A 144,179-nucleotide genomic window follows, 5' to 3' on the forward strand; every position below is an offset into this window, starting at 1 on the left:
CTTTAAGTGTTTGTTCCAATACCACAAAAGTTTAAATTCCAGTCCTTAAGTTCAATGTCTGATACCGTTAGATTTCCTTCTTTTCAGATTTTCTATTATAGTCTTACCCTACGTTTTCTCACATTTCTCATGGAAATGTTATTGAGTGCTGAAAAATTATATGGTTATTTTGATTGAAATTCCATCCAATCTGTAAATTTCCTTAGCATGAGCGGAGAGATCTATAATCTGTAGTCTCACTGAAGCAAACATTATACCTGTATTTTATTTTATTAAAAAATGAAGTTCCTATAAGGATTTGTGTTTGTGTAGGACTTGGCTCATGTTCCATGCAAACCTGTCTTAGACTGCTTTTAATAAAATAATAATAGCTTACATTTATACCTGTCATTATCTAATTTTCTAATCAAGTTATCTATGCAAGAGCCCTGTGAGGTAACTGCTGTTATCATCACAATAATGCCTATGAATAAACTGAAGTTTGGATTGATCATGTAAACTCTCCAAGGCCACATGGCTGTTAAGTGGTGGAACTATGGTCTGTACCTAGCAAGGTCAGACTTCAAAAGCCAAGCTCTTAATGTACCATCTTGCCCTTATTAAACTGAAGTTATGAGCTATTAAGATAATGAAATATAGTGAAAATAGAAGGGAAATTTAGTGAAAATAAAAGGAAAATTCTTGTGCTAAGGTCAATATTTTAATTTTACAAACAGGGGAAGGCCAATATCTATTTAGAATATGAAATAGAGCACAATGTTCATAGTACTTTTTCTACTGGTATGAACCAATAACATGACTCGCTATTGGGAAAGCTCCCTGCCAGAACCAAGAACCACCCTCCATAAGCTGAAGACAATCTTTGATCAAAAAAAGAGGCATATCATTCCAGGCTTCTAGGTAGACAAGTATTTAATTAAGAGAAATAATTGAGGCAATTTCAGGTGACAGTAAGAGGAGGTAGAGGGTGCTTACAATGCATACCTCTCTAGCCTTTATACCAGCAAAAGGAAAAACGTGTCACTGATGACATGTTAAGCCATCTGGTGGCTTTTAAGTCAGTTTACTCTCTGCTTAAAGCGGTTGTTTGGGTTCCCTGCAATCTGGGGAAGACTCCCAAAAGGGGCTGGATGTTCTGAACTGCTGTAGTTGCTTTGGCACCGTCTGCTCTCTCCAGTCACCGTGTCCTACAACTAACTTGTTTCTCTGTCACATACCTGGAACAGATTTTTCACATGAATTGCTTTAAACCAAGCAATGAAATCCAGTTCTGTGTTAATAGATATGTGGTGTCAGTTGATGAAAGCATGTAGTCCCAGTGGCTTAACATCTAGAATGTGACTCGTCAGCCCCATATTTTGAATATCTTATACAACTGGATAGTTCTCATCCTGGCAGATTCAGAGGAGTTATGTGGAACAACTGGTTGAGGATGAGAACTTTAAACCTGGTTAAAAGAAGACATCTGAAGAACTGTTATGTCAGAATAGAATAAGCATATAGGTGAATAGAAGTTTTAAATAGACAGATTTGGTCTGGGGTGAGAACTTTCAGAATTAACATGTCCAACAGTGAAACTGGCTTCCTTGTAATTTTTTACCTCATTTTTTGAAGTCCTTAAGCAGAGACCAAAGACCACAAAAAAGAGATTCCTAAATGGCAAAGAAAATTAACCTAGATTAGTGTTCTTAAAACTGCAGGTCCAGGACCAGTAGCATCAGCCAGAACCTACAGCTGTAAGAAATACCAATTAGAGGACCTCATCTCAAACTATTCAGAAATGACGGTGGGACCCAGAAATCTCTGCTTTTACAGGCATACAGGTATTTTCTGATACACACTAAAGTTTGAGAACTACTGTACCTAGATAAATGCCTAAGTCCCTTAAAATTGTTAAATCTTCTATTTGTCGTGCAGTACATGTTCATATCAGATTATACAATATAGTGTATCAAATATAAGGGAAGACAGTAATTGAAACAGGAAAAAGATCTCATTATATTATCCTGTAAAATTCTTCATGGTGTGAACCCTGAAATAGTGCTCTACTGAACTTCAGGTGTTCCACTACAAGGCTGGAGGTCTCTCCACACACCAAGCTGTGTCCACTAGTGAAGGCTTGAATCATCCTCATTACGTCTAATTTCCCCCCAGAGGTCACAGGAAGACATTTTTTAAAACCTAATATTGTAATTTTACTCTCTTCTTTTCCACATCATCGAACTGAATTGAAATGTTCCAGAGGTGAGTTAAGATAGATGGGAAGAGCATTGTATTATAGCAGGGACACAATGGATGATGAGTTCCCTTGCCATCTGTTTCTCCTGCCATGCTGCGGAAAGTTCTTCTGGCATTGAGGCCATGTCTCATCCATCTGTGTCTCTTCCACAGTGCTTAGCACAGTGCCTGAGAAACATTCGTGTTCAATCATTGCTCATTAAATGCAATGTATTTAATTTCATCTGTTCTCCAGGTTTAGATGCTTCTATTAAAATATCATGATGAAATGAAACAAAAGAGTAGAAGATCATCCCCTAGACTCCCATAGCCAAACACAAACAAGATTTACATTTCAGAATACTAACCAGATCTTTCTCACATACTCTAAAACTTTGTTTGTTTTACATGGTTATGATCATACTATGCACAAAATTCTGAATTCTGCTTCTTCCCCTTGGATCATTGTGTATTGGGGAATCAAATTACACAAAACACTCAGATGTGCAAAGAGAATACAGCTTTTTAAGCTAACTTAATTCTTCTCATTAGCTGGCTAGGTAATGGGAAAACTAAAACTTGACACTCAGTATCTCAGTCTCTCTGTTTAACCATCTCATGTCTGTGAAATATAAAGTTCAACTCTCTCAGGTCAGGGTGTGTTGAATTATCTGTTGTATTTCAAATAAATGCTCAGTTTCAGATTTTCTTCCTTCCTGCTGCTTGTTTATAAGATGGAACCTGTATGCATTTTGTTTTGGATTTCTTTATGTTTTTGAGGGGTGTGGTGAAAATGAGCCTATAAGTGGCTTATATGGAATCTTGGTCAGGGAAAAGAGGACTCAGTTTTTCCCTGTTCCAGCAGTAGGCCTTTGTTAGTTCACTGGCTTCTCAGAGCCTACAAGCCCTCTCTTGGCCCACTAGCATGTAGGGGCATGCACACTCAGGATTTGCAGGGAGTTAGAACTGTCTTACACTCATCTCTTTAGCCATCTTCAACCAGTTTGATATTATCATTCCTATATTGCTTTAGTTATGGTCTCCAGGGGAGGATTCTTCCAAGTGAAGAAGGGGAAATGGGCCAGTATGCTTTTAGCTTTCTTTCCAACCTCTGGAAAAATCTCCCTAATCCTAACACATCTGCCTGAGGGGAAAAGTCATCACACCTGTACTTCCCATCTGCTTCCCTGATTCTTCCCCTTCTTCTTTGGATTTCTTGGTCATCTCACTGCTTGTCTGGACTGTGCCCTGTAGCATAGCACTGTGGATAGAATGGTTTCCTTTTATCAGATTAGAGATTCATACATACTGTTTATCTTGTGCCTCCTGTACACCAAAGAAAGAAAGAAACCAAATCAAAAAAAATATTTTTTATAAGTCCAAGATCTTGATATGAAAAAGCAACCCAGGCTGTTGTTCCACAAACCTAGATTTTAGGGTTTTTTGTGTTCTTAGAGGTTGATTTGAAATGTAAAGCTGTTCCACGATAAGTAGGACAATATCTATTGCCCGCTTCCCTGAAGGAGACCTGGCTATAACCTAATATGATTTAAGGAGAAACTGAAATGTCTATTCAAAATATTTAAATATTATACATGTTAAAATTACATCAAAACACTCCTGCATGCTACCATGTTATATACTGAGCACTGCTATAGGAAATGTAATCTTAATTTACTTAATCCATGAATTGGTATCATTATTCACATTTTACAAATGATACATTAGGGCTCAAATATGACTTTCCCTAGGTTTAACAAAGAGGGTGTTCATTAAACTACATCATGGGCAATATTTAGCTAAATGTATGTACTATAGTTGATTTAGCCATTCTTCCTTATGTGACATTTAAGTTGTCTCAAGTTGCTATAAAGACAGATTTATAAACCCCCGTAAAAAGGCCTAAAGATTCAAAGGATATTTCAAATCAAATGGGGAAAATAATTTGGATAAAAAAAAAAAAAACCAAAAGATTTCAACAACCAATTACAATATAATGACCTTCATTTGATCTTGATTCAAACACAATGTAAAACAGAAAACTTAAATAATAATAATTAGGAAAATTTGAACATTGAAGGGACATTTGATAATTATAAGGAATTATTTATTTCATAAGTATCATAGGTTTTTGAAGATAGTAATTATTCTAGCAACAATAAAAAACCTAAAGGTATTCTATCTAAAATAGTATATTTTTCATAAGTATCATAGGTTTGAGATATATGTTGAATTATTATAGATGAAATAAAGCCAAGCCAGATTTGTTTTAATCTAATAAGGAATGGAAGATTTGGGGAGGGCGAGAGGAACTAAAGGAATGAAATTGTCCGTAATTTGATCATTGTCAAGCTGGGTGATAGATTCCTAGTCACATTGTTTTGTGTATATTTGAGACTTTCCATAAAAAATAGTTTGTAAAATGGTAAAACTAGAACAGCATTCCCTTTGCTGTCAGAATTCTGAATAGGAAAGTATTCTTTTTCTGATGCTATTAGGCAACTACATTTGCCTGCTTGCAGTTCCAGCCCCTAAGCTTTCAACCCCTCTCCTCCCCCAACTGCAGCAACTTCCACGTTCCTCTCACATCTTAGTCCTCACCTGACAAATTCCTTCTGGATGAGCCTTGTTGGATGAAATTATTTCTTGAGTGTGTAGTAAAAAAGAGGTGGTCCTTTCTCTGAAGTGGTGGGGAGTGGGTTTGCAGTGGGATTGTGGTTGATGGGCTAGTGAGCACAAATGATTCTCTGAAATAGGTCTTTCCAGAGCCTCGTTATCCCACTTCTTGCTGCAGTTTTATCATGTGTCTGAGGTAGTTCTTCCCTTGCCAGGCAGGAAGGAAATCTGAAAATTAGTGCCAGCTTTCAATGCCCAGGAGGCACACACTGACATCTTCTACCTGTCTCCTTGGTAAAGCTAGGCTGTCCTGCAGTGTCTGATTAACACCAGGGGCTTGACACAGGCAGGGGGTCCCAATTTGCATGTGCATGCTATCTAAGCAAGATTTTTATTCAACCCATGAAATGTAGACACCTTGCGTTAGAACCCCCAAAGAGTACTTGTTTTCTGTAGAAATGTTACCCTGTTTTCTCTCCTTCCTTCTCTTTCATGCTACCATGTTTCTCAAGCACAGAAATGAAAGATGGCAATGTTTCCTTAGTAACTCTTTTCCTCTCAGTATTATTCACAATTATCATTCATATAATTATTAACATGCTAAAGAGGAGAAGAAAAGGGCAAAGCTAACATACATGGGGAAGAAAGAGTAAAGAAGTAAAGAATGTAAGATATTATTTATTGTAGAATATGAAGCAAATAAGTTATCTTCTTGAGATTCTAGTGGGATTCTGAAATGGAGACAAAACACTGAAAAATAGATTAAAGATGTGAAGTTTTCCATAAGGCATATGATGAAATTTAAACTGTAGGGCAAAATATCTCCTAGAATTTTATAGATTTCTTTCATATCATGAACTAACTAGCTAATGCCAGGATTCAGGATGGAAGATGGTAGCCTTTGGCTATGTCACTCCCTTTTCCATGACTTCTCTTCAAAAGTCAAAGAATATAGGTATGTCATTAAAAAAATATCCACAACACCATAGGATATAGCTTATAATCAAATTCCCAGCATATACCAGTGTTGTCTCCCCAACTTAGTTTTATACAACCAGATTAATTCTGTACAGAGCAGATTGATCTACTCAGGGTAGAGCAAAAGGGGGCAAATTGTAGGTGGTGCTGATAGTCGAGATAACAAGTATTTATGGGATAAATATTCTACCCTTCTCCTTTTCAGAACAGGCATTGTCAGGAAATGCTTCAGAGTACTAAAATGAAAGCAAATGGAAATTGGTAGTCTGTAGATTCTGTCTCTGTGCATCTCCCATTCTTACTGGTCTTGAACAGGAGCTGATACTTGTACTAGTATGAAGCGAGGTGCTCCACACATTTTGTTTAATTAAATCCTTAGAAACACAGGTAGAGGTAATTTTATTCTCTATTTTACAGATGAAGAAACTGGCAATTTAGAATTCACTAACTCATAGTCATTCAGTCAGGAAGCACAGGGCTAAGCTTCAAAACCAGCTCTGAGTCTAACATCTGTTTTCTTTTTATTGCATCTTATTGGCTATGTTACTATATAGGATATGGTACCAAAGTAGCTTGCAGATTTTAAAAGAATTATTCTAGGCACTTTAGTGTTATTGACTTTTCAACTTGCAATAACCATTAAGTACAAACACGCATTTTGTAGGTTAAGATGCATGGAAAAGGAAAAAATATATACATCATACAATGTTACTAGCTATTTGTGTGGCTCTGAATAAAGGCCCTTAATTCTCTGGGCCCAAATCATCTCTGCCAAATATAAAGTGACTTGGTTAAATAAAACATAAATTATTTTCTTCTGTGATTTTCTATTTGTGGTTGATGGACTATAAATCTCAATCATTCAGAACTGAGACTTTCAAAAATCGAACTGCTCAGATGGGCTGGATTTTTTTTTTTTTTTTTTAAATATCTTAAATAAGCTTTCCAAGCTAGCTAATATCTCTCTCTTCTCACTCTCCCTCACGGACAGTACCCCTACGGAGTGCCTTCTAACACTATTGTTTTTACTCAAGGAAGGGTAACTCAGAGTAGGTCGCACAGGTTGGGAGTAGTTGTAAGCAATTCAGTTTCTCAGCTCGGGTTGAACGCTGAAGCTTAAGACAGCAGTCCACCCTCTGTCTTCTACCACTCTCTGTAAACCCATGGAAGGATGTTGATTGAACCCAACTCTGGCTGCTCTGGTATGAGTCTTCACTTTCTCTACCTCCAATCTTTGAGAAAACAGAGTTTATGGGTACAGTTAGAAAGAGAATAGATGCCAGGTCAGATACCACTGGTCTTCCACTTCATTTATACTCTGGGTTGCATGGAGGAAATGCCAGCAGCAATGCTATGGCATGATCACACCTAGAGAGAGAAGATGATTTTACCTCATGACACCTGCCACAGGTACTATCCATATTTGACTTAAGTTTCCTGCCACACTGATAGCTCCAAAGACCAAATGTGTAATCCCTTTATCACTACAGCACCTAGCTAAGTGCCTAATATGAACTGGTCAATATAGTAAGAAAGTGGTAAGAGTATTCTGTGTTAGGGGAAGGGGACATAAATTTGGGATCAGACATTCCTTGGTTCAAAGTACTATATCTGCTAATTTGCCTGTGTGTTTTGTGAAAAGTCCATTGAATTCTCTGAAACTCAGTTTCCTTATTAGTAAAACAGGAATAACAAAACTTATGTTTAGGACTGTTGTTTAGGTTTCAAACAGTCTACACAACTATTGAATAATGGGCACTTAATGAGTTGTAGCCAACAGCAGAAGAATTTGAAGTAGGCAGCACTCAATATATCTTGAAACAATAGAATTATAATAAATAGCTAGATTATGAGCCATGTCATAATAGAGAATGAAACTGCTATAAATCTATCAAGAAAAGGGAATTTTATTCAAAATACAAAGAAAATAGATTCACTCTAAATAGTTTAAATCAATCTTTTGAGATAGTACACAATCTCTGACAAAAAACCAAAAAAGTAAATCAAGGTTTCAATAGGTCTTTGAATGACCATTTAAAAAGATGGAAAGAAAGTTTCAATGTACCATTGATAGGAAATTTCCAGTTCAGCAGTTTTTGAAGTTCAGGTTTATTTTTTGGTGGTAAAGGTTTTCCAGTCAAACACTGAGCCTCATTGTCCAAGACAAACTACTAGTAATGTACCTTTGCTGTAATCACATAAATTTTGAGGGGAAATTGAAGAGATCATATCTAACTTCTAATGAATCAACCTCCTTTGCCAACTTTAACAACAACAAAAAATAAGAAGAAAGAAGGCCCAGTGTAATTTGTAAGGAAGAGAGTGATAATCACCCCAAACTTGATTTACCCTGTAAATTCAGTGAATGAAGCAAAATGGTTTTGAAAAGTCGCCCAGGGCCAAAATAAAATAGCATACCTTATCTCATGCTGATTAGCCCATGGACTCTAGCTTAGCGTGTGTTTTAATTAAGTTCTCATTTTTGAGTGTAGAAAAGTTATAAAGGAAATAATGTTAAACCCATCTACAAAATATGGAGCCGATGCTCCAGTAAAATGGCTTGTTGTCAGAGGGGAAGCCCTTCAAAGAAAAGAGCAGAAATGGGCTTTCTGAGGAGCTGGGACCATTGATGGAAATAATTTTAATTAGGAGACTATGTAAAGACTGAATTTTGATATCTTCTCAAAAAGCTCAGGAGACTTTGCTATGACTGAGTTAACCCCCCTTGGGGTGTATTCCATGAAGGCACAACGATCCTCACCCCTCCCTTCTTTGGGGTCAACAGAGTAGTGATCTGATACTGTTCATAGACGATGCAAAAGTCATATATATATATATTTAAAGGAATTGTAAGAGATACCACTGTTATTGTGTTTATTTTACACACAAACACAAACATACACCCTCTCCCTCTTGATACCTATTCTGCCCAGCCATCTAGGGGCATTGCCTCAGCTAAGTTTATTTCCCCTCCTCCCCATTTTTAATTGTGTCCCTTTTGTAAGAATTTGTAGGCTGTGATGTGTTTTCCATATTTTGCCCAAAAGAAAATTTAAGATTCTCTTTGTACTTACATTTTATAGGTAGAATTTTTAAAACTTTAAAAAAATAAGACTTAGTCAAATTTATTGGTCATTTCCTCTGTAAGTCCAATTTTTTATAAATTAAAGGCAAAGCCTCGTTACTTTAAGAAACATTTATAGAAAACTGGACTCCATAAACACACCATTTTCAGAGCCCCACAGGCAGCTTATTCTTGTTTTTATCAATTCTGTGAAGTGGAGAAACTATTTTGAATAGAAACATGTCCTCTCCTGCAAGGCTCTGGCTTTGCATTAAATGTCCCCCTCTCCCTCACCCTCTGAGAATGGTCTCTATATGCCAAAGTCCTTCTTTGAGACTTCATGCTGTGAAACCAAGAAGAATGGTGGCCCCAGAGGAGGAAATTGGGTTTATTCAGAAGAGATTTAGAGAGACATTATAGGGAACAAGCAACTATGGTGTCTAAGGGGAGTGATTACAGAAAACAAATAAGATTTTTAAAAATATTTTTGTGGTTTGTGAATGTCCTTCATAGTGTTTAAGAGCTCATGTGAAAATCTGCATTTTAAAAAAATACATTCTGTTGTTTTGGAGTATTTTTCTTTGGTTTTAACAGTACTGTGATTATTCTATGTATTATAATCTTATAAGTAGTACTTTTTAACTTTATGGATATGAGCACATTTCTACAATTTTCTACAATATACATTTCCAATACCTCAAATTCTTGGTTTCCCCGATCATCATCTTTTTCTCATTAGAGGCTCCTTCTGGTCTCAGTGGTTTTCTTTTCCTTGGCCACTTAATGAACAGTTACTTAAGTGAACCATGATAAATGTCTGTCCTGGCATGGTATCAAATTAAATCCATTATAATTGTTAGGTTACTTACGATAAAATCCCTCTTATCATCTCAGAAAATGAAATTACAGGCTCATTTTTCAGAATTAGCTAAGAAGAGCCTGCATTCTTAAATCCTCTTATTGAAAAGTGGTGTGGTCTGGTGGTTAAGAGCTCAACTCTGAAACTCACTACCATGGTTCAAATCCCAGTTCACCTATTATTATTGCTTGCATGAACCCGGAGAGTTACTTAACTTTTATTTATTTATTTTAAGAGAGAGAGAGAAGAGGGAGAGAGAAAGAGAGAATTTTTTAATATTTATTTTTCAGTTTTCGGTGGACACAACATCTTTATTTTACTTTATGTGGTGCTGAGGATCGAACCCAGCACCCCGCGCATGCCAGGCGAGCACGTTACCGCTTGAGCCACATCCCAGCCCAAGTTACTTAACTTTTATATGCCTGTCTCCTCACTTAGAAATAATAATAATAATAATAATAATAATAATAATAATAATAATACTAACCTCACATGGATGTAGTGACCCTGTGAGTTAGTTCCTACAATAGGACTTGTAGAATGGCTTGCAACTAACATAGCTACCACTCCCAAATAGGAGATATTTTGAGAGCTATCTTATAGACATTGCATGAAACATTGACAGAATGATAGTAACCAGATATTTGAGTTCCTGTGTTCTAATTCAGCCATTCACTCATCAGTGGTTGCTCTGGTTTGAATGTGTTCCACAAAGTTCATGTGCAGGAAGCTTCACCCCCAGTGCAACTTTGTTGGGAGGTGGGGTAAAGTAAGAGTGGCTAAGTCTCAAGGGTTCTGCCTCATGCATGAGTTAACATCTCATTGCAGGAGTTGGTTAGTTAGCACCTTGTTATAAAGGTGACTCTAGCTCCTCTCTTGCTCACCTGCACTCTCTCACCCTTTTTTCCCCTCTTCCTTCAACCTTTTTGCCATGGGGTAAGAATGCCCTCACCAGGTACAGGCCCCTTGAACTTGGACCTCCTGGCTTACAGGAACTATCAGAAGTAAAGTCTTTTCCTTTATAGATAACCCAGTCTCTGGTATTCCATTATACCAACACAAACAGAGTAAAACAATGATGCTTCAGTGATCCCCTTCCATGGTATTTCTGGCATTACACCATGCTCCAAAGAAGAGACGCAGTTGTTTCTCCCAAAGAGTTCACAGACTGCAGGGAAAACAGCACATAGCAAACAAATGAAAATGTAATAGGAAAGTTCAAGAATTAAAAGTGTATAAGAGACAAAACCATTGAAAAGGAAAGAGCAATTAAGACTATCTGAGGGCTCTGAGAAGATTTCCTAAACAAGATGGAAGATTAGTTGAATTGTTGATAGATGAGTAAGAACTGACCAGGCACAAAAAAGGAGAAGCAATAAATTCTAAGCAAAGTAATTAGTCTGCAAAGTTCTAATATAGTAAGGAGTTGAGTTGTATTGGAGTATAAAATTAGTCAAGGAATGGGGGCTGGGGTTGTGGCTCAGTGGTAGAGCATTTGCCTAGCGTGTATGAAGACTGGGTTCGATCCCCAGCACCACATTTAAAAAAAAAAGGAGAAAACTAAACAAAATAAACATGTTGTGTCCATCTACAACTAAAAACAATATTAAAAATAAAAAGTGAGTCAAGGAATGAAGCTAGAGCAGTAGACATGAAGACTGGAGTTCCCCCTAAAAAGAGGGATCCAAGTTGGTTGTTGGAGGGTCCTTGACTAGTGTTTGTATAAATAGGCATCCAACTCAGAGTTCCCACCATACCCTGGGAAAACACAGGTTGTGACCAGGCAATTATTTAGTTCTACCCAGAAATAGATTTACCTGTATTAACATTTGAACAGAGTCCTTGAGTTTAGACTCAAAACAGGAATTCATCCAGGATTATCCAAGCAGCAGCATGAACGCATTACACTCAAGCCTTGATATAACTATTTGCAGTAAGCGCCACATCCTTCCCATCCAAACACTGACCCTTCAGTTGTAGGGATGGGTAACTTTCTATTTTCCTGGAGTTCTCTTAGAATCTCGTATTCAGGCTGAGCAAGTCATAATTTTCTGTGTCTAGAAATAGTCTAGCTTCTCCCACTCCTTAATTTTCTTCATCTAAATTAATAAGAAGTCATTTCTCCTAACTTGGTTTTAATCTTTCATATGTGTCTATTTGCATTTATCCTTCCATGACATTTTACCACAACACTAAAATGGAGTGGCTGTCTTCCATCTAATCATGCACCCAAGAGTCATCTTGGTTTAATTTAGGTTCTACTAATCTTTGGCCTAAAGTCCTATGACTTAAATCTCATTATTTTATTTTTTCTCAAAGTAGTGCTTTGCCTTTCAACCATATATTTTACCAAAGTATTATTGCCTGTCTTGGTTAAAAATTCTGCCCTCTAGACAGAGTAATACCTTCACCCATAAGTCTACTAGAACTAAATCGATCATTTCCATCTCTGTGGTTCCCCTGGCAACCATGTTTGGCCATCCAGGAGTCACAATAAAGAACTGGTACCCTGGGAAAACTAGCCCTACCCTGAATCATTTTTGCCTGTCCTGTCCTGGTGATCCCCTTCCTTTCCCTTGATCTTCAGAACTCTTATATCCTTTTGCTCTCTGTAAGAAGGAATTACTAGGAAGCCAATTTCTGATAAGATTGTCTAGCTAAGAACAGCAGATTTTTTTCTACCTTCCAAAATCTTCCCTCTTCGTCTATAAATGGTGAGCACAAAGCAAAATAGTCTCACTCAATAGTGTGATGTTTTGGCTTCTCTTGTAATTGCTGCCTTACCAATGGAAAATCCCCTTGGGTCTCATTTAAATTCCTTAACTCTTCCATGGAAGGCTATAGAGAGATTTCCTAAGTCTCAAAGTAGACTGAAAAACTATTCCTTTATTTGTCACTGCCCCGACAATAATCAGTGTTCAATATTGAGGGATAGGTTTTGAATGACCACATCAAGTCAACTACCTGATGAGTCAGTATTATATTAGTATTGTTTGTGCATTGTTTAATTTCTCTTTGTTTCTTCTTATTTTAAATAATAAGCAAAGCAATAAAATGTTCAAAAACTTGCAATCATAGACTTTTATATTCATATAGACCCCTCCAAAAATATGTAACAATACATTTTCAACATACAGACCCCTACTGTGATATCAGCTCTGCATGTTCAAAAGATGGATTTCATTTCAATTCTAATGCTCCAAGACATTCTTAGAATTTTAAAAATAATGTTGCCCTGGAAATATGTATAGTCCTTAAGGGGAAATTCAATTAGATACTTAAATGCTTCTATTGAAGATGAACTTGAATTACATTTTTCAGTTGTGCAAATGTGCAACAGATAGTAGTATGTGTGCTAATTATTAAACTATGTTGAATTTAATAGGAATTTTACTATTTTAGGTCATAGGCACTAGGTTCTGTTATATGCAGTTGCATACTTGTCTAAAGTTAGTTGAATTAAATGTAAAAGCCTGTCATAAGTGTGACTCTGCCCTTGAAATTATTTATTGTTTTGAAAAAGGCATGGATACCCAGAATGAGAACACAGATTCTGAATTCAAAGTTATGTTATTTAAAATATGTTCTATAAGGAAATTTATGACTTTATCCATTTTGCCTATACAAATCCCTCTGAAGCATAAATCATAAAACAGAGAAAGAACATGCATAAACTGAATAGCTGTATGCTGACAAGAACTAGGAAAATAAAAGCAATTTCAGACCATTGTACCAAAATACCCTGAGGGCTGGATTTTCTGGAGTGCAGATGTACAAGTTAATATATAAATTTTACTTTTTTTATAGAAAACGTGCAAATATCAAAACAGGTACATTATTCAAAGTGTTGCATCAATGTTGTTACTTCTACAATGTGAAATAGCTGTGGATAGGTGGGTCTTCAGTGATAGATACCCCTTATCTATACAGTGCTCATGGGTAGCCACACTCATATGTGCAAAATTATATGTGCAAAATCCATAATTCATACTTGTTAGCAATTCCCAACTGATCTACCTGAAATGGTACTTTGGTTCCAGTCTGTAGAAGCAGAACCAAACAAGCGAAAGAAAATAAAAGTGTCTGTAAAGATGAGAAGATAGCAATTATTAGCTTAAATATCACTTTTTAATCCATCACAGACAAATTGTTAGTCACTAGCTATTATCCCTCAGAACTTGTTCTCCAAGTTAAACCTTTGTTCTCCTAGCCGGAATGAGATGAACTTTCTTACTTTATTCTAGAGCCAAGAAATACTATCCTGTTTTCTAGGCTGACTTGCAAAGTTCTACTCTTCAAGTATCACACATATGGATACTTACATTCAGTGGTTAAAAGTCTGGGATTGTAGGATACAAAGAAATGCCATGCTGAGCTTTCCTACCTAGAATATATGTAAAATCTCCAACTAACTAACTGCCTGGGATATATGCATTTTGGAAAATTGACAGAAAATGCTCCCTAGCAAGATAGCTAAATAGAATGGGCTTCTGGGGAAACATTCTAAGTAGGAACAAGATCCCAAAGCAAAATTTCCAAAAGGAAGAAAATGAATAATCAGCTTTCTTCTGCCCTTCACAGCTGCCCCTCTGCCTATTCAACAACGAGCAAAGGAGCTGTGCTGTTACAAGATGTGCGCTAGGGAGCAGAGCAGCAGCTGGTGTACAGGCAGCTGAATGCCCCAGCAAGCTCTTGCTCTGGGAAACAAACACCTCACAGGTTTAAGGTAGAGCAGAAGGGGAGATGAAGCTAATTCACTCAGGAGGACCATCCTAGCCTTGGGGAGGGCTGGAGACCTCCAGAGCAAATGAAGTTTCACCAATGCATCTCTTAGAAGGAAGACCTGCATACGTTCATTAAAATGAATTTTCCCTTCTTAGAGTAAGTGATATTTGAAGTTGTGTTTACAAGAAAAGAACATAGAAGATCCCAGAGGAAACTGATAAACTGAGGCAGGGTTGGCATCCCTTTCTACCTGCAGGGACAGGCAAAATTATTATTTGCAGAAAAAATGTCTTTCAAGGAGACTACATACATGATTTGGGCTGAGTTCATGTCAAACTAACTAGATGAACTAGGCAATATCTTCTGCTGTCTTTCTAGTAAATTTCACAGCTGATACTGGTCAATTTTTTAAAGGACTTAATATTTCACAGATGACACTGGTATTAATCCTGAGCAGAATGGAAATGCTTCAAATATTTTTGAGTAATGTTTTTGCCATAATAAAGATAATCCGTCCTGAAAATATTTTGAAAAATTAGGAGAAAAAAAATCAGTGCATGATGAAATTACCCAATTGACATTTTGTTGTATTTACCTTCTAGGAGCCTTTCAAAGCTATTCCATGTCAGCTTCTATCCCTACTTCTCCATTTTCCTCTATCACCAACTAAAGCTGATGATGGGTCCTTCCTATATGGGATTCAGTGAGGCAGAGCATGAGCAGATGGGCAAGAATCTTTGATGACTACTAATGAGTGATCTCCCTCCTAGAATTGCCTCAGTGTCTCCAACTTTGGGGGGGCACTGACCCTTACCTTACCTCTAACTTTCCTTCATCATTGGAATTCTTTCAGTTATAAGAATGTAATAAGCATATCTTTGAGGACATATTTGGAACTCAATGAGCATTTTTTAAAAGAATTCATAAGCACATATTTGGTGTAACACACTGAGTTGGACTCAGTAGATATGTGCAAAGAGAATGAAAGACACAATTCACAAACACAACTAACACAACACATACCTGAAGTGATCCTGGGAGCAAATGTAGAATGGGGCAGGCTTTGTATTAGTTGCCATAGTATTGGCCTCTATTTAAGCCCTGTTTTCTAGTTTTCTATCTCATTTCTCATCTCGTTTGGGAACCACAAGAATTTATTTTGGATAATTGTCATAGAAAGAATGAGGCCAACCTGGATGTTCTCTCTTAAAATTTTCAGACTTAAATGTGACAAGAGCAGGCAAAAACTTGATTTGCACCCTTTTTCTGTATACTTCCCCTGACATGGCACAACTGACTGGCTTTATTAGGACTCAAGTAAACCAGAGCAGAATTTTGGATGGCATAGCATTTATTGTTACATCATATAAATGTGGAGAGTATTTCTGGCAGGATCTGTCTATGTCAATATATGTTTCATAATAGATTGTGGGTCCTCATTCCAGGATTCCAGTTCTGCCACCAGCTGGTTCTATTACCTTGAACAGTTTTCTTGACTCAAACTCTCAGTGTTTTCATCGTAAAAGGGGCTAAGAAACTCCGTTCTGTTTGTTTCATCCAACTTCTTTCAGTACTGAATGGGAGTGCCCAAAGGCATTGAGAGATGAAAGATATTTCTGATACTTGCTTCTCCATAAGCTGTTACCAGATTCACAGAGTTGAATGCCTGGAATCACAAGGCAGGAACACTTAGTGATGGAAATCGTATTTATTGTTGACAAGGGCAGCATCTGCTCATCTCCAGTGGGAGCCCTTCTGTGGTCAGTGTTCCTGTAGTCCCGGAGACTGAAGGAGGCTGGCTAGTGAGAGAGGGCAATTGTGCACTTTCATAATATAAATACAGCCACAAATCCTTTCTCAAACAAAATACCAAGAGAAAACAGACTGCATCTGGACCTGGGTTTTATCATGTTGTGTGGGTGTGTGTGTTTAAGAATTGCATCAGGCCCTAGGTGGATTTGTGAATGCCCATACACCTACTTCATGACAGGACGGCAGAGTAATATATTTTCAAAGACCAAAGCTGTTTTTGCCCCCCCACCCCAGCTCTGAGGTTTTCCTCTCCTTTCTTCATCCCAGTGAGGCTTTTCTTTTTCTTTTTTTTTTTTTATTTCATTATTTTGAGTCAGCAGCCTGCCGGTAACAAAGGTACCCAGCTGTTCTCTGAGTCCTAATCTCCAAACAACTTTTAATAGGTACTGCCTGCCTTCCACACAGTTGGCTGCCACAATAACACGCCAGATTGCTAAAGTATTTTAAGGAGGGTTTGGAGGATTATGGTGAAGTGTGGTTTTGCCCAATGGTTTAAGAATAGAATTGCTAATATCTCTCTATAATGATTTGTTTTCCTCTGGTAGATGCATGTGTATGCCAAACAGCTTGTGGCTGCACATTAATGAAAGGGAACTCGCAAGGTTTTCCCAGATAAACCCAGTCATCCCTGCACAGACAGTAGTCACAACCAACACCAAAGGCACATAATAATCTTTTAAGCTAATCCCACCCCAGTGACAGTGCCATTTGGCAGACACCTCATTGTCCCCATCACATAGGTGAGGAAACTGAGGGTTTTTATTTTATTTTTATTATTTTTTTGTTTTGTTTTGTTTGATTGAACTCAGGGGCACTTAACCTATTTAGAGATAAGGTCTCACTGAGTGACTGAGGCTGGCTTTGAACTCATGATTCTCCTGCCACAACCTCCCAGGCTGCTGATTATATGTGTGTGCAAAGGTGTCTGTCTGGAAACTGAGTTTTTGAGATGCTAAGTAACTAAGGTAACAGGATAGACACAGTTCAACTTCTGCAAAATAAATCCAAGCAAAACATGGTGGACAGGCTCATTTTATTAAATATTTCCAATGTGGTCAGTGTTCCTGTAGTCCCGGAGACTGAAGGGACTATTGCTACTTTGGATATTGCTACTTTGGATATATCAGAGAAATTATGTCCTCTAAATGGCCTTGGTCTTCAGAAGTTATTGCTTTTTCCATCTTAATGTCACATTATAGCCCAGAAGAGGAGAATTTGCCTAACACCATAAAGCCTTGTGAAAACAGGCTCCATTCATTGTTATAGAATTGATATCAAAATTAGAAGAGTATGACAGTGATCGTATGACCTTATCCCTATCTCACAGACTACATTTGTTACTATATGGTAAAAATCCTTATTTCCTAGAAATCTTCATCTCTACCTCTTTCTCTGCTTTCTATGTCCACCTCCATTCTCTCCCTCCATCCCTCAAAGTGCAATGTGGCCCTGGGGATTTGTCAATTTATCAAAGGTGTGCAAATAAATACAGAATTCAGAATTTGTGCTGATCAGTACAGGAGAGTAGGCTGAAGTTTAGCTTTATACCCACTAAGAAAGTAATGTTTGTTAAGCAAATTAGCAGGATAAACACTCTTGCAATGGAATAGTTAAGCTACTTAAGAGAATAAATTGCTTTCAAGCATTCATTTTCATGCAAATGATTGACATACTAATTATGAGTCATTCTTATCTTTTCATTAAAGCCTGCTCCCTGGGGACCTTTAATAGGTATAACTTTATTAAGTCACTATTCCTGAATATTTAGAACAGCATCTCTATCTTAGGAAAACACAGTATTTTAAGTCAAAGGTTTTTGTTAGTTCATTTTGCCCAATTAAAAATTTCACCAAGATATTTCTATTGAGTGCATTCCACATGCTTGGCACCATGCTAGGCGTTGGTAATCCAAAGGTGAGTGACATCTGATCCCTGTTTAAGAAAGACCCACAGAGGATTAATTCTATTCTCTTCTTCTCATGAGGTCTCAAGTTTTCCATATGAATGTTTAAACAGAGGCTGAAGCCCACATGGACAGCACAGAGGTGGGGAAGGATATTAAAGAATCAACAGATGAAGTCTGAATAAAGTGACTCCAGGGTAATCTTTATTGTGCAAAACCAATGGGTTTGTCACTAGCCATGCAAATGTTAATAATTTCAGAAATTTAGAAAATGATTTTTAATTTCCATGAATATCTTTGCAATTAAAAAAAAAAATAGAAAGACCCAGTAGCTTTTAAAGAAAAAAGAATGGGCCTAATTTTGAAGGACATGAGTCTCTTCTGGTCAGCAATGTTGGGGAGTGAGAGGATCCTATTAGAGTTTTCCAATTATCAGAATCCACAGTCTTTTAAGAATCAAACTTAGTTTTTTTGGCATCCATTCTGAGCAGACATCACTCAAAAAAGGTGTTTTCTCACTTCCCAGTTTGTGTTGAACTCAAGTCATTTGTGCCCAAGTACTTACCCAGTGTTTTGTCACTTCGACAAATACCTGAGAAAAACAACTTAGAAGAGGAAAGATGTATTTAGCTCATGATTTCAAAGGATTCAGCCCATGGTCAGCTAGCTGCATTGCTTTGGGCTTGAGTCAAGGCAGAACATAATGGTGGAAGGGCATGGCTGAGGAAAGCTGCTCCTAGCAGCCAGAAACCAGAGAACAAGAGCAAGAGAGCGAGACCAGACAGGACAAGATAAACCCTTCTAGGGCATGCACCTGGTACCTACTTTCTCCAACTAGGTCCCACCTCCTATAATTTCCACCACCTTCCAAACAATTTATTCAAATTATTAACCTGTCAAATGGATTAAGGTACTGATGAGGTTAGCTCCTTCATGAAACAATCACTTCCTAAAAGCCCTACCTCTAGACCTTGCTGCTTTGGGGACCAAGCCATTAAGTACATGAGTCTTTAGGGAGGATTCCAGATCCAACCCATAAAACCCACCACTAGTATTCAACCTTCTGGCTTGACCTGAACCTTCAAAGACAGCCAGTTATTGCCTAAAATATAAGGAGGCTCCTACAGGACAGAATGTCTTTTCCTTGGGATCAGGTTTACTTCTATCTTTTCATCTCTGATCTTGCATCATCCCCTCTAATTTCTAGGATTCCAGATTCATTCCTGTTAGGTCCCTAGATATCATTGTGAAAACAGACCCATTTTGGTTCTGGGGCTCCATCTTGACCCAAAACCAAAACTTATAAACTGCCATGAAAAAGAAACTTAAGATAATCTGTTCTTGTAACCCCCACCCCTTAAAGTCCCTACATACAAAAAACTCTTGTTACCCAACCACCTATACCCAAGGTCAATTCTAGCTTGCTCTTGTTCCTTGTCCAAAAGATATATAAGTTTCTATTGAAGTGACACTGGCCACTGCACCTTGCAAAAGGGCAGTCTAACAGCTATTGTCTGTCAATAAACCTTTGCTTGAACTCAGATCTGTGACTTCTCCTGGATGTTTGTGCCAGCTACCCTAACAATTCTCTTTTGCTTCTTACTGGAGATTTGTCCTCACTCTCAATAGGAACTTGGCTACTTCTCTAGGGACTCTGAAACTATTGTGGCTTTTAGCTTTGCTCTCTGACCTGCAACCTTGCCCTAACCAACAGGAAATGCTCTCAAAGTCATATAATTGCACATCAATTATTAAGAGTAATAAGTATGATTTATTGAACAATATGGACATGCCAGGAATTGTTCTCAGAGCTTCCCACACATAATTATATTTAATCTTCAGAGCACACCATGAAATTTGTCCTTAATTTCTAAACCAGCTAATAATTCCTACAGTCAGTGATGAAATCAATGTAAAATCTGTATGAACACGCATATGTGTGTATGTGTATTCATGAAAACACAAGACTTGTTTAAACCATAGGAAACAATATGCTACTGCATTTAAATAAGAAGATAACCCCTTCAGAGAATATTGAAAAGAAACAATATAAATAATCTAGTACCTGTTTACCAATTATTATGAGCTTTGAATATCTCAATGTGTACTTTTAAAATTTCTCTTATTACTGCCTTCATCAGGCCACTTTTGATACCTCCTGACATCATCTTCTTCATCTTCCTATTGTAAAAGTGGTTTCTTTCATAGCTCCCCCTATTGCTGGCACCTGGGTGCTATGTTTCCCTAACTGCCTCTCAATTATGCAGTCTTTTAACCACTTCTTCTGCAGACCAGCTTTGCATCTTTTTCCTCCTTTATTTTGTGAGTAGCTATGAAGGCGATCCTACCTGCTTTTAATTTACACCTTAATGTTTCTCATTGTGTTGGCCACAGATCAGAGGCAGCAGAACAGTCAGGATGCTTGTTAAAATTCAGATTCCTGGATCCTGCCCTCAAGAGATGAATCAGTGCATCTGACCTGGCATTTTTACAGCAGTTCTTAGTAATGATAACAATATACACCAAAGTTTGAAAATCTCTGTACTAGAAGAAAAATTGTCTCATCACTTGCATTCTTAAAGGGGCCTTAGTTTGGAATAAATACCATCAAATAAAATATGAGTTAAAGAGATTTCTTCATAAAGAGAAAGATGCAGTGCTAGTATTTTTTTTTTTTTTTTTTTTTTACATAGAGGGCCTTTTATGTATTCTCATCTAGGTCTGCCAGTCCTATTTCCGGAAGCGTCTATGAACCTTCCTAGTAAGCACCTAATAAGTACTTGTCTGTGCAGAGTTTGATGGTTGCCTTGGGGCCTGCTGCACCAAGATTAAATTGGTCTCATAGGCTCAGAAGTGGTAAATTTTGAATGATTACAAATGTGTGCCTGTGAGTGTGTCTTTGTGCGAATACACGCACACACACACACACACAGAAGCTGGCACACATTCTTCACATATATTAAATATGTTACTTTCAATGACTCTATGGGTGTGATACTTATAACTTTTATATGAATAAATATATATATAAAACAAAATCCTACATTAATTTTTCATATTTTAAATATCCAAAATATTCTTTTCACCTCTCATGACATAACTCTATTGTGTGATAGGCAGACTAGCTCAAAATGCTGAACAAGTGAAATATAAGAAAGGTTGAAATGCAGATTCATTACAGCTGCATCATACCCGCCTAGTTGTTGAAAGGTGATGTTAAGAGTCTGCTCAACCAAGCTTTCTATTTCTGTTCAAGTGCCAGGACTTTGGTTTGTTTTCTGAACAAGCCTAAATTTAACCTCAATCATTTTTAACACAGGGATCAAGGGGAGCAACAACAGAAGCTTGAATACAGCAAGGGTGCTTAAAGCAGTTTGGAGGTGGGGAAAAAAAACAAAAAACTTGTTCTCTGGACTCCTGGTGCCAGCACAGTTTCTGAAACCCAGGTGCTTAAGAAATAACAAATAAGTGAGTGCTCAGAAAAGCTTACTTGTTAATAGTTTTATGACTATTCTTCTTTCACTGAATATTACCCACCCTTCCTAAGTAGCTTTCGGGACAAACCCTTACTATATTTGGTATTCCATCTTGGATATATTGAGACAACTGCTTATAGTAGCTAAATTCTTAATCCAAGAGGATCACTTCTAGTTCCTGTCTTGTGACTACACAGGAGGATGGGTGGTGGGAGGGAGGAAAAAAACTCTACTATCTCTACTAAAGAGATGTGCTATGATTGCTATTGTTCTAAATGCTTTACATACACATTAGCATTAATCCTAGCTGAAACCATGTGACATATGTTTCCCCCATTTTAAATGTGAGAAACAATAGAGAAAGATTGAGTAACTTTTCTGAGGTCACATAGCTAAGAAAGAGGTAGAACATGGGTTGTACTACTCCACTTATAGGACTAGACTGCCTCATGTTATATTTTATACCTGTTTGCCTCCTCAGTTTCTATCATAGCTCTCTACACATAAAAGGCACAGACACAACAGATTCTTACTACACCAGGTAATATTATGCATTATTTGGGTCACACCTCAGTGCAGCATGATAGGTAAGATCACGAACTCTAACAACCAAATTCCTGGGTTTAAATCTTTGTACCACCACTGTGAGACAGCAGAAAAGTCCTTTAACTTCTGTACCTCAATTTTCTTATCTGTAAAATAGGGATGCTTAGTATAAGTATTGAATAAATTGTTTGTGTATAAAGTGTTTGGAAGAATTCTGTCAGAATAGCTCCAGTTAAGTGTTTTCTAGAACTATTATTGTCCAGGGGGGAGAACTAGTGTTCAGTGACTTTCATCTGTCTAGTAATGTTTGATGATGCAACAACGATGGGTCAAGTTTATGTAAGGTAGACAGAATTGACAAGGTACTTGTCCTCTATGCAGTTGGCAGCCTGCCAGGAAAGATGGACAATTAGGTAAATGCAATAAGCTATGAGTAAGTGCATGCTGAATTTGGGATAAGTGAGAACCACACACGGCAGGAGGTCCAGATTGTAAAAAGTCTTGAATGTTAAGATCCCCAACAAAATGTTAGATGAAGGCAAGGCATCATCATAATGTTATCTTAGTCACATAAAAATGTCAATAAAGTAAATGAAAGATTTTCAAAGAGCAGAGGATGGGAATCAAGAAAATGATAAGGATGTAGTTATAGTAATTCAAATGTAAGGTTATAACATTCCCAAATGTAAACATGGCAGAGGGGGAGGAATGAGTAGGTACAACAGATACCTCCATGAAATAAGCAATATGTTGCACTGACTGACCAGAGAAAAAACATATAAGGTCTTGCTTAAGGACTTCCAGAATGTGAATCTTCTAACTTTGGGTCCTCACAATCAGAATTCACTTAGTATTATTAATTCACTTCCTATTATTAGCATTGTGGTATCAGAGTATGGTCCCAGTACCATTTGGGAACTCATTAGAAACAAAAAATTCTTGGGCCCCAACCCCATGAATCAAACTCTAGGGCCTTGGAAGTGTGTATTTTAATAAGCCATCCAGATGATTCTGATGACTAAAATGTTGGAGAATCACTGCTCTAATTTATTCGCTCATTTAACAACTCTTTAGTGGGTTTATCATGCCCTAAGTAGATCATCTTGTAAACTGGAGTTCAGGGACACTTAAGGGACTTAGTCAGTGGGAGAACACAAGCATCATTATATAAATAATAAAAAGTCTCATGGAAGCAAAAAAAAAAAATGTGAGCACATTTAATTGGGGGATCTAATAAATACGAAAAATATTTGAGGAAGTGACATTTAAGATGAATCCTGAACTAAGAACAGGAGTTTCTGGGGTAAAAGCATGTGGTTGTAGAAAATGAGGAAGGCAGGCCTAACAGCTGGGGCACAGTAGGGAAGGACATCAGAAGCTTGATGTCCTTCTAGGAGAGACCCACTAGGAGAGACCCACCTGATCAACCACACAGCTTCCTCAGCCTTTGTCCCAAATGAAACAGAAACCCATTGAAGAGTTCTGAGGAGCAGCTTGAATAGGTTTGCATTTTAAAAGACCACTTGGATTCTATTAATGTAGAATATATTTCCTATCACTGTAATCTACATGGGTATAAATTCAGCCATCCTAAGTAGTGGCCCCAATATCCTCAGAAATCTCATTTGTCTGTCCCTCTGCCTTCTGGGTAGAAAGCCCAGCCCTGATGCCTCCCTTCAAATCTGTGTGCTTTTTGACCTTACAGTTCTCCTGGCTAGTTCAAAAGCAGTTATTAGAATTTGAGTTTTAAACTGGCCTCCAACCATGAAACCACCAAGAGTTTCAATTTAATTTCCTTTTCATGCCCATTCACACCTTGACTCCTTTTGAGAAAAACCAACTATTGATACTGATAATAAGCTCATTTTATGCTTTGGAAGTAAAAAAAAAAAAATGCTCAGCTGAATTCGCCATTAAATACACTCCTCTCATGATGATGAAGTCTACATTTAAGTCAGGCTCCTATTAGCTGAGAAAAGAGTGTCCACTGAGGTATGAAATGTTTATTGTAGCTAGTTCCTGCAAGCACTGCCAAAAGAGAGATAGTATTTTCAATGTCCAAAAGCCGCAATGCACAAGACATGAATTATGTATGCCTATCTTCTTAGAGCAAATTAGCATAAATTACCCCACAGGGCAGACTGTAGGAATTGGGGGACCCTGAAAGGAATATCTTGTCTTGGTCTTCTCGACATTAGAAACTTTGGGATGTGAACATGGTCACTGAAGAAGATTCCAAATCACAACCTTCAATATTTGGGGCTGATGGGGGCGGGGGGTGCAGGCAGGAATGAGCCATGACCTGCATTTCTGAGCGTCATCAGTCAAGATACCAGTAATCAACACATGATTATTATTCTCATCAGCCCAAAGCATGAAAGTAATTGAGTGAAAAAAATCCTCACATTATGTGAAATGATTACTGCCTTTGAGCCATAATAAACAATGATCTCGCCCCAGTGCTAGGCAGCAAAATAAATGAGGGCTGCCTGCTGCCCGTACAGGCCAGAACCATTACCAGATTCTATGGCTACCAACCACAGAAGGACTGAATGTCATTTTCAGGGCTGGGGAGAGATGCAGCTCAAATGCCCCTCTTGGTTGCAACATTTCCCCAACATTTGGCTCCATGTAGAAGAAGCTGTCTGCCTTTGCACAAGCCTACTCTCTAGTTCTCAAGCTCACATTTACCACTTCCAGGGCATCCATTAAGAGGGAGTGATTGTGGACCATGGGGACTCACTTGTTGCTTTCAAATGGAAGTTGTCAAACCAAACAGCTAGGCAAGCAGGGGGCAGGATAAAGTCATCCTAAAGGAAGCCCTGGTGTTCCCAGAGGGACTGCAGATTAATGCAGATCTGAAAGGGCATTCTGCTTGGACCCTGTTCTCTCAAGCCTCAACGGGGTGGAGGAATTCAGGGGGCAGAGGTGGATGTCCTCCTCAAAGTAAACTGGGAAAATCCAGTGGATAGCTTTGCAGGAAGGTTGTAATTGATAAGCTCGGGCTTCAGTCTGTCTAGCCTTACCTTGCAATGCAGGGTCAGCTGTTAGTCCACTGGGCATCTTTCCATAAGTTAGATGCCACCCCTTTCTTGTCTCCTAGGCTGGTTGCCTTTGTGCAGAGCAACAGCCTTCACAACCATAGACAGTAGCTCAGAAAACATATAACTTTATAACATATAACAGGGTCACTCAAAGATATCCAGAAATACATAGTTATAAAAGGAAAGGGCCATTTGTGATTTCACTTGCAACATTTAAAGAACTTGGAAGTGGTTACCTCTGTTCTTACAACTAGAAAAAGCTGAGAAAACTGGAAATCAATGGCTTCTTTCGGACCCATTAGAGAATTGAGGATGAAAGGCAAACTGCTACTCCAAACTCTATAGAGAGAACAGAATCCAGAGAGGCATGCTAAGAATTGCTTACCTGAACAGAAGCTACCAAAGCCATAAACTGGTAGGAAGATTTTAATGGTATATATGGTAAATTTCCGGAGGCCAAGAAATGCAGGTTCACTATAAGTCTGAGATTCATTCATAAGATTAAAGAACATTTCTTCTTCCTCTGCCCACATCTTACCAACACACCATGGTGTTCTGGTACACTAACAGTGGGTTACAGTTGGAAAAAACTATAAAAAGCAGGCTCCGTTTAAGAGAATGAAAACAAAGATACTGGAAGAATTTAAAGCTTCTGGTATCTAAAATATAACAAGCATCAGTACAGACTATAGGAAAAGTGAGAAATTCTTGAGTGCTATAGTCTGGGAAGGCCCCTAACTTTGGTAGGTTTTACTTCTAAGAACCTCACGAGGTTCTCAAAATGAAGAGGCAGGAAAGTTCCCTTCTTGGTTTTAAAAGGAAGAAGAAGAAACATTCAAAGATATGCCCTGATATTTTTTATAACAGATGTTCACTATCAAGAGAAAGAGCTGTTGGAGCATTATCCCATTTATTTCTCTAACTCTAGCACAATTGAACTTTCCTGTTTTGCCTGGATGTGGGGAAGCTAAAAATAATTATAAAAGCCATAGCCAAGAAATGCAGGTTCACTATAAGTCTGAGATTCATTCATAAGATTAAAGAACATTTCTTCTTCCTCTGCCCACATCTTACCAACACACCATGGTGTTCTGGTACACTAACAGTGGGTTACAGTTGAAAAAAACTATAAAAAGCAGGCTCCGTTTAAGAGAATGAAAACAAGGATACTGGAAGAATTTAAAGCTTCTGGTATCTAAAATATAACAAGCATCAGATATACTTCAACTCCTGGCCAGATAAACACTAGATGCATAGGTGAAGCTTTATTTACCTCAGCTTCGATTGACTAATTTGTTATATCCAGCTTTCAGCAAAAAATTCAAGTTGGTAAAATGCAAGAAAAACAGTCTGAAGAAACAAAGCAAACACAACACCCAAATTAGATTCAGATATGACACATTTTGGAATTATAGGATAAGAATTGAAAATAACTATAATTAACTTGTTAAAGGTCCCAGTGGAGATGGGAGAAATCATGCAAGAACAGATAGCATTTCCATTTGGTTACTTTACATAAGAATCAAAGGAAATGCTAGAAATCAAAAGTGGAAGTGAAGACTGTCTTTAATGATTTCATTAATCAACCAGATATAAAAAGGAAAGAAAAAAAATGAGCTTAAAGATAAGTCTATAGAGGGCTGGGCATGGTGGCATATGCCTGTTATTCCATTGACTTGGTAGGCTAAGGCAGGAGGATGACAATTTTGAGGCCAGCCTCAGCAATTTAGCAAAGTCCTGTCCCAAATTTTAAAAACATGGTTGAGATGTTGCTCAGTAATTAAGCATTCCTGGGTTCAATCCCCAGTATCAAAAAAAAAAAAAGTCATTAAAAATTTCCCCAATATCCCAAACAGAAAACCGCAGAGGAGGGAAAAAATATGAAAAAGTAGAACTGAATACCCAAGAATTGTGAGACAATTTCAAAAGGCATAATGATGTGAGCATAATTGGAAGAGAAAGAAGAAGAGAAAGCAAAACAGAGGAAATATAGAAGTAATAATGACCTGTACTTCCCCAAATTAAAGATGGTTAGCAGACTACAGATCCAGGAAGCTCAGAAAACACCAAGCAGGATAAACATTTAAAAAAAATTATACCTAGGAATATCATATTCAAACTGCAGAAGAAAAAAGACAAAAATGAAAACATTTTAAAGAAACTGAGAATGCAGTTTGGAAAGTAATTAAGAGGAACAAGTTTAAGAATTACTTCATACTTGTCAAAAAATAATCAAAAGAGGAGTAAACTGAAATATCTAAAGGACTAGGGGGGAAAATCACCTTGAATACCCACTGAAATTAGGGGTTGTAGCTCAGTGTTAGAGTGCTTGCCTCGCAAGCATGAGGTTAATGGGTTCAATCCTCAACACTACATTAAAAAAAAAAATAAAAATAAAGATATTGTGTCCATCTACAACTAAAAAAAATTATTTAAAAAAAATGAAGGAATTAAAGGTTTTCACACTAGTAAAAACAGAGGGATTTCATTGCTAGAAGATTTCCTCTATTAAGAATTGTTAAAATAAATTCTTAAGGGGAATAAATATTATATAGTTCAGAAACTCAGATCTACGTCAAGAAGAGTATCACAGAAGGAGAAAAAGAAGGGCAAATATTTTATTTTTCTTATTTGTTACAAAGACAGTAATAAAAACAGTGAAAACAGTGTATTGAGTAGTCATAGCATATAAATGAAATGAATGTCAGCAGTGTCACAGGATGGGAAGGAGAAATTGGGGACATTCTGTTAAAATGCCTGCATTACATACCATATAATAGAGTGTTATTTGAAAGGGTGCCTCGACTAATTAAAATGTCTTTTAATGAAAAAAAAAATCAATGAAGAATTTTAACTAAAAATGGAATTATATACAATCCTCAATTAAATCCAGAGAAAGCAGTAAAAGTGCTAAGAATGCAATAAATAAAAAGTTACACAGAAGATAATAATGTGAATGTATCAATAATTACATGTTAACAACTAAACAGAGCAGTTATAGAAGGGCAATTGTCAAAGTGGATTAATGAAAAAAAAATTCAACTCTAGGTCATCTCTATGAAATCAACCTTAGAGATTAAGACTTAAAGAGACGGAAGAAACACCATTGCTTACACTGATCAAAAGGAAACAGAGTATCTGTAAGAATTCAGGCAATATTTCAAAACAAAGGAAATTATCAGGGACAAAGCAAATCATTATATCATGATAACTAGGTCAGTTCTCCAAGAGCACATAGCAATCCAGAATGTATGTCACATACCCTCACAGCATCAAAACAAATGAGGCAAAAACCAGTAAATCACAAGGAGAAATAGACAAATCCATTACTATATTTGGAAACTTCAAAGTCCTCTTTCAATAATTGATAATCAGGAAGAAAAAACAATACAGATATAGTCGACCCAAACAGTACTACAAGTTTGAACCAACATTTATAGAAATCTCTGTCCAGTAACAGAACACGTGTTTCTCAGGCTCACATGTAACATTCACCAAGGGAGACCACAATTGGCATCATAAAACCCATCTTAACATCTTTAAACGAATAGAAATCATTTGATGTTCTTAGATCATAATGGAATTAAAGCAGAAATGAATAACAGCTGGAAAATCTCAAAATATTTAGAAATTAAGTTATACAGTACTACATAGTCCATGGATTTAAAAAAATAAAAACTCTGACAGGTAATTAATATTTTGAACTAAATAAAAATGAAACTGCAAGTTTTCATAATTTGTAGGAGAAAGTGAAAACAGTGCATCCAGGTGACTTACAGCATTAAATGCATGTATTTTCAGAGGCTGGGGAAACGGAAGGGAGGGAAAGGTCGATCAATGTCCAAGTTATAATAAGACAGGGGTAAACGTTCTAGTGTGCCATTGCCAGAAGATACTACACAGCAGGATTTCTACAGGTAATGATAATGTGTATTTCAAAAAAGCTAGGAGCACACACATCTGTAATCCCAGTGGCTCAGGAGGTGAGGCACTTCAAACCCAGCCTCAGCAATTTAACAAGTCTCAGAGCAACTTAGGAAGACCCTGTCTCAAAATAAAAAGTAAAGCGGGCAGGAGTTTTGGCTCAGTGGTGAAGTGCCCCTGGATTCAATCTGCAGTTTAAAAAAAAAAAAAAAAAAACTAGAAGAGAGGATTTTGAATATTTTCACCATACAAAATTAAGAAATGTTTGAGAATTTAGATATGTTTACCCTGATTTGAACATTATATAATATGTACATGTATCAAAACATCACATAGTCCCCATAAATATATACAATTTGTATGTTTCTATGTATCAGTTAAAATTAAATTTAAGTAAAATAAGAAATGTCTAAGGTCAATAATCAAAGCTTCCACTGTGATAAAATAAAGAAGAGCATTTTAAACATAAAACAAAAAAAGCAAAGAAATAAAAATTAGAGCATAAATAAATGCAATTAGAAATAAGAAAACACTAGAGAAAATCAGGGAACCCAAAACTGATTTTTGAAATGTTCAGTAAAACTTATAAACCTCTAGTCAGATGGAGACCATTATGCTTATCTAAAAAAGTCAATCCCTAAAAAAATCAAAGGTCAAATGTTCTCTCTGAGAGGAGGATACTGACACATAACAAGGGGAAGAGGGGATGAATAGAAGTTCAGTAGTTTAGACAAATGGGAATGAAGGGAAGGGAAAAGGGATAGAAATAGGAAAGACAGTGCAATGAATCTGACACAACTTTCCTTTATACATGTATGAATATACCACTGTGAACCTCCACATCATGTATAAGCACAAGACTGGGATCCTAATTAGAATTAGATGTAATACATGTTTGTATAAATATGTCAAAATATATTCTACTATTATGTATATTTAAAAAGGACAAATAAAATTTTTTTCTAGTTTAGAGAAACAGTTGATATTTGAGATGTTAATGGCATTTTTATGACAATGTGATTTCCTAAACTAATCAAATAAGCAAATAATATTAATTTTAAAAAGACACAAATTTCCAATATCAGACATGAAAGAGGGTATTCACTCAGAGATTAAAATGATAATAAAACACTGTAAATAACTGCATTCCTGTAAATTGAATACTTTAGATCAATTCCTTGATAAAAACAAACTTCTAAAACAAGGAAAAATTGGTAAAATCTGAGTAGGCTTTTATCTATTAATGAAATTGAGTCAATAATTAATAACCTTCCAAAAACCCATGTGCTAGATTCAGTTGATTTCACTGATGAATACCACCAAACACTGAAGAAATATGTAACAGTTCTCCATAATCTCTTTAGAAAATAGAGGCTGAGATAACACTTCTTAATTAATTCTGTAAAGTTAGCAATACCCTAATACCAAAACCAAATTAAAGGAAGAGCTGTGTTCTGGGCACTTAGGTTTATTTCCATCAAGAGTTTTCTTTCCACTTATAAATGAGTTGATCTAGAGCATGCCATGTACCTACAGAGGACCCATTAAGTCTGAAAAATGATCATAAACATCAGATACCCTGGTGTTTCCCAGTCAGCCTATCCCATGAATCACTGGGCCTATTTCCCAGGCCTCTCTCGGGAGAATCTGATTCATTTGGTCTCAGGTGCTCCTGACACGCATAATTTTTAGAACACTTTTCAATATTTTGTATTTTTAAGAAAAAAAAGTTTATGAAAAATATTTGAAGGTATAGACAACCAAAAAATAATATATTAGGAGTTGGAATAACCCTAACACTTTGAGATAAACCCTAATAAATTTTTATATATCTGACTTACTTTGATAAATCTGGCTTTTAATTTGACATTTTAGTCAGAGAATAAGTAAGTGTAATTATATTACTTATCACTTATAATATTCTTTGCCATTGCCTTTAGTTTGTTTTCTTAGTGAATTTTGTACTTTCCCAGAGTACATCAAGGATCAAATTAGGGTGCCATTATCCTTTTTTTTTTTTTTTTCCACAAAATTGTATCCAATGCTCACCAACCATAGAAGCTTTAGGCATGTCATGTTTGTTGAACATAGATCTTGTTCTCCTTCCTATTCTCAGACAGTACATGGAGGAAATCAACCTCACTTTCAGAACATCAAAGTTGCCTAGAGGATAAGAGGACTTGTAATTAATTTTGTTTCTGAGAGGTTCTGTTATAAATATTTGGGAATGGAGGGAACTACATCAGAAATCCTGGAGATGACAACCAGCTTCTGCTCAGAGTGCCACCTCAGCACCTAATTGTATGTAATGGTAGGTTTCATGTAATTTGAGGTCCCTAAGATTATCATAGATATTATCCAGAGTTCAGAGGAAAAAGGAAATTGAAATTAGGAAATGAGGTTGCTGGTCACAAAATTAAGATCAAATGCCATCTCCCCAAAGAAGCCTTCTTTGAATTTTAGAATAGATACTTTCCCTTAATACATCCCCAATACATCATTATTGGTCTTTTTTTCTTAATAATCACAGTTTCTAATGAAATATTTGTGTGATTATTTGGATTTCTTAGAGCCCAAATCTCTTTCCCTCACCTTTGAACCGAAACATTCAGTACGGGTTGTGATGCACAATTGTATTCTATGTGTTAAATGACCAAATGAATAAATGATGAATTCTTAAGATTTCTTCACATCACACCTCATATTTCATCCCAACATTAGTCTAAGGAAAGAGGGAACCATCACTTGAGTCATGGCTCATTTTGAATTTAGAAAAGGAAAAAAATGATAGGTCCAGTTTTATAATAATACATTTTTGTTTCCCAAAATGTATGTTCTATTTATTAAAGGAATACCTACTGTTTTTGGTATCCTGTCTTTTCATGGAAATAACCTCTGATTATTAAGACCTGTTTTCCTAATGCAATAAAGGATTTGAAAATTGCCAGCATCACAAGTAATGCTTATTGATTAAAAAAATTTTTGTCCTTCAAACTTAAAAACTTAAAATATAGGAGGAAAGACCAATGATCCACTTCTCCCACACAGCGAACCTCAAAATTCTTTCGTTGATGGTTTGTTGTTTGTGGGATTGAGAGTCAAAATTTTTTGATTTAATTAAAAATTTCAAGATTTTCAAGATTTTATTATCCCACTGTGTGTAACTTTTAAAATTAAAATCATTAACCATTTGCCATTGGAAGGCTGAAAATTTTATGGACCTCATACGCTAGAGCAGACCCTTTTCTCAATTCTACCAGAATTTCTTAATATAAGATAGTTTGACCAATCCCTGATGAGAGAATAGGAGAATTAAATAATGTTCAAGTAAGAGGGATTTTGCATCCCAGCTCTCATCCAAAAACTTACTTTCCACTGATCCATTTCTGTCTCTTTGAGGAATCTTGAATAGAAACTGAATGTAGCAAAAAGGACTTGACTGCATTTTGAATCAAAGAATTTCTAGGTATCCTGACCTGTGATGGATATATAATTTTACCCAATAGAAATTCTATTTCACAAATATTTTGGGTTTTGTTTGGTATATTTCTTTTACAAACTTTAGCCTTCTCAAGTACTAGAGGTATCTTGATGTTCTATGTGATAATTTGGATTATATTACCTTAGTTTATAAATCTGCTACAGATTATCCAGAGAATTTGTTAAATTGTCATATGTTAAGAATTTTTAATTCATACAACAGCATTTGATTTTTGGTGTATAGTTATTTGAATATTAATACATATTAAAATTCCTATAACCACCATCAGAATTATCTCAGGTGGACCCTTTATGGTCAGACTCTCCCAAGATATAATTACCCTGTGACCCAACTTTCCAACTTCTAGGAATTTATCCTGAAGACATGAAAACTTATGTTCATTTGAAAACCAGTCGATGAATATTCATAACTGCACTATTCACAATGGTCAGGAAATTTAAAAATAAAATGTTATAATGAACTAAATGTTACTATTGTTATATATTGCTTCTTTTATCCCAGGATAAAACCATATTATAGCACATAAGTTGGAAGCTGCTTATCATTTATCTTATTCTCAGCATTTACTAATAGTAGAATGGTTAAGAGTGCCATTGAACTGATCTCATTCGAGGCACTTGAGTGCAGTTAGATAATACTCTTACATTCTGTTTTCTAGTCTAGGTACTTCTGTAAATATGGAGGAGCCCAATGGATCAGTGGCAAGAATCATCAAAACAATGAGTAGCACTTGTATCAAGAGACTATTATGCAATTAAAATTAAAAACCATTAGTGATTGCAATTTTTGTTACTTTTTCCCCTTTGGTGAGTGTTCTTTTTATTTTCTTCCAGCTCAGTAGGATTATTCTAAAGAATAATTTAGTTTTCCAAATGCTCAAGCACACCGACTGTGTTCCTATGTTTCTAAAGATGATTTAATAAGGCCTGTAGACTTTACTTACTATAATTTCTGAGTGGTAACCACATCCTACACAGTGGTGGTGAAAAGGCTGCACATGCTAGAAATGATGATTGACAAGTGGGCTTGTAAGATGTCAAGGCCTGAAGAACTTCATTGCAGAAATACTAGAGCAGACTGCCGGAGCATGCACCTCTTCACCTTAGAGATGTAACTAGTTTCAGTTCTTTCTAAGGCTTGAAAAATAATTGAAAAGAAAATAAGGGTCATGAAAGCCCCATTTTTCAGCTAGAAATATCCTTTCACCTAACAATCTAACAACTAGTTAAAATCCTGTCATCTCCCAATTTGCTGTGCTAACAGGATAAAGGTAATAAATGTCCTTGAACTTATTGATTTTCAACTCCAAGCTGAAGTCCAGGTACAGAAAAAGAGGAATCAGAAATCCCTTCTTTGTGGGAAGCCTCTGCTTCCTAATAGCAAGTTAGGACCCTGCCACAAAGCAAAGCACAGGCTTCAAAATGGAAAGCCAGTGTAGACATTAAGAAACTAAAGGTAGAATTACCGTCAGTCTTTTTTTAAACAAAGCTCTACCCATCTTACACATTCCTCCACACAGATAATTTGATAGTTGTTGAAAATACTGACAAAAGCATCAAGTCAAATGTTCACAGCATGTTTGGATGATTCCTGAATTACTAGGTTAGAGGAAGTACTGACCATAGTAGCAACAACAGAGCAAATAGAGAGCAGACTTATTTGCCCTGGTAGTTGGTTCTCATACCACTCCTATTGTTCCTTCCTGTCATTTGGCACATGGGGCTCGTTTGACTGAGGCTTGGGGAAGGAGGAAAGGGAACATGAAGAACTAAATAAAGAGGAAGGAGGAGGATCTTCAGTGGGAGACAGGAATAGGAAATTATATGTATAAACATGTTTTATCTGTTGTTATCTCTAAAAATGTGACTGACGAGAGGCTCAGTGTTTGGAAAGGACAACAGATGTATCTTATGCTAAAATATAATGTAACTAGTTTCAGTTCTTTCTAAGGCCTGAAAAATAATTGAAAAGAAAATAAGGGTCATGAAAGCCCCATTGTTCAGCTAGAAATATCCTTTCACCTAACTAACAACTAGTTAAAATCCTGTCTAGACCTAGAACTTATAAAGACTGTAGCTCATGCTGACCCTACACCACCACCAAGATTTTCCTGGAGAACTTGTTAGCAAAGCAAATTCTCAGGCAAGATTCTTGACATGATTAGGCAACCAGGGTCAGGATGGAGCTGAGAAGTCTGTTTTAACAAGCCCTATAGGGCTAGCGATGCCTTTCAAACACTGAGAACTGTAGGAAAACAAAGGTTACTACATCTTCTTAGAGAAGATGATATTTCTTTTAACAGTCAATTTCAAATTGACAGCTGTTCATGATGGGGATATACAAAAGGGAATAAAGGAAACTAAGCTCCTTCGGAATATAACTGGGTGTTGCCCAGGGAGGTGGTAGCTAGGAGCAAATGTTCATCTTGGGAAAACTGCAAACCCCAACTAAAATATCCCTGAACTGGCCTTTGAAGAATGTCTTGTAGATTGATGTGGCTTGGAAGGCAGTATGGAGGAGTTGTCAAGCAGAGGAGTTGGGCAACAATAAAGAGGAGCTGGTGCCTTGGAGGAATCTTTCAAAAACACAAAGTCAGGATAAATAAGCCATGTGGGAGTACGTGACCTGAATCACACTTTTCTTGTTGCCCTTGAATGGACCTTGGTAAAGACAGTTGAGAAAGCTCAAACCTAGAACATCCTGACTTTGATACTTTGATGAATAAATATTACCCGCCCCCCTATTTTTTACTGATGGGTAGTAAATCATGAAAAAACTATAATCTTTTTGATCATATGCCCCCAAAAATGTAAGCCAGAATTTTAAAAACTCTCTATTCTCTCAGGAAGGACAAATAAAATTAACATGACACCAACTCTTCCCCACTTTCACATCATCTCCATGTAAGAACTTACATGTATGAGAACGTACATATTCATTTCAAAAAATTTTATCCCTTGTGTTCCTTCCCCAAACATTACTCTACCATGGGCAAAAAGAAGAAAATATGCTTTATTTTACACTGTGGCAAGAGGAGTCTAATTTCTTTTTCTGATGTTCTAAACCAACTCACTATGAAAAAAAAATTAGGGGTGAGATTTGCATAGAAAGCTGGTAAAAGAAAATAATAACCAATTTCCACAGGTCCCTAGAATAAAAAAGTTCATTTCATAATCCTCTGATCATAAGAGTGCCCCACATGGGGATGTTACTTTTTCTAAGAGACTTGGATTACCAGTGGAGACCAACATCACCCTGGACATGCAGCCCAGATGCTCATGCACATGAGCTTTCTTGGATCTGAATTCATGCCCTGAGTCTCCTTGTCCAACCTGGTCATTTCCCCATCGGGCCCCTTCTGTGCTAGGACAGCAGGGTATTTAAACTTTCCAGTAAAATGACAATGTGCAGAGCGCACCAATCCCAATGGTCATGAACCTTCTGACCAACAAATAAGTTAAATAAAATTCCATCAAGGCTAATACAGAGGATAGACCTATATAACTTCATTAATTTGCCTTCTACTGTTGAAGCTCTCAGCATTTGTGTGTGCAACAAATGTTGACATTTGATTTATTTCATGACAGAAATGCAAATTTCACCCTGTTCTTAAAGCCTGTCAGCTATTCTTCCTCATTCCCAAGTCAGGCATTGTTATTCTTTGCCCTGCATCTTGCTATTCTCCAATGCAGAACAATGTGCACTCTGTTGGATTCATTTTCTCCAAATACTTATGCCTGAAGGGTCTCACATTCTACTACTTAAGGACATGTAAAAGATTTTTTTCTAAGCAAAGGTATTTCCTGTTGTTTTGGATGCAGATTCATGTTTTCAAAGCTTGTTTTCCAGAGTGATGACGTGAGAAATAGCGAAACTTTTAAAAGGTGGGCCTAGTGGCAGGTCATTAAGTCAATGTGCCATTGCCCTCAGAAGGGATTAATGTTAGTTTCATGGAGTCAGTTCTTATAAGTGCAAGTTGTTGTAAAAGAACAAGAATGGCTTCTCATTGGTCTTTACCTTCCTTTCTGTCAATCCATGTGATCTCTCAATCTTCCACAAGTTCCCATCAAGATAATATCTTTAGGAAGCTTTCACCAGAGCCAAGCAGAAGTAGGCACCCTGCTCTTAAACATCCAGAACTGTGAGATAAATAAACCCCTTTCCTTTATAAAGTACTCAGCCTCAGGTATCCTATTATAGCAACAGAAAACAGACTAATACATTTCCCTAAGAATAATTCCGGTACCAGAAGCTGATTCTTTTTTTGTGCCACAAAAATGTAGTCTTGTTCCTTATGGCTAATTTGAAAATTAATTTGATCTGATGTATTTTGTTGTTGTTGTTGTTGTTGTTGTTACTGTGACCCAAATACCTGACCAGAAAATTTAGAGGAAGAAAAGCTTATTTTGGCTCACATCTTGAGTTTCAGTCCCTGGTCAGTTGAATCCATTGCTCCATGTCAATGTTGAGATAAAAGATCATGGCAGAAATTTGTGGCAGAGGGAAGCTGCTCCTCTCATGGCAGCCAGGAAGCAGAGAGAGGGAGGGAAAGAGGCATCAAGCAAGATGGACCCTTACAGGGCACAATTCTAGTGACCAACCTCCTCCTTCCACACTATACCTGCCTACAGTTATCACCCACTTAGCTCATTCAAACTAGGATGGACTGATTAGGTTACAGCTAATATAATCTAAATATTTCACTTATGAATATACTGTATTAACTCAGGAGCTCTTGGGGGCACCTCATATTCAAACCATAACACTCTGCCCCTGGTCCTAAAGCTCACATCCATCTCACAATGCAAAATGCATGTAGTCCATCATCTCCAAGAGTCCCATGGTCTTATCAGTTTTAGCATTGCCCAAAAGTCCAAGTACAAAATCTCATCTGAGACTCAAAGCAAATTCTTGGTTGTGATCCCCCATAAAAATCAAAAGCAAGTTATGTATATCCAATATACAATGGCAAAAGTAAACATACCCATCTCAAAAAGGAGAAAGAGGCTCATAGAAGGGATGGGTCCAAAATAGGACTGAAAGCCAGGTAGCAAACAGATCCTGTAACTGCATCTAGGATACATGACAGTGAGATGTGCTATCCAAAATTGCCCTTTGTCCTTCCTGATTGCAACACAAATAGCCTTTCTAGCCTGGCTTTCTGTGCAGCAAGCAGCCTTCTTCTGTAGATAGTCCAGATTACTGTCATCTCTTCAATTCCTTGGATTTCCATTCCAGCTTTGGCTTCACCTTCACAGCTCCATGCATTACCCTCTCAGGCAGTGCCAGCAGGGATTCCACCCCTGCTATATTTTGAATGGCCTCCTGGACTTCTTTGAAATCTCAGTGGAAGCCTCCTTGACCCTTTAACTCCAGCATCCTACATTTCTGTGAACCAGAACCATGTAGATGAGGCCAAGGTCTACAGCCAGCTCAAGCAGTAACTGGGGCCCCTTGAATCCTAGCTGCAGTGACTCTGAATTCCTGGTAGGCCCTCTGTGCAAGCAGGGTGCCCGTAGGATCTCTTCTCAAAGAGTTTCCCCTTCTACATCCAGCCTTAAGTATGTGTGGTCTTACAAATACCTGAGGTGCCCTCAAGCCATCTTTTCTATAGTCTCTGAACAAAATTCTTAACATCTCTTTAGGGGATATTATCTCTTCAACCATACCTTTCTTAGCCCATTTTATATGCACTTTTCTGGTCAAACTGCGAGTTTTTAAAATCCTCCAGCTTGCTTTCTGTTCATAATTCCCACAGTAAATCTGCCTAAAAGCTGCCAGCAAAATCTGTCCTGCTTCTGAATGCTATGCTTCCTTGAAATTTACTCCAGTAGATGAATTGATCTATCACTTTTAAATTCATCCTCACACAAAGTCTCAGGAAATGGGCAAAATATAGACAAGTTTTTTGCCAGAATGCAACATGAATGACCTCCAGTCCACTTTCCAACGAAAGCCCCACTTCCATCTGAAACCTTAGGAGCATAGTCTTTGCTGTCTGTATTACTCTCTGCATTATGGTAAACTGAGCTCCCACCAGAACTGCTCATTAAGCTGTGCTTTTCCAAGCTATTCCTGCAAACCAGCTCCGAAGACTTCTGAACCACGTGGTCAGATTAGTCAAATCAACAGCCCTACTCCTGGTACCAGTTCTGTGTAGATCAGTGTTGTGTCACTGTGATCAAAATACCCGATCAGACCAACTTACAGGAAGACAAGTTTATTTTGGTTCCTGGTTTCAAAGTTTTAATCCATGGTTGGCTGAGACTATTGTTAGAGGCCTGGCCCAAGGTGAGGCACAAAATCATAGTATAATGGCATGGTAAAGGCAGCTGCTTCTGTTGTGACAATCAGGAAGCATAAAGAGGGAGAGAAGGGGCCATAGGGAAGATGAACCATTCTTAGTGGTCATGCTCTGAGGGACACGCCTCTTCCAGCCACACCCCACCTGCCATTCAAACTAGGATGGACAGTTGGGTTACAGCTCTTATAATCTAAACATTTCACCTCTGAATGTTCTTGCATTAACATAGGAGCTTTGGGGCGGGGGAGGGGGGATGACATCTCATCTCCAAATAATAACAATTTGTTCCTTATTTTATTTCTTATTATCTCGAATCCCTCTCTACTCCCCAGACAAGTTCGCTAATTTATTCCCTTATTTTTACCAAGGTCTTACAGCACACCTTGTACCTGCTTTAGGACTAAAACCACATGGTAACAGGCAGTGGACACTATACTGTCAAGAGTGGCAGGTAACTTTGAGTCCATTTAGATGAGTTTTATACAGTTTTCTATGTCAAGTCTGAGTGTTCTGTGGCTACTTGAGGCTGCAGCTGGGACAAACTCAGAGAAATCAGCTGTGTCGTTGAAATTCAGAACCTCCACCCATTTGAACCAGAGAAACTCAGCTTTTCTTCACTTTTCACATTGAGTTTCCATGAAAATTTTATTTAAGGAAAAGGAGGCCATACTGCTGGAAAAAACAATCACCTAGTATACTATTGGTGAGGAAGCTGAGACCCAGAGGAGCAAGATCTATGTGCCCATGTGAAGAGTCTTACTGATAAAATACTGTTACAACTCAGATAAACTACCTCCCTACAAATCAATTATATTGAACTTTTCTTTTTAATTACAACAATTGCAAAAATTTGTTGAATATATATATTTTAAAGTGTACAATTCAGTGGTTTTGAGAATACTACAGAGATGTGTAATCAATGACACAAATGAATTAAAACACATCCCCTAAAGAAATTGCATATGCTTAGCATGACTGTTTTATCTGCTTCATGCCTTAGTCCCTGAGGACCACTAGTCTTCTTTCTGAATCTGTGGACACTTGATATAAATGGAATAATACAATATATGCTATTTTGTGAGTTATTTCTTTTGCTTTATATAATGCTGTCTAGGTTCATATTGTAGCATGGATCAACTCTTTATTCCCAAAGAATTATCATTTTTATAGATATGGATAAAACATTTTGTTTATCCCTTCATCAGGTGAAGGGCATTTTGGTCATTTCTATTCAGGCTATAATGAAAAACAGCACAATGAATATTCACATCAGATTTTTGTAGGAATAGAATTACTGGGTCATACAGCAAATCTGTGTTACCATGATTTTGAGGAACAGTCAATCCTTTTCCAAAGGGGCTACTTCTGTTTTACATTCCTACCAGAAAAAAAAAAAAATGAGGGTTCGTATGTCTCTGGATTTTTGACAACACTTATTATTGTCTTGTTTTTATTACTGCCATTCAAGAGATTTGTCAAGGCTGTTTGTTTATTTGATTTCAATTAATAATATCAACAGTCTTCATATGCTTATTGGTCATTTTTATATTTTCTTTGGAGAAGTGTGTTTTCAGATCATTTGCCTATTTTTAATTGGGTTGTTATTTTATTATTGAGTTATATGATTTCTGTATATATGAAAATTATGTGAAATCTGTAGATCACTTTAGGGAATATTACCATTTTAACAATATCAATCCTTTCTATCAATGAATATGAACTGTCTTTCCATCTCTCTACGTCATTACTTTCTTTCAACAGTGTTTTATAATTTTGCATTTCTTTTGTTAAAATTATTCTTTTTTTTTTGACCTTCAACTGATTTTTAATCGTTCTACTTTTATTTTTTTTTATTTTTATTTATTTTTATTTTTTTCATCTTTCATACATTTGATTCAAGTGAGTTATGCTTTTCCATTTTTACCCCAAATACAAATTGCAGAATCACATCAGTTACACATTCACAATGTTTACATAATGCCATATTAGTGACTGTTGTATTCTGCTGTCTTTCCTATCCCCTACTATCCCCCCTCCTCTCCCCTCCCATCTTCCCTCTCTACCTCATCTGTTATTGTTCCGTCTCTCCCTCCCCCCCACCTTTCCCCTCACAACCTCATATATGTGATTTCGTATAACGATGAGGGTTTCCTTCCGTTTCCTTGCAATTTCCCTTCTCTCTCCCTTTCCCTCCCATCACTCGTCTCAGTTTAATGTTAATCTTTTCCTCATGCTCTTTCCCTCTGTTCAGTTTTTAGTTGCTCTCCTTAAATCAAAGAAGACATTTGGCATTTGTTTTTTAAGGATTGGCTAGCTTCACTTAGCATAATCTGCTCTAATGCCATCCATTTCCCTGCAAATTCCATGATTTTGTCATTTTTTAGTGCTGCATAATACTCCATTGTGTTAAGTGTTCTATTTGTCTTGAGGCTATTGTAAATGACATTAGTTTTTTACAGTTTGACTTTCAGATTGTTCACTGAAATACATTCAATAGTTACATATTTACAATGCTCTCATATCCTGAATCCTTACCAAATTCATTTATTAGTTCTAATACTTTCTAAGTAGATTTTTTCTCTATATAAAAAAATCAGTATTATCAAAGAGAATTATTTTTATTTTTTTCTTTGTAATCTATAAACCTTTCATTTCTTTTCCACCCCTAATGATTTACCCTAAAATTTCCAGTACAATTTTGAATAGAAGTAGTAAGAGTACAATTATTCTTTTTCTATGTGTCCACTATGAGTTGAGGGGTTTATAGCTATTCCTTCCTGGTTATATTCACATGACATATATTATGCCTATAATTATACACTATATGTATAATTTAGAAGATAGGTTGTATCTTAGAGGTTGTGTATAAGATAGACTGATAGATATATATTTTCCAAGGCACACAATGATATAAAGACCAAAAAGCTGAGAAATATTATAAGGGAATTAGACTGGCATATTAATGGAGTATATTAAAATCAAGTCAGTGAAACAATCTTTGAGTTTATTCCTACTCTGTCACTTTTCACAAAGGACCAGCTTACCTTTGTAGGCCTCTCCTGAAAGGAATGTGAGGCTATTCTGAGAAATGAAGTAAGATGGGAATTCTATCAGAACATGTAATAGGAGCCCCTGATTTCAACAAATACTGTTTAAGCTCTAAGGACAATTTTGTGTGAATGTTCCCATAAGTAGAGAAAGAACACACCTGCTGATGTTTTGCGTTATGACGAGTTTGTTGTTGTTGTTGTTGTTGTTGTTGTTACCAGGGATTGAACCCAGGGGCACTTAACCACTGAACCACATCCCCAGCCCTTTTTAAAATATTTTATTTAGAGACAGGTTCTCACTGAGTTGCTAAATGTCTCAATAATCTGCTGAGGCTGGCTTTTAACTCACGATCCTCTTGCCTCAGCCTCCCAAGTTGTTGGGATTACAGGTGTGTGCCACAGCACCTGGCTCATGAGGTTTGTGAATGGTATCTTGATAAAATATAAAGAAAACCAAACCAGAGTGAGAAAAACCTAGTCAATAATCTTAATTTCTTTTGTGACTTTGATTAAGGCACTTATGTGTTTTCACTACTATTTTATTACTTGGTGTTGTTGCCCATCCAATTGTTATGGAAATAAAGATAATAATACTTAGGAACCCATAAATTACCCTGCAATTCTTGTTTAAGACTGTTTCAATTATACAGATTCTTCACAGGGGCAGGGTCTCCCTGAGTTGCTTAGCATTGTGTTTTTATGAGGCTAGCTTTGAACTCATGATCCTCCTATCTCAACCTCCTGAGCTGCTGGTATTACAGGCATACACCACCACACCCAGCTCAGTCCTTTTTATTTTTTATGTTGAGACGGGGTCTCACTAAATTGCTGAGGTTGACTTTGAACTTGCAAACCTCCTGCCTCAGCCTCCCAAGTTGCTGGGTTTACAGGCATGTGCTATCATGCTTGACTCCAGTGTTTTCTTCTGTTCATAAGGTTATCTTGTGACTCAGAGAGGGGCTACCAGGAGAATTCATTTTAACTCTCAATAGAGCCATTTTACTGCTTCTGAAATAAATATAAGTGGGGTTATCTTTGTAAAGAAAAAGTGATGGAAAGTATGTTTTCACAGTGACATTTACTCCTCCTCTTTGGAATAGTAATCTGAAGGCTCTATTTGGTATTAGATCATTTCTTGGTTGGTTTCTATGTTTGCTTGCTTTTCCAGCTCTTCTCTCCTGTTCTGCAATCAGTATCTTCTATAAAGGATTCTCTTGGCTTTCAGTTATCACTGTGCATATCACCATTTCCTGAGTCATAGGCCTTTTTGTAACTGACTGTGAGCCCCTGCTACATACTGTGAGTCTACATTTCCGGTAAAATTTAATTCATCAGTTGGACTAGATGACCTGTCTCTGAATTTCTAAGGTCCTTTTTATGTCTATAAGTCTTATATTCTATGGTTCATAAATGATTCTGTTTTAAAAATGAGTTGGTGGCTTTAAAATGGTTTAAATACAAACTAACAGACTAGTGAAATATAAGATTGCCCTATTCAAAGACATAAGAGAGCAGGTGGTATCTGTTTTTTTCACTTCAGCATCCCCAGTACTTAAGCCAACGTCTAACATATCTTACTTAGGTGTTCGATAAATAATGGTTGCATGAATGAATGAGTGAAGGAATAAAATGAATGAGACTAGCTCAGTACATATGAATTAGGTGTTCACAAAATTGGTTCAATCATAAATATTTGTTAGGCATTGCTGTTCAGTTTTAGTGGAAGGCATTTCTGAGACAGGAAACCATGCATGATGTATAATAAATCACTTCAGTGTTCCTTAGTCTGCTAGGTAGCTCCTGAGTTGGTTCACTCCTTGAAATTTTTATTTCAGTGAGAATGCCTTAAGAATGCATTGTGGGAAGTGATTCCTAATAGAGTTTTCTTCTTTCCACGAGAGATCATTGTAGTCCTATCAGGGCAAAAGATACTGTGGTTAAGAGGATTTGTTTGGAATTAATATGCATCATCCTCAAGTTCATGATTAAAATTGCATATCATGGATAACTTGAATTTTCTAATGAAAGAATCTTCTGCATCCCTGGAGTTGAGCCTGTGTTCTATTTTTTATAGTTCTGATCTAATGCAGGTCATTTTACATAGTTCTATAAATTTTCCATACTGCTCTCAATGACTGAATTCAAGCTGTATAAATTATTTCAGTCCAAAATCATTTGTAAAAGCAATCTTCCCTCTTTCTTCCTCTTATAAGCCCTCTCTATTTTGATCTGTGGTAAGGATTTTTTTTTTAAATCTTAGGTAGGTAAGAGTTTCTTCTTATTAATCTTCAGAAGGTCCATGTTTTGTGTGGCTTTCACCCCCATTTAAAATTGACATTTTGATTCTGTTTCAATTTCACATTCCAAGTTTCTTGTTTTTACTGATAAATGTTTGCAAGAAATATAATCTTTTCTTATGCTTTTTTTTCCCTCCCTGAAGGAGCTTTGCATGGGCAGCAAATCTCCTCTGATAACAGTGGAAATAAATCTTAATGTCTTTGCCCTATGATAGGCCTAGACCTTATCATTCTTCTTTTTGCCCCAGTGATAATTGCTTATCAGTATATAGTCTTTATTTTTATGATTCGGATGCCACCAGGGTTAACAGCTCTAGGAAGATAGACAGGAAGTGCAGTTCTCTGAATCCAATAATGGCTTTAATACAAACCAGACAAAGAAAAAATAATGGCCAAGTTGACTATCTCAAAATGATAAGGCCATCTCTTCATTTTTTGATACTTTCTTCAAAAGGAAAAAAAATCCCCTTTGCTTTGATTTGGCTGCCCTGGAAAGAGGGAGTTGCAAACTGCATTTCTGTCAAAACTGCACTCAAAATAAAAGATTACATGTTAAGATATATCCACACTTGCTGCCATTCTTACTTCCCTGGTTAACTGAAATGAATCTCAGACTGAAATCACCTAAACAACATACACCCACAATAAACAGTCCTTCAGTCCAGCAGAATGCTTAGAAGTAGTTGCATTCTTTAAACAAGACTTTTTAAAAATTGAGCTTTCTACATACAGAATAAGCACATCAGTTTGGAACACTGAACAGCAAATGTCCTAGGATATATGGTGAATTATACATAAACAATAAGAAAGAAAGGAAGAGGGAAACAGAACTAGCAAGAAGGAGGAGGAGGAGGAAATAAAAGGAACTTGGGAAGTTTTTTAATCCTGTATCACTTGTTCTCCAATCAGCTCAGAGGAGTTGGGAAGCACATATATGGTCATTCCCTCATCAGACCAGTGTCAAAAACAAGGTAAATAAATTGCCTAAGTTTGAAACAGGTCTATTAATTCTAAACTTCTAAAACATCTATGGTGGGCACAGAACATTGTAGAACAGTGGGCATGACCATGTGACTCAGGACTACTGAATTTATATGGTCTCATCAGATTACATCCTCTGGGAAGTAAAAGGTATACCCAGTTGAGAGTTGTGTGATACTGGCAAAACTGGTTAAATATTTTTCTTTTTCCAGGAGATGAAAACAAAAATAACCTTTCAGAATCACTGCCTAATTAAGTGCATTATGGAAATTTCCTCTTGCATAATGGAGGCATTATAGGATGTACCCAAAAAATAGAAGAAAAAAAAGAAGAAAGAAGGAAAGACAGACCTCATGCCCCAGGTTTCTTGATCATTTTTAAAATAATGTCAGATAAAAACACAAGTCCATTTCTTGATTGAACTTCCAAAATATATACCTTCACCAAAACACAGAGATCCCTGCATATTTGGTACAATCCCTTAGGGATCTTTACCAATATTTCTACTTTCCAATTCCCTGTTTCAAACCGCATCCTATTTGGTATTTGTTTCTCATTCTGGTGGATACGTTCTCTCACTTATCTTCAAAACCAGATTAAACTCTGCCTTCTTTAGAACATCATTAATTTGTTCAGGTGCTTAGTATCCACTATGGGCCAGAATGTAGAGACAAAACAGTACACAAACAAACCTGCCCTGCTCCCGTGATCTTTACAGAATCCAAGGGAGAGGTACATTAACCAATAACCACACAAATATATAATTAGAGACTGGAAAAGTGTTATTTAGGAGTGAGCCGTCTAAGTGAATAAAGAAGGACATGTGATCTAATCTGCACTTCTTTTATGACTTGGTATTACACAATACATGCTTTTCATACTGTAAATGAATATATGAAAAGTGAATTCAAACAAAGTGACAAGATGCAAAAGGTCACATGTTCAAAATCCTCCTGAAATCAGAAACTATTTAAGCCACAACTGAAATGAAAAAATTACTCAAACAGCTTTTCAAATTCTTAGGGTGGATGTTCCACCAGCACAGTTAAATGATTCACCCAGTAAATATCAGGACCTAGGTTGCAGGCTGGCTTAGATTTGTTGTCAGAAAGACATGTCCCTGGAAACTGATTATTTTGAAGCTAAGATCAATTCAGCTCAACAAACTTTTATTGAACACATACTTTTTATACAACACTGTGGTACAAGCTGAAGGAAACAAAACAGATCAAAGTCCATACCCTAAAAAAACCAATAGTCTATTGTCTGCTTTTAAAACATTGTAAATAATGCACTTTTATTCTGGCCTAGAATTTTAAATTAAAGTATATGAGGAAAACACATTATGTGTTGCCTTTATGGAAACTTCCCAGAATAGGAAGTGATTAATTCCTATTAGAGAATATTAAGTAAATACTGAAAAGACAACATCCTGCATCAAAAAACTAGCTTAATAAGGAGCTCATGATCTAGTGGTTCCAAGGTGGAATCATATAAATTGTTTGTCTTTTACTGAAGGCCAGTTCAGCTATCTCATTGTTTTAAAAATGAAACATGCTTCCCATGAGTTAAATTATGTAGTCGAAGGGTTCAAATTCACTTTTTTTTTTTTTTGAGTGGCAAATTTTTAAAAACATTTTCAAACAAGTAACATTTGTATCTACTCAGCATTGGTACATAGTGGTGTTCAAATGAGAATCAAGATGACGAGTTTTTAAGTACTTACATTTCTCCAAGGATGTCACCTTGAATGTTCATCCCTGATAAAGAGACTAGGTAGTTGCATGTACCTATACTTAATTATGACCCAAAGAGATGCAAAATTACCTGCCAGATCACTATTTCAATTATTTTAGAAATATATGAGAATGCAAAGATAGAATGAATGAGAACACAGACAACTGGAAAAAGTTGTAATACAAAGACAAGGAGGACTTTTTTTTTCCTTTCTGTAAAATTTCCTTTAATTATTATAGTAGTTTTTAATAGTAGAAAAGTGAATTGGCAGACTTAGTGGTTTCTTTCTTGGCAGTCGTGCTAATTTAGAACCACTTGATAATGGCTTTTCTAGGTATGGATTTGTCATTGTCTTATATGTGAGTAGAAATTTGAATCTTACTTTTTAAAAATTAGGAAAAAAATTCAGATTCTGTTTAGTTTCTGATTTTACAAACACACATAAACATATGAAACAAGCTGAAGTATAAAAGGGAAGGAAAAAAGTAATGAAGAGAAGAGAGGGAGAAGGAATTTAGATGTGTTGAGCACTGACTGAGGTCAGGTTGAACAGAGACAATGCTGCCTACACCACACCTCCGGGACTCATTTATCTATTTCATGGGTGTATGTATGTATTGCTCACTCTGTAATATACCATTTGATGGATTGGGATATCTGTGCCATCACTGAGCTCTGTGACTTTCAAAGCAGTAAGTGCCTCGTCTTAAAGTTCATTCAAGTTTTTTATAGGGCACCTTTTGTGAACTTGATTGCCCAATCATGGCCTGTGTTACCTTTTCTTTGTTCTGACCAAAGTGACCATCAAGAACAACTCAGAGAAGGAAACGTTTATTTTGCTCAGGATTCCCAGATGTTTAGCCCATGGTGCACTCAGTCCATTGTTTGGGGCCCAAAGTGAGAAAGAACATCACAGTGGAAGGGCATGGTGAAAGTGTGTTGCTCCATTCACGGCAGCCAGGAAACAGAGAAGGAAGGATAAAGGGGCTGCTCAGAAGGTTTTCAGTACATGCCTCCAGTGATCCACCTCCTCCAGCTGTACCCCACCTCCCTACAGCTTTCACCCAGTCTGTTCAAACAAGGATGCACTGATCAGGTTATGGCTTTCCTTAGTCTAATCATTTCACCTCTGAATGTTTCCACGTTAACACAGGAGGTTTGGGGGATACCTCATGTCCAAACCATAACAGGGTCTAAACTTTAACTTTTAACCTTATAACTATGGTGCAGCAAGTTTCCTTCATATGTCTGTGTAACATCTGGTTTAACAGTTGTCAAGATTTTGATGAGTTGTAGTCATTGCTTAGAGTTACAGAAATTATAAATATTCTCTTGCATCACGCTTCCTTTGTTTTCTTAAGTAGATTGTAAGCTTTTATGAGAATTAGGTTGTACTACTTTTGAACTTGGGAGAAGTTGGAAATAGTTAAGAACTATTCATCTATTTCTTTTTCTTCTGTCTCCTATTTTCTTTTTTAAATTTTTTAAAATTTTATTATGTATGACAGCAGAATGCACTACAATTCATATTACACATAGAGAGCATAGTTTTTCATATTTCTGGTTGTACACAAAATAGAGTCACACCATTCATGTCTTCATACACATATTTAAGGTAATGATGGTCATCTCATTCCACCATCTTTCCTACCCCCTACCTTCTCCTCCCTCCCCTTTGCCCTATCTAGAGTTCATTTAATCCTCCCATGACCCTCCCACCACATTATAAATTAGCATCCTTAAGTTAGTGAAAACATTTGACATTTGGGTTTGGGGGATTGGCTTAATTCACTTAGCTATATATTCTACAACTCCATCCATTTATCTGCAAATGCCATGATTTTATTCTCTTTTAATGCTGAATAATATTCCATTGTGTATATATACCACATTTTCTTTATCCATTCATCTACTGAAGAGAATCTAGGTTGGTTCCACAGTTTAGCTACTGTGAATTGTGCTGCTATAAACATTGATGTGGCTGTGTCCCTGTAGTATGCTATTTTTAACTCCTTTGGGTATAGACCGAGAAGTGGGATAGCTAGGTCAAATGGTGGTCCATTCCCAGATTTCCAAGGAATCTCCATACTGCTTTCCAGATTGGTTGAATGTGCCTTTTCCCCCCATATTCTCAGCAATACTTACTATTATTTGTATTCTTAATAGCTGCCATTCTGACTGGAGTGAGATGAAATCATAGAGTAGTTTTGATTTGCATTTCTCTAATTGCTAGAGACATTGAACACTTTTTCATACATTTGTTGATTGATTGTATATCCTCTTCTGAGAAGTGTCTGTTCAGTTCCTTGGCCCATTTATTGATTGGGTTATTTGTTTTTTTATGTTAAGATTTTTTAGTTTTTTATATAACCTAGAGATTAGTGCTCTATCTAATGTGCGTGTGGCAAAAATTTGTCCCCAAATTGTAGGCTCTCTATTCTCCTCAATGTTTCTTTGGCTGAGAAGAAGCTTTTTAGTTTGAATCCATCCCAATTATTGATTATTGATATTAATTCTTGTGCTATAGGAATCTTATTAAGGACATTGGGGCCTAATCCGACATGATGGAGATTTCAGCCTACTTTTTCTTCTAAGAGACGCAGTGCCTCTGGTTTAATTCCCAGGTACTTTATCCACTTTGGGTTGAGTTTTGTGCATTGCAAGAGATAGGGGTTTAGTTTCATTTTGTTGCATATGGATTTCCAGTTTTCCCAGCACCATTTGTTGAAGAGGCTATCTTTTCTCCAATGTATGTTTTTGACACCTTTATTTAACATAAGATAACTGTAATTATGTGGGTTAGTGTCTCTGTGTCCTCTATTCTGTACCACTGGTCTGCAAGTCTGTTTTGGTGCCAATACTGTTTTTGTTACTATAGCTCTATAGTATAGTTTAAGGTCTCGTATAGTGATGCCATCTGCTTCATTCTTCTTGGTAAGTATTGCTTTAGCTATTCTGGGTCTCTTATTTTTCCAGATGAATTTCGTGACTGCTTTTCCTATTTCTATGAGGAATGTCATTGGCATTTTGATTGGAATTGTATTAAATCTGTATAGTAATTTTGACAGTATAGTCATTTTGACAATATTAATTCTGCCTATCCAAGAATAAGGGAGATCTTTCTATCTCCCAAGGTCTTCTTTAATTTGTTTCTTTAGTGTTCTTTAGTTTTCATTGTAGAGGTCTTTCACCTCTTTCGTTGATTCCTAAGTATTTTATTTTTCTTGAGGCTATTGTAAATGGGGTAGTTTTTCTCATTTCCCTCACAGAGGATTTGTCAGTGATATACAGAAACACCTTTGATTTATGGGTGTTGATTTTGAATCCTGCTACTTTGCTGAATTCATTTACTGGTTCTAGAAGTTTTCTGGTGGAATTTTTAGGTCTTCTAGGTATGGAAGCCTATTGGCAGCAAATAGTGCCAATTTGAATTCTTCTTTACCTATCTGTATCCCATTAATTTTTTTTGTCTATCTAATTGCTCTGGTCAGTGTTTCAATAACTGTGTTAAATAAAAGTGGTGAAAGAGGGCATTTCTATTTTGTTCCAGTTTTTAGAGGGAATGCTTTCAATTTTTTCTCCGTTTAGAATGATGTTGGCCTGAGGCTTAGCATAGATAGCTTTGACGAAGTTGAGATGTTCCTATTAATCCTAGTTTTTCTAGTGTTTTTGAACATGAAGCAGTGCTGTATTTTGTTGAATGCTTTTTCTGCATCTATTGAGATGATCATATGGTTCTTATCTTTAAGTCTATTGATGTGATGCATTACATTTATTGATTTCTGTAAGTTGAACCAAACTTGCATCCCTGGGATGAACCCCACTTGATCATGATGTACTATCTTTTTGATATGTTTTGTATTGATATGCCAGAATTTTATTGACAATTTTTGCATCTATGTCCATTAGAGATATTGGTCTGAAGTTTTCTTTCTTTGATGTGTCTTTGCCTGGTTTTGAAATCAGGGTGATATTGGCCTTCTAGAATGAGTTTGGAAGTGATCCCTCTTTTTCTATTTCCTGAAATAAATTGAAGAGTATTGGTATTAGTTTTTTTTTTAAAGGTCTTGTAGAACTCAGCTGTGTATGCATCCAGTCTGGGGCTTTTCTTGGTTGGTAAGCTTCTGATGACATCTTCTATTTCATCACTTGAAATGGATCTGCTTAAATTGTGTATAACATTCTGACCCAATCTGGGCAAATCATATGATCCAGAAATTTGTCGATGCCTTCAATATTTTCTATTTTATTAAGTACATGTTTTCAAAATAATTTCTAATTATCTTCTGTATTTCTGTAGTATCTGTTGTGATATTTCCTTTTTCATCACATATGTTAGTAATTTGAGTGTTCTCTCTCCTTCTCTTTGTTAACATGGCTAAGGGTCTATCAATTTTATTAATTTTTTTAAAGAACCAACTTTTTATTTTGTCAATTTTTTCAATTGTTTCTTTTGTTTCAATTTCATTGATTTCAGCTCTGATTTTAATTATTTCTTGTCTTCTGCTTTTGTTGTTGAGTTGTTCTTCTTTTTCTAGGGCTTTGAGATGTAATGTTAAGTCTTTTATTTGTTGACTTTTTATTCTTTTAAGGAATGAACTCCATGTAATGAACTTTCCTATTAGTACTGCCTTCATAGTATCGAAGAGATTTTGATATTTTATTCTCATTTACCTCTAAGAATTTTTTAATCTTTTCCTTATGTTTTTTGCAACCCATTGTTCATTCAGTAGCATATCATTTAGTCTCCAGGTGTTGGAGTAGATTTTGTATTTTATTTTATCATTGATTTCTAATTTCACTTTATTATGATCTTTTAGAATGCAGGGTAGTATCTCTATGTTTTTATATGTGCTAAGAGTTGCTTTGTGGCATAATATATTATCTATTTTAGAGAAGGGTTCATGTGCTGCTGAGGAGAAAGTATTTTTGCTCGTTGAAGGATGAAATAGATTATATATGTCAGTTAAGTCTAAGTTATTGAATGTATTATTGAGTTTTGTAGTTTCTTTGTTCAGCTTTTGTTTGGAAGATGTATTCAGTGGTGAAAGAGGTATGTAAATGTCACCCAGAATTATTGTGTTGTTGACTCTTGAACTTGAGCAGAGTTTGTTTGATGAACATAGATGCTCCATTGTTTGGGGCATATATTATTTATTATTATTGTGTCTTATTGATGAATGGTTCCCTTACACAGTATGAAATATCCTTCGTTATCCCTTTTGATTAACTTTAGCTTGAAGACTACTTTATTTGATATGAGTATGGAAACCCCTCCTGCTTGCTTCCACAGTCCATGTGAGTGGTATGATTTTTCCCAACCTTTCACCTTCAGTCTGTAGATGTCTTTTCCTATGAGACTAGTCTCTTGGAGGCAGCATATTGTTGGGTCTTCATTCTTCATGTTTGGGAAATTTTCTGATATTATCTCATTGAAGAGATTGTGAATTCCTTTGGTTTGAAACTCTGTGCCTTCCTATATCCCAATAACTCTTAGATTTGATATTTTGATGCTATCCCATAATTCTTAGATGTTTTCTTCATGGTTTCTTACCATCTTCACTGTGGGGGCAACTTTATTTTCCAGGTTATATATGTTATCTTCATTTTCTGATGTTATGTTTTCTAAGTGGTCTAGTCTGTTGGTGATGCTTTCTATTGAGTTTTTTATTTTGTTTATTGTTTCCTTCATTTCAAGGATTTCTTTCTTTCTTTCTTTTTTCAGAATCTCTTTCTTGAAATAATCTTTTTCTACCTATATTTTCTCCCTTATCTCTTTGCTGGTGTGATCAATGGATGCTTGTATTTGATCTCTTACCTCTTTATTGGTGTCATCAATGGCTGCCTGTATTTACTCTCTTATCTATTTGTTGGAATGATCAATATTTTTCCTGTATTTGCTCATTTAGGCAATTCTTTAATTCACAGATCATTTTAATTAGGAATGTTTTGTACTCCTTCTCTGACATTTTATCAACTGCACTGTCCATGGGTTCTGTTATTGTAGTATCCTGGTTTTGGGGGGGCACTTTCCTCCCTTGTTGTTGTTGTTGTTGTTGTTGTTGTTTTCATGTAGTCTATGTGATTTTCTTGCTTGCAGTGAGGATCTGAGGTTTCTACCCCATAATCTTGTAGTATCTGTGCAGATTATCTGCACCTCACCTTGGTGTTGAGCTTCCAGACCCTGCCAGTGTCCCAGGATGGATGCTACTGCAACTACAGGAGGTGGCAGCAATAGCAGGAGATAACTCAAGATAGCAGTGGAGGTTTCCCAAGATGGATGCAATGTCTTTCAGAGATGAGCCTGGAAGGGTGAGCCTTACACTGGCTTTGGGATGCCTGATCCAAGATGCAGCTGCTTCTAGGCCCTGTCTATTGTCCCAAGGTAGAGGCTACTGCATAGGAAAGGCTATGGGGATGGCTATAGTGTCTCAAGATGGAAGTGAGTTAGACCTGGGCTCTGAGGTTGGGGGTGGAGTGGACCCAAACTTACCCTAAGCCCTGACTCCCGCTGAGGTCTCCAGAACAGGTCTGGACTAGGCCTGAGCTCTGGTGGGACTCTGCCAGGGGCAGGATGGACCCGGGCCTAGGGCCCTGACTCTTGCACAGGCCGGGAGGCAGGTCTGGGATGAGCCCGACTCCGGCAGGTGTCTGCCAGCGACAGGATCGACCTGGCCCTACCCTTGCCTGATCTCCCCTGTGGGTCAGCGAGGCAGGTTTCTGCTTTCTCTTCTCTGATGAACACTTTTTCTGCATTAAATGATTTCTTTTCCAAATCTTCCTATCATTTTCTTTCTACATATACAGTGCCTCCAAAAGACTTTCAATGATGCAGAAAAGGCTTTGAACTTAGACAAAGGAATCCTGATTTTTCAGTCATGTGTTTGCCACTAAGTAGCAATGAATGTCACCCTGGAAGGATACTTTGTAACCATTCTGAGCCTCAGTTTTCTTATCTGAGAATTGAGTTGAGCTAACCAGTTGATCTTTAAGGTCCTTTCTGCTCTGCTGTTCCTTAATATGTGATGGTTTCTAAGATATCTCCTGACTTGTGAATTCCACGCTTCTATGATTCTGTTAGATGAGTGCTGTTCAGGTCTGCCCTGTGGGTCTCTGGAGGATTTTGTGGAGGTGCCTTGGGGGTTCCTGTGCTCTGTTGGAGAGGGGTGAGGGGAATCAAGCAGACTGCTTCAATCAGAACAGCTCACTTTGATCTATTTTAGATATTGGTCTTCCTGAGTAAGATTTTGTTTGAAGAAAGAATTCTATGGCTTAACAAAAAAGTTTTAAAAACCTCTGTAATAGATTTAAAAGTTTCTTTTAAAAATATGTAAAAGTATGTTGATGGTGAATATGGATCCCAAACAGATAAAGCCTAGAAATGGAAAAGACTGAATTTCTGTATAATGATCAGTTAATCTAAAATATTTTATAAAAGTAATTTGGAATTGTCTTGAAGGAAATACCAGATTTTTTGTTATTGTTCAAGTAAGAATTAAGCTGACATGTCAGGGAAAGGAGACTAGGCAGATAGAAATACACTTTATATTATTTTTTAGATACTTTACAGTGCAGCAACCCCCAAAGGAGAGTCTGAGTGAAGTTACTACCAGACTACAGTGAAGAAACTAGACAGCAGTTGTTTTCTTTTATGTGTGCTTCTTGGCAATTAAAATAACAACAACAACAACAAAACTGCTGTCAACTTTATGATAGTGTCTCCACTTTTAAAAGTTCTGCAGGTCTGCCAAGTCCAAACCTGTCAAAATTGCACTATAGCACTTAGCTCATTGTTAGGAATATGGGGAGGGGGTGCTCAATAAATGTTTGTTTGATTGAATAGGATGTCAGATGTCAGGAATGCAGAGTTAGTATTTTAGAAAATAAAGTCAATCATTTGGTGAGCACAAAGCCATGTGAAAGTTCAGTGTCCAAAGAAAGAATTTCTTATGGTATTTTTATTAATATTTTAATCAAACCTAACTGACACGGATTTTTAAAATTTATAATAATGAAGAAACCAGAAAGAAAATAACCCCCAATCTTCCCTTTTCTTCCTACTTTGTTCTCCTCCTATTAGGACACTCTGTGGCTCTATGATATGTTGAGTCAATTTTCCAAAGGCTGCCCTGTACAGATAGCATCCTTCATGATGTTGTTTCTATGGGCAAACACCTTGGAAGTTATAAAAAACAAATGCTCACAACTTGCCATTCTGTAACTTGAGCAATGCTCCACTTCTCACAGTTGAACTTGGGGGCCTTCCAAACACTTCAGTGAACCTATGCCATCAGGGTTCCTACTCACTCACATCTGATTTTTGTTTTTATTGAGCTTATCCTGTTAAGTATCCAAAATCGATATCACATCATTGTTGCATATCAGAAAAGTAGGTTTTAGAAAACATTCCAGTCTCATCCAAAGCTCATATCAAGTACTATAATAATAATAATAATCATTATTATAATCATATAGAGGATCTAATGTTGAGAGGAGAATTTTGTTGTTTAAAATCCATTCTGCCCTCTAACAATTTATGTTCTATTTCCATCATATCTCTGTTAAATAATATCTACTTGAGAGTTTTCAAGCCCTAGAAATCAGCATCTACCTCTCTTTTGATCTATAACACTCCTTTTGATAGTCTGTCTTTAATTGGACTTGGAGATGTAACCTTTCATGAATACTGAGTTACATAATATTCTAAAGGAAGATTTGTGGCAGGGCAGCCCAGCCACCTGGATGGTGGTGTCTGCCAGGAAGATATTGGGGGAAAGAAGTGGTCCACCATAAATATACAGGGAAGATGGCCTGTGAGTACCCTTCATCATCAGGCTCTCCATACAGGCAAAAATGCCACCAACATGCACACAGAGCTCTCACCTTTAGGCACTGTGATTAAGTTGTAGAGGTTTCTGGTGGAGTTTGTGGAGTTGGTTCTGTCTCTCAGCTGGCAGGTTACACCTGCATACAAAGCATTCTCACCAGGGCATGCCTCCATTCTAACTTACATGGCTTATGCTCTCTGATTAGGTTCTTTCTAAGCCATTATGGCTTCTCTTTCTTGGCTTTGGGGGTTGTGTTTTGATTTTTAAATTTTCAGGTACATGCACAAACCTAGAGTCGAAGGTCCAGGGCCCAATATGTCTTTTTTATTTGAGGTACATTTGAGTTTGGAACCTTTGGAGCTTTTTGCCTCATTATTCTTCATTCCTAGCTGCATTAGAATTCACTGCTCTGCCAAAGATTTTAGACAGCACAAACAGTAGGGAGGGAATTCTAGACTGATACCAATCTGTACCCTCTAGTAGGACCCCAAGTATTTCATCATTTAAGAAATAAAGTTCTATCTTCTCTGATATTCTGAGTTTAGTGCATTTTAAAAATTATACTGTGTGGCATAACAAACCACCCCAAAATATACAAGTTTACAGCAATTATTTATTATTCTCTGTACTCCCTCAAGTACTTGTAGAACTAAAGTCAGATGGTGGGTAAACCTAGAGTCATCTGGAGGTTTCCTCACTGGTGCTAGGGTTGGGATGGCTGGGCCAGCTGAGGATGAGTCAGGCATCTCTCTGCTCCACATCATGAGGACCTCATAACACATTGGTCATTTTACATTGGCAGTTGTCCCATCTCCACAAAGTTAGCATTCTAAAAGACCCAGGTATAATAGGAAAGGCTTGATAGGGCCCAGCCAGACATCATGACACCAATTTCTCTGTATTGTGTTGGTCACCAGCCATGCCAGAATCAAATGGGAAGAAGAACAGACCTTACCTTTTGAAGGCAGAATGACCTGTGCGTACAGGGAAGAGAATAATTAATGGGTATAACCTTGGAGATAAGCCACTAGAGTGGATAACAAGTAAGTTTATTAGAAAATTAACACATTATAATCTTCAAAAAAGTAACTGAAGCACAGATTGATGTCAGTCTCAGACAAAAAGAAAAAGATGGGCGCAGTGGTACACACCTCTAGTCCTAGAAGCTTGGGAGGCTGAGGCAGGAGGATATCAAGTTCAAAGCCAACCTCAGCAAAAGGAAGATACTAAGTAAGACCCTGTCTCTAAATAAAATACAAAATATCGATGGAGATGTGGCTCGGTGGTTGAGTGCTCTTGAGTTCGATTTCTGGTACCCCTCCCTCCACACACACAAAAAAGAGCTGTGTGAACCCAATTCCTGAAACTCATTTAGAAAATAAAACTAGGAAGCCTACTGTTGGAAAAGGATGTTGACTGCTCTACAAAATACATTTTGGGAATGACTGACTCGCTTAGTGCTGGAAATTGAGTGCTTTGAAGTAATATCCAACTTGTTTTAAGGCCATTAGATCTGAAAGAAAGAATAAGCCAGACTTATCAGTAGCTCTCTGATGAGACAAAAAAGATACAATTTCACAAAGATATCTCCATTGTGGTTAAGGCCAGAATGGCTTATTTTCAGCTTAATATACAGTGCAAAATTATCAAAGCAATTGCCTCATGTATAGTAAGTACACAATAAAAACTGGCCCTTAGTATTCAATTAAATAATAGAGAATCATAGTCTGAGAGAAATTGGTACTTAATGATCCATTAGTAAAAGTACCTTATGTATAGGCAGAAATCTGAGGCTTAGCAAGGAGTCTGCCCGAGGTCACAGAGCTTTTAGAAGCAAAGCTAGGATTGGAGCTCACCTGGACTTAGGTTCTCTCACTTATGACAAAAAGAATCACATATCAAAGTGCCTAATGATCTGGGAATTTTACCTCAAAATGAATGCCATTATAATTCACCTGGACTTTTGCTGAATTCTACAAAGTACACTTTGACCCTCAATTAACAAGCACATGAACTTCTTAAATCTTTCTCATCTACCAGCTGGGTGTAACTATAGATAATTAGCCCTGACCCTGAGTAGACTTTGTGTTTCACCCATTTATAGGTTGCAGAATATTGTCCTGGGTTTTGTTTAAAATTTGGCACAAAACCAGCAAGAACCATTATATATCAACTTAACATGATTTTTCAGACAATCTTGCTGTGTGTGTGTGTGTGTGTGTGTGTGTGTGTGTGTGTTTTAAACTTCTTTGGGATATTAATAATTCAGTTTGACATATTTCTATATGAGAGGTCCTTGTGTGTGACTAAAGCTGAAAATAATAGGAGTGTGTATATATAAAATTAATGTCTTTCTTAAAAAAATCATGTATTAAGCTCTTTGTATGTTTTTAGTCACATGTTAGATACTGGGAGTTAGTGGTAAAATGTAGGATTACCTCTCTTTAAGGATTTTATAATTAAGTAAAGTAGTGAAGTCTAGCCCACAATTTTTTAGACACGTAAGCAACTAATTTGTAAGCTATGCTTAAAGAAGCAGAAATTAAGTTGGGGGGCATCCATTTAAGGTCTATTGTTGATAGGAAAAATTTTGTGGAATAGGAACTTGATATAGACTTTAATGATAAATAGGATTTTGACAGATAAAATTTGAAATTTATTGATATTATTGTTCATAAAAAGTCAATGATAATATTAAAATGTATCCACAATTTATCCTAAAAATATTACCTCTACCAACCACAACAATAAAAAGCTATTTCTTAACTTAGGATACATGTGAAATGACAATGAGAAAGAAGAAAAAAAATCACCCAATACAATCTATGACAATTAAAGAACCCTGAATTCAACTAATTCAAGTGCAAACTTACTACTAAGTCCATAAATATAGCATATCAGTCAATAAGTCTTTTGCATTAACCCATGGTTAAGTGATTCATGCCTTTTATCCAGAGAACTATTGATTCTACAGTTAGCTTCCTGTCTAATGAGAGCATATCTGGCTAATACAAGGAAAAAATAGTTCCTCTAGTTCTCACATGTGGCCTATTTGGTGGTATTGAGATTGGTCTGCACATAGATTTTCTGTGCCTGTGTATAGAAAGTCTGCCAATTTGCTTTTATGCCTCTTACTTAGGCAAGATCCATTTTAGTAAGTGATGCTGCACTTGTGACTCCATTTACTTAGTTAATATTTTCACACCAAATTTTCACTTATTACAAAATAGAGGAGAAAATAAACCAGAAAACTGCCTAGAAATCTTACTATATATTAATTTCTTTCCTGCATTGCCTTCTAATGCTTGTCAATATGCACATGTGATGTGCCCATAGCAATAATACAATTTTATTTATTTATTTTACTGTACATTGTGCATGAAATTCTTCTCATTGATCATCCTCTTCTCTATTCTTCCACAGTCCATTATTTTAACCTAAGTTATAATGTTTACCCCTTTGTGTGAGTAATTTTTCCTTGGCTTCTTTTCCCATGTACTAGATTATTTTCACCCAGAGACAATTTCTTTGCCTCTTTTCTAGCAACTTGCACAGGACATGGTACATAGACTTAATAACTATTGAAGAAATTAATAAGTGCCTATGTGTCACTGAACCATTATATCAGAATGTATGTAGTCACTGTTTCTATGGCTGAGATTTCCATGATGTCTAATGACCATCTAACTGTTGCTCCCAAGCTTGGTATTTAAATATTGAAAAACATAAGCATTTAAGAGATTATAGAAAGTGAGAATGTTGTTAGTAAGAGATGAAGCAAAAGACTAGAAAGTTGTCTTCAGTCAAAATTCATCAGACTGATGGTGAGTTATTGGGGCCACAGCCTACTGTGTTGTCATTAACACCTTTGCCAGCAACTTGACAGAAGCAGAAAAGTCAGAGAAATCAATCTGAATACCCAGGGTGGGAATTTCCCAGAGTCAGGATGTGGTTTAGCAGAAGAAGAAGTGAAAATGAGTTTATGGTTTTGGTGACAACTGGAACCTTGAGGAAATTGAGAGGCAGGTAGAAGAAGGTGAGGAACAAAGACAGCTTTTAAATGGAAGATAGTTCAGCTGAATAATGGCAGGCAATGAAACACATAATATTGCAATAATTGCCCGCCATATAAAATAAGGCAAATACCTGAAATGACTTCCTTTGACACAAAGAAAAATATGTATTCCTAGCTTTTTGTCTTATACAATGTTTTATTATGCAGAGAACTACTATGATGTGAGAAAGAAAACTAATGGCAATGTCTGTCAAATGTGAAATTATATGGTCCCTATGTTTGCATATTCAATATGTTAGTTATGTTCCTATGTGTTTGGAGTTGCCCTTGACATTGTCTACTCCTCTCTTTCTGTCTATATCCTTTTCATGGACAACCAGCTCCAGTCTTCTAAAAATAAGGACGCCTCGACACCTGGCATCTGCAGGGTCTTGAGAGAACTATGCTAATTATGGTTGTCAGTAAAGCTCTGAATTCTTCGTTTTGATTTATCATCTGAACACAGATCTTGAGGGCTTTGGGAGTAACCTTGGGAGGTCACCTAGTCTATTTGTTCACTCTGATGTAAAAAGACCAAGGACCCAAGTGGTTCATCCCATAGGAAAAAAATTACACTCTAAGCTTCAGAGAAAGTAATAGACACCCTAATAACTCATCTCAGAAACCTCCATTGTTGCTCATTGTGTTTACCCAGATGCCTTACTCAGTGAGGAGAGTACCTGAATGTAAGTACTTTGTGGAAGAAAAGCAGAGCTCAATAGTTTAATATTATATTTCTTTCTTATTTTATTTTATTTTTGATGTTGGCATTTTCACTACTCCCATTTTTGTCACTGCCCTGTGTAGAGTGGTTCATCTGCCATGGCCCTGAGCTGCCCTGGTTGTATTTAGTAAGAAGCAGGCTAACTGGTCACATACTCTATGGAAAGTGGCTTTTAACCCAGGATCCTGAATTCTGTGGCTGCTTCAGCAGAGCAAATTGACTTCTTTGCTTTCAAGCACAATACTTCAGATGCCACATAAATGGTAGAATGAGCATGTGACCTCTGGTTCCAGGACATCTAAATGACTTCTTCTCACAGAGCACTTGGTGTTATTTGGCGGAGATGATAGTGTGTTGGGTGGCTACACAGGCAGACTGTCAGTCAGAACTGGGGTTTACTTCTGACTCTTCCACTACTAGTCTTGTAACATTGGTCAAGTTACTCCACCGTGGAATGCCTCATTTCCTCTGTTAGGAAGTGAGGGCATTATTCTTCTTTACAGTGTTGCTAGGAGGACTTACTATGATAATATACATAAAGTGCTTAGTATCCTGTCTGGAACAATGTGAGTGGCAGTTATTTAAATGTCTTTGCTTCAACTTTTTAAATTGGCTACTTCATACATATACTGGGTTGGAAGTTTCAGTGAATGAAGTTCTCTATTGAAGTAAAGAAATAGGGAGAGTAAAGCCATTGATGTGATTCTTTGCAAAGGTACAGAAACCCAGTGTCGTCTGCAAAATATGTTCAGTGTACTGAGAAATGGAGACCATTGCCTCTGTCCTCCATCTGTTTACCAGAGGGGCGTGTGTATCTTCTGTCATTAGTCAGAAACTAGTAGAAGCAAGGGGACATTAGATGTGGGCCCTACATTCAAGGAATGCTCATTTTATTGTTGGATCATTCGGAATTGCTATTTTTTATAGATCAAAAATGGTAGAATATCAGCAATTTCAGAAGACTTGACCTAGTACTTGAAGGATGCACATGCACCAAATCAGTAAGTGAAAAGGAAGTTTACAAACACACTGTTCCCAAATAAGAGCTGAGGATACATTCAAGGGAATGACTACTTAACACATGCTGGTGCAGTAAAGGAGAATTCATACAGAAGCATGATTTGACTGAGGCCCCTAAAACTAGGACCCCTCTTCTCATTTCTCTCCTCCTCCTCCTCCTCCTCCTCCTCCTCTTCCTCCTCCTCCTCCTCTTCTTTTTTCTTCCCCCTCCTCCTTCTTCTTCTTCTTTCTTCCTCCTCCTCCTCCTCCTCCTGCTGCTGCTCCTCCTCCTCCTCCTCCTCCTCCTCCTCCTCCTCCTCCTTCTCCTTCTTTCCTTCTGTTGAGCTTTCTTGGCATTTGTAACAACAAAGGAGCAATAGATATTTTGGAGAAAAAAGCAAGAAATCTGAAGTCATAAGTCATAGATTGAAATTCCAGTGCCACCAGTTTGATTGAATTTTGCCAAGTGACTTACGCTTTCCTCGTTTGTTCTTAAAAAAAGAAAAGAAATACCAATTTTGTTTGAGTAAGAACTAAATTAGACAATGTTTATGACACTGTGTAGCAGTGCTTAACCCATTATTATCTGTGTCCTTTTTTGTGGACATAGGTCTTTTGTTCCAGCTGTTCATAGTAATAATGCATTTACTGCAAAATGATGATGATTTGGAATTATCTCCAGGCTGCCCAAAGTATTTTATTTCTCATATCTTCCAGAACCTTCTTTTCATGGTATAGTTCCTTCCATGGTTCATGTGCACACACAAAGTTCACTCTGTCATTCATTTAACAAGTACTAATTTTGAACACAAACTGTAGGCTTTGAAGATGAGGCAATGAATGGAATAAAGTTCCCATCTGGATCAAGTTTACATTCTATGGGAAACCAGGGTATAACAAGGGAGCAAATAAATGTACAATAAAGTTCCAGTTTGTGAGAGAATCTTTGAACAATAAATCAGGGAGGCGAGAGAAGAGTAAGCAAACCCTTGATGGGAGTGCTGAACTCAGAAAGCAGACCACACAAAAATCTTGGCAAGTATTTTTCAGGCAGAAGGAAGAGAGATTGCAGATGTCTCAAGGTAAGAAAGTTCTTGGTACAACAATATCAACAAAGCTGGAAAATTTCAAAAGTATCAATAGAGCTGAGTGACCTGGTTGGTCTGTGTGTTGTGTGAAAAGCAGAAGGCCCAGGGGATCTGCAACTGCAGAGGAAGAGGACTGCTGTCATCTGGGCAACAGAATTATGGCTTGAGCTAGGGTGGTAGCAATGGGAATTATAAGAAATAGTTGCATTTAAAATTTTTTTGGTAAAACATTAAACCCAGTTGCTGCTGAGGATCAATTAGATTGGATGAGAGGAATGTGAGAAAGAGAGGAAGTAAGGAGAACTCCTCACTTCACCCTGAGCAACTAGCTGAATGGCAATACCATTTAGAGGAATGGGAAGAGTTGAGAAAGAGTGGATTTGTGGGAAGTCAGTTGATGTCTTATTCTATTTTGTGTTGCTGTAACAGAATACCTGAGGTTTATCAAGCTCATAGTTTAGAAGCTGGAAGTCCAAGATTGGGGGTGTCCCATCTGGTCAGCCTCAGTTAAGGGCTTTCTGACTACATCATAACATGGCAAATGGCATTAAATGATGAAGGTGTAGGCAAGAGGGATAAGTAGCCCATGTGGAAGAGTTCACATGGCTGGAGGGGCAAGACACCAGAGAGGGTGAGCCTCACTCTTTTATTACTAGGTCCCACTTCTTAAAGAGCTGTCACCTCCCAATACCATCACACTGGAGACCAAGCTTCTAGCACGTGAACCTGTGGGGAACAAACTATACCCAAAAGTTTGAGGGATTCTTTATTATTACAAGCCATAATTAAAGCCAGAGTCACATTCCATTGTCATTAAGTTTTATATGATTGTATTGGATCCCTGCAAGGTTTGTAGCCTGAGCAACAGGTAGCATTCATATATGAGACCAGAGAGTTGATCACTTATGTAATGCCACTTATCTCATGGTTGAGTGATGTATTTGACATATAAATTGAATTTTAAGTCAAATATCTTGTTTGATTTAATGCAATACTGACATAGAGCTATTATCTCAGCTGCTTTGGGCATGATGCTTACAAAGCTGAAAATGAGGGTCTAATCCATACTTAGAGAAACTATTCTCTGATTGTAGACATACTAAGCCACCCATAACTATTTATCAGTTAGATCCAAAATTAATAACTGCCAATTAATAAGATCTGGAGAAAAAAATAAGCTCCATTTTTAAAGGAATCACATCCTCCTGATGAATCACATCATCCCCATTAGGATGTATTGCTGATCTCCATTTTTTTGAGTGGAAGAATGAAATGCAGCAAGATTAATAATTGCCCAATCTCACAAAACAGGTCGACTCTAAGTAACATTGTATGAAAATAAAAATTACTACTCCCCACCCTCTTCTCTGTGGACAACACTGCAAAGAGTGGAGAGTGACATTCAGGGAACCCTCTTTCATGCCCACCATCCTCTTGGACAGTGAAGGAACATCTCAGAAGAGGTGCCACACAGTTTTCTTTTCTACATATCCCATCATCCTCTAGCTCCTTTCACTACAGTCTTCAAAAGTGTGTCGCAAAGGATCTTCAACATGCTGGTTTTAGAGTATGTGCTTCTACATCATTTGGAGAATAATTCTAGCGTCCTTGTGTAGAACTTGCTCAAGGAGGAACCTCTCCTCCATGCTGCAGCCACAGAAGGCTCTACCTTCCCCCTCAAGTCAAGCCCAAACTCCTCTTCTCTGCTGTGCATTCTTGGATAAAAGCAGAGGGAAGCCTGCCCACAGCCTTTCTGGCCTGTCATAGACCCTTAGAAGCCATTCATTCAATATATTTACTATCAGAAATATCCCACCCTTTCTAAACTCTGTGAATAAATCATGCCCAAACCCTCAATAAAAGGCCTCAGAGGATTAAACTCACTGCAATGTCTGGGAAAGAACTTTTCTCCTACACCGGCTTCCAGGGGTCACAGGAACTGGTTTCAAAAATACTCAGTCCCTTTTCCCTCATCCGACATTTCTTACTTGTTTCCTGCCTCTCTCTGCTCCTCTCTGCTTCTTCTGTTTTCTATAGGATGCTACTAAAGACTGACTGGCTGAGGACAGAGTGTGGGGGCAGATGTTACTAAGAGATGTCACCGGAAGCTTTGCATTCTGTTGTCTTTGGCTGCTTTCTCTCTCCTTCTCCCTCTCCAGGAGCCAGCTTTATCCCAAAGCTTATGCATAATTTTATTCAAACCACTTTCCTCCGGTGTCTCACCATCTACCACGCAGACACAATGCTTTGCCCAACAATGCAGTTTCCTTTCTAAGAGGAATTCCTGAGAGTAAAAATCTCTCTCCTCTGTTATAACTATGCTTGTGAGTTTCCCAGTGCGAAGAAGTTTCTTGGTTTTGAGAGGGAATTAGAAATTCTCAGTTCCCATCAGTCAGAATGATAAACAACCAGTTCGGTTTGATTTCACCAGCAGTATCTCACTATTGCAATTTTCACCTCACTGCAATCTGTCTGCACTTGATATCCTATCCAGCCTCTTCCATACATCCTGGAATATTCAGGATGACTCAAGTGATGTTGGTAAATTTACAAGGAGATTTTGTATATGCAGACTACCACATTAGCTCAACCAATAGAATAATAGTAATATCATAAGAGTAATAATTATAATCACTAATTGAAAACAATAAATAAGTGTCTGCTTTATATTTTGCTAAACTTTTTCTCATGTTTTACCGATTAATACCAGTAATACTCCTAAAAGTTAGGTACTATCATCCTCAAATTACAGTTAAGGAAATAAAATCTCAGTAAGTTGTATCATTAGTTCAGCCAAAGATACAAAGGTAACTATTCAGAATGGGATTCATGTGAAGGTTTTCCTGGGGCCAAATGTAGTGTTTTATCTGTATATGAAGACAAGAAAAAAATTGTGGTTTTTATGTTGCATGCATAGTGTGGACTTGGTTAGATGGTTTACTAAATTTTGAAATACTGTACTTTTTCCAAAACATCCTGTTTTTATTACTAGATTCAATCAATATAAAAGTACACACACACAAACACACACACACACACACACACACAAATAAACATATTTTAGGGAAAACAGAACTGTAAAATCTACATAAATCATCCACTGAAATTATGTAATAGATGACTGATATGTAGAACCACTATATCCAAAACTGGTTTTCTGAATTTATAACAAAAATAAGAAAAAATTATAATTATGTGTATTAAATGCCTATATGCACCATTTGAATGAATGCTATTGAAATACTATTTTGGCTGACTAAAATTGTCATGCATTCACATCAAAGCAGGTTCAGAACTGAAAAGTACAAGAAAAATAAATACATGTTGTATACACATGATGCCCATGCCTGATATGTTATGACACTCATCTTGAAGTGCGAGAAGCTGCTGGTAGACACACCCTCTCTCTCATTCAGAAAGAACATCATAACAAAAATTCTGCCTTCTCATTTCCATGTTTTCAAATCACAGCTAAACTGTCAAACTAAAATAATTTAAACAGACTCATGTGTTTAATTTCTTTATTTTTTAAATCAGAAATACTTACTCCAGTTCTTTTCTCTCCCAAAACTTTCCACTATTTCCAACATGTATCTTATAATGAAAAACGGTTTTCTTCTTCCCTTATATCTGTAATAAATACAAGAGACCTTGGGCAAGTCATTTAAACTAAGAAGTCCCTTTTTTGTAAAATGGACATAATGCTAATACTACCAAATAGGGTGTTTATAAGGATATATTTTTTAGAGAGAGAGAGAGAGAGAGAATTTTTTTTTTTTTTTTTAGTTTTCGATGGACACAACATCTTTATTTTATTTTCATGTGGTGCTGAGGATCGAACCCAGCATCCCTCACATGCCAGGCAAGCGCGCTACTGCTTGAGCCACATCCCCAGCCCTATAAGGATATTTTTAAAACAGCAGACGATGAATATAAACTGGTTGGCAAATAGTAAATGCCAATTTCCTTGACCTGTTCTGTTTCTAGAATGTAAAACCCTAAAAGGCGAGAGCTAGCTTTGACCTCTACTTCAGAGCTAGGAGCACAGGCAGTGATTTATATTTTGCTGCTTATGTTACTACTGTCTAGGGGCGCTGAGTTTGTTGTCTCTGGTCAGCAAAGAGTTGAAGAACAGGACACAGAGATAGCAAGCAAGAAGTAGGATTATTGCAAAAGTGACAGAGATATAGAGATAGACTTCTCCAAAGAGAAGAGACCTCAGAGCTGGGAATCCAGTGGGGGACTTTTGGCCTGCTCTTTTTATGATCTCTGGAATTTCCTCCTCTCCTTATCACCTCCCCTGTCCATGATGTACTCCTCAATATTATTGATTGGTGCCTCCTCTGTCCATGGGTCTGTTTTATTTTTTCTATTGTATCTCCCACTTAGGAGCACAAGTTATGGAAGGATCTATCTGATTGGGTTGCCCACTTGTGTCCATGAGCACTTTTGTCCACCAGAAAGTTGACCTTATCAGAAGACCCTCTCGTTGCTCCTTCGTTCTGTCCCTGCCCTCGACCTCCTCACTCTTCATCTTTTCCTGACTCCCTAAGCCTTTTTATATCTCCCTCAGTATCAGTGTTCTATAGAATTCCATCTCTGGTTAAAAAAAAAATCAATATTTTTTATATTCCTCACAGACCTCAATGTAGAGCCCAAAGCCCACATTTATTGTTTGCTAGTTCTAAGCCCCAGATGATGTGGTAACGAACGATAAACAGTAGGTGTTTCCCTTCAAACTCGGGTCTTACAGGAAGTTTTGAAGTAGGGACTTAGCAAGACAGTGTTCAGAAACCCAATTCCATTTGCTAATATTGTCCTCTTAGATTTTAGCCAGCCATGCTACTACAGCTCATTACTTACCTACTACAGTTTGGTTCCCATTTAAGAAGCACTGGGAAGGAACGTGTGCAGTCTTCCCCTGGTAAGATATGGCTAGTAGTTGTAAGGCTTGTAAACCTGTGACTCTCATAGATCAATTTTAGAGCAATATTGCGCTTGAATTACCCCAGTCCAAACGACCAAGAATGATTTCAAAACAGCTCAAACTAGCATTATTCAATACTGTGAAGGGCATACAATGTCCTGGGCAATAAGCCCTTTTGGGGTTCTTTGCAATCCATAGCCCCACACAGTACAGCTTCCCTCAAACTGTGAGAACTCTAAAGTCCTTGCATTTGCTTCCTCCTGGTGTCCTCTACTCTGTCCTGCCTTGTTAAAATCACCTTTTCTTTGCACACCCCAAGAATTGTCCCACATTGGGAAGGGAAGACTCTGCTGTAGACCTTGCCAGAAATCTCTAGTGGGAAAGCAGAGAGAAAAAAAATCTGGGAAAAAAATTAATAACTAATATCTTAGCATCCTCACATAGATCAAGATTTAATTTCAAAGATTACTGGGATATACTCAATGAGAAATTATTTGAAATGTGCTTTTTTGTGTGTTCAGTCCCTTGAGGTCAGGATGTGTGGGGCAATAGGGTAATATAACCCAGTAAAGACTGCCGCAGTCTAGCTGGGCACAATTCAGGAGCCACTTGTCAAAAGAAACTAACTTTATTTTTAGAACCACACACGCCAAACAAAACAGCTCCTCAGGAAAACCTTCAGAGCCCAACTGCCACCACCGGCTTCCCACAAGCCTCTCAACCTCCCCTCCCCCTCTTGCTCTTGAGGCCAATTGGCTGGGTCACATGGGCGGAGCCAAAAGTCCCCCAATGAGCAGCTCCATGGTCTGAAAGGGCGGGGAAACAGCCCAATGGGCATCACCGCAGAGAAGCCAATCAGTTGGCAGCTAGAAGTTGCTGGGGCCGCTGTGAGCCAATCATCAGCTGGCAGCTGGAAGTTTGCTGCCAGCTGGAAGTTTGCTGCCAGCTGGAAGTTTGCTGGGGCCCCTTCGGCTGTGGCTTTCAACATCTCCCCCTCTCTGTTTAAACAACAAACATGTGGCTTAGGGACCGTGCCTGCCTTAGGTTGTCCAATAGTACATATGGTCCTTACCCGTTCTTAGGTTGGTACCATTGCAATTGGATCTTACCCGTCACTGACTACTGGTCCAGTATACAGCCACACCTGTGGATAGGTCTTTGTATCAGCGGGGGGATGAGGTTCTTTGACTCACCTCTGTTGGTCCCCAAATTTTAGCTGAACGACCATGACAAGCAGAAGGGAGGAAGATACACCAAGCCAATTGACGGTTCCTTTTGGAAAAATTGTACCACCGATGACATCATCAGCAAAAATACCCCAACACTACCACAAGTCACTGCACCAACAGATAGTTCACAATGCATACAAATGATTCATAGTCCAGGCAAGTTTTGCAAGCAGTTCAGTGATGGCTCCTTTTGGAAAAATTGGAGATGTTGAGAGCCACAGCCGAAGGGGCCCCAGCAGCTGGCCCCAGCAGCTGGAAGTTTGCTGGGGCCCCTTCGGCTGTGGCTCTCAACAAAAGACAGTGTCTAATGTGCACTACATGTACAACTTGTCGATGGCATGTATATACCATGTCATAATTTACAAAACACCTTACATAAATTTTCTCACTAGGTCTGATCAGCCATCATGTAGGGTTGCCATTATTAACCAGGCTTTACTGATAGGAAGCTGAGGCTAAGCATCATCTAAGTGACTTATCCAAGATCTCAAAGCCGAAACTGAGATTCATATTCAGATTCTCTGCTCTCAGAATAAATGTTGATCCAGGATTGCTGAATAGTTAAGGGTGCGTCTCTTTTACCCAGATTATTCAGCATTATCATCACAGTTTTGCTACCTATTTAATTATGTGAGCAAATTACTTAACCTTTATGTATCTCAGCTTCCCATTCACAAAATATGACAAGCTTAATATATACGGTGATTGGCAGAATCGAGTTAATTCATGCAAAGTTCTTAGAATAGAACTGGCATGTAGGAAGCACTAACTATTGTTCTTGGGTTTTCTGTTGTTGTTGTTGTTCTGGTGTGTCTATATGTGTGTGCATGAGTTTCACTACAATGAACTGTTTCTCACATTTCTGGAAATGTCTGGCACGTTAGCCCCCAAAGCACATTTCCTTTTCTTTATCCAAAGAGCTCACTCCTAGAAGCTGCCTGGTTTTAAATTATGTGTGGTGTATTTATGAGTAGATTGAGAGCATGCACCAGACCAAGCATTAGGGAACAGAGTCCCAATGTGTAGAGGAGGAACAGGGCAAAACTCTGACCTCTCATGGAGTCTTCATTGAAATACTTCTGAGATAAAATCCCTCCACTTCAGGAGGTGATTGCTACAGTAGCCCTACAGCCCACTGAACATAATGCAAGCTGTAATTTAAAATTTCATGCAGGAAGGAAGTTTCAATTTTCTTGGAGACTCGAGATCAAACACTAGAGGAGACTCTGTGTCTGCCTACTGCATGAAGTAAGAATTCAGGCAATGTGGCTTTTGACTTCTTTCCCAGTCAATTTTATTGATTAAACCTGAAACTGTCTAATGTGGCCCATGTTACTTGGATGCCTAAAAGCAGCCTTTGAACAAAGTGAGGACACTCAATCCAGACAGTAGAAAACTTCAATATACTGTTGTGTTTGTTCTATAGCCACTTAAAAAACAAAGGACTGATCTAAATCTTAGAGGGTTTTTCAGGTCACATTTGCTAAATTCCATCACTTGACTTGGAGGGTCCACATTTGAACTTTCTGTGCCTTCACTAATCTAGATGGACAGGAGGTTCTGCTCTCTGAGCAAGGCAAGAGCAGCAGCCCCAGGGCCCTCCTAGGTGGGTAGGGACAGCTCCCAGGCTGTTTGTAGAGGGAAATTTCCTTGTCATCTTCAACATATATCCTGTCTGATCATCTTCATTTAAACAAGGCCATGCTACAAAATAACCCTCATTCTGCCTCTAGGAAATAGTGGGATTGCATAAATAACAGGATTTATGAGTCAAGAGAAAATAAGGTCTATGTGAGTACATGTTTTTCTTTTTCTTACCTGTGTCAATAGGCGAGTTTACTTAGCCTCTCTGCTTCAATTTCCTTCTCAGTGTTTGGCACATAGTGGGTACTTAAATGTTAATTCTGAGGGGAAGGAGGGAGAGAGAGAGAGAGAGAGAGAGAGAGAGAGAGAGAGAGAGAGAGAGAAGGCAAGAGGATTGAGTGGCTTTTAGAGTAAGTGTAACTTCTGGAAAAATACAGATGGGCGTCTGACTTGTTAATAAAATTTTAATTTGACTGAGATCAATGAAAAACCCCATGTGTTGACTACAAATACATACTCATCAGCAATCCCAAGGAAAATCTATCAGGGTTATTTCCTTTCATTAAAGAGCAATATAAATATTGATCAACTCTCCTAATTGACCCGTGGTTTGCTTTCATACATTAAACTCCTGTTCTGCACAGAGGGCACAAATCTTCCAATTACCTTTAGTTCATAATTCATTATGTCACATTAGAAGCTAAGCATGAACACAGGGTCCTCATTGAGAAAAAGTAGCACTTAAAGAGCACTTCTCCTATTGCCTCCTTATCCCCAATCTGTCTAAAGGCCAAGGGAATATCTTTACCCATCCCAAATAGGCCAGTCTTTCATATCTGTAATTCTAGCAACTGCAGGCAGGGTTGAGAAACAGCCCCTTCACTGAGAATCAGAAATGAATAGCACATCAACTAATGAAAAGGGAATATTAGGCTTAATGACACAAGGAAGACTGGAAAAATGCCAAGGCAAACATCTGTTGTTGCATAAAGATGGCTAAAGGCATGCTAATCATCTTGTTAATGGTGGTCAAAACATTGAAGATATTCTCTTTAAAGGCAATGGCAATACACTGTCTTTTGAACTCAGGAGAAAAAAAAATATGTTTAAATATAACACTGGATGCCCAAAATGCTAGGCAGCTTGCCTATAGTGGCTGTCTTTCTATCTCTCTCTCTGGAAAAGCAGTTCCTCCTTTGATTTAACCTGTAACATGGATTATCAATTAAATACTTCCTTGCTAGTTAATTGCCAAGGAATTCAATGAATGACTGGCATAGAAAGGCTCTTAACATCCTGAAAGCTTGAGGTCCTTACAGCTGGGCTTGAACCTTTCTTGATCTGTTTCTGATCGGCTTCATGACTACACATTATATTGTTTCTCCTGAATAAATAGGAACTCATACTTTGTCTCTTTGCCTCTCAATATCCAGGCGGAATCCTTGTGAATTCAACTGAAGTATAAACGAAAGCATTCCAAATAGCTGGTGTTGGAGATAGTTACTCTACCCGCTTCGTATGTCAACACGGATTGGGACTGGAATCCATCCGCCCTGCTTAGTGAGAGACAGTGACTTCTCATAGGAGATGTGATTCCTCCTCTTTATAACATAAAATAACACTGATTTTCATCTCTCTTCATTCACATTAAATTCAGTTTGCCTAATCCTGAGCCAAAATTAATTTTTTTCTCCTTTGTAAGCCTTTCTCCTTTAATATGTGACAATTCCATTTCTCATGACAGAAAATCTTTTGTTTTCATTATTGCAATTGATATCAAAGGATCAGAGCAGAATGCACTTCAAATTTTTGGAGCATTGCTTTATATTATTATATCTCTATTTTATGTATTTTTTTCATTTGGGTAGATTTTTTAGGAGGATAATATTAAACTATAAAATAGGATTCACAAAATAATTTTAAAACTGCTTAGTATCTAAAACTATACACTATTTCTAAAATTATTTAATCCCATAGACTACCCAATTTAATTCCTTCAGGTCACATATATTAAAAAAGAGGGATAATAGCTACCCCAGGATCATCAGATTAAATAAGGACCAGCAATATACTAACCCTAGTTCTTTCCACTTTACTGTATTTTCTTCCCACACACATTAAACTATTGGGAAACTAACAGATAAAGGCAAGTGACCAGGGTACAGTAAAATGGAAGTAAGAATGGCAAATCTTCACAGGAGGGCTGCCACTAGCCCTGTGATCTGATCATTATCTGCAGAGCCTTAGAAGCCCCCTCCACTACTGCACCAATTAGAGTTGGTACACAATGTGAAGCATATTTCCTATTTCTTGTTTAGCAATTAAGTGCATAAAGTTTAGAATAAAATTGAACAACTTTTCAAATTCCAGGTCTACCACTTACTACCACTTCCTACCACTAATTGAACAAGTGACTTCTCTAAAACTCAGATTCCTCTGAAAAACAGAGATAATTCTAATTTTCTCTAAAGATTGTTCTATGATGTATATAAAATGCTTAACACTGTGTGTGCAACATAATAAATTCTGGATCAATGATATTGATCCAGTGGCCCAAAAGAATCAACCACTTTTCTGTATTTTTCATTTTTCAACCTTGCAGGATTAGATAAAGCGAAGTGTCTGTGGGGAGAGGTTTTTAGAGATGACGGGGACTTGTGTTTGGTGTTAGATTTTATACTAAAGATAAGTGCAAATCAGTGCAGATGGTACCTTATTCATTTGACTCAGTGTAACAAAATACCACAGGCTGAGTGGTTATGAACAATAGAAACTTATTTCTTACTGTCTTATAGGCTGAGAAATCCAAGATGGAAGTACCGATAGATAATGTTTGGAAAGGGCCAACTTTATGATTCATGAATGACATCTTCTCCCTGTGTCCTCACCTGGTGGAAAGGGGAGAGGGAATTCTCTGGAGCTTCTTTTTCATGAACACTAATCCCATTCATAAGGAGTTCTCCATCATGACTTTATTGCCTCCCACAGGCCCTGCCTCCTACTACCATCATATTGAGAGTTAGATTTAACAGGTGATTTGGGGGTGGGGACAAACAACCACACAGTGTAGGTAGCCAGGTCTGAGAGGCTCTTTTATTACATGGCTTTTCCAGGGACACCAACCAGGAAGAGGGAGCTATCAATAGGCAAGCACACACTCAACAAAGCCCAAGATGATGTTTTCATCAAATCCCACCAGGGCTTGTTTGCAGAGGCAAAATCTGGGACAAATGGCTTACTGGATCTCTTAATGCCTAGTCTTTACACTTATTTAATTGGAGATCTATCATCTCTTCCCTATTAAAAATAAGAACAGTTACAGACACTCTTTGGTATGAATTGTTTTTCTCTGGAAAGTACGGTGCCACCATGAAATTGTCTGACAGTTGTATTGGATTATGACACATTCAGGCTCCCATGTGATAGGAGGAGCAGTTCAGATAATCGCTTTAAATATTTTACTAACATGGTAGTGAAATATTTAAAAAGTGTACAGTGATAGTGCTGTTTATTATACTCACACTCCCTTTTTATTTCCAATAAAGCTCGTCTTCTGAGGATATGCATTCAAGAGCTCTCCCTAGAATATTGTCATTTGTAATAGAAGCTCCTGAATAGTTTATTCTTATTTATACTAGTAGCCAGGGAGTCATGGTAACCTGGGAAGTGCAAAAGCAAAAAATAATTTTCTTTTGAAGAGATAAGGGTAAGCCACAGGGTGGGGGGAACTCAGGAGCCCTTCAAGTTCTCTATTTCCTAAAATAATGAATTAGTCATCCAGAAGGATGTGACTATTCCCAGCAATTGAAGCCTTCCTCGTTGACTGGGGGCTTAATTCTCAGATACTTGCCATTGGAGTGACTGTGAAATGCCTCCTCCTGACTTCGTTTCTATGGTCTCTGGTTGTGAGCATCTTTTCTCCCTTCTGCTCTTTCAATTTTTGAATGATGAAATAAAAAAAGAATGTAGGTAAAGTCCAAATTTTAGCATGATGCCTAAAGTCTATTTCCATGAATATTGCATAATTATTGAGGAATAGCATCTTATGAATTTTCAGGTGTTTTCTTCTGGTTCATTTTTTGCTACATTTACATAAAAAGTCGATTGAAACAGAAGTCTTTGTTGCTTCCTTAGTGGAATCTTCTCCCGGGATTTCTCACAGAGATTTATGTACTTGAAACCAAACTTAGATCAAAAAATATACAGAATGTTCTGCAAAATATCATGGGAGTGGTCCAGCTCATAGTATATTCCTGTCACACAAAAGAAGAATTATTTAATTCTTTTCCCTCTAGGCAGATGGCTGGCCCAGCATCTACTCAGCTGAGAATGATACAAAGGGTATAAACGTTTGAATTTGCACCTTTATATAACTTAATGAATCACCTACTTAAAACTTAATCCTTTAAAAAAAAAGGTGAAATTTTTGAATAGTCACCTTTCAGAGAAATGAATATATATGGTACCGTAGATAAAAGTAAAGATGATGGAGCCAGACCTGTTTCTTGTGTGTGACATAAGGCACATTCCTTAGAGGCTTTGGGAATAGTTGCCTCATCTACAAATCAAGGGCATCAGCAGTACTTCATAGAGCTGTTGTGAGGAATAAATGATATGAGAACCCAGAAAGAATCTTGGCCCATAAGTTACAGCTATTATTTTATTCCACTTAATATCAAAAATTATAACATGATACCTTATTCATTTGTACAAAAGAGTTGTTTTATTTAATAACAGTACAACAATTCCATTGCAAAGAAGAGAAGTAGTCTCTACTCTGAGCACAAATCCTCTTTCCTCTCCAAAAGGCCAACTTTCAGGCAGAGACATTGAAGACCTCACAAACTAGCAACTCTCTGAGTATCATGCAAACTCAGGGGCTGCTTCACCACCAGAACATGAATGAGGCAAAAAAAAAAAAAAAAAAGTGCTCCCCTATGCTAATTTCATTGCTCAAGCCATGACCTCATTTACTTCCCTCTTACATGTGGGTAGGTTCACATGTGGCAATCTTAACAACCTGTGGGAAGGTAATAATTATTCAGACAAATTGATCTATAGTGGCTTTGAAAGAAAACCATGTACTTTAAGTCAAATATATCCAGTTCTGTCGAAATAATGAACTCATTCATAGTATTAGAGACACTTTAAACTCCACAAAGTTTTTACAACTTTATGGGATTAAAGACAGGAAATTAAGCTCCTCTGCATTTTCTTATCAGAGGAAATAGATTTTTTTAGACATTAGTTTTGTCCAATTTTTAAATAACTTAGACACACTTGTCCCATTTTCAGTATGAGACAACCATCCTAACAAAATCTGAAATGTCATAAATGTGTAATCAATCTATCAAAGCCAGATTTAATTATGTTTTACATTAGCTTTGTGCTTTAGAGATGGTTTTATATCTTGTCCCATTTGACCCAGTGAGGTTAGTAGGGCAGTTATTAAAGTTTCCATTTGAGGGATAAGAACAGAAAGACAGATTATTGCACAGAGCTACCCAGTTAGTGAAAGGGTCAGATTAGAATATAAGCCTCCTACCCCATAGTGGCAGTAATGTCCCATATGTGAAGATTTTCCAAGTGCCATAAGCCATAATAATGCCTTTCCTCAGTATTATGTCCCATCTATGAGGACCTCTTCATGGTCCAAGAAAGAGCACAATTTCAACAATGTCAAGCCACCAGCAGACGTGCTTATCACAGACTTCTGTTCCTGTTCCTTTATGATAACCAAGACAACCATGTGGAGATTCTGGAATTATTTCACATGGATTCTGATTTGGCAGGTTCCATTCTGGGCTCTGATTAAGCATGCTTTGGATATAACCCACAGATAAGACCTTTTTTTTTAACCTATAATTTCTATATTTATAGTATACCTTGATTTCAATATTTAAACATTTTAAGTTACTGTGCTTCAAAATTTATTTTTCTTAATTCTTTTTTAGATACACATGATAGTATAATGTATTTTGACATATTATATAGTCTTTCACTGGTGTATTCATATGTGAACATAGGAAAGCTGTGTCAGATTCATGCTACTGTCTTTCCTCTTTCTATCCTACCTCCCTTCCCTTCGTTTACCTTTGTCTAATCCACTGACCTTCTGTTCTTCCTTCCCCACCCCCTTGTTATATATTAGCATCCACATATCAAAGAGAACATTCAACCTTTGTTTTTCTGGGATTGGCTTATTTCATTTAGCATATTAGTGTCCAGTTCCATCCATTTACAGGCAAAATTCAGTCATTCTTTATATGGCTGAGTAATATTCCATTGTGTATACATACCACATTTTATTTATCCACTCATCTGTTGAATGGAAAATAGGTTGGTTCCATAGCTTAGCTATTATGAATTGAGATGCTGTAAACATTGATGTGGCTGCATCATTGTAGTACACTGATTTTAAGTTCTCTGAGTATATGCCAAGTATTGGGATAACTAAGCCAAATGGTGGCTCCATTCCAAGTTTTCTGAGGATGTCATTCAAAATTTAAAAGAGACAGAAATAGATAAAATTTTCTTTCCTTTTTATTTCCCTTGGATAATACATTATCTTTGTATTCTTCCAAAGCTATTCATATATAGGCAATGACATGCTTAACTATTATTTCATTTTAAACAATTCTACAGATGATTCTGGTAGCAGCAATCTTCAGATGATTGATTGACTCCTCTGGGAAGAACACAGGAATAGCTGGAGATCATCTCAGTGATTCTCAAACTTTAAGTCCACCATATTTACCAGCAGAGTTTGTTACATACAGCTTTATGGATCTCCCTATTTTGAGAATCACTAATTTAAGGCAATACTTAAATTCTATACTCAAGACTTAATTTAATTGCCTTCCCCAAATACATTATCAGTGGCCACAAAAGAGGAAGCAAAGCTGTTCTAAGCACCATATATGTGTGTGTACCACACACACTCTTATATGTATATTTGCCTAAACCTGCAGCAAACCTGTAAGACAGGAATCGTTAGCACATTTTACAGAAGGAAAATTGAGGCAGATCAGTTAAGTAACTTCTCCAGCTTCAGTTTTACAGGGATTAAGGGATAGAGCCAGTCCAACTCCCATGTTGTTAACCATCATCTGTACTTCCTTCCAGCCCTGCAGAGGTGGCTTAATTCACAGTTGCTTTCAGTCATTAACACCAAATATGACTAAGAACCTTTTTCACTTATTACATAGCTCTCAAATGTGAAAATTTAGTTAACAAAAAACATAATATGTACTTTTTAAAGAAATCCTAACACATGCCAAAATTTTTCCTTTTGTTAGCTTTCTCCTGTAACGAATTTGAAGTTTTCATATTTCATATAATTTATTTAACTAAAACATAAATTAAAAATTCTACATTTCAAGGGGGAATCCATGCAATGTTTCAATCAGGTTAAACATCAAATGTTTATCATTTCTTTACAATGGAAATTCTCAAGATTCTTTATTCTAGGCTGGGTGCAGTGGTGCATGCCTGTAATCTCAGCAGTTCAGGAGGCTGAGGTAGGAGGATTGCAAGTTCAAAGCCAGCCTCAGCAATTTAGCAAGGTCCTAAGCAACTCAGTGAGTCCCTGTCTCCAAATAAAATATGAAAAAGGTCTGGGGACGTGGCTCAATGGTTAAGCACCCCTGGATTCCATCCCCAGTACAAAAAAAGGAAAAAGAAAAAAAATTCTGATATTCTTCTAGCTTTTTGAAAAGTATAGCCCATTATTTTATCTATGGTCACCCTACTATGCAACAGAACACCAGATCTTCCTGTTCTTATGTATATATAACTTATTACCCATTGATCAACCTTTCTCTACCACTCACTCCAGTTTATTTTTCCCAGATTCTGCTTGCTACCATTCTACTTAATTTCTTTGTTTGGGGGAATATGGTATACCAGAGTTTGAACTGAAGTCTATCACATAATTTTTTTAGCTTCCATGTATCAGTGAGAACATGTAGTACTTACCTTTCTATACCCATTTTGTTTCAATTAACATGATCTCACCGGGTGTGGTGGCACATGCCTATAATCCCAGCAGCTCAAGAGGCTAAGGCAGGAGGATTGCAAGTTCAAAGCCAGTTTCAGTAACAGTGAGACACTAAGCAACTCAGTGAGACCCTGTCTCTAAATAAAATACAAAATGAGGTTGGGGATGTGTCTCAGTAGTCAAGTGCCCCTGAGTTCATTCCCCAGTAACAACAACAACAACAACAACAAACTAACATGATCTCTAGTTCCATCTATGTTGCATGTTGTTACAAATGACAGAATTTCATTATTTTGTATGGCTGAATAGTATTCCATTGTGTATGTATGCCTTTTACTTATCCATTCTTTAGTTGATTGATGGTTTGTTCCCATTTCTTTGCTATTGTGAGTAGTGCTGCTATAAATATGGGAATACAAAAGTCTCTTAGATTCTGATTTTATTTCCTCTTATTATGTACCTAGTAGTAGGATTGCTGGATCATATAGCAGTTTAGTTTTTTGTTTGTTTGTTTTTGAGGCACCTCGACACTCTTTTCTATAATGGCTTTTATCATTCCTATCAATAGTGTTCAAGGGTTCCCTTTACTCAACATCCTCATTAGTGACTTAAGTTATCTTTGAACTCTGGCCTGTGTAGTGGGCCTTCAGTTTCTACATGGTACTGGGTCTCACAGTAGCAGGCCTTGTACTGGGCTCCAAGACAAAGCCCTGACCCTCATTTTCATGCCCTGCTATGCAGAAGGAAATTTGGTCCTCCAGCTGCAACCCAAGTTTGGATGAGGCTTAGTCTATGAGTATTGACCTAGCAGCTGGGGTCAGGGGACTTTGCCCGATACTGGGTTTCATCATGTCAGGCGTGGTACTGGTTCTAAGCCTAAGGCCGGGACCTTATTTTCTCCCTGAAGTGGGAAGCATCTCTTTCCATGCCGAAATGCTTAGCGGTACCTCTCCCTTGCTGCCTTCTTCAGTTTGTCTTTTAATTTTGTTACACTAATACCAAGGCATTGTGATCTTTCCTCTGATTTTCTAAGCTCCTGTGAAGACAGTTGGGTGCATGATTGCTGTTCAACTTGGTGTTTCTGAGGGTAGATGATCCCTGGAGAATTGTACTCAAGGTCCATCTTTCCATCACTTGAGAAATTTTCAATTAATTTACAGATTTTCGGAAACACGTAGTTTTACAAAATGAGGCATACCAGTATTTTGAACCCAATGATAAGTTTTTTTAAAAAAATACAGATTTGTTAATGCATTTCCTCCCACAATTTTTATACACAAATATTTTCAATATAAAAAATATTACCTTAGTGCGTAGAAAGCTATTTAAAGTGGTAGGGTCCAGTTCCTGTGTGCTTGATTCAACTCCTTCCAGTTTGCAAGAGTCAACTGTGAACTTTTCACGTACTTTACAAAAATGTCATACATGTTGTTACAATGTCAGCAGGCAGATATTGTTCATGGTGGGAGTACTTAACATGATGGAAAACAGGGCTCTCTCAACCCTTTGGAGAGCTAGTCATTAAACATTTACAGGCATTCCACCATTTCAGTAGGTCTTGAATCCCAGACCAAAGACAAGCATCCTTAGTAGGGATTTTTAAAAAGAAAGGTATTTTAAAGAGTACATTACTAAAGACTTGCACATTAAATAGAATGTTAATCACTATATTGACTTCTTAACTTTAATCACTGAATTCTAGCCAGTAAGAAAAAAATGTGGATTAGACATAGAATTTATCTCATCCCTTTGCTGTAAAGTACCTAAATCATTATTTCTGCAAAGACTTTAAGGCTCAACATGATGAAAAGATGCCCCCTTGTCTTTCCCCTGATAGTCCTAGAATGCAAATCAGAAGTTTATATTTCTACTAACTTCTCTGGCAACAAAATGAGTAACATGGAGAGTAGTCATCTGTAGCAGCAGTTTTGATGAGTTAACAGCTTCAAAACCTCCTGTCTTCGACTCTTGTAGTAAAATTTCCTAACATCAAGTAGCATTTTGAAATCTTCCTGCATAAATAGGTTTGGAATCCCCCCAGTTAGGTTGAGATTATTCTTACATTTTCCCTGAACTTAAAAAAAAATGATTCAGCTTAGTGGTGACTACAGTTTTAACTTTCAAGATAATTAAATGCCTTTAGTGGCATTTTAATTGCCTGTTCCTTGTTCTTTAAACCCAATTGCTGATGGTCAAGATTTCAATTTAGTCATCAGAAAGAATATTGGTTTTGCTCTGAGAGCTCTGAATGGTATGATCAACCCTGGAGATCAGCATGCAGTACCTCGTGGTAACCAGCCCAGGCACCAGGCACGGTGACTAGCATGGTATAGACTGTTAAACAAGGCATTGCACAGGATCCCAGCAGGGTCAGCAGGCCTCTGGTGACTCTTGTCTGTTTTTCACACATTCCTATCTTTCTTCAAAACTACACCTACATATTATTACTCAAAAACCTCTCTAAAGAACTTTTATAACTCCTAAGAAGACCATGCAGAGAAATAAAAGACCTTGAGTTAAAACTGTTTTCCTTCATCCCAAGAAGGGTGGAGGGGACTCAGATGGGCACCTCTTGGAGGATAATAGCTTGGGGCAACCTCTCCCCTGAATTTTCACCAGGGCAGCAGGTGACCTTCATCCTCTCAGGTCTACCAGGGACAGAGCCACTCTCTCATCTCAGTTCTTCACTGTCTTTTCCCAAAGCCATTGTGAGGAATATCACAGGTGTGGCAGTCTGTCAAGGATACGCCCTGTTAACAGTGTGTCAGTGACTTTGGATATAATGGCATCATTTTTCTTACTCAGAAGTCCATTTGTACTTTTCACTAGAAGTGAAAAAGGAGTTACTTCAGTATAGTTTAAGTGTGCCACAGGAATGTCCTTCATATATAAATGTCATTGGTCCTCCACTTAGGGAACTGAAGTTCTATCTTGTTCTTAATAAAGCACTAATAAAAACCAAGAATGATGATGAAAGAACTAGCATGTCCTTTGATCACTTTAAGGGACTATTCTTTCCAACAATAGCATAAAAGGGTCTATCTTCAAGGGCACTCGGCCTCTCCAGAACCACCTAAGTCCATGCTTAGCTAGGAGTGACTGTCCCCCCCCCCCCACCTCACTCACTGAGTCCCTTCCCTAGCCAATGTACTGACCAGATTGGTCCCACTGTGGTTTTCCTGATGGTTCATTTCTTTCCTTAAATGATTTGGAGCTCCCGGCTCACAGCTATTCTCATAAGTCAGAGTGAGAATTCAGCCTGTTCTCATGTCATATAAATTTCTTTAGTTTCTATTGTACATTCTTCCATTGAAAGAGTAGTCTGTTCATCATCTGAATTAGAAAAAGCTGAAAGTACTTCTTAAAAAATGAACATTCATTCAGGGGACTCTCCCTGGACCTCATGAATCAGAATATCTTTCCCAATTATATTGCTACAGGTGATTCCTTGGTACGCTAATGTTGGAGAACCTACTGCTCTAAGCCAACTCTGGTGATTCTTTAAGGTGTCTGTATTACACAGGATTCTCAAAAAAAGAAACAGATTTAATAGAATGTGAAAATATACACATATGTACAAAGAAAGATTTATAATGGGAATTGGTTTGTGTAATTATGGAGGCAGAGAAGTTCTCCCATTGGCAAGATGGAGATCCAGGAAAGCCAAAGGCATAATTCAGTATGCCAGGAGCTGCCATATTGAACAGCATAAGATGGATGGTTCAACTGAAAGTTCAGACTTTTTGTTCTCCCGGGACTCTCAAACAACAGAATGATGCCCACCCCCCATATTAACAAGGATGGATCTTCTTTACATAGTCTTCTCATTTAAATGCCAATCTCTCAGAAACATTCAGAAATAAAGTTTCACAAACTATCTGGGCATCCTTTAGCCTAGTCAAGTTGACATATAAAATTAACCATCTCATTGTCCTTTAAGGTGTAACAATGTGAGAGAGAAACCATATGGGAAAATCAAGGAAGAGCATCCCAGGTGGAAAAGTGCTTTTACCACTGCCAAAAGCCTCTATGCCACCCTGCATGAAATACCTACTAACTTCTACTTGCTTGAAAAAGACAGTAAAGCCTTTTATTATTTAAACTGGCCTCCCCAGTAAATTGATTTAGGATTGGTGGAGGTGGTAAGCCAAGACCAAATCACCAGGTCCCACTGCTGCGAAGGTCAGTCCTCTCCCAGATCCTGATCCAGACCCAATGACTTGTTCTGTCAGAGAGGACTTTTAGGGAAGCAGGGTTGGGCTGATGAGGGGAAATTGTTTCTTTGCAGAAACTCTAGCTTTCTTGGATCCCAGGTTTCCAAAATGTTGCTATTCTCCTCAGACAATTTTATCTAATTAACATCTATTTTTCACTCCTTTACATAGTAATCAGCTTTCAATTACAGGAACCCAGCTGCTGATGCTAAAAAGTACTGAAAAATCAAATTCATACAATAAATCCTTAGATGCCCTTACTGTCTCCTAAAACAAGACAAAGGAATTTGGTTCCTTCACTACTTCTTCCCGTTACCTATATACTTTTCCGTTCCCTTTTCAGAAATCATCTTATGACCTTGATTCCATGGTAGGACCTGTTACTGAGGGTCATAAGGAGAGGGTCAAAACAAGAACATAAACAAATATGAACACCAACAAGGTTATTTATAAAATAAGGGCCTTAAATATTTCCATATTATAATATTTATTTGACTCTAGGAAATAATTTTGAAGAGTGTTCTACCTAAAGATAATATTCATGTATCAACAGAGAACTTTGTCCTCTACAAAATCCTCTAGAAAAAAAACTGGGGGTAGCAGTTTGCAAATTCCTTAAGTGTTGTAATCATTTGGTCTCTTAAACAAATCTGACTCATGCTTAAGTAAATGACTAATGATTTGGGATAATAATGATTGATATTAAAAGGGTTAAATTTCTGATTCTACCAAATTATTTTGTAATTTTTTTTTTTTGGCAGTTCTGGGGATTGAATTCATGGCCTCACACAGTGAGGCAAGTGCTTTTTACCACTGAGACACATCCCCAGCCTATTTTGCACATTTTATAATACTTTGTCCACCTTCTTTTCATTAAAAAAAGGAACAGAGGGAGTAAAGCAGAATAAGGAAAAAAAAAGAAGGAAAGATGCAGAGAGGTAAGACAAAAGAAGGCACAAAGTAAGGAAAAATGGAGGGAGGGATGAGGATTATGACTTTTTATATGACTAATGTGAAAAATAAAAGTACAGCTACAGAACTCGGGGTGTGATTGTGCTATTTTAAATGAAAATTAAGGTGAGAAAAAAAGATTTGATAAGGGCTTCCTCTGTGGTAACTACCTCAACTCTCAGTAAATCCTTGAAAGATGCAGGTATTTACATTGGGGAACTGAGGTTCTATGAGTTTCCTTGCATGTGATTAGCAGAGTAAGCACCAGATGCAAATCTGGAATTGAACAGACATGGCCATCCAACATGTCTTGTCCCCTTTTTGTATTATTTTTGGTTGTATCTCAAGACATACCTTTATGTCTATGATTTCTTGATAAATAATTTCTGATTTTAGTCTTTCATCATGAATTCAGCCCCATTTTATAACATTGTTGGTACCAAAATACATCTACTATACAAAATATTCTCACACCAGAGTGCAGAACAACTACTGAAAGTCAAAGGCAACGCATCTCCTGAGGCATTAATAGAATTCATAAGCATCGTTCTTCCCACAGCAAAAATGGGACATAAAAATCAATGTTGTTTACTCAGGGTTAAAATGCAAACTCCTTACTGTTAGTCTTCTGAATGCCATGTTGGCAAAGCCCCCAAGACTCAGGAGAAAGCTGCTTAATTCTCATCACAAATTTCCTACTTAATCTTAGATATTTTCCCCTTAATCTTAGATATTTTTCCCTAAACTAGATTAATCAATTAGGATCAAAGAAAGAAATTTTTCTTCAGACTAATGTTGAAAGTACTCAACTGGTTTTGAGAGCAACATCTAGAACAAGAACATTTATAATGGAACTGCTGAGGCCAAGGAAAACACCAGCCTAGGACTGTCAGGAGACAGTGTCTATCTGGCCCAGAATGGTGATCATAAGTCCTCCTTTGCCTGGAAGAGTCCCTGTGCTCAGCAATTTTACAAATAGTGGCCCAGTCCAAGTGGCATATTTTTCTTTTATTTCATGTATTCTAATTTGTTTTATGTGATAGCAGAATGCGATTCAATTCATATTACAAAAATAGAGCACAATTTTTTATGTCTCTGGTTGAACACAAAGTAGAGTCACACCATTCATGTTTTCATACATGACTTAGGGTAATGATGTCCATCTCATTCCACCATCTTTCCTACCCTCCTACCCTCTCTCTTCCCTCCCTCCTCTTTGCCCTATCTAAAGTTCATCTTTTCCTTCCCTGCTCATTCCTCATCCCCATTATGAATCAGCATCCTTGTATCAGAGAAAACATTTGCCATTTGGTTCTTTGGGTTTGGCTAACTTCACTTAGCATTATATTCTTCAACTCCATCTATTTACCTGCAGATGCCATGATTTTATTCTCTTATTGCTGAGTAACATTCCACTGTGTATATATACCACATTTTCTTTATCCATTCATCTACTGAAGGGCATCTAGGTTGGTTCCACAGTTGAGCTATTGTGAATTGTGCTGCTATAAACATTGATGGCTTAAAATTCATTTACAACTAAACTATCTTTGGTGCAAGATTAGGACACATAGAATACTTATGAATATATGTTAAAATTTAATAGTCCAAATCAAAATATGTCATTTATACCAGTTTAGTAATATTTTTCCAGTCTTAAAACTGAAGCTAACATTTTAGTTTTGATTTGTGCATTGTACTTTAACTATTACAGTTGAGAAAGTTCATGATAGTGTTGCAAAGTATGGATTCAACAAAATTAAAATTTCAGGGCCCTACCTTCATTTCTTTTTCTTTTCTTTTTTGTGCCAGGGATTGAATCCAGAGGCACTTAACCACTGAGCCACATTCCCAGGCCTTTTTATTTTTATTTTTTTTAAATTTTGGTACAGGATCCCTCTAAGTTGCATAAGGCCTCACTATGTTGCCAATCCTGTCTTTGAATTTGTAACACTTCCTGTCTGAACTTCTGAAGCTGCTGAGATTGCAGGCAAGCACCACCACACTCAGCCATCATTTCTTCATCTGATGTGCTGTCGTCATTGTATTCATTTAAGATTTGTTTGCTAATAGTACTGTAGTGCTCAATAAAAACCACAACAAGTCACCTTTTGAAAATGTACTGACAGAATAGCCAAAGCAATCCTTAGCAATAAGAGTAAAGCAGGAGGCACCATAATACTAGACCTTAAACTATACTACAGAGCTATAATATCAAAAATACCATGGCATTTGCACCAAAATAGATTTGTAGACCAATGGTACAGAATAGAGGACACAGAGACAAACCCACATAAATACAGTTATCTCATATTAGACAAAGTCACCAAAAACATATATTGGAGAAAAGATAGCCTCTTCAACAAATGATGTTGGGAAAACTGGAAATCCACATGTAAAAAAATGAAATTAAACCTCTATCTCTCACCATGCACAAAACTCAAAGTAGATAAAGGACCTAGGAATTAAACCAGAGACATTGTGTCTATTAGAAGAAAAAGTAGACCCAAATCTTCATCATGTCCAATTAGGCCCCAATGTCCTTAATAATACTCCTATAGCATACGAATTACAATCAAGAATCAATAAATGAGATGGATTCAAACTCAAAAGCTTCTCAGCAAAAGAAACAATCAGTGAAGTTATTAGAGAGCCTACATAATGAGAGCAAATTTTTACCATATGCATATCTGATAGAGCACTAATCTCTAGGTTATATAAAGAACTAAAAAAAAAATCTTTACACATACACAACACACACACACACACACACACAATCCAATCAATAAATGGGCCAAGGAATTGAACAAGAAGGTGATATACAGTCAATCAACAAATATATGAAAAAATGTTCAATATCTCTAGCAATTAATTAGAGAAATGCAAATCAAAACTACTCTAAGATTTTATTTTATTCCAGTCAGAATGGCAGCTATTAAGAATATAAACAACAATAAGTGTTGGCAAGGATGTAGGGAAAAGGGCATACTCTTACATTTGTTGCACCAATTTGCAGTCCCACCAGCAATCTGGAAAGAGTATGGAGATTCCTTTGAAAACTGGGAATGGAACCACCATTTGGCCCAGCTATCCCACTCCTTGGTTTGTACCCAAAGAATTTAAAAACAACATACTACAGGGTGACATATTCTTTGGTTATTCTATCTGTAAAACACAAGAGCAGACACAAATGTAGCTCTCTCCCAACTTCAGTTGTCCATGATTAGAACATGGGATATTAATAAAATATAATAAGACCTTAATAAAGCTATAGCCAATAAATATGGTTATCTAATTTATAAAGTATTGAGACAGCACTCATTTTTCTTTGTTTCTCTGATATGGGAGATCTTCAGTTTTCAAAGTGAGGTACAGGAGTTCAGCAAAGCGATAACAGACCTGGGTTAGTTGGAATCCTAGCTCTGCCCCTTACTATCTCAATGACCTTGAACTAGTTGCAATGACCTTCTGAGACTCAATTGCATAACCTGTTAAGGAGATTGAAATAAAACCAACTTAGAACCCAGGGTTATTTTTACTAGAATTACTATGACTTGAGAGCCAAAAAACTCTGAGTTTTAATTCTTTTTTTTTTTTTTTTTGTACTGGGGATTTGAACTCAGGTGCACTTGACAACTGAGCCACATCCCCAGCCCTATTTTGTATTTTATTTAGAGATAGGGTCTAACCAAATTGCTTAGTGCCTTGCTTTTGCTAAGACTGGCTTTGAACTCTCTATCCTCCTGCCTCAGCCTCCCTAACCATTGGGATTATAAGTGTGCGTCACCACACCTGGCTCTTCTTTTACTTCTCTACAGTATGACCTTGAACAAATAAATTTAATCCACAGACTTGGTTTTTCCATCTATAAAACAGTAACAAGAACACTTGCTATCTCAGGGGAGGTTGTTTTGAGGACTGAAAAGGAATATAACTATGTTGTTTTAGTCAGTTTTTGTGTCCCTGGGACCAAAATACTTGAGGAGAACAATTTAGAGGAAGAAAAGTTTATTTGGGGCTCAAGGTTTCAAAGGTCTCAGTCCATAGATGGCCAACTCATTTGCTCTGGGACCAACCTGAGGCAGCACATCATTGGGGAAGGGCCCAGTGAAGGAAAGCTGGTCAGCTCCTGGTGGGGTAAAGAAGCCGCCGGGGTGGGGGCACAAGGAAGATGTGCTCTTCTAGGGCATGCCCCACGTGACACACCACCTCTAGCCACACTCCATCTGACTACAGTTACTACCCAGTAAGTCCATTCAAACTAGGATGAAAAGATTATAGCTCTCACAATCTAATAATTTCATCTCTGAATATTTCTGTATTAACAGTTTTGAGGGGGAACACCTCATATTCACTATAACACATATCATAAATGTTGTCATTAGTATAATCATTTTGAAACAGTGGAAAATATGTAATAAGGCCTATAAATAATTTGTGCCAAAAAAATTTAAAAAATTTAAAAAGGAAAAATATGATAATAATTTGATCCAGGAATTATTAGTTTATATTGCCTTTTCTTCCAGGCATAAACTGTTAGGAGTTAAGAGGCCTAGTTTAAAAATCAGTTTACTTATCTGAAAGCCAAATTAAGACTTCACATGGCTTTAAATTCAAGTGAAGTTTTCACACAAACATGATCTATGAATTATACTCCTAAAGTGGCTGGGTAAAAGCCTCAAATGACATTGGTTTCTAAGACACCATGTTAAATTGCCAGGATTCATTTCTTGATATATGCTGTCTTACAGGCTCTGAGTTCTTTCATACTTCATCTGTTTTTCACCTTCATTTTTAATCATGAGAATCTGTTGGCTGAGTCATGTAATGGTTTTCTTTCAAGACAATTTATCCAGATATGGATGATTAGCAAGTATATTATATGAAGGTAAATATAACATTTATGATAATGTGATTCCCTGGGATTCCAGAAATGTTTATCAAAATATAAACAAACTGAAAAATACTAAAAATACTTATATTTGAACTTTCCTCCCCTATACATATATAAATAGAATGAATATCTTGGTCTTATGTATATATTTTCAACTAAAAGAAACCATGAAATCAATGAAAATATGATTTATTACCTCAATAACTTAGAGTATCAACACATTTTCCTTCTTTCATCTATCTATAGCAATTGATTTGAAAGAACGAAATGAAAAGACATGCCAAAACTACATGAAAAAAAGTATCGGTATAGTCATATATGTACATAGAGTAATAATGTGTGATTCATTTTATTGTCCTCCCTATCCCCATACCCCCTCCCTTCTCTTCACTCCCCTCTACCTAATCCAAAGTACCTCTATTTTTCCATAGCCTCCCCTCTTATTATGAATTAGCATCCGCATATCAGAGAAAACATTTGGCCTTTGGATTTGGGGAATTGGCTTATTTCACTTAGCATGATATTTTCCAGATCCATCCATTTACCTGCAAATGCCATAATTTCATTTATTCTTTAAGGCTGAGCAATATTCCATTGTGTATCTATTCCACATTTTCTTTATTCATTCATTATTAACCTATGTGCATACATGCCTACACAACTGGTGTGATTCTACATCATGTACAACCAGAAGAATGAGAAATTATACTCCATTTATGTACGATGTGTCAAAATTCATTCTACTGTCATGTATAACTAATTAGAACAAATATAAAAGAAAAACAGTGTTGGGAGAAGATGGGAGTTGTAGAATGCTCAGGACAGAAGGCTTGGATATAAATTCATATTCCTGCATATGTTAAATATTTGACCCAAAGAAGTTGAGTAAATGAAGCATCATAAGTGAATAAAGCAATGCCTGTGTAACCTAAATTATGAGATGCATTCCTGTGTAGTGCTTTGGTATTAGAAAACAAAGTATTCAGTAACTGATTTTGTGAGGACAGAGCTATTCCCTTTTATGTATACAATTGATCTTCTGATTATAATGAGAAAGATTTAATTTTAACACCTTTCTGACCCTGAATATTCTTCTAATAGACAGCAAGTCTCTTGAAAGATAAGAAGATTTAGCTAGACTATAACATCATTTTGTTCCTATTGTGGGTCTGTGTGTATATGTATATGTATAATTTTTTTTACTTACTTCCCAATTATTATTTTCCCTTTGGGTTTTCCATTTGAATTATGCATTTTTATTTTTAGTGTAAGTTTTCAAAATGTGTTCATTTTAAAAATAATGTTAAATAATATTGCAAGTGAAAAACAGATTTGACAAAGCCACGTATTAGTAAGAAAGAACTGGTATTTGGAACATTGTGTTCTATTTTTATTACCTCAATAGGCACTTATCATGCATTTTGTGTAGGGCACTGAGTTTAGCTTAAGATCACTGCTCTTCATTTTTATTCTTTTGAGGCACAAATGAGCAGAGAAAATCAGATTTATGTATGAAAAGGGCTTCTACACACATCAGATAGACTGAGGCAAATGTGCAGCTCTCTTTGGATCAGTTATGGCCTGAGCCTTTTCTTTCCCACTGACTCACTCTATATTTGCAGTTTGGAGACACCACAGTTGAGATAAAATATGGTCTTTTAGATAAAATATAGGAAATTTTCCAGATGACTAAATCCTTTCTAGAACAATTTTTAAACAAAATATAAGCCAAAATATATACATACTAGATTAATACTTAATATAATTTTGTATTTATTTTGCCATAAAAAGACTACATACTTTCCAAACTTATTACCTCTTACTCATAGCCATGTAAATAAGCTACATTTCCCAGTCTCCCTTGCTATTAGGGATAGCCATAGGACTGAGTTCTGGCTAGTGAAATACAAATAGAAATTATGGGTGCAAGAGTCACATCTGGTTCATGAAAACGTCTTATTTGTGATACTTTATGACTTTCTCCATGTCAAATGAAAAGGACTTCAAAAACTTAGAAAAGGGTAGAATTGTAAAATAGAGCCCAAGTCCCTCCATGTCTTTGTGGAGTACAACTAATAAACTTCTGCAGTGTACACTACTGAGATTTCGGGATTTATCAGTTTCCGAAGCTGGTAGAAATTTATATTTGTTTCATTTTCAGAGTGTTCCAGGAGGGATTTAAGACACCTATCTTATCTGAACAGCTTTGAACAAGAAAAAAGCTAAAATATCTTGGTGCCTTCAGCACCAACTAATTAAAATCAGGTAATCTCTAGAGAGACTCTCCTTTGTTCATGAATATCCACACTTCAAAGAGTCCAGTTTTTCATGGAACAATATATAAAATTCAAGATTCTGAAAGGAAACTACTTAACAGAATTCTTCCCTATTTGATCTTATTTTCTCTAGTAAAATTTAATAACCTTATGAAGGAGGTTATTAACCTCTGTGGTCACACACTTCATACAGATTGGCCTGGGTGGATCTTGAAGGCTGAGTAATTATCACAGAAAGGTAGCCAGACAACCTTTTATTTTTTTTTCACTCCAGTTAAAGTGAAGCACATATTTCATAGCTCTAAATATATTTAAAGGGATTTAAGTAATTTCTTCACAGAAATTTGTTCTCTGAGTTAATTTTTGGATCTCCAATATAAAATACTAAATAGATGTAAATATCTACCTTAATATATTAATCCAGTAACTTGAGATTATCTATTCTGTAGGCAACTATTTACATGAAAAAAGGTTTTTAGTACTCTCTCAAATGAGGGGATCTGTGTTTGACACCTTTTCCCTTTCTCTAAATAATAATGAAGGATGAAAATCTGACTTGGCCTCCACGATCACTTTTGATTCTCACAATAACCAGCTAGGATAGTTACTATTGTTCCTGTGTTTGAATTAAGAACATTGAGAATAAGAGAGGGTTTAGTTCTGTTGTATATTTACACTCTTAGCCATTACCCAATATTGCCTTATAGGTTGGGAACATTTTACAACACATCTGTGAGGCCATCAGGCATCTTAAACCAACTACTCTTTAACTAGTAGCATTAATTTCAAAGAGAAAAACCTCAAAGCTAGACAAAAACCACTTTTAAAGATAAAAGTTTTCAGAAAAGTAGGCATACCCTACATGTCCCAAGTAATTCTATGTAGGCCAAAAGGAGATTCAGAAAGAACTGTAAGAGAAGAGCAAATAATTTACATTTCAAAGAGATAAAAATAAACACCAGAACAGAGGGTACTCCAGTTGCAACAAAGATTAAACAGAAACCATTAATTAATGACTTTGGACAAGCTTTGCTAATTGTTCACCAGTCACTTGAATACAAGATGAACTCATGTTTTAAAATACCAGTCCAGTAGAAAATTGATTCAGAACCATAGAAAAAGATACAAAAGCAGAGCCCAGAGATAAATGAGGAAATGGTACGTTTTCTCTAGTTTTAAAAGTGTTACTGTAAAAAAAAAATCTGTTTTTTTAATCAGTTCTATTAATTGGAATGAACTATATACAGAAATAATCAATGAGAAAGAATAGAACAAAAGGGCTCTAAAAATTCTGGATGGAAATTTTGGCTCCAATACTAAGACCATAACCTTAGGCAAATGACACACCAAGCAAGAAGGGTGCTATCCCCTCCTCCTGAAGTCAGGAGATAAGAGCTTTCACAGGATTATATGGAATCTTCAATCGTCTTCTGCTATGGCTAAACGTACAGCAGGCTTTCAGCCTAACCCTTTTCTGGCAAATTTTGAAAACAAATATTAAGTAGATTACTCTGTCACAAAAGAGAATAAGGATGTTGCTGCTGCCTGAGGATTGTTTTGCATTTTTGAGGCAGTTGGGACCACTATGGGGACGAAGGGCATATGCATTCCCAAGTAACTCATGATCCATTAAAAGTACCACAAAAACTGAGGAGCTTGAGACACCAATTGTAGTCGGGACTTAGAGAAGCTGCCTTTGCTAAAAGCATCAACTCTTCACCTGGGCCTGCTGATGCCTAATGAATAACTTAAAGAAAGATAAGGGGATGCCATCTCTAGCTTCATTTTGTATCTGTCCTCTTTGCCTGAAACTTTGGGTCACATTCTCCCACAACTCTGCGCATAGAGGAGTGTTTACCTAATGCTGATAATCCATCCCCTTAAAGGCTGAAGATGTCAAGATAAGAATAAGTCAGGTCCTTCAAGATTTAGAGTCACACTCAACTGCCTACTTCACAACAACCTGCCCTGGACCCCCCCAGAATATCATCTACACCTCTTTGACCTTTGCCCTATACCTTCCACAAGCAACAGAGCCTTGTAGGCAGATCACCCCATGATGAGATTGCCCCAGTCCCAAGCAGAAACAATCAACTCATGGGAACCAAATTACCCCAACAGGTCTAATAAACATCCTGCTACGGAAAAAATGGAAATTGTCCCCTCAAGCAAAAGTACTTTTACAGAATCAGATGGCAAAAAATGGACCCTAGCCTATCTGAGCAACCCAACAAAAGGCTTGTGCCCTAATTAAAGTTTCACCTTGTGTGTTCATACTCCTGGCCAACTTAGTTTCATTTCTGTTAATATCAGGTCAGAAATTCCCATCTCTGGCATCAGTTCCAGCTTCTCTCTGGGCAAATGAGTTTTTCCCATGTCCTTGAAGCCAACATGCATGACAGAGCCAGAACCAGTATTATATTCTTTACAATAAGGCCACATAGGAGGGTAATATGGTCTCAGCATATTCAGTGTTCCCATGGACTGTGGAATGACTATTTCAACAAGCCAGACAGAGATTCACTCATCCAAATCAGAGGGAGCTGTGCATGAGATATCCCTTGATTGTGGATCCTGAAAAGCCCCAGAAATTGCCACATGAAAAATGTCAACTTTAAAATCTACCAGCCTCAGAGGACACTGTTACCAATGACAGTTCCAGTTAAATAAAAACTTTCTTAATCTCCTTACCTATCCTAAATGAATTATAAAATGACAACAGAGGGAAAAAAAATAAAGATGTTATCTGATTTCATGTTCAATTTACTATTTGTATGCCCACTTTGTATCAACTTATATAGACTTCATTGCGTTAAATTATATTAACACTCATTTCCATACAGATAGAATCTTACATTATATATATGGGCTTCAAACCAAATGATAATTGCAATCATCTAATATTTTCTAGCCAAGTAATTGGAGTTCAAAATGCTATCTTCAATTTTTAGCAGAATTGGTAATCCAAATATAGTTAATTGAGAAATATTTACAACATAACTGCTTTTTCTTCTGCCTAAACCACTGAGTAATTTTATCATTGACACAGATAAGTTTTGGTTTAAAAATTATCTTACAATATAAAACACGTCGGATATTCTCCAAGTCTGTTTTTCATAGTAACTGTTACCATTTCCCCTCCAAATTTCTGCAAGTTGACCCTTAATATTGAAACTTTCTTCCTTACCAAGAATGAGTAGTGAGAAAGGTAAATACTTTGGAGGATAATTGGAGATCATGGAGAAGGATACTTTTTTTTCTTTTCTGTAGAAAGATTGCAAATCCATTGGTTCCTGCCAGGGTTGGGACTTCCGGCTTCAAGCTTAAGTTCACTTATGTCCTTCAAAGAACTTGGGCAACCCCTGGTGAGTTTCAAGACCTGCTCACACTGAAATTTATTTCTGTTAGTTTTCAAATGTTTTATAGGACATTCACAACTCTTTCGTATCTGATTTTTGACACAGACCAGTCTTTCTGATTTACAGTTTTAGATACCTGGAAACTTTAAATCTCAGTTTTATGACTTCAGATGTGTTTCAGATGGCTTTATTCATTAAATCCTTTGCTTGATTTTCTTCCCCACCTGGCTCTTCTTGTCACATATCCCTCTCCATTTGGAAAATAGTTTTACTGGGGAAAAAAATCCTATCATTAGCCAATGTGAAGGTTTACAGGGATTTCTGCACTATCCATTTATTGCATTTATTGTTTTGTGCCCTTGTTCAGTTGCCAGGGAACTAAATTAATCATAAAATTCCCAGGCTCAGCAATTTATCACTACTATATCATCTATCAAAGCAGCTGTATCCCTTCTAAATTTTCTTTTTAAATAATGAAGAACTGTCACCCCTGTTCTTGTGTTTGAAAAGATGATGATGTTTGAAATTCTCCATTTCTCTTTCTCCATTCTACTGATCTGTCCACTTTTCCTGAACATTGTATCATCCATTTGAGGACTTCTTTCTGAAGTGTTCTCCTGTCCTCAGAGGAAATCCATCTCCTTCTGTGGCTTGATTTTCATCTTGATAGAATCTGCTTCAACAAACCAAAACATTCTACCATAAAAAAAATGATGATAATGACAGTTATGAAAGTGCTAAGCACTTTATATATATCATCTTTAGTGCTCACATTTATTCTGTTTTATTATCATGAATTAACCAAGGAGAGATATGAAACGTGGATAACAATAGCTATGATTCTTATCTAACATATGTCACAATCAGAATTTGAGCCAGGGGTAAATAAGCCCAAATTTTTGCTATTTTGAAAGTACACTCCCTGATGTTTTCATTTGTGTTTTTTTAGTTAATAGAAGAGGTGGGAAATAAGTACCCAACATATGAGAAATGTGAGTATGAAAATATCCAGCTTCACACACTAAGCTTCAAAGGGAATTAATCACTGTGCTGGAGAGTCTCTTTGATTGGAATTAGTAGAAAAGCCCTCGTAAGCTCCCTATAGATTTTAGTTTCCTGCTTTATTCTTAATGAAACAAAGTTCATCTTGTCAAACATTGGTCACAGTTGGGCATTATGAGCAAACTTTGATTGTAAGATTTCTGATGACAGCAAAGCTAAATGGAGTCAGCAGTCTGCCCTTCTAGACTAAACCTGAGAAACACTTATGGTTGGAATGACAAAGCAGAACCTTCCTCCACAGTTTTCCAAGCTACATCAAAGAAAATGCTCGAGAAAAGGCTCCAAATTGTCTACTTCTGCCAGTGGAACCGATAAGAGAATCCAGATCTGAAGCAACTTTGCCTGCTTGCTGAGTACTAATCCTTTTAACAATCCTTCATTTTGACCAGAGCCAAAATAACCATTTTTTTAAAAAAATTAGATGTAACCCCCCCTTAATTGAATTCCTTTCTGCTATATTTCTTGGTAGATGCCCATAGAAAAGTATTCAAAAAGCCCTTACCCTAAACTATTACAGGAAAAAAAATCATAAATAACATGCCAATTATCCCCTTCTCTAACTGTTGATGTGTACATTGAGCAAACTCTGCCTATAACAACAGTATTCTCCAGTGGAATTTATGAAAAAAAAATGACTCACTCAGTCATAATTATCAATTCAAAATAAACTGGAAAGTGTAAATAGTATAATGGAAGCTTTATCTTGCAAATATTAATAGCCACATAATTATAAAAGAAAATACATTTCCCTGCCCTACTAAGAAATACTAGAATATATTTGAAGAATATTTTCAAGAAGTGAAAAATCATTAATTTACTCAAGGACCCCAGACCTATTGGTCCAGGAATGTATACCATCAGGGAAAAAAGAATTCCTCCACATGTTACTGCTTTAAGTTCCTCATCTTCACCTCTTCTTCTCCAACATACTTTGAAGACAGTCCATAAGTGGAGCATTTCTGCTCTGCATCCGAGTATATCTCAAATCTGCTCCTGTAACCCAAGTTGACTCCCACAGCCCTTATTGTAGTCACTACTATTTTTATCTTGGATGAATACAAGAGTCATTGAGTTTCCAGATTCAGCTCTTTCCCCCCTACAAGTCTCTTTTGTGATTTCCAAAATGCAAATCTGATCATATTATTCTTTTGCACAAAACATGTAAATGGCTTGCTATTACCCTCATGATAAAGTACAAATAGCTTATCATAGTTTATAAGCACCATATAAATTCACTCTTTTACTTACTCCTATAAGTAAAGCCTCTTCTCTCCTTAGTATTCCAGTCATCCTGAACTATTTTAAGTTCACTATCACAGGGTATTCCTTGTCTTCACGCACCCTTGCCACTATGCCTAGAGCTCATTATGCTTCTCTCCACCAAAGATGGGGAGATATAAATGGAAACATATTATTATAAGGCTCCCATGTCTTTCTGAAGCCAGTTCATATTGTGTTAGTTGACTTTCTGTCACTGTGACAAAACAGCTGAGATAACTTACAAGGAGTAAAGAGTTTGACTCAGATTCTGGACATGATCACTTGCCCCTGTTTGGAGTTGAAGCAGCACACTGCATCATGGCAGGAGTGAGTAGCAGAGGAGGTCTGCTCACCTAATGACAGCTGGGATGCAAAAAAATAGAGGGAAGGAACCAAGTACCTATTACCTCCTTCAAGGAAAGGTCCAGCAATGATCTAACTTTGTTCCATTAGGTCCCACCCCCTAAAGTTTCAACACACCCAAAAAATACCACAGGATGGTGTTCAGAGCTTTATCACCTTTGTAGTTATGGATTTTTAACACATCTCTCTCTGTATTACTAGAGCAACTTTGAAAAAGTTTAGGATTTAGAAGATCTAAACATAATCAACATTAACCATAATGACTTTTAGAGAGCAATGCACATCAAAAATGTAAATGAGGGCTGGGGTTGTGGCTCAGTGGTAGAGCAATTGCCTAGCACATGTGAGGCCCTGGGTTCGATCCTCAGAACAACATAAAAATAAATAAAGATATTGTGTCCAACTAAAAAATAAATATTTTAAAAAAAAATGTAAATGACATCCATTTAAAGGGAATGTGAAACAGTCACCAAGATTGATCATATGCTGATCTAGTTAAACAATAGATTTCAAAAGATTAAACTTCTATGTAGTATTTTCTCTCATAAAAACAGAATTAAATTAGAAATTTGAAATAAGACATCTAGAAAAATCAGAATATTTGTAAATAAACCAACTAAATCCTATAGCATTCATGGGTAATAGAAGGAAGCATAAAATAAATTAGAAAACAATTTGATCAGTTTTTTAAAGAATTAAAATTTATGAACTGCAACTATAGTAAAACATACGGGGTGGGAGGGAGTATTTATAGTTTCAAAAACTTATGTTAGAGAATAAGGATGTCCAAAATGATTTCTCTAAGTTTCCATCTTAGGAAGCCAAAAATTAAATAAATAAAAGAGCAAACTAAACCCAAAGGTCAAAAATAATAAGGATAAGAAGATAAATTAATAAAATAGCAAGGACACACAACAGAGAAAATCAATATAAGCAAAAGTTCCTTGAAAAATTCTAGCTAGATTTATCAAGAAGAAAGAAAAGTACAACCTACCAGTGTCAGAACTGAAAGAGACAATTTTCAGATCTTATGAACATTAGAAAAATAACAACTTTATGACAACTTCAGACAATTAAATTTGATAGCTTAGATGAAATAGGAAAATGTCTTTAAAAACAAACTATCAAAACTGACACAAAAATGAAAGAGAAAATCTAAGTATTCCAACATCTACTAAGAAAATTAATTTATAGTCCAAAGAACGCCTAAAAAGAAAATTCTAGACTCTTGGTTTCACTGATATTTTTTTTGTTATTTCTTTCTGAAATATTTAATCTTACACAAACACTGAGAAATACTTTTCAACTGGTTTTATTAGACATATATTATTCTGATATTAAACGTACCCAAATACATGACAAAGAAAATAAAAACTAGAGGAAAAAATTCTCCTGAACTACAAAAATTAACCAAGTATTAACAAAAGAAATCCAACAAAACATAAAAGTACAATATATTTAAAAATGGCAAGGTAATGTGTATCCCAAGAGTGCAAGTTTGGTTTGATGTTAATAATCAGTGTTATTTACTTCCTAAAATGAATAATGGAGAAAAAAGCAGATCATCTTCATAGATACAGAATAGCACCTTCAAATTTAATATTTATTTTTGTTATAAATTCTTAGTTAACTGAGAAAATAACTGCCTCAACCTAAGGAAGAACGTTTATGAAAAATCCACAGTTAAATTTCATGGTGGAAAAAATGATTTTCCTCCAAGTTTATGAATGAAGTAAGGAAAATAGTTCTCAGCATTTGTATTCAACATTGTGTTAGAGGTACTATCAAATGCAAAAAGACACAAGAAAAGTATAAAAATTGGAAAAGAAACACTGTCTTTGTGAAAGACAAAACATTTGCTGAAAGAAATCTAAAAAAGACCTAAGTAAATGAAGAGATTACCACATTTATGGGCTGGAAACTCAATATTTTCACACAAATTTATCTAAAGTCAACACAGTATCAATATCTCAGAAGACTTCTTTAGAAATTAACGAGATGATACCAAAATTCATATGGAAATTTAAATGACCTCAAAGAACTGAAAGATTCTTTGAAGATAATTTTTGGAGGACCAAGAGTAGCTGATTTCAAGACAAAGTTAACATACATAGCAATAATAACCAAGACCTGTGGTTTTGGTGAAAGTATAGACATAAATCAGTGGATAGTAGAATTCAGAATAGACACATGCAAATGATTTTTTAAAAAATTCTCCAGGGTAACTCAATAGGGAAAAGAAAGTCCTAAGAAATAACACTCCAAAAACTGGATACTGTATGGGAAAGTCTTCATCTCACCTCCAACTCAACACAAAAATCAATACAGAATGGATCATAGGTCTAAATGTAAGTGATGAAACTACAAACTTTCTAGAAGAATGCATAGAGACATTAAATAGGCAAAGATCTTGGGAGAACCCAAAAAGTAGAAATCATAAGATAGAAAAATTTTGAAATGTACTTAGGTTTTAAAACCTGTGTTCTTTATGAGACACCAATAAGAAAATGAAAAGGTAAACTATAGATGGCAGAAAATATTCACAATACTTACATATTCTAAATACTCTTTCTTTATTTGATATAACTTTTACATCTCAATAAAATACAAACTTATTTAAAATTACCAAAATATTGAAGATAAAATATATCAAATAATCTGTATAAATGAACAGTAAGCATAAAAAGATGTTCAGCTTCATAGGTTATTAGGAAAATATAGTGATAATACTACATACCTATCAGAATGGCTAAAATATGAAAGACTGAGAGTACTCATGATGAAGTATATGTAGAGCTCCTGAAACTCTTATGCAGTGCTAGTGAGGGATGTCAAAAGGTACAACCACTTTGGAAAAAGATCTGATTTTTATAAATACTAAACATATTCCTATCTTGTGACACATGATTTTAACATACATATATTCATACACACAAATGGGAGTATATGTCATAATTTCATCTTTACGTAAATAAGTATAGAACTAAACTTTGTGGTGTATTGGATACATATTTGCTTTGCAACTCTAATATTATAAAATAATCAAATTTTCTTGTACATTTTTCTTCTATTTTAATCATTTCAAGTGAATTCACTTGAAATTTGTTGTAGTAGAAATAGTGAAAAGAAAATGCAACTCTTCCAACTAACCAATTACTTATATTTTTCTCACTGAATTAAAATGCCATCTTCAAAATAAACTGACTGTTCAGATACATTTAGATATTATTCCTTACTCTGTTGATTTTGTGTTTTATGTAAATATCATAATTTATTATAATTTTACATCTTATGTTTAAAATATATGGTAGTCTTTATATTTTTATTTGATGTTTCTGATTATTCTCATGTGTCTATTCTTCCAAACATAAATCTATGGTAGTGTTTTTTGTATGGATGTAATTTATGTAACAACTTTTACTATTACACACTTTCATTTTCTTTCTATTGTAGACGAACCAGATCAAACTTGACAAGAAACCAAAACTAATATGACAGCTGAGGAATCAAAACTTAATAAGTTGTCTTTCAAATATCTATGTATATTAGTTCAAAAATTTCAAATTTAAAAATGATTTTCAAGTTTAAACTATCTTTATTAATGTGTTTCATTATAATACCAAATCTTTCAACCTAAATATACAACTTATCCCTCTATTTAGTAAGTTTTGATTCCTCAGTAGGTTTTAATAGTTGTCAGTTCTATGTGTTTTAAAAGTTATTCAAAGGAAATTAATATTTTTCAGAAATGCTGGTGACAAATTTTACAATGTTTTCTATAAGGCTTTTTTTTAAGAGAGAGAGAATTTTTTTAATATTTATTTTTTAGTTTTTCGGTGCACACAACATCTTTATTTTATTTTTATGTGGTGCTGAGGATCAAACCTAGCACCCCACGCATGCCATGCGAGCACGCTACTGCTTGAGCCACATCCCCAGCCCAAAGGCTTATTTTTATATTAAAGAAAATAACTATATACATTTTTCAATGTGAATTTACTAATGTGTTCCAATGGTTTTTCAGCAGGTTTTCATGACATATTAATTTGGTCTGTACATAATGATAATTCTGCCACAGAACTATCTTTTTTATGTCTATCTGATTTGGGCAGCACTTTCTGAGTCTTCAACTTTTTTCTACATTTTGGGGGGAATTTTTATAGTCATCTAGTTATTCACCATTAAGTCAGATCATACTTGTTTTTTTATGTATAACTTTCTTTTGGATATCCATAGATGTAAGTATAGCTGTACATGTAAACAGTATAACAAAATTATTCTCTAATTCTTTTTTTACAATTCAGAAATAAATTATGATGTTTCCACATACTCTTCTGTCCAAAATCTTGTTTTAAGCTATATAATCTTGCATAAAATATGGTGTTTATGAATGAATAATGTTCCCCAGGGGACCTTAGATTGAGAAGTACAGTTCAACAACATACCTTTTGCTATTCAGTTGAGCAGTAAGGTCAGTATTTGCCTAACACATTTAAGACATACTTATTTCCAATTTTATTTGTTACCTATTTAATTTCACTTTAACAAATCCACTTGCTTTGAGTATAGAAGAATGATAGTTTATAGATTGTTATTCAAAGTTTTTTCTCTTAAAACTACAATTCTTCTACTCCTCAATATTTAATCCCAAATCATAAAGGAAGCACATTTACCAGATCCATTATAACTCAATTCTATCTCATCTTTTTATAAGAAACAGAAAAACTATACAGAGAGATAATGCAGGCAAACACAGAATGCCTTCAAAAATGAGAATTCACTGAATTCTGGCAAAGGTTTACCTTAAAAGACAAAGTTCATTTTTAATAGAACTATATATGAATGAATAAAAAAATCTTGAAATCTTGCATTGGCTTTAACTTTCTTTGTATATTGGATGCTGGGGCTTGGTGTTGAATGGAACTTCTATTAGCTTCATTTTGGTAGAAAATATCCTAAACATTAGAGGTATAGGCACTCTTTCACTCAGAACTGGTTTCCTCTTAGTCATTGACCTCTCATTGGAATTCAAGGTAGTATTGTTGAGTGTGAATTGCATACTATCTGGCCTCATAGTCTGTGTCAGACACTGAACTTGTCATAATAACTCCAGGAAACTACAACAATTAATTACTACCACCATTATCCCCATTCTGTAGCTAAGAACACTGAAGTCTATAGAGTGATCTTATCCAAGATCGTGCAGATAAGAATGGCAGCCCTCAGACATCTGATTGATTCCAACTCCAGTGTTCTTTCCATTATACTTGCTGCCTCATGTATGCCCCTTCACCTGTCTGTGCCATACCTTAACTTCTCTTCCCTCTTCTGCCCCATCCATGCAGGCCTGTGACCAAGGTGTAGACTAAGAAGTGGAGTCATGCTTCACACGGCCGTATCATGCTGGCAGCCGTTCCTGGGTCTGGCTGTGGTGTTAATCTTCATGGGATCCACCATTGGCTGCCCTGCTCGCTGTGAGTGCTCTGCCCAGAACAAATCTGTTAGCTGCCATAGAAGGCGGTTGATTGCCATCCCAGAGGGTATTCCCATCGAGACCAAAATCTTGGACCTGAGCAAAAACAGGTTGAAAAGCGTCAACCCCGAAGAATTCATATCATACCCCCTTCTAGAGGAGATAGACTTGAGCGACAACGTCATCGCCAATGTGGAACCCGGAGCATTTAACAATCTCTTTAACCTGCGTTCCCTCCGTCTGAAAGGCAATCGCCTGAAGTTGGTTCCTTTAGGAGTATTCACAGGACTGTCCAACCTCACTAAGCTGGACATTAGCGAGAATAAGATCGTCATTTTACTGGACTACATGTTTCAGGATCTGCATAACCTCAAGTCTCTAGAAGTAGGGGACAATGATTTGGTTTATATATCACACAGGGCCTTCAGCGGGCTTCTCAGCTTGGAGCAGCTCACCCTGGAGAAGTGCAACCTAACAGCAGTACCAACAGAAGCCCTTTCCCACCTCCGCAGCCTCATCAGCCTCCATCTGAAGCATCTGAATATCAACAATATGCCTGTGTATGCCTTTAAAAGATTATTCCACCTGAAACACCTAGAGATTGACTATTGGCCTTTACTGGATATGATGCCTGCCAATAGCCTCTATGGCCTCAACCTCACATCCCTTTCCATTACTAACACCAATCTGTCCACTGTACCCTTCCTTGCCTTTAAACACCTGGTATACCTGACACACCTTAACCTCTCCTACAATCCCATCAGCACTATTGAAGCAGGCATGTTCTCTGACCTGATTCGCCTTCAAGAGCTTCATATAGTAGGGGCCCAGCTCCGCACCATTGAACCCCACTCCTTCCAAGGGCTCCGCTTTCTTCGCGTGCTCAATGTATCTCAGAACCTGCTGGAAACTTTGGAAGAGAATGTCTTCTCCTCCCCTAGGGCTTTGGAGGTCTTGAGCATTAATAACAACCCACTGGCCTGTGACTGCCGTCTCCTTTGGATCCTGCAGCGACAGCCCACCTTACAGTTTGGAGGCCAGCAGCCCATGTGTGCTGGCCCAGACACTATCCGTGAGAGGTCATTCAAGGATTTTCACAGCACTGCCCTTTCTTTTTACTTTACCTGCAAAAAACCCAAAATCCGTGAAAAGAAGTTGCAGCATCTGCTAGTGGATGAAGGGCAGACCGTCCAGTTAGAATGCAGTGCCGATGGAGACCCACAGCCTGCGATTTCCTGGGTAACACCCCGAAGGCGTTTTATCACTACCAAGTCCAATGGAAGAGCTACTGTGCTGGGCGATGGCACCCTAGAAATCCGCTTTGCCCAGGATCAGGACAGTGGGCTGTATGTTTGCATCGCTAGCAATGCCGCTGGGAATGACACCTTCACAGCCTCCTTGACTGTGAAAGGGTTTGCCTCAGACCGCTTTCTTTATGCAAACAGGACCCCTATGTACATGACTGACTCCAATGACACCATTTCCAATGGCACCAATGCCAATACTTTTTCCCTGGACCTTAAAACAATACTGGTATCCACAGCCATGGGCTGTTTCACATTCCTGGGAGTGGTTTTATTTTGTTTTCTCCTCCTCTTTGTGTGGAGCCGAGGGAAAGGCAAGCACAAAAACAGCATTGACCTTGAGTATGTGCCCCGAAAAAACAATGGTGCTGTTGTGGAAGGGGAAGTGGCTGGACCCAGGAGGTTCAACATGAAAATGATTTGAGGGTCTACCACTCACACTACTGTCTCTGTTATTGTTGGTAATCAGTCAGAGTCTGGCACAGTAAATCACTAGGTTAAGAGGGCAGCTTTGTACAGCTGCCCCTGTGTCAATGCAGGGTCCATGGAAATAGGAGGACTTCTTATGGAGCCTCTCCATCTAGAGGCAGGCAGGCCATATGTCAGAACCCTTCACATGGTGGGATACTAATTGTTTGCATTGCAAATATTGGCATTCTGGGGATCTCAGTAATGAACCTGAACCTTTGGCTCATGCTCATGGACAATTATTCAGCATTTTCTACCACTGCAAAAACAAATGAAAAAATAAGAACAACCTACAGTGTAGGATTTACATATTAAAAAGACACATTTGTCTAAAACATAATCTACAGAAAAATTTGTATCTATGATTATCATTTGTTAAAAGCCTTGCATCATACCATATTGTTGGTTCAGCACCAAAAAGAGATCAATATATTCTTTACTTTTTTTTTTAAACATATATGCTGTATATGTTTTAAAGCAATATGAATGAGAGGTTGTGCTTTTAGTTACTCACCACTATAGATCCAAGTGTGATTTCACCTTCCTCTACCTACAGATAAGCCTGAGACTAGATCCCTGGAGTTATGGCGGAGATGTGTTGAGAGATGTGTTTGTCTGATGTAGGATGCCAACAAACAGGACCCAAGGCAAAACTGCTCAACTCTGTTAACTTCTGTTACTATAAATAAAGGCATGTGCCTAGTTTTGATACAGAATGGAATATTTTTTATACTTGTAATATCACACTGGACCAGTTTACTGTAACAATGCCCTTGGTTTCTCCACAAGGTGGTGTGCCACCAGATGTACCTGTAAAATGCAAGGTAGGTGTTATTAATGAAAATAATCCATTTAACCACCCCTTGATTTTACTTTCACCAGTCACTGCTAATGAATAGAAAATGAAAGAGGAAGTAAAGATTCTATAAAATCATTGGGTAATATTTACCAGTAGCTGAGATCAATAGTTCTGTTGTTCAAAAGCTCTCTGAGTAAGGAGGTCTTTTCCAATGCCAATATAAACCAAGGTGATCCATGCATAACATGATGGTCATGCAACTAAGGATCTGCTTAAAATGTGATTGCTGCGTGAAGGCTGGACTGCTACTTTAAAGGGAACATCCAGCCACTGCCACTATGATGTTCTCTATTCAAATACCATACACATCACATTACCTTGAAAACTTCAGAGTTTCACCCTGATTCCCTAGCAAGTAGATTTTCAAAAAATAATCTTGTGTAGACAAGAGGGATCTGTTTATTTTTAGAGGTGAGAAAATACAAGATGGATTGGAAAACATTTTTTTCTCCACTAAGGAAAAACTAAGATTATATATGTGAAACTGTGCTGATTCTTTTATTTCCTGATCTAAGGATATTTGCCAGTTCAGTTGATATTAATGATTGTTACTCAAGCATTTCAGTTTTTTAAAAATAGGATCATGTCATTCCCACCAGTGATCTATTTAAAGGAAGTATATTTCCATTTCAATAAATGTTGAATGAATGACTTTCAAAACATATATTCATAGGATCTTAGAAGCCATTGAATATAGACTATTTGTGAAATGTCAGATCAGTATTAACAAATAGGAAATTTCCACATTTTCATATTTTAAGAGGAATCTGAAGCAAGGTCCCTGTTTGAATTGCACATGAGCTGGCAAAGTTCTCTGGGATTTCCCACTTGACATGTCAGCTGGGGGGTCTGACTTTCAAAGGTCTGGATTTTTTTTCAGTATTTGAAATTTTGAGGAACTTCAATAAAATTAAACTGAACCCCCCACACCAAAAGTATCAAGTTCAGAAATTGTTTTTCCAATTGGATAGCAACACAGTAAAACCCATTTCTCTTTTAATAAAGGGTGGAATGAGATAGAAAGACTGAAGAATTACCTGTTTGAATCATATTTCATTGGCTTTCCTAGTGATCATAAAAAATCTTAGAAATTCCTTTGCCATTTGTGACAAAATTCCCTGACTAGAGCTAACAATATAAATCAGATTGTGGATTCGATCAAAATTCAACTCTTAAAAATCAGTGGGTCCTTTCAAATTAAAAAATAATAATAATAAAGTGGAGGGGTAGTCTTCCAAAAGAGAAACCACTTAATTTTAATTTTGCAACAATATATTAAGCAAGTTCTTAACAACTAGTGCGTGCAAGCAAAAACATTGAAAAAATTAATAAAAGGGCTTGTGATTTTAACTGCTATTTTTTGTCAAAAGCTGACCATAAAACACCTGAATGAAATAAAATTGGATTAAAGGTAGCCCATCTATGAGAAGATTTAGATATTAGTCCATTCAAAGAAGAGAGATTGAACTCTCAGGGATTTCCATACTCTGATCTGTAGAATAGTTACAATATTACTAAGCATTCTTCCAAAAGAGTCCCATCGACAAAGTTAGGCAAATGAGGTCCAACATCTATGTAAGCCTAATAAATACCCTATAAAGCCTATAAAAAGAATTACATTTAATAATTTTTACCTGGGAGTAGAGATTAACTGATTTGAACCTGAAGAATTTCTTTTCCTGATTAACTGTTAACGTCTTCAAAACCTAGTTTCATGGAACCCCAAATGGTCAACATTCCAGTACTCCACTGAAATATTCCTAGGTCCAATGTTTCTAATAAGAGTAAAATTATAGTTTGAATTGGGCTTCAACTACAACAAATATATATGCCACCTGCCTAAGTGTTCAGACCATGGAAGTACATTGACCAATATTGCAGGAAAAAGGCTACTTTACTGCCTGAAGCATTGTTGCAATGAGTTTATAAGTAACTGAATGGACACTTAACTTTTCTATATTCTCACTGCTGGTACAAATCTTGGGTTCCTTTTTCTGCAAAGCTCTGGCATTCCATTGACTGTAACTCTGGGGCTTTATTATCCAGCTTTACAAAGGGATTGCATGATTTTTTTTTTCCTTTATGGCTGCTGATTAACCCTTTGCTACATCCTGGTAGAGAATAATTGCTTAGATCAGCATGTGGGCCACCTTTTCCCTTTATATATTATATCTGAGTTATTTTTCTTCCTAGAGGGTTTGTTTCAAATTAATTTATGAAGAAATACAGTTGTTTGGCTGGGCTTTTTGTTCTAGATTTATCAGTACTCTATATGTAAGTAAGCCTTTTCAGAGAAATATTTCTGTACCCATTAAATCTATAAAAGAAAAAAATTCCCTGACTAGAGCCCTAATGTTCTAAGAGACTTGACGCATGGGCCCAAATGTCTGACATCATATTACTTAAAGTAAGAGAAGCAAATTTGCTTAATATGTTCTTAGTAGGGAATTTCTACTTTTTCAAATTCTCATAATACTTGCTCTTCTAGCCTGTTTTCATCTTTATTGCATTTATAATCACATGCTTTTCAAATATTCTCAAAGTGTGAAAAAATGTGAACCAGGACTCACTAAGACCTCGTACTTCCTAGTTCCTGAAGTCCTTCGTCAGAACTCTGATTTTGCTCAACTTTCTAAGAAAAATTGCTTACCACCAACTCTCCAGTGGTACAAAGGCATTCCAGGTGTGTTCTGCAGTATTTAGGCTATATTATTTTCTCATTGTTCTGCCAAGAATTCTTTTTCTCAGTTCTCCCAGGATTCCAGAAGTGACAATCTTTTGTGACTCTTCTAAAAAGGACTATTTAAATCTCACCTGCATTGAAGGCTGCCTTTTGTCACTTTCCATTATTCAAATAGGAAGAAATGTATTTTTTATATTAGAAATACAAAAAAAAAAAAGAAGATGAAGTGAGTAGAGCCCCATGTAAATTATCTTATACTTCCAGGGTCTCCCTTCATCTCTGAGTCAAGACGTTTGTTTTATCTTCAGGGGCTGTGCTCCGAAGCTGTTCAGCAACACAGAATGTGTCTTGAGGCTTCCTAGGAAGTGAAAAAAAAAAAAAAAGAAGAAGAAGAAGAAGATCATTTTCAGCCTCTAAAGCTAAGCCCTGACAAAAATATCAGGAATTCAAAGAAACGATGGAAGGAGGCACTGGGATCTCTTTTACTCTAGCTCCTTTATTGCTAAGTTTTATAGTTATCTTCTAAATGAAGAATCAGAGCTTATGCTCTTTTTTAAACTTTCATTGGTAGCTATTTTTATCCTCTATGTCCTGGCCACCTATACCTCACTTGAAATTCCAAATGGATTTTGAGGCATGTGAACTGGTCACAAAAACTTTAGGGCCAAAGCCATTCATCCTACTTGGTACTTAGGTAAAGGTCTATCATCTTGATTATTGAAATTAACATTCCTCATTAGACTACTCCATCATGTGCCTGGTTATTTCCACTGATATCTTCTCCATTGACTTTGGGAGCTCTATTCAACTTCTTTTGGCTAAAGCCCTTGATATTTTCTCATTGAAGAGTTTTGGAGTTATTCTGCCTTTGTATTTAAAAAAAAATCTTTAAGGGATGAAATATTATTTGACTTACTGAGTTAGAATTTCATATTTTGGTTAGGCAACAGAGGTGTTTTCTTGTTATTTGGCAAACATTTGACATCTCTTGCTGACAATCTCCTTTTCCCCTTCAAAGCCATTTCCAAGAGAGCCTTCTCATTTGTATTCCAGCAAAGTGTAACTCCTGGGAAAAGAGTTTTGCAACATAGTTCTGCAGGATGAAATGAGAGCTGGTTAGCTGTGATCTTTAGCAAGGTTTGCCTAATGAACACTGGATCCAAGAGCTGTTAAGTCTAGGTTTGCAAGGGTTAGCTAAGAAAATCAGTTGTAAATCAACAATGAATGGCAGGTTTTCAATTCTGAAGTCAGTTTTTGGAGCAGCAAAAGGAGCTGTATATTTTCTCAAAATCCATGAGGACTGGAAACTCCTTATCTTGCGTGAGCTTTTCAACAGATGGCCTATGGTAACATGTTGGCAAAAAACAACAACAAAAGACAAGATTAAAATGTATGTTAAAGATTTATTTTTCTAAGAGGACTGGTGCTGATGTTCTTCTTTCCAAATATGGAAATCAGATCAGGATAAGTTTACATGTACCCCAATTGCCCTCTTTTAATTTGTCAAGGTCTTTAATACGCCTTCTCCTTCCCCACTCCCAGTTCCCTGAAAAAAGTCCTGAATGGGAAGAAGGCAAATATCGGAAATATCCCCCTTATCCTTGAGGGACAGGTTCCAAGATACCAGTGGATGCCTGAAGCCACACTATTGAATGCTCTCTATATTGTGTTTATTTTTTCCTATATGTACCTGTTGACAAAATTTAATTTGTAAACTAGTCTCAGTAGAAGTTTAACAGTGCTAATAATAAAACAGAACAATTATAACAATATACTGTAATAAAAGCTATAGGGATGTGCACTTTCATGCATGTTCCACCACCCTACAAATATTTGTTCAATATTTTCAGACCAAGGTTGACCTTGGGTAACTGAAACTATCAAAAACCAAAACCAACCATGGATAAGGAGGAACCACTGTGCTAATTCCCCAGAGAGAGCCCAGAGAGAGGTGGGGGGGGGAGGGGGGAAGCTTTGTATTCCTGTCTCTCCTGATGCCACAATTGAAATCATCCTTCATTCTCCAGCCTGCCTGCTCAACCTCCGCCACCTCTGAGCTGCTGTCATGCCTCATCAATGAGTGTTCTTCTAGGGATAAGTCTTCTTTCATTGGTACAAGGAAATTCTTTGGTAATTGTTAAACTGGAAATTGCTTAAAAAAAAAAAAAAAAAAAAACCTCCAGTCTATCTTCTATAACACTTTAAAAGTTAAGACTTACCATTCACATAATCACAAGCTGACAGCAATCTGCAGGTTGAGTGAATCTGATTTTTTCTCTTCCAGAAGCAGGTGGGTTGATATAATGCCAGCCTAAAATAGAAACATTTATTTATAGCTTCAGCAGAATGAGAAAAGAGCTGGATTAATCAAGAGAGTACTTCTCTTTTTTTTTTTTCTTAAGGAAGCCTCTATGTTTAATATGCTAAATAGCCATTAGAAGAAAACAAAAATGCAAATTCATGTTCTCTAAATTGGTTAACTATTCTGATTCCAATAAAGTTCAAATGGTAACTGTCCATATTGAAAATGGATCAAAGATTTTGTACCAGATCTAATAGGGAAAAGTGGAAAAAAGCAGAAATTTGGTTGCCTGATAACTTTCTTCATTTATTGCACACCTCCTATTCTAAATTGCTCTAATATCTTTAATCTACACTGCAATGTAATCAATACAATCTACAATGTAATCAATAAATAACAAGCAGATTAAATCAAACTTGCAAAAAATTCTCTCATCCCTTACAACCACGTATGTCCAACAAATACCAACTCATATATATATATATATATATATATATATATATATATATATATATATATATATATATCTGACAGCGAGAGATTGAAACTGAATCATGAACGAATTGCATAGGTTAGAAGAAATCATGCTCTTTTCCTTCCCAGTTGTAAATTCAGGTGCACCATACATACCTGGTCACTTCACACACAAGACAACTGTCTTCACATGTTTTCTCCATAAGGTATGGAATGCCCCAAATCATAACCAATTAAAAGGCTATTGTTTATATATACATATATAAATATGTGGGGGAGGGTGGTTTGATTTAAGTATTTAAGATGTAACTGTTTTAAAAGCTGATAAGTTTGAGCAGGAGGAAAAGAAAATATGTGTGTCTGTATTTTTCTTTAATGACTTTATCAAAATCTTATTATGGGACTATCCCATGATTGGAAGTTTCTAACCAACAACCTAACAAAATTTTTCTTAAATGCCTGATAGCTTGTTTCTGGTCTCAAAAAAAATGAGTGCTAAAGACAAAATATATTGATTTAGGATTATGTCTCATTGACTGTTATTGGATAATTGTTGTGGGTATGTTGTTTTTTTTTTAATTTTTTAACATGTAAAAACAAGTTGACTTATTAACATGTGAAAAAAGTTAGAAAACATGTTTTCTTTGCTGATGAAAAGGGCTTAAGCATCTGACATCTCAAATCTTTTGGGGTATTATTAAGAAATGAAATGTAATAAAGGGCAATTGGAGTCACATGGAACTATTTCCTTATTAAAAGAGATAGGTTATGTGAACTTCACAAGGAGCATGAAGTTATTTAATTGCTTTAGTGATTGATGAAATCATCTACAACACTATCAGAAGAGGCAGGTCCATTGGAATCCTGCTCTAAGTGTGGAGTGGAGACTACTCAAAGAGGAAGCAGAGGCTGGGCTATCAGTTTCTTTATCTGAAAAATTACAAAAGGGTCATGTTTTGACATGCTGTATATTGAAATCTATGCAATATCAACCACATAATAAAGACATTCTACTTTAGTAGAAATAAATCCTGTATCACTTGCAAATCGTTCGACTTGGAAGGGTTCAGCAAGCCATACGTGTAACATCATCATCTATTTTTTTCTGAGTTAGCTTTCACTCTGCCAGCTTTTCATGATTCAAGACATCATGCAAAATAGAAAGACAAAGAATTTAAAAGATAAATCTTTTGTCTTCAAGCACACTGGTAACAGGAGAAAGAACAGGTTGTTTAATGTTAAAGAGGGAATGCATTGAAAATTTTAAAACTGCTCATGTGCATTCTTTCTGCTGAGAGTGAAGATGCTTTCTCTTTCCCCTGGCTCTTAGGGAATGGATATTAGGAGATGTGCTCAGGTAGCTGTCATCAGCTATAGTTATCATCTTCAGCCTCTATAGCTCATCTGATACCTTCCAGTGAAGGGGGCACCAATGGGGGAGGAAGCAGAAAGCTGACAGTAATGGAACCTGCAAGTCATATTATTAGATGACAAGAAAGCCCAGGATTCCCCTCCAGGCAGTGGCAAACACACATTCTAAAGCTGCTAGTGAGAGATTCAGAAAAGGTTGCTTTGCTATTCCTTAATTGCATATGGAGAGCTTGCCACCAGACAGGAACTTCCTTCTCCCTGGAGATTTCCTGGTAATGCTGGAACTGCCAGGGCAGCAGTCACATCTCCAACAGTAGATTTTAATTTTAAACCACTAAACTAGTCCAACGAAACAATGAACAATTTCCCAGAAACACAGTCTTGAGTGTGTTCTGTACACATCTCTGCCAACTAATATCACAAGTCAGCCAGTCCAGGAATCTTAACTGATCAGGGATAAGATGGTCCCAATACTGCAGGACTTGTTTTAAAACTATGGGAAGGAAAGAATATAATGAAGTCCTGTTATTAAACAAAAGCTAAGCATCCTTGTAACTCAGCATCTCACTTCTGCTTCTATACTTAGAAAGACTTCTTGGTCATGTGCTACTTCATAAATTTAAAATCTCATCATAATTTTGTGTTTTTCTTTTTGTTTTGATTCTCTCGTTTTCCTCAGTCATAAGCATACTGCTTCAGCTAGCTGGCTGTTGTTTCTGTGTTATTTGATACAGTCAAATAAAAATTATGAGTTCCTACCCACTCCCTTTAAGATGGATAACCTCATTGTACAGCCCTATGTTCTTAATTACCTCATTGTCCAACTCAAAACACAGGGCATGAAGATTAATGGGGAATAAAGCCAAGTTAAGGCAAAGATGGAGAAGCCTGAGTGGAAATCCACCTAGTATTTCTACCACTGACTGGTGGACAATCTAAAAACATTGGCTTGTAGGGCTTGTCACTCTGGTGCCTTCCATCAACCCTTATAAATAACTAAATGCAAAAATTATGACCCTTTATCAAAAAATCTGGGTTGAGAAAGAAATCCCTTATGCAGGCATTGTTTCATTTCATAGTACTCTGAACTGTGTAAATCAGGACATATCAATAAATCTCTCTAAATAATACATGTATATTAATGCCAGATATACATACACATATATACTATATATTACCAAGTACCATCTCTAGAAAAGATAAGGAAAAAGAAATGGCAGATGGAAAATAAATGGCCTATCTGAAGATCCTTGCTGCTCTGTTCAGCCACCAATAAACTAAACACAATTAAATCATCCAGAAGTCAAGGTCTGAGATTTGAAAACTCAACAAGAATCTCCACGAAAAACAGCATGTACAAGATAGGTAACTTCTTTGAAAGACCTAAATCTTGTATGTCATTGCAAAAGTTATAGTGAATAATTTTATAATTTTTATTGTCACATTAGGAGATAAATCTGTTTACCAAATCTCTCTCTAAGGATGAGGTAACATTTATGTGAACCTTTTTCTAACTGGAGTCTCACTAGTCATGTTATTCCTTAGCAGGAGAGATCAAGCATGCTAGTCCCGTTGCACAGAAGCAATTCACTACATCTAATCTATTCCTTTTGCCATGGGCTATTAGCTGGATGTACAAAAGACTAATAGGTTACATCCATTATATACATACAGGGCTCTCATGAAAGTTAAACAAATACTTCTTTAAACATACACACAGACACAAATCCATACTATGGCATCCAGAGATTCTTAAGTCTCACAGTGTATCAGTTCCAACACCTCACCCGGAATAAATTCACTGAGCACAGAACAAATGTGTAATGCAAAGAGATTACCAAGTCAACTCCACCACCTTGATTTATATAAGCTCTTCTATTTTAGCAATACCTGGAGAAGCCAGTTGCCTGTACTTCAGTGGTCTCAAGAGCTCTCCATGGCACTATGATAAGAAAGCTGCAGTGAGTGTGTAATGCAGAGTTGGTTTCAATATAAAGCACTGTTTTCTGCCCTGAGTCTTCTGGAGTTAAAAAAAAAATGGGTTCACAGAAATGAAAAGTAACTAAAAACTGTCCCCCAGCTGGTAAGTGCAGAGAAGAGTAGTATGTTGTTCAGGCCATTCAATGTCTTCAAAATAGCATTTGATAAGAGCTGCAGAATATGAAGTTTTTCAAGTAAATGGCAATGAGTAAACATATATGAGTGCATTTAATTATAGAGGAAATAGATGGTGCTCATGTAGCTTGCACTGCCTCTAATAATGACCTTCATGGTTTAGATTCCAAACTGATAAGTAAACAAAATCTATACTGGAAATTATTTTAAATGTTTTTGTATTTATACACTTTTAAATGCTGCCAATATTAGTTCAAATAAATACCCACGGAAAATTCAGGAAATTACTTAATTCTTTCCTTCTCATCTCTGATTAGAAATTATAAAGCAGATTTCTCCAGGTTTTGTTTTTTAAAAAATGCAGAAAATATTCCACTTATCCAAGCACAATCTCCTTCATTCTTTCATTGAATCATGCAAGATCTACTAAGTATTCATAATCATAACAACATCAATAAAGTCATCCTCAAATTGTAGTTCAAACATTAATCCCCATTAACTCCTTTGGTTTCCATATTGCTCACGAAATCTGTTTCACTCCATCATCCAAATCATGTGGTTTAAAGATGGGCCTTGGTGTCCACCTGGCCAGACATGAGTCTGGCATTAAGGACCTACCTGCTGTAATGATCCACTCTCAGGGAGTCAGAATAGTTATGTATTAAAAAGACAAGAGTCTGGAGCAAGAGTCCCTAAGGCACTGTTACTGGATTCGTGTTTCTTTATAGGCAAAGTACGGAACATCTCTGCATCTCCATCTTTCAAAATGACCATAACACTACCTACCTCACAAGGGTGCTGTGAGGCTATGGAAAGCATGAGGGAGTGATATGTGGAATTGGAAACCTATTACAAAGGTGCTACAGGATTTAGAGTGACTCAAAAAAGATTTGTGAGTTTGAACCCCTCTCCCCTGGGAGCCCCAGGTCATCCAGGATATTTCTACTCCCTTTGTGGTTAGTCTCTAAAATGGTATTGTCTATTAATTGGTTTATCTTCACTATCACTGACGTCTACAAAATTCAAAAACATATCCTCCTCTCTTTAAATGTTGCTAAATTGGAAAAATTAACTTTAACAATGGAGAACAGACGTTATTCGCTTCCTGGTGCTGGGGGTGGGCAACACAGTTATTTATTTCAATATGAAATAAGAATTTGGATGGATATCTTCAAGGGGATGCATTTTATTGGAGAAACTTTTGCCTAGGGCTTTCTGTTGTGTTCAGACTGACTCCCCAGCTTTCTGTACCATTGTTTTAACATACATCCCCTTTTCTCTTATCAGAAGGGAAGATAAAAATCTTCCTCTGTTCGTGATGATTATTTTCATTCAGTCTGCTTTGCTCAAAAGACAAATTCTTTCCAACAACTATTGTAATTCTTTTCTTAGAGGGCCATTTTTAATTGCCATATTGTTTAGCTAAGCCCTATTGTCTTGGTGTCCTTCAAAACTGTCAGTTGCTTTAAAATACAGGGTGGGAGGGGGGAGCTGATAAGCACATTGTTGTAATTGATTTGTATGTTTGAATTGTCTTATCAGAAAACAAGGTTATAAATTTCATCTGTTGAGACACAAAAAATAAAAATACTTTCCTAAAAAAAATTTGCACGTGGTTTTTGAATGTTCTAAAACAGTATTTATTCTGTTGATCTTTTTAATGTTTCATTAATGCAGTCACATTATTAATCATAGAATAGAAGCTCCCACATTCTGCTACATTCATTGGCATAGCTCAGTCCTTTGTTATATGAACTTGAGAAACAGCAAAATAGAATTACTCAAGATGTAGATTTGAGATAAATTGAGACTATCCCATTCTGAGGGGTTACATTCAAGGCTAAACACAGCCTTACATAAAACAGATAGATGGGTATAAAGAAATGGGCCTTTTAAGGCACATAGTGAGTTTGGGTTTTTTTTTTTCTTTTGTATTTCCTCCAGTGGAAAATATCACTGCATGTGATTGGAAATGGCCAGGAAATATCATTTCTGTCAGGAAATTTTAAGATGAAGTGAAAACTGAGATTGATTTAAAAAAAAAAAATCCTTTGAGCCAAGAATCTGCCATAGTAATTGAAAGAAAACTAAAACAATAACAAAGCCCCCCAACCCACAACAATGTTGGTGTTTTAGTCAACTTTGACTGCCATAACAAAATCCGACTTGAACAAAAGAAATTTGTTTTCTTATAGTGAAGGAAACCAGTAAGTCCAGCATGGTCAGAGTCTGGTGAGGGCTCTCCTTGGGCTGTACATGGATGCATTCTGTGGCCTCAGGTGGTCTTTCCCCATGTATACACATGCAGAATCAGCTCTTCTTCTTACAAAGCCACAATTCTATTAGGACCCTACTCTTATGATCTCAGTTAACCTTCATCATTTCCTAACTGCCCTGTTTCCAAACAATCACATTGGGGGTTAGGGCTTCAACACATAAATGGGTGAGGGCATGAGATTCACTCCATAGCGGTTGGTTTCTGCACGTTGATTCAAGTGCTCCATCACTTTTATTTACCAAAAGTATAAGAGATGATATCTAGAATTAGGAAGGCAAGTTAGGGAAGTCGATATAAACAAAGATGGAAAAGACAAGGATTTTCAACAACTTGTAAATATTCCTCTCCTTTGTTCACTTACTTTGCTGCTTCTTGACTCTTAGACAATCTAAGTTGCACTAATTTTCTGTCCATTACACATGATTTCTCAATCTATGACTAAAGTTCTTAGAGAACCGAGTCTCCTGATTTCTTACAACACATGCCCAGAGGTTTATTACCATTACTCAAAAATCTTAACCACTTTAATTTCTTTTGTTCTTATTTCACATCATTAATCAACTCACTTTTTTTCTGGAATACCTGTCCCTCATCTGAAATTCCTCCCAAACACATCAAGTTTTCTTTGGTTATGCTTCCCTGCACCCTTCTAGCTAATGAGGGCATTAAATAAGGGAAAACATGTGGCAGTCTGCCCCACACTATCCAAATGAACTCACTCACGATTCTAGTCAGTTGTGCCTGGGTTCAGCCATGTGAGCCAGATGATGGGCTATTTGCTTCGTTATTTTGGTATGGAAATGTTAATGAATGTGTTCAAGCACCATAGTATTTACTGGTGTACTAGGGCTACTTTCTAGTCCTGAAGAGTCCTATTGATTGAAAGATTCAGACTATCTATTTAAAGATAACTGCCTCCAGTAAAAGTTGTTCGAGATACTTACAAGTTCCGCTGCAGCCATTCCTACTGGTTCTGCACATAGTGCAGAGCCAGGGTGTCAGCCTTTGTGTCAGTCAGGGTTTGCCAAGTGCACTCATGCTTACTAAGGTTCCCAGAGATCCAGAATGCTGTCAGAGGCTGGTCCGTAAAGGCTTTGCCCTACACCCTAGAACATATGTTTGAGGATTTAGGTAAAGTTCAGAGAACATCCGAGTCCTCATGGAAAAGAGCTTTACTTTCTCAAAGATCAGATGTGTGTTTACTAAGTTAGACTCCCTCAAGAGACACTGCCCTGTGCCTTTTTGAACACCGAGGAGGTAAGGTACTGTTGACCTTGGCTATGATTTCTGAGGCTAGAACTTGAATTTATAAGACGCTCACATCCTATGTGTATATATCTGACCATTAGCCAGCTCCTCAGACATCACTCTTTCAAAGACCAATTAAAAGACATATGATACTAAAATAACTAATAAGGGTCCTATTTTATTTGCTTTTTCTAGTTATAAAGGCAATATATGCTTGCTCACAGTAAAAGGCTTAGAAAATACAGAGGCCAGAAAAAAATCTTTTATACTCCCATCTTTCAAAGGCAATCGCTATTATTATTATTGCAGTAGAATACCTTTTGGTCTTTTTTGAAATTACCTAAGTTTTAAAATAGAGATATAAAATATTTTACTATCACTTCTAGAGCTCCTCCTGCTTCTGCTTTTTTCTCCCTTCACCCCTTCTATTTTTCTTATTTCTCTCTTCATTAAACATTCCAGGGACCTTTACAAATTTCCCACAAATAACTTATACTTCCAAAGTAGAAACAACCTATCTACTCTTATAAAGATCCTCAAAAAAAGGTACTGAGAAAATCTGCTATAGTGTTCATGATGAGAGCTTGATCCTTAAAAACTGATTGTTAAAAAAAATTGCTCATACTCAGACTGGTCTATACAGTCCTCTTTGAAATTGATTGACCCTAGAGGCAATAATAGCTCCCAATTACTGAGCACCTGCACATCTGGCACTGTACAAAAGCAGGCTAATTAATCTCCCCAGGAGCCCTAGAGAGTAGAACCATCTTCCATCTTTGTTGTGTTATAGGATTTTCACCTAGAGCTGTCAATTCCAAAATCCATCCCCTTTCCACTCTACTATGCTACCCTTCACTCAGAAACTTTCCTAAGTAGAATTTAGAATCTAACAATCATTTCACAAAGAGGCTTCTAAGTATCAGTGCTGTACCCATTCAGATTCCAGAGTTCCCTTTGCAGTAAGTTGAGCTTCACCTCTTTCTTGTGCTTTTTTCTGACAGAGCAACTGTGGATCTTCTACTCATCATCCCTTTTATGTTCTTTGCAACAAAATCCATCCAGGTGTACTCTATTACTGCTACATGGGCCTAACAAGGGATGCTCTAAAAAATAATAATTCAGTATTGATTAAGAAATGAATGAGAAGACAGTATAGTCTTTGGTTACCTACTTATAAAAGTCTATCAACTATCTTAAAGGGCAAAGGAACATTTTTCCTCCCCTGAAATTATCTCGTGATTGCTATCATAGCCATCGCAGGGGGAAAGATTGTCACTCTTTGTCACCTTCAAAACACTCATGTTGCTAAAGTCCCCATTTTATTAACTAGTTTAGAAAATTTGTTATGTAGCTCAAATACAATAGAGTAGCCTGTTTTTCTTCTGACATACTTTTCTTGATGAGAATGATATTTTCCAGAAATTGAAATAAGTAAGAAAATACAACTAGTTTGAACCATCCCTAGACAGAGGAAATCACATTCTTTTACATGGAATCACCTCTGTCCATTTAGCAGGAATTTAGTTCCTCATGGAAGGAGGGAAAACATTGGGTACATGGAACAAAGGAGCATGTTTGCCTAATTAGGAAACATTTGTTATGAAATAAGGTGGGAAATTGCTATTAATTGGGGAAAAAAAGACAAAGACTGCTCACTCTTCACAGAGGTTAGTGATATAGATGGACACTGGTGGCAACTCTAGCCCAAGCATCAAACTACCATCCCCCAGGAGGATGGAAACTACCCCCCAATTACCAGGAGAAGAAAGATCATTAACAGAGGTTGCCTGCTGCTATTGAATAAACAATCTGAGCATGCCACTGGAAATCACCTCATTCAGGGACAGATAAGCAGAAAGGCATAGAGTAATTCCAACACAGAAAGCTTAATATATTATTTAGTTTCCCAATTAAATGCCCGCATGTTAAGCAGAGACAAGGCTGACTGTCCTTGTGTGCTTGCGCAATCTTTACAGTGCAGCATGCATTATTTATGTTCCTTCTCATTGCTGTCATTTCACCATAGCATGCTTTCATTTGTCAGAGTTATTATATGCATAATACCCTTTCTAAGTTCCTTACATTTTGACATGTCCTAGGGTTAGTACCCGGGGAAATTTAGAAAAACAGGCTCACTCTTGTTTTCTTTCAGAGAGATTAGAAACAAGTGAGCTGATATCTGACCTCCTTGTAAATCAGTCACTTGAGTACTTTCCGAGTACCTACTCTGGGTCAGTAATTCACCAGGCATTGGGGATCCTGCATGGCACTAGACACCTGAAAAAGCAGGCATTGTGGTTCTTTAGCATGTTGCCTTTTATTCCAGACTCTGTCAGCTTTCTGAAGTGGAAAACAAGGATGGTATCTCAGCTCTGCTATAGGAAGCTGGGCCAAGCAAACAGCTCAAGGACACAGTGAGAAGACCTCACACAAAAAGAGTGACAGGCTAAAAGCTCAGTTTGGCTACCAAGCACTTCCCCTGGCACAAAGTCTCCTTAGAGTAGTCTATCCAAAACAAAAAGCCTTGGGATTGGGCCCATGCAGAAACTTCGCATTTTGGAAATATCTTCCAGGAAAGAGAAAAAAAATGATATGTGATAGAGTTTTTCCTCTGTATTGTAGAAATGCTTACCATGGTAGTAAAGGGCTATGTGGAGTCAAATCCCCAGGGTGAAAGGATACCTCACAGTTCTGAGTAAAGTAGGTACTCAAGGAGTGCAAGTTGGATGAATGAGGTATGAACTAAAAGACAGGACATACCACACTGAACCATATCCATAGACAAGGAATAGGAGCTTAATTGCATGAAGCTCAGTAATCAATTTTTCATTTTTATGGGATTCATTGCTGTGTATTTTTTAATTATACAAACTATACATAAAATAATGAATATATTTTTATAAGAGGAAACCAAATAAGAGGAAATAAGTAAAAAAAATTCTGAAAACTCCAGCATGAACAGAGACCATTGTTAACACTTAGGTGGTTAAATCAACATAAATACAGACCACCATTTTTATCATATAGATATTTTAAGTAAGTTGTGGTCTCAGGCATGTCTTTTTCACTTAGCATTTTACTATGAATCTCTTTCCATCATAAACAATTCCACAGTTTATTTTACTGTAATTTATCTTACCAAAGTCCTATTTTTTGTTATTTGGATTGTTTTCAATATTTTTTCTTATTAAAAATGTCTAATAAAAAATAACTGTGTTCTAGAACATTTTGAAACTAAATCTTTATTCATGTTTAATTTCTTAAATTAATGGAAGTGCAGTTTCTAAATCAAAATTAATATCATTTATTTTTATGCTTTGTAAGTAATGATAGATTAACCTCCAGAGAAGTACCAATTTACACTTGAACTGGTAAGGTACAAAAGGGCTCCTCTCCTTGAACATCATGAGCTACAATACATTTTGATAAAAACATCTAAAATAAAGATTGTTATCCAGGTGTGGTGATATGCTGAGAGCCACAACCAAGTTAAGATGGCGCCTGGCAGTAAGCCAAGAGGAGTGGTTTGTGAAGTAACACCAATGAGCCATTAAGTGTGGAGATTCCTTAATGACTGACTGCTGTATCTAGTTTATGTTAATTGAGTTAAGCTGTGTGTAATTAGTTGGGTATATGTACCTCTGCAGTCTGGCAGAGAAGCGGTGCCTGCTACCTAGGGCACCCGCTACTTTGAGTTCCCGCTCAGTTCCTGCTGAGTTCACTCGCAATAAAGTAGTTCCCGCCTCAACCTTCACAAGTTGCTCGGTTGCTTGTCACTCCCCGCCCCCCCCCCCCCCCCCCCCCCCCCCGCTATTTTGCCCAGTCAGCCGGACTGCGGCAGTGATATAAACCTGTAATCCAAGCTACTTGGGGACTGAGGCAGGAGAATTACAAGTTTAAGGCCAGACTGGGCAATTTATGAAGACTCTGTCTCAAAATAAAATTTTAAAAAGTGTCTGGGGATATAGTTATGGGGTAGAGCACTTGCCTAGCATGTACAAGGCCTTGGGTTCAATCCCCAGGACTGAAAAAAAAAAATTGTCCTTTTATGTGAAGTCATATACATCCCACTTCATCATACTTCATTGTTCTGTTATGACAGCAGACACTTTGTCTACAATATCTTCATCACAGGTTCTTATATTGAAGAGTTTAATAACTGGTCAAATCCAAATTTAATATCTCACTCAACAGCAGCAAGAAGATATATTCATTATTTTATTCAATTAACAAAACCAAATAACTTTAATGAGCCAGGCACTCTTTCCAACTTTGCTATAAAAACATTGAATCTGACAAATAAAACTTCTAACCACAAGAAGCTTATATTTTTTAGAGAGAGAAAATAAATAAATTAATACACCATATAATATCAAGTAGCCATAGTGCTACCTGGAGTTCTAGATAGGGCAGTCAGAGACACATCCTCTGAGTAGAGCCTCATCAGATACCTGAATGAATTGAGGGAGCAAAGATACCTGCAGAGATTTCCCCCAAAGAAGGAAGAACATAGGCAAGGGTCCTGAGGAGGAAGTGAGCTTGATGTGTGCCAGAAACAGCAAGAATGGCCGCTATATGACTGGGACAAAGTGGAAAAGACAGGCAGTGGTTAGAAATAAAATTGGAGATGGGGCCAAATCAAGTGGGCTGTGACAGGCATTTTCTTCTATATGAAGTAAGCATCTGAGGGGTTTTTTTTAAAGAGAGAGAGAATGAGAATTTTTTAATATTTATTTTTTTAGTTTTCAGCGGACACAACGTCTTTGTTTTGTATGTGGTGCTGAGGATCGATGCCTGGCGAGCACGCTACTGCTTGAGCCACATCCCCAGCCCAGCTTCTGAGGGTTTTCAGGAGGGATGCAATGTGACCTGATATGTTTCCAAAAGCTCACTCAGACTGTTACATGGACAATAGTCTGTAGGCAAAAAGTGGAAGTAGAAACATAGGTTAGAAAGATCATGTAATAGTGTAAGCAGCTTTTGAATCCTGTTCTGAAAGAAGCCAAGAAATTAAGAAGGCATATAAATATCTGGGATTAAATAGAGAGTCCATTACATCATTGGCTCAGAGCCTATGGGTGCCTTCTCTTCTTTTTATCATTGCTTCTACTATCCAGTTGGTTTCCATGTGGAGGCATCTATAGAGCAAGTTATGAGAATTGCTAATTCACAAGGAATCTTTGAGCACAGACAATAATACATGCCCCAGAATTTTTAAGCACAAACTACCACAAAAGCCTGCATTATGTATCCTTCCAAGAAAGAAATCAAATAACTGAATGGGAATATGAGGGAATTGTGAGCAGTCCCTTCCCCTGATATTTTAATGCACCACACAGTCTTTACTCTGATCTGTGACCAAGCTAGACTCTAGAATAAGAACTGAGTTGAAAGCAGCATTATTAATATGAGAAAATTAGCTATTGTGCTAGCATAATCAAATTCCTATTAGAGAATATTATAGAAGAACTAAATTAAGAGTTTATTTCTACTTCTAGAAGCCAATTCACTAAATATCATTTAAGATTTGAGGGGTAGTAGGATTAACTTTATCATCTTAAAGCTGATTGGATTTTTATAGAATATAAAGATGGGACATACTAATTTCTTTTTGAAGTCACACACAAAAGTTAAAAGAACTACTGAATCCACAAGGATACACACTCAGCAAAAGTCTTGGGAAAACCAAAGTGTCTGGGTCTCAGTAAGTATGCCTTTTTATTTTCAAGTTTCTCCTTTTAATTCCCTGACATGAATGTGTAATGCTGAGAATTTATGCTAATGAAGAATGTGTCCACAAGATGTATAATGCATGCCTTTTAATTAGTTCTGCTGCTATAATTGATTAACATTTTGCCTGTGCAGTACTATTACAAAGAATCAGCAGTGAAACACTGTATGCATCCAGTCCCCATAGGAAAAAAAAAAAAAAGAAGAAGAAGAAGAAGCATTGAAGATTGCCATTGTATAACATCTGCACTGCCAAAGTGAGCCTTGGTATTCCTACTGAAAGTCTGTTGGGAGGAGCTTTAAGCGGCCTGGAAAGAAGCATCAGGAAAAAAACACAAAATGAAAGGCCAAAAGGCCCAGAGGAGTGAATACAGGAAATGTTATAAGGAGAGAGAGAGTTCAACATGAACATGAAGAGTATGAAAATAACCATAAATCTATAAGGAATCTGGGGCAAATGGAGCAGATGGAAGCAAAAGCTGAGAAAATAGTGAATGCAAATTGTGTGTGCAAATGTGCATATAGACAAATGTGGGCATGCATGAATGCGTATATGAGCATATCTAATTGTGTGTAGAATAACACTAGCAATTAAATATAAAACTATAAGCCTCCACAGAGGCTTTGCTGATTTGGTGATGGCACCCAGGACTCAGTGGACCTGATGCAATATCTGAAGTAATCGTCTTCTCTCCCACCCATGCAAAAGGAAGGTGCTGTCGTCACTCACCCTCCACCAGGTGGACTGTTATGTCAACTCTGTGCCAGGTGCTGTGCAGACAGCTCTAAAGAAGGAATGTTTCCTTGCTTCGGGTTGCTTATAGTCCAGTGCTGAAAAGAACCAGGAAACAGGGAGAGTTTTTGAGTATAAGAAAGGGATAGAAATGCAAATCTGGAATGATTTAAGGAAGGATTTGTGGCTTAAGTGGTTTCTATCTGGTGATAGGAAAAGCAGGTGGAAAAAAGAAGGTTCCAGGCAAAGGATCCATCTCGGGCAATAGACATGACAAAAGAAGAAATATAAATTTGAAGAAATATAAATAGTGTAGGAGATTGAAGAAGAGGACAGAGGCTGGGGCACTGGCAATAACAAGGTGGTCAGGCAGAGGTCAAATCATGAAGAGAAGATCTCTCTTAGGGAATTGATTCAAACAAAATTCAGCAAGTGTCCTCATTTTAAGACTTCTCACAGACCATGCAGTACAATGAAGGATATGAATTCCAAGCAAGGGAGAAAATAGGCAAAATCTCTTAGAATTATTTCCCCCGTGCTATTCTTTTTAGTAAAATACCTATCTCACATCTGAAGTATTTAACAAAAGCTTGTTATACACAGCTGGAGACTTATATAAATGCAGTTGAACTTAGCTCTCAAGCCTCCATAAACTACCCTTGAGTCTGTTTAAATGCTAGAAATTCATAACCAGGAGTCTTACTGTTTTTCTTTTATTGGTCATCTCACTCTTTCCCTTCTCCCTATCAGTGATTCCAGAACTTCTTTCACCTGTCCAGTCTTTTCCCCATTACTCTGTACGCTCAGTGGATAACTCCCAATGTGCAGAGAAACTAGGAACCACCAAATGGTAATTCCTCAGTTCCCTGCTATCAAACACTCCAGTACTCACACATCCATATCCTCCTTCCTCTTATCACAGTAAGGGAGCTATCCAGACCCCACTTATTTTAATTCTATTCTTCCATTATTTCTGTAAATTTACACTAGCCAGCATCCCTTTTCATAAAAGTATCCCATTAAAAGAATACTATCTAGGAACCCACATTCCTGTCCAGCAACTCATCTCTCTGCCCCTTATCACAGAAGAATTTCTCAAATATTTTGTTACCATCAATGGGTCTCTATTTTCTCACTTTCCATTCTTTATTCCACCCACATCTGTCCACCAAAGCAGCTCTTGCTCAGATCACCAATGCGTCTCTGATGTGAAATTCAACATTTTTCAGTGTTCATCTTATTTCTGCATTTCGGTGTGTTGCCCACGCTGAACACTTGAAATGCTCTCTTCCCTTGGCTTCCATGACAAAGTCTCCTGTTTCCTCCTACCCTCTATGATTGCCTTATCTCTTCCTTCACAGCTTTATCCTCCCTCCTTTCACTGTTAAATGTTATGTTCCTCAAGGCTCAAACCCAGTCCTTTCTTAGTCCTCACTCTATGCTCCCTTCCTGGGTAATTGAATCTGTTTCTACATCTTCAATTACATTCTAAAAATCTTTTGAATTTTAAACAGGCCGAAGTCTTCATCACCACCAATTTGCCACCATTTCTTCTCATATTATTGCTATACTCTCCTCCAACCAGTCTCCCTGAATGATTTTTGGGTCCCTTTCAGTATTTTCTCTAAATCTTAACTAGAGTGAAAGTTTTATAGAATAAATCTGCTATGCCAACCTTTTTTTTTTTCCTGTACAGCCCCTCCCCACCTCCACATTTTTAAAACATTGTTTATGGCTTTCTATTATTTTTAAGATAAATGCCAAAAATACTTAACATGGCTTATAAAACCCTCTATGTGTTTGTCCCCACCTATGTATTTACTCCCACTTCATTCCTCTCCTTAATCTCTGAGGCTTCACTGTACTATTATTCAGTAGTAGGTTTTTTCAGATAAATTATATTTTCTTCCACTGCAAGCTCAGTGCATACTCTATTCCATCTGCTTGGAACACAAATTCCCCTTCCTCATTTCATTCAGTAAATGTTTTCTCATAACTTAGTTTTGTACTTAACTCTAATTTCTTCAGTGAAGCCTTCTGCAACAACCAAGCTCTCCATCCTAACTCTGAAGTCAGAGGTGCTCACTAGTCTTAATATGTACCTTCTCATCCCAAAGCAGCTATATTGAAGAATACCAAGAGATCACTAATAATGAATATAGTCCCAGCTTGGATAAAATATAAAGTTAGAGTGATGTCTTATATGTATATGCCTAAACCGATGATCAATAATAACAGTTTTTCATTTACTACCAGAAAACCTCATCTAGGAACCCAGTAGTGGGGGAGTGGTTGGTACCTCTTGATATTACGTTTAATAATCTATACTCAAAATGTTTGCCCCTTTATTCCACACTTTGCACTCCAGTGGTCCACAAGGTTAGAACCTGTGGGACGGACATTTCTACTATGACACTAAATGAAAACCAAGTTGCACCATGGACATTTGGGCCATACCTTATGCAAAAAGGGGAGTCATGGGGTTGGCTTGGGGTGATTGACCCTGACAATAACAGGAAATGTGGTTGGCTTAATGGAGTTTGAACCCAGGGGATAGCCTAAACTACCTCCTACTTCTCACTCTGTTCACATTAAGGGCAGACTCTAATCATACATCAGTGAGACCACCATAAACTTAGACTTATATAGAGAAAAGGGGGATGTGGAGAGGTAATAACCAGGCATAAAAACAGTGAATACCAGTTATGGCCACATCACATAAGCCAGTGTGACCATCTGTGTATCTCTGCTTGCTTCTCCTCCCCCTTGCTTCCCCTTGATACCTGCAGTAGTATGTCAGTGGTGGTGAACTTTCCCCTTTAGTCCACAGGTTGCAGAATACTCAGATGGATTCAGGACAGAACAAACAGTAACAGAGGCATTACTCAGAGATCCTGGATATGAAGAATAGGGACACCACATTATATCTGGGTGCATTCTGGAGATGGACACTTCTGACAGCTCATTTATTCATTGATTCATCAAAACATGACTAAAAAAGATACTTATGTTTATCTTACTTACTTATCACCATTCACACACTGCTACGTCTGGAGAGGCGATTTGGGGGCTTGATTCCTGCGATTTCTCCACAGTTATAGCAAGACTTTTCACTACATAGGTGGGATATGGGAACTTTATGTTCACTGTGCCCTTGCATAAGCAAGGACAAGAACTTGAGCAGCACATAATTATATTTCCTGTCTCTTAAATCACAACCATCTTTATATGAATGTCATACACTCTGTTTCAATTCTTGCTTGTTTTATGGTTTGTGGTTATTTCTGTAAAGGGAGGGAAGCCTGGTGAGCCGATGATAAATTCCAGCAAAATTTTCTGCATATATAATAAACAGTAGAAACTGAGCGGCAGATAGAGACATGAGAGGAACCAACTTCTGTGCTGTCCATGTGTATAGAGACAATGCCATTTGGCTAACAGGGTTTTTTGCATGAAAGTTCTATCCTTGTAAGCTAACGCCAAATGTGGGTTGCTTAGCTGCTGTTATGTCTGGTTTCCAGAGGATTCAAAGGGAAAAGCATACATCTTAGATTTTTATACCAGTACTTTCACCATTCTCAAAGAAGTTGGAAATTAGAACTGAGGAGAAAATTCCTTTGTGATTGCAAATGTTCTTTTAAACCTTGTTTTTAACACAAGGAAGATGAGGAACTTGTATAGTGACCCAGATCATAAAGGTGCTCAAAAATGTTTGGGAACAAATTCATGACATTTATTTAATGAACACCTATTATGAATCAAACAAGACCCTCAAATTCATCCTCAGAATATAACAAAACCAAAATGCTATACATTTGAAAATGCTAATTGTTTCATTGTGGTAAGAAATTAAAAATGATCATCAAGCCCCAAAATAAAGGAATAGCTTTTCAGCAAAAATAATATGTAACTAATAAAACGATAATTTTAAAGTTTATTTATGTGCATAGATTTATTCATGATGATATTATTCATTATGATATGTTAAGGAGAAAAAAAGATTCCAGAATTCTCTAAGCTATATAGATCTACAATGAGATTAGGGACCAAAGAATGGTAGATAAAGCAGTACAAGAAAATAAAAATAGTTTTTGGTGAAGGCTGATGAAGTCATTTTTTTCTAACTTTTTCCAATGTTAATTAAATATTGCTTCATAATGTATTCAATTATAAAATTATAAACTATCCAATAATTACCAAGTACTTTTAGAGCCACAGAACACTGTGATTTGTTGGCAGGGGAACAGGAAGGTAAGAAGAATAGGGTAAAATCCTGCCCCTGTGGCATTCTTGATCTATAATAAATTAAACACATTAGAAACGTTAGTGAATAACACAAGACACTTTGTTATAAAGTTTTGAGCTCATAAAAGAAAGTAATTGTACAATCAAGAATGGCAAAGAGATGAAGAAGGAGACAGGATGTCACTTGGGCCTTGAAGAAAGAAGTCTGGATCAACAGAGGTGGGAAAGGAAGGCAGCTCAGACAGAATTTATACACACAGAGTAAAGGCACTGACACAGAATTATGGTAGCACTGTCTTATCTTTATTTGCTCTGACAGGACATCAGCATAGATAATGGGAGAAGGAATAGCCTGATCAGAGAAGAGGATGAGGGATGTTGGGGATCAGGCTCTATTTTCAGTCCCATCTTAGGCACATAATTAACGGAACAAACTAGGGCTTCTGGTTTGTGTCTATTATCTCCTTCCCAAGACCACTGTTCCCTTCTCCCATAGACTTTCCAATCATTAACATCCAACAGGTACTCAATTGATGTTGGCTGAAAGTGAGAAAGATTCTTTTCCAAAGATGATTCCTCTTGTGCAAAACCAGCTCTTTGGGGTACTATGGCATAGGATGCTAGTGCCTGCTGAGGCTGACGGTTTGCTGAGGCCCACATCTCCCCCCAGCATCGGTAAATGCTGCCATAAAACTGGGGAGTTCCATGTAAAAAATAACCATTGGCCTGTGGACAAAGATGCTCTTCATCTTGCTAAAGTTAAAAATACCATGTGAAATAAAATTTAAAACCTATCTATTTCTGTTAGAAGCAGTTAAAACCAGGGCAGAACTCAAACAAACAAACAAAAACCCAGCCATTACCCAATATAAAGCCACATCAATCTGCCAAGGCTAAAACCTGATTCCTTCTGCACTCTGAAATTACATTGACTTTGTATTTCTCAAGGCCTAGCCTTTTTCTCTCAGCTCAGTTGTCCACCAAAAAAGAGAGAAACAAAAAATCAAAGCATACAAGAGCCCAAAGTGCTACACTTTTGTTACTAAAAAGCAGCTATTGGAGAATGTGACTTACATTTGTCTGCAAAATAGTTTCCTAATAATTTGACCCAGATTCCGAAGATTTACCCACCAAGACTTTCTCTCCTGTACACACACATACAAATCATAGCATGGAGGGACACAGTGGAGAGTGTGCCTTCTGTAGAAGGCAGCACCCAAAAAGAAAAAAGTGCCCGGGGAAGGAATAATAGAGATGCACGTGACTGTTTCAGCTTCCATGCTTACAAATCAGATATGTCACTCCACTTGTCTTGGGGAGAAGCGAATGAGGGAGTAGGAAAAGTCCAGTGTTTTATGTTGGCAGGGATCAAACACTGTTAATATAGAAGAAAGGATCTCAGCTATCTCCTAGAAGAGGTATATTAGCCCATTTTTCATTACTATAGTGAATAACTTGGGGCAGTCTACATATGAATAAAAGTAAATTTATTCAGCTCAGTTTGGAAGCTGAAAATTCAAGCTGGATCTGATGAGGGCCTCTGAGACCTCACAGTGGGAGCTCCTGTGAGAGAAGAGATCACGCAGCAAGAAGGAGCCAGAGTTCTGAATGGGACAGGCTGTCTTTTTTTTGTTTTGTACTAGAGGTTGAACCGAGAGGTCTTTTACCAATTAACTATATCCTTACCCCTTTTTATTTTTTTGAGACAGGCTCTTGCTCAGTTGCTTAGGGCCTTGTAACCTTGCTGAGGCTAGCCTGGAACTTGCAATTCTCCTGTATCAGCCTCCCAAATTGCTGGGATTATGGGCATGTGCCACCATGTCAAGTCCAGGCTACTCTTTTTCTAACAACTGTCTTACAAAAACTAAACTAAAACTACCAAGGAGTCCCTTGGGAACTACTTTAATTCCTTTAATTCTTCTAGGGGCATTGCTCTCAACGACCTAACGACTTCCCACGAGGCCTCACCTCTTAAAATTTCCACACCATCTCCACTCAGTCCACACTTGGGACTGAGCTTCCAACACATGAGCCATTATGGGAAACCCAAACCATATCCAAGCCATAGCAATATGCCATGGCAAAATTTCTGCAAGCATTTCCATACGGAAAATAACTAGCAAAGGGACTGATAGATTGTATTTGTCTTCATAGCTATTGCTAAATTTCCCTCCAGAGAGGTTGCCCCAATTTTCTCCTGGAGACAAAATCTGAAGGTTTTTATTACCCACCCTCTCACCACCAGCTCTGTATATCATTAAACATTTTAATTCTCATCTGATGGGGAGGAAGGGGAATGATATCTCATCATTACTTTGGATTTGCATTTCATTAATTATGAATGAAATTGAGCTTCATTCCATGTTTGTTTATTTTTTAACTATTTGCTTTGCTTTCTTTCTCTAAACCACCTTTTATGTGCTTTTCCCTGTGTATTTAAGATTGCCCACCTTTTTATTACTGATTTTTAGGAGCATTTAGAAAAGTAGTTAACCATTTCTTATATATTGAGAACCTGTTCTCTTAAACTATTATTTACCTTTAACTTCTTTTTGTCATTACACAATTTTAAAATTGAACTTATGCAAATTTGTCAGTATTTTCTGATGCTTTGGGGAATTTAATGTTGGTTTTATGGTGAGTGGCTCATTTAACTAAGGGATCACTGTATAATATGAACTGAACTGGATATTTCCCCAACCATGTCAGTGAGTAATCTTTGCTACCCATTTAGATTGTGTTCTGGGCTGCCACCAAAGGTAAGGAGCAGGTACCTGCTTTTTCTGTCTTCATGTTCAAATACGAAAATACAGATTCAGAGGCAGTTTTTGTTATTCTGCTTTTAGAAAGCACATCAGATTTTGTCTGTTTTGATAATGGTGTTCTAGTAACATTCATTACAGGGGAAATAAAAATGAATGCTTCTAAAAATAGGGGGAAAAGGTTGAAACTCACTTGTTTATTAATTTGTGATTTAGAAAAGCAAAAAAGGCTTCCTCCAGTCTACTTTACAGCCAAAGTAATATATGAGACCTGTCTGCTAGACATTGGTTCCCATTTCCTCCTTCAGTCCTGCCCTAGCTTCCTACTACCAGGTCTAGCTGATGTTTACTTTCTTGAGAGAGGAAAGCACACTAACCCAAACCTGTCTTTACACATACTCTTTCACCAATTGTTTGACGAAATGGTAGAGACTGTGGGGACAGAGTGCCAAATGATTTTAGCACCTGCCATTGGAGACTCTCCTCTGGCAGACAGATATGGCTGCAGGCACTTACTGAAGCCAGACACCTGGACTGGAATCTCCTGTGGCAGGGATGCCCAGCTGCTGAGGGTACTACTCTTAAACTCCTGTTTGCCACTAACTGTAAGTTATGAGATTCCTAAGGAGAACCACACACTTGTATAAAACTTGTATAAAACTTGTATTAACTTGTATAAAACTTGACAGTGAACACGGTACTTCCATATGCAGAATTTCACCAGAGTACAGTGATGATAAGCACTGAACACAAAGTCAGAAAAATGTGGCTTCCTCTCTAACAGATGTGTGCCACACAATAAAGGAAACAATAACCATAAAAGAAAAAAAAATGGTACATTAGCGTTGAAATTAGAAATGCCAGCTTATCAAAATAAATGAGTTTTCCTCTTTAAGATACATTGGAGTGAGTAAAGTTAAAATTATAACATCATGGAGGTTAAGTGGGTTTCCACTACAACGCATTTGTTTAGGTACTTTCTACCTTCTATCTAATCAAATCATCTCTTTTAATTGGAATGATTGATCATGTACATATAATTTTCAGTATCATTAAATATATATATTATATATATGTATATATCTTGTTATTATTTGTTTTCTATTTCACCCATCTGGGTTTTTTAATGTTTTCATTAATTTTAATTGTACTTTGCACAGATACATACATATGCACAAATGCTTTTTTTTTAAAAGGAAATTTTCCAAGGAATCTCCATACCACTTTCCAGATTGGCTGCAACAATTTGCAGTCCCACCAGCAATACATGAGTATGCCTTTTTCCCCACAAAGATAAAATTCATGTTATTTTACAAAATTATCCCCCATTAAATAAAAGACAGTCCCATTTAGGGAAAACATGAATCTAAAAAACAGACATATTTATTCAAATGCCTTAAATATAAATATTTTACTATTCTATTTCTTTATCAATTAAAATATTTCCTCTATAAATTATTATCTACATAATATTTATAAACATAGTCTCATTTTTTCTGTCTTCATATTCAAATACTAAGAAACACATTCAGAGGCAGTTTTGTTGTTCAAGAGAGTATTTTGGTTGTAGACACAGAACAAAAATAATATGACTATTGGCTTATAATTAAACCATAATATGACTACTGTTGTAAATAAGCCAGTAATCATATTATGACAATAATAATTCAGACTATAGGTTATATGTGTTTTTCCCCCTTCAGGATTAAAAAAATATTTCAATAGTCAGAATTGTTGAAATTTCAAAAGTAATTTATTTTCACCTAGTATTACTAAAAATATATGATATGCTATAATTATACAGCAGTAAAGTTTAATCAGTCATTTTTATATTGAAACAGCTTTTTATTATTTATTTATTCTAATTTGTCATACATGATGGCAGAGTACAATTCATTTCATATTACACATATAGAGCACAATTTTTCAAGTCATTGATTGTACCCAAAATATTTTCACATCATTCGTGTCTTCATACATGTCCTTGGGGTAATGATGACCATCATATTCCACCATCATTCCCACCCCCTAGCCCCCTCCCTTGCCCTCCCTCCCCTTTGCCCTATCTAAAGTTCCTCCATTACTTCTATATTCCCTCTCCATCGCCATTATGAGTTAGCATCCTCATATCAAAGAAAACATTTGGACTTTGGATTTTGGGGGATTGGCTTACTTCATTGAGCATTACATTCTCCAACTCCATCCATTTACCTGCAAATGCCATGATTTTATTCTCTTTTATTGCTGAGTAACATTCCATTGTGTATATATATGAAAGTTCCCCTATCCATTCATCTACTGAAGGGCATCTCCCTTGGTTCCACAATTTAGCTATTGTGAATTGTGCTGCTATGAACATTGATATGGCTGTGTCCCTGTAGTATGCTGTTTTAAAATCCTTTGGGTATAAGCCAAGCAGTAAGATAGCTGGGTCAAATGGTGGTTCCATTCCAAGTTTTCCAAGGAATCTCCATACTGCTTTCCAGATTGGCTGCACCAATTTGCAGTCCCACCAGCAATGTATGAGTGTGCCTTTTCCCCCCATATCCTCACCAACACTTATTGTTGTATGTATTCTTAATAGCTGCCATTCTGACTGGAGTGAGATGAAATCATACAGTAATTTTGATTTGCATTTCTCTAATTGCTAGAGACGTGGAACACTTTTTTCATATGTTTGTTGATTGATTGTATATCCTCTTCTGAGAAGTGTCTATTCAGTTCCTTGGCCCATTTATTTATTGGGTTATTTGTTTTTTTGGTGTTAAGGTTTTTGAATGCTTTATATATCCTAGAGATTAGTGCTATATCTGATGTGCTTGTGTAAAGATTTTCTCCCATTCTATTGGCTCTCTATTCACTTCACTGATTGCAATCAAACAGATAAAAGAAATTAAAGAAATATGGATAGTAAAAGAAGAACTCAAATTATCACTCTTTGCAGATGATATGATTCTATACCTAGAAAACCCAAAACATTCCACCCCAAATCTACTAAAACTAATAAATGAATACATACATAAAAATCCATCTGTTTTTTATTGTTCTTCTTTGTTTCCTATTTTTTGCCTTCTTTTGGCTTAACTGAGCATTTCATAGGATTCTATTTCTCTGCTATGAATTCATCTCTTATGTTTCAATGTTTAGGCAATGTTTTACCAATTGCAACTCTACCATATCTCAATTTTACTTCAAATAATATAATCACGAAAAATATATGACCTCTCAAGTACTAATGCCATTTATTCCTCACCCTTTGAACTGTTATATTTTTACCTCATAGTATGTTACCAAATTTGAAATGGATTACATACCTAAATGTGCATAAAATAATTAAAATCTAAAATAAATTGGGACTACCACTTGAATGTAGAAAATATGTTTCAGTCGAAAATAATAACTGTAAAAGAAAAATGATATATTAAACTTCATCAAAACTGCTCATCAAAACATAACATTAAGTAAAAAAATAGGTGAGATACAGATTGTGAGAAAATATTCACAGAGCATATTTCTGACAAAGAATTGAGCCAAAGATAAATGATGAATTCCTATAACAATAATAAAAGACAAATAATTCAAAAATGGGCAAAAATCTTAAGCACAACCTGTGAAATGGAAATATAAAATGGCCAATAAGGACATTAAAATGTGCTCAGGATAGTTATTCTTCATAAGAACATATAATAAAACTACATTGACTCACTACCATGCCCACTAAGATGGCTAAAATTAAAAAGACCAATAACAACTACAATTGTCGAAGATGTGTAGCAACTAGAATTCATATACATTGTAAATGTTAATCAAAGATACCTGAAGTTGTATGTCCCCAATAATTCTTATAGAAGAATATTGATAGATTTATTGCACTAGCCATAAACTTGAAGTAGCCCACTGTCTATAAACAGAACTTATATATTTTAAACGATATCATATTCATGATCAATGAACTACTACTCAGTATTAACAAGGAATACACTTCAAAAAATTATGTTGGATTAAAGAATCATTTCACAAGAGAGCATATAGTCTATGGTTCCATTGATGGGAAGTTCTGGAACAGACAAAACTAATCTATGATGAACAAAACACAAGGACGAGGATTACCTTAGGAGGGAGCCTTGTGATTTGGAGGGGAACCAGGAAACTTACTGGGGCAATGGCAATATTCTGTATCTTGACTGTAGTTTGAGCTACACAAGTGAATACACTTGTCAAAAGTAAGAATAATATACTTAAGGTCTATACATTTCGCTAAATTTATCTAAAGAAAAGCACTGTAAAATATTGCCAGAAGTAGTGGCTCATGCCTGTGTTCACAACAATTCAGAAGGCTGAGGGAGGAGGATTCCAAGTCTAGTCTAATGAGGCCCTAAGGCTTCTGAGAGGCTTAGTGAGACCACATCTCAAAATATATATTTTAAAAAAGGCTGGGGATGTAGCTTAGTGCTAAAGTGCCTCTGTGTCCAATCCCCAGTACCCCAATACTACATATATATATATATATATATATATATATATATATATATATATATATATTATGATTATATATTATGACACATAATATATATGAGTATATGTGTCATAATATATAATCATTGCTAATGATTTGCATATTGACATTTAGAGATAATTTGTGCTAATATCTGTAACTCCAAAATCCACCAAAAATTAATTGATAAATTGCTAGAGAGATGAATAGATTGTTAGGTATATGATAAAGCAATTGTAGTAAAATATAATTGTCAAAATTCGGGGGATGAGAGAGTGTGTGGGAGGTTCACTGTATAACTCTTTCAAATTGTTTTATATGTTAAATATTTCATAATACAATATTAGAAAAAAAACAATGTATATATGAGCCTTCTATTAACTTCAAAGGCCTATACAAAATGCTAATTCTTACTATCTCAATTCTTGTCACCTTCTAACACTGAGATCTAGATAACTAACTCCTACAAAAATACCCTGATTAGCCAATTAATGACATGGTACCATCATGAGTTCTTAGATAAAATGCTTGAGGGCAAGGATGAAAGTAATGATCAGAAAGATTATTTTATCCTAAAAACAGCAGAGCATCATATTGGGATAAAATGCTTCAAGCCACTTAAATCAGATTCCTTCTATAGTACCAGTAATAAGAGATCCTAACAATTTCAGTTTAGTTCCTAGTATGTGTCACTTTATAAGAATTTTTTTAAATTTTTATTTTATTGAATACTCACAATTACTTTCTGAGATAGATGTTATTGTCCTACAACTGAGAGAATTGGGTTTCCTGAGATGAGCAAATTGTACAAGTCATACAACTGTCATGGGATGATGCCATGATTTTAAACTAGGGCAGCCCATCTCCCAAAATTCAAAATCCATGTCATCAACAACTATACTTCACTTTTTCCATTTGAACTTGCAGCCATGATAGAACTCTTAGTCTCCTGGGATAGCCTATCCCATAGTTGAGAAGTTCTGCTTGATCTATTTCTTTCCTTAATCTGTAATTGGATTCTGAAACTTCTACAAAATACACAGTCTACATTTTTGCCAAGGTATGTGTCTTTCTTGTCAGTTAGACACACCTTGTCCCTTTGAATTTTTTGTTTCCTATGGATATCCCAGGAGAAAAACCTGTAAAAGAAAGAGCAGGCAGAAACAGAGTGAGATGAGACAGGGAGGTGATCCTAATGTTGGGAGAAAGCAGGTGTCTAACTGTTGGCCAAAATGTTAAATTACTAGAGCAATTCTGTTTCCCAATTTGCCATGATGCCAGCTACCCAGAATTAACAAAGACCTGCATGTATCAGCAAACAGCTGAAGATAATTTTCAGCAACACTGTGCCCAAAGCAAAGAAAGGCATTCTAAAGATCTCATTAAACCTTTCGAGCCTGAATGTTCATCTGATTTCATTGTAAGTCACAGACTTTGCCTCCTGCACTTTCCAAAGTCTCTGGCATCAACATTTTTCTGGGAAAGTGATGTGTCAGAGCAAGCAGGCCTGCTTGTCAGGTCTTGCAAAATCAAACTGTGCTATTCCTCTCTCAGTGACTTATGAGACATTTCTTTTTTTATTTTTTCTCTTGTTTTAAAGTTTGGTATTGTATGTTTTATGGTCTGCATTTCCCAAAAGGACCAAAATACAAAAAATGGTTCTTTGTATATTATTTGCTATGTGTCATTTCTGAAATGAGTGAGGCCACTGACTTGGCCATTAAGGTATCAGTGGTGAAGAAGACTTCTCTCAGCTTATCTGTTTCCTATCTCTTTTATTACAACCTCTTCAGAATGTTTTTAGATTTGGGGAAAACAATATGAATTTTTGGCCAGCAGAGTCTGTTCAATAATATGATACCTTTGAAACTATTTTTAAGAAGCTTGATGGTGTCCCCTTGCCTCATCCCATCAAAATTTGTTCACTGCATAAAGAACACATAAACACACACCTCAGCAAGTATTAATTCTGACCCAAATAACTGGGTTCAGTAACAGAATATTCCTTCTAGGATTATTCCCTCCTATTGAATGAGCTCAGAGGTAGTAGTGAATCTAATCCAGGAGCACCTGCTTCCAATTCTCCAGACCACAGAACTGACAGAATTATTCTTCATTAAGTTAAAACTGTCTTAGCTATGTGTGGTGACTTGTGCCTGTAACCCCAGCTACTTGGGAGGCTGAGGCAGGAGGATGGCAAGATTGAGGCCAGCTTTGGAAATTTATCAAGACTCTGTCACAAAAATATAAAAATAAATAGGACTGGGAGTTAAGACAACTATCTTTACTACTTGTTCTAAATAGTTCAAATAGGATCCAGATTAATCTTAATTTATTGTATTTTTATACCAACATAACCAGAGGATGATGGGAATTAAACACTTTGATCCACTGTAAACCTCCATTCAGCAATATGCATCTGCTGAAGCTCAACTTCCTTATCTAGGATATTTGCAGGATAGTTATAGTTAAATCTGCTTCTGCCCAACCAATGAATTGCAGCTATGATAATCTGAGTGCCAGATTAGCTCTTCCTTTCCCAGTTAACCATTACTTGTTAACCATCAATCCAGAATGAAGTGCCATATTCAGTTAAAAAGACAGAATGTTTATATTAATTCAAAACAAGCAAACAAACAAACAAACAAATGCAATCTGGAAATACAATGGTCACAGCCCTGTTTTAAAAAATGGTGACAAAGAAGAGAAATGTGTCTCTAAAAGAATTTAAATGGCTTTTGAAGTAAACAACAGAAGATTTATTCATGGATGTATATTCTTGGAAAGTCTTATAAGGAAAGTCAGTTCTTGATTTCCATCAGTCATTTATGAGACCAAGAAATAAAATTCTTAATTAGAATCAGAGGTTTTCTGCTTCTGTGTTGCATATCGTTTGCTTGCTGTTGTTTGTGAATACAGCAAGCAAAAAAATCAGACATTTTACTTCATTCACAGTGGTGCCATCTTGATACCACCCTGAGGATTATGACATCATAAAGGGAGAAATGCAGTAGTAAATGTTGCAACTGCAATTGTCTCTGCTGTTGTCTGAACAAAAACAACTTACAAGCACTATTAAAGATAAATTCACTTTAATATTCAGAGTACCTCCCCAATGCAACAAGAACCCTCAACAATATTAACCCAAAAGTCAAGAGCAACTTCTTCAGAGACCAAATTCTTTTCTTGAGTTTGACTGACAGGAAACAGAAATTAGTAAGTCAGTATTCATATAAGAATGGAAACATACTGGGAAACCAAAGACTGCTTGAATTAAGCTTCATGTCTTTTGCCTAGACGTTAATATTCTGTATTTACCAAAATTCAGAATCATACCACTGAACATAATTCTCATCAAAATAAGTCGTATAAAATTCCTTAGTTTTAGAATTCCTAAGGAAGAAGTTTTTTTTTTTAAGTTTTCAGATTAGAAGAAAGATTAAAACTTTGATTTTTAAAGTTCATCTTGGTAGGAGAAAGCACACCCTTTCCATTTATAATAGCTGTCACAGACTTGGCCAAGGGAGTGTTCTGAATATTCCACCTAAGAATTATTTACAAGGCATCCTATCAGAGTTCAACCTTATTTATTTCTGACAAGACAAACACCCAGAAATAAAGGACATCTTTTTTTATGCCTTCTGAATCTGTCAATTCTATTACCTCTGTGTCAGGAGCATAAATGATTGGGAACTTCATTCTCTGTGTGACACTTAGAGGTTGGTACAGTCAGGGAATACAAAATGAGCCTGGAGCAAGATGGTGAATTGCCAGCTACTTAAACTGAGGGTGTAGGCGACCTCTTCATTAGAGGGGAGGTATGAAATACAAAGATCTCTGCACTGAAAGGATCGAGATTTAGATTCTGACCCACAATGTGAACCTGAAGCAAACTGCATTACCTTTCCAGGTCTTAGCTTCTTTCTATAAATAATGAAGTACATCAGTTAGGTATATGTCAGCTGCAAGTGATAGAAACTCAATTTTAAATCCTTTAAATGAAAAAATAAATTTAGTATTCCACATAATCCAAATTTCTAGGAAGTAAACCTGAGAAAAGACCAGATATAGATGTTTGAGAGATACAAGAGTCCACTGTTCCTCTTTACTCCTTATCTCTCTGTTCCTTTCTCTTGACTCACTCTCAAAGAGACCTTCATCAAAGGAAGACAAAGAAGGCCCAACACTACAGATCCTATGGAAATTCACAATTAAAGAATTCTATGAACAGTTTTATGTCTACAAATTGGATAGCATAGATAAAATGGACCAATTCCTTGAAAGAGAGTCTGTCTTCTTGTGTGACAAAACTCACACAAAAAGATATAGACAATCTGAATAGACCTAAAATCTATTAAAGAAATGGAATCAATATTTACCTAATTGCTTTCCAAAATAGAGAGCCTCAGGTCCAAATTACTGGTGAATTCTACCCAATATTTAAGATATAAGCAACATTCTTTCAGATTCTATAAGCAGAGAAAATGCTTCCTCACTTATTCTATGAATCTTGTGTCACCCTAATACTAAAATGAGACAAAGACATTACAAGAAAAGAAAACCACAGATCAATATCTCTCAGGAACATCGATGCAAAAATCCTCAACAATAATAGCAAATCAAATTCAATTGTGTTTAAAAATAATCAAACACCATGACGATGTGAAATTTTTCCTAGATATAAAAAGGATGGTTCAACATTCAAGTTAATTGACATAATCATCATACCAATAACAAAATAAGAAAAAATGAAGGGTCATATAAATAAATTCAGAAAAAGCATTTGACCAAATTCAACACTTATTCATGAAATTTTCAGTACACTAGGAATAGATGGAATCTTTCTCAACTTAATAAAGAAGATTCACATATAAATTACAGCTGACATCACACTTAGTCACCCTCCATAAAGTGCCTGCCTATTAAGAGGATCACTTTGAGGGTTAGGATTTCCCAACATGAATTTTTGGGAGACAAACATTCAGATTATAGCTGTTGTCAAGAAGTCAATTCTTCCCAGCTCAATCTATAGATTCAATGCCATTCCAAACAAAATTCCAGCAAGTTGTATTATGGATATTGATAAATTGATTCTAAAGTTTATAAAAAGAGGCAAAAATATCTAGAATGGCTAACACAATATAGAAAGAGAAGAACAAACATGGAGGACAGATAATACCTGACTCCAAGACTTACTATAAAACTATAGTAATCAAGGCAGCATGGCATTTTGAATGAATAGACAAATACATCAATGGGACAAAATTCAGAACACAGAAATAGACTAATATAAATATAGTTAACTGACCTTTGACAAAGGAGCAAAGGCAATACAATGGAGAAAAGACAGCCTTTTCCACAAATTGTTCTGGAACAACTGGATATCCATGAAGGAAAAAAAGTATAGACACACACACTATTTACCTTTCATAAATATTAATTCAGAGTGTGTTGGAGACCTAAAAATAAAATGCAAAACTATAAAAACACATGGAAGACAGCATAGGAAAAACTATAGAGAACCTTGGGTTTAGCAATGACTTTTTAGATGCAACACCAAAGATCCATGAAAGAATGAATTAACAAACTAGACTTCATTGAAATTTAAACTTTCTTCTCTACTAAGAAGACAGTGTCAAGTAAGTCAAAAAACAGACTAGAAGAAAAAAATCACAAAATATATATCAAACAACTGTTATCCAAACTACATAAAGAACTCTTAAAAATCAACAATAGGAACCAAACAATCTATTTTTAAAATAGGGCACAAACCTCAAAAGCCTCAAGAGAGACCCCACTAAAGACTATAGACAGATGACAGGCAAGTATATAAAAGGGTGCTCCACATCACCTGGCAAAGGCGAATTACTACTGTACACCTATTAGAAAGAGCCAAATCCACCACACCAACACCACCAAATGTTGGCAAGAATGAGAAACAACAGGAACTCTCATCCATTGCTACTGGGAACACAAAAGGGTACAGTCACTTGGGAAGACAGTTGGGTAGTTTCTTATAAAACTGAACGTCTTCTTACCATATGATTCAGCAATTTCACTCCTTGGTATTCACCAAAGGAGTTGAAAACTTCCATTTACACAAGAACCTGCTGGTATTTACAGCAGCTTCATTTATATTTGCCCCAAATTGGAGGTTACCAAGTTGAACTTTGATCAATGGGTAGATAAGTAAAACACGGTTATCCAAATAGTGGAGTGTCATTTAATTCTAAAAAGAAACGAACTATAAGAAATGAAAAGACATGGGGGAAATCTGAATACATAGCTCTAAGTGAAAACTAATCAGCAAGGGGCTACATGCTATATGGTTCCTATTATGTAACACTTTGGAGAAGGTGAAACTATGGAGACAATAAAAGGCTGAGTGCTGGCAGGAGTTCAAGGGTAAGAAAAGCAAATAGGTGGAACAGAGAGGATTCTCAGGGCAGTGTAACGACAATATGTAATGTCATTACACATTGTCCAAACCCATAGAATGTAAGCAAGAGTAAAGCCTAATGTGCTGGGTGATAGTGATGTGTTTACATACATTCATCAATTGTAACAAATGTCACAACCTGATGGGGGATTTTGATAATAAGGAAATCTCAGTATGTGTGAGGGAAGAGGATATGTGAGAAAGCTTTATATTTACGACTCAATGTTGTTATACCTTAAAATACTTTAAAAACAACAAAGATAGCTCCAGCTTGCTACCTCCTCGGATCCCAAACCCCCTAATCTCTTCCTGGCAGTGTATGTGCCAATCTCAGGATTCATAATGAAAGTGGTTTTGATTCATAATTGCATCTTAATTTATGTAGCTTTTAAAGTTTAGCCTCATTTGTTTTATACTTAAAGTTCAGAAAAAACTTCTCTGTTAGCCACTCCCCACTACCACAAATATTTTAACAGTATTTGGTACTTGGTGTGATTATCTAAATGGTTTCAATTTTAGGACTATTGAAAGAATGTCCTTGGTCCATGGAGTGAAGCTGCCCTTCTTGACCAATAGCAAAAGCAGTTATGAAAAAAAATTGATTAAAAAATATAATTTTCTCTTCTAGTAAATGTTACAAAGGATAAAAGGATAAATGTAAAATGATGTAGTGGTTACAATAACAATAGCCTAACATAAAGTTTCAAAGCCCCAAGAATGTGCTATTGCTCTGGGAAGGTGAGCATCTTTTTCAAATAAGAGCATTTTGAAAGTGAATAGACAGGTTTAGAACAGCACGAGAGCTGAAGGTGAATCAGAAGTCTCTCCCACTTTTTAATGCAGTAATTGAGACTCAGATTGGTTGAAGATTTTCCAAAGGCTTTGCTTTGAACGTGGGTTAAAGCCAAGATCAGAATAAAGTTCCTCCTTCTACTTTTCTTTCAGTCCAAGCGTTATAATAATAAGAATTCCAGTTATATCCCAGTTCACATTTTTTGCATAGCCCCCACTGATAGTGCAAAGGAATTTATGAAGTTTGCATTAAAGAAGATGTTTAGGTCTCAAGGAAATTCTCATTCCTCATTAGGGTTGAAGAGTCCTCATGGAACCTTCAGATAATCACCCACAAACTGCTTAAGATCTTAAATAAGGCTAAGGAGATCATTTGCAAGTTCAACAGAATTTGATGACCCATGGACTAGAGTGAGCCTGTCCTAAGAGGAGAGCTGCCCAGAATTTTCTTTAAAAATCTTAGGTCAGGAAAATTTTATGGGACTCTAAAATTTTACTCTTTCCAGTTATTTTGGGAGGAAAATCTGACTCATCAAATACAAAATATAGAATTTTTTAACAGAAACTGAGTTTTGGAGAAGTATTTTAAATTTTAAATATTCTTAATTATTTAGCTTACCTATCTAAGCTAAATAAACAAAAGAGATACAAATTAAATCAGTATTTTTTAAGCAAAAAAGATCTATTTCAATTTTGCCAATTATATTAATTAATTATACTAATTGAGAACATTAATTTCACAGGAAATGTTGTTAACTTTCCTAGGCAATATTAGCTTGGTTTCTGACTGTATCAGTGAAGACCAAATATGTAAGATTTTATTGGACCTCAAAATAGTTATGAGAGGAAAAAAGAGAAACCACTGGTAATAACTCTACTATGGTTTGGATATGGTTTGAAGGTGTCCTTCAAGGTTTTATGAGTTGAAGTTTAATTTTCATCATGATGTATTAAGATGGTAGACATTTATTCTGACTATGGTGTCTATAGGTGGGACATTTGAGACATGATCATGATTAGATAGGATTGAGGTGGAACCTCATAATTTAATCCTGTGGCTTTATGAGAGACAGACCTGGAGACACATGCACACACATGCACCCTCCTTATCTCTTGCCATATGATGCCCGAGAGCACATTGGGTCTCTGTTACTTCTGTTACCAAGAAGGCCATTACCAGATATGGAACCTTCCCTTGGATCTCCAGGACCATGAACCAAAATAAACCTCTTATCTTTATAACTTACACAGTGAGTGGTACTTGGTTATTAGTGACAGAAGACAGACTAAGACAACATGAATTAAACTTACTTTACGTATTATCTTGTTTGGTCCTCCAAACAACTATAAAAAGGCCATTATTAACACTCCATTTTGCAAGTAAAGAAACTCATGCTTAGTAATTTTCAAGGTTACAAAGCTAGAAAGTAGCTGGAACTTTAACCCCACATCTGACTGGATGTTCATTCTCAATCTATGTTAGACTGCATTCCCAGTGTCCACCTCCCTTCACCGAAGTGACATACTTTCCTTCTCTCTGTGTTAACCTTTGCCCTCTATAT

General features: G+C 36.7%; 1 protein-coding gene across 1 annotated transcript; it reads left to right on the forward strand.

Annotated features, from left to right (window-relative positions):
- The first annotated feature begins 102,226 nt into the window (after nucleotides 1–102,226).
- Nucleotides 102,227–104,047, forward strand: Lingo2 (leucine rich repeat and Ig domain containing 2). The gene has a single exon (XM_076843358.1). It carries the CDS (start codon nucleotides 102,227–102,229, stop codon nucleotides 104,045–104,047), a length of 1,821 nt encoding a protein of 606 aa, XP_076699473.1.
- Nucleotides 104,048–144,179: the final 40,132 nt, after the last annotated feature.

Source organism: Callospermophilus lateralis, chromosome 2 (assembly GCF_048772815.1).
Source record: "Callospermophilus lateralis isolate mCalLat2 chromosome 2, mCalLat2.hap1, whole genome shotgun sequence".
NCBI classification, from domain to species: domain Eukaryota; kingdom Metazoa; phylum Chordata; class Mammalia; order Rodentia; family Sciuridae; genus Callospermophilus; species Callospermophilus lateralis.

Excerpts from the sequence above, each read along its gene's own strand:
- Lingo2 (XM_076843358.1), top strand. The coding sequence starts at position 102,227 with ATGCTTCACACGGCCGTATCATGCTGGCAGCCGTTCCTGGGTCTGGCT.